This window comes from Ambystoma mexicanum, chromosome 9, assembly GCF_040938575.1.
Source record: "Ambystoma mexicanum isolate Mex_15411 chromosome 9, UKY_AmexF1_1, whole genome shotgun sequence".
Classification (NCBI taxonomy): Eukaryota; Metazoa; Chordata; class Amphibia; order Caudata; family Ambystomatidae; genus Ambystoma; species Ambystoma mexicanum.
In genome coordinates, this window is record NC_090931.1 from 884,041,413 (window position 1) to 884,185,591 (window position 144,179).

General features: G+C 46.2%; 1 protein-coding gene across 1 annotated transcript; it reads left to right on the plus strand.

The window, feature by feature from the left end:
* The first annotated feature begins 9,744 nt into the window (after positions 1-9,744).
* On the plus strand, positions 9,745-111,555 carry SPP2 (secreted phosphoprotein 2). Its single transcript, XM_069617385.1, has 7 exons — positions 9,745-9,940; positions 10,039-10,166; positions 35,360-35,482; positions 42,258-42,371; positions 44,830-44,884; positions 99,943-100,053; positions 111,468-111,555. Exons 1-6 carry the CDS (start codon positions 9,802-9,804, stop codon positions 100,041-100,043), a joined length of 660 nt encoding a protein of 219 aa, XP_069473486.1. The 5' UTR covers positions 9,745-9,801; the 3' UTR covers positions 100,044-100,053; positions 111,468-111,555.
* Positions 111,556-144,179: the final 32,624 nt, after the last annotated feature.

Genomic DNA, 144,179 nt, shown 5'->3' on the forward strand with positions numbered 1-144,179 from the left:
GGCAGCCTTTTGTAGTGATCAACACCCTCTCCCTAAGGGAGAGGGTGTTGATCTCTGCATTTATTTTCTATTGGGTTGCCTGGCAGGGGACAGCGCCTCGCCTATTCAGCCTTAATGGTGGCGCTTCCCCTCGGCAGCTGGGGACGGGCAGCGTCGCCATTAAGGCTGAAGGGGTGAGGCTGCTGGAAGCTGAGGCCGTTTTCCTGAAGACTGAAACTCACGGAGTTTCAGTCTTCAGGAAAACGGCCTCAGCTTCCAGCGGCCTCACGTTTCTCTCCACAATGGTGGCACCGGCCCACGGGCATCTCCTGCTTAAAGGTATGCCTCGCAGGTGCGGCGCCACCATTATGGCTGAAAGGTATTTTTTTCTGGAGCCTGAAGCTTTCGCACACGAGCGAGAGCTTCAGGCTTCGGAAAAAAATCCTTTTCTTGTAGTGGCCGGGGCTGGCAGGGGAGATTAGTGGGCCCCACAGGGCCCCGCCTCAGATTGAAATTTCGGAGCCTGCCGGGGGCAGGCCCTGTCCCACTTAAAGCCCTGGCCGGTGGTAAAAGGCAATGTTGCCTTTGTGGCACTTTTTTTTCTAAAAGTATTTATCTGATCGGATGGCCACTACCAACCCCGCCCCCTCTAGACCACGCCCCTTCATCCCCCAACTCCTCCCCCACCCGCACTTGTGGGATCCCCCACCACATTTTTTCCATTTCCACCACTGCATAACAGAAAGGTTTGCGCCCGAAAAGACCGTAGCTAACTTGCCCGTTACGGTCAAACAACCCAAAGGAAATGCCTTCCCAAGCATACCCCACAAATGCACTCTTCCCCCGCCCCCTTACTTACCTTTTGGTGGCACACCTCGTTGTGTGCTGGCGACACTGTTTCCCTTCACGTGCGTTCTTGCTGGAAACCATTCCTATTGCCCGTGGCAGGGCTGAATTCCATAGGTAGAGCGGCTGGGCAACCTAAGGCTGGTATCACTGAAGGCTTTGGGGTGGTCATCCCCTTCAAGAGAAGCAAAAGCGGGGAAAGGAACATCATTTAGAAAGGTAAATCAGTACTTTCTGGACAACAAAGCAGAATTCATAGCAAGCACTGTAGATACAATGAGCATAGACGAAAACACAGGCACATTGTGCATTCTTTTCCAAAGTTATAATATGAGCAAACATTTTGGAACCTTTGTAAACGTTTAACTATGGTTAACTGTACTAAAATTAAGCTCAGTTGCATACAATCGATAGTAAAAATCGTGCATTCAAATAAGAAATAGAGATACTTGTTGACTAACACGGACTATGAGAAAACCTAAGTGGTGGATTCTGAAGTAGCAAATAATGAGGTCATAATAGCCATGTCTAGTTAAATGGCCATAGGATTCCATGGCACCCAAAACAAGGCAACAGAGAATGTCACTATAAAAAACAAACTTTGACTTGGTTAGGGTAATGGGGCTATGTTGCCAAGAGCAGTAGCTGGGTTGGTAGAACAGAGTCTTGGTGGAAATCTATCCATATACTCGCTTCACCTGAACACACTGCTTGACATGGATTTTCTAATGTCTTTAAACTAGTTGCTAGAAACTGAATAGTCACCTATATTCTAATTACTGTTCACATACAATGTAATACCGTTTTATTTTCATATTGGCATTGGCTACGGTCTTCCGAACGGCCTTCCACCCCAGGGTGCTTCAAGGCCATAACATTGACATTAGGCGCACTACAAACATCAAATAACATGACATATGCAAACAAATAGGAACAAAAACAACAAAAACTAAAAGTTAATGCATTGGAATTTGACAGAGCAAATCGTTCAAATCAGACTGGGCGCAGCAGTGTCTGAGCCACGGGGTCAAATGTTCTTCTTGGGGTTGGGATGGGATGTCTTGGCACTAGGACTCAGTGGGGTACGGGATAAAACACTATGATGCTATTTCTTGCAGAAAGGATATAGAATCAGGGGTGATAACTCCCCTACATTCTGAAAAGGCTATCGGGGTAATCAGTGTGCTGTAAAGTCTAGCGGACAGCACCTTGAGTTCGGGCACATGGGTAGTGGTAGAAAGATTGATCACGCCAGTGTGTTGATGATGCAAGTGAGTAAGCAAGGTCATCCTCACCTAGGTGGCAAAGCTAATAAAGGGCTAAGAGAAAAATAAGTACCCCAAGTCTAGCCATGGTGTTCTGAATATGGCATTGTTTCTGAAGTGTTTTGGTGTGCAAACATGGGGGCCATCGCTACAGTTGTGGTGAGAGGAAACTGGCATCCTTGTGGCATAAACACAGTAATGTCATCTTTGTCTCCAGGCTGTTGGGTCAGATTCTCTAGACAGACATAATACATCTTAAGCCCTCGCAGGACAAAGCCCTGGTGTTCAGCGACGCAGGTGCGCAGGAAACGCTGTCCAATGACACGTAGCACACAACGCTACGTCCACGCTTCTGAGCCTTTAAGATCCGAGGATCGGACCATCTGGGGCAAAGCCATCACAGGACAAGGCCACAGCGTTGAGAGATGCAGGGGTGCAGGAGACACTTCCCGACGACATGTAGCACGCAACGCTATATCCATGCTTCCGAGCCTTTAAGAACCTGAGGATCGGACCCTTTGTTGCAAAGCCCTCGCAGGTAAAGGCTGTGGTGTTGAGCAATACCGGTGGGCAGGAGATGCTGCCCGATGACACATAGCACACAACGCTATGTCCATGCTTCCGAGTCTTTAAGAACCGAGGATCGGACCCTCTGCGGCAAAACCCTTGCAGGACAAGCCCGTTGTGTTGAGCGACGCAGGTGTTTGGCTGCGATGGTGTAGCGTTGCAGATTGTGATCGTGGATGACTTCAACCTCCAGTCTATGGCTGGAAGGCAAGAAGGTGCGGGGAGGGATAGCAGCATTGCTACATTCCACGCAACCCCCTGACATTGCGCGTTTGTCCCATCCTCCCTCTTGCACACGCATTGTTCCGCCGGCAACTGTTCCATGCCTCTCCAGCCTGCACGTCTGCCTTTCTCCCCTTCCCACGCTCGCTCGCTTTGCAACTTAGGGCACGATCACCCTGCCTGGTGTGCCACGTGCGTTCCCTTGCATCTCAGGCACAGTCCCAACCCGGCTTCATGCCTGCATCCCCTCGTAACCCGTCCCCGCTCCCTAGCGCTTCCTTCACAGCGCTTCTCCCATGCAACTGTCCCGCTCCCCTGGCCTAGCACATCCCTCTCTGCATTGCTCCAAATGCAACCTGTCCCTGCTCCCCTTACCTAGTGCATCCTTCTCAACGCTGCTCCCACGCATCTTCCCTGCTCCCCTGGCCTAGCACATCCCTCTCTGCGTTGCTCTCCACGCAACCTGTCTGCGTTGCTCCACCCACAACTTGACCATGCTCCACTGGCATTGCGCATCCTTCGCATCGCTGCTCCCACACAACTTCCCGGCTGCCCTAGACTAGCGCATCCCTCTCTGCTTTGCTCCCCATGCAACCTGTCCCTGCTCCCCCTACCTAGCGCATCCTTCTCAGCACTGCTCTCATGCAACCCAGACCCGGTTCCCTCCTCTACATCCTCTTCAGGCTGCCCTGAGCCACGCCCAGTCCACAATTCCCTAACTATGTCTCACATCCTATGCCCTTATGTCTGTGACCATTGTATTGTCATTGCACTGCACAGCATTTACTAATGTATTGTCATTCCACTGCATTGCCTGCATTTCTTATTACTTCCAGGTCTCCATGGACTACCAGTGTGTGTTTTTGTTTTGTTGGGTTACTGGTGTATCTTATACATTCTGCATTGCTTGCATTTCTCTTCTTCCCCTCTAGGGCCCCTTTGACTTCCAGCTTTCTATTCTGTACTGTTGTTCTGTACTTGCATCTCACGCCTTGAATTCCATTGTTGTGTATTGTTGTGGCCTGCGCTGTTTTCTCCACTCACGCTAGGACCCCGCAAGGCTCTAGTGTTCTTGTTCTGTGTTGTACTTACCTGTTGCCCCTCCTTGCTGTGTGCCCCCCGTGTGCCTCCCTCCTGTTTGCCCCAGTGTGTTACCCCCTCTCTCTCTCTTTCTCTCTATTCTTCCCTCTGGCCCGCCTCACTTTGCGGGGCACTCCCTGGCTGTTCTGATCTCGTCAGACGTCCTCCCCTCCAACCCTCTCTTCACTCCTCTTTCTTGGACTGACCACTTTCTTCTCTCCTCACCTGTCATTTTCTGCCCCTCAGGTTAAGCCGGCCCCAGCACTGCCACCCACCTTCTCGGTCATCCGGCCCATGAAGCGTGTGTCAGTGGAGGCTTTTGCCACTACTTTCTCTCCTCCTCCTACACCTTTGGCTGACTCACACTCTGACATACCCCTTTCCAACCTACATCTCTCTATCTCTAACACTCTTGATGTCCTTGCCTCAGTCATGAGGATCCGTTTGAAGCCCGCATCCAAGTGCAACTCTTGGTACGATTCTGACCTCGCCATCCTTAAGTACAAGTGTAGGGTGGCTGAGAGGAACCGGAGGGCATCAAGCACATCCTCTGACAAACTGGCCTGCCACCTGCTCCAATGGCAATACAGACTCTCTGTCCTCTTCAAGAAGAAATCCTACATCCATGTCTGCATCTCGGCAGCCTCTAACAACTCGGCCGAACTTTTCAGAATCTGCAAGGAGCTGGCCAATTCTGCAGCAGTCTCTACCTCTCCTGTTCCCTCCCAATCCTTTTGCACGGCTTTGGCATCTAATTTTGCCATTAAACTCAATACATCCTGTCCACTCTCTCTTCCTCTTCCTCCTCTTCCTCTCCCTCTATCACACAAGGCCCCTCTCCAGCCATTTCTCCTCTTTCTTTCTCCTCCTTCCCATGTTCACTCCCGACAATGTTTCTAGACAAGTCTGATCTATGAAAGTCTCATCAATGCAGGTGCTCCCCTGCTCTCCCAGAACCATTAAGGACCACATTGACACCCTTTCCCCAGCCTTGGTCGATTTCTGCAATCATTAATTTGCCACTGGAACCATCCCATCCCCCCTTAAGCACTCCCTTGTGCACCCCCTTCTTAAGAAGCCCTCTGCCGATCCTTCCTCTCTGGCAAACTATTGCCTAATCTGCATCACACCTTTCCTGGGTAAACCCCTGGAAAATCTGTCCATCTCCCAGCTTAAACTATATACTAAATCTGTTGGTTGTCTCCATGACCGCCAGTCTGGCTTCACAGCAGCCAGAAGTACAGAAACTGCTCTCCTGAACACCCATGAAGACTTGCTCTCCAATCTTGACTCTAACCTTCTTTCTGTCCTCACCGTCCTTGATCTATCATCTGCTTTCGACACGGTCAACCATGCCATCTTACTCAATCGTCTCCATGACAACCTGGGTATCTCTGGTCAGGCCATTGCCTGGTTGACTTCCTTTCTCATTGATCAACCCTCGCAGGTCCGTCTTGGGTCTTATATCTCTTCTAGCTCTCTCTCTACTTGTGGTGTTGCCCAGTGGTCTATCCTCTCTCCCAGGCTTTTTAACCACTACCTGGCACCTCTGGCCCACCGCATCTCCACCTTCTGCTCTACCTTTCAGTGTTAAGTGGATGACAGCCAGCTTTCCTTCAGGGTCCCCTCAGCCTTTTCTTCTCCTTCTCTCATACCAGACTATTCACAATTCAGGAATGGTGTGCCTCCAAGGATCTCTACCTTAATGCCAGTAAGACTGAGGTCCTCCTCATTGGGAAACCTGCTCCCACCTTCCCTCTTTCACTATGGCCGCCCATCCTGGGCCCTCCACCTGCTCCCACCTGTGAGGTTAAGAAGCTTGGGGTCATCTTCGACTCCACCCTCTCCTTCTTTCCTCAAATTCCTGACGTCTCTAAGAAGTCACACTATCAGTTGCACCTCCTCATAGGTAATCTTCCTTTTCTCACTTTCCTCCCAGAAGCTCACTGTCACCAGAGCCCTGGTCCTCTCTAGGATGGACTACTGCAACAGCCTCTTTCTAAATCTGCCTGGCTCTACTCTTCACTCTTTACAACTAATCCAGAAAAGGACCGCAAGACTTGTCCTTGGCCTCAAGCCCAGGGATCATATCTCTCCAGCCCTGAAGTCTTTCTACTGGAACCCTGTGGCTGCGAGGATCAAGTTCAAGACCTTCTGCATCATCCACAAGGCTTTCTGGTGCTTGGGACCCCACTATCTCCAACTCTCTGTTCCTAAGCATCTTCCTTCTCGAGCCCTCCGCTCATCCACCTCAAACTCTCTGAGGGTCAGACGCTTCTCCAGGCAGACAGTGGGTGGTAGATCTCTGTCCTCGGGTGGGGCCTCCCTCTGGAACAGCCTCCTTGCCCCCCTCAAACTTGAGCAGGACCACCTAAGGTTCCGGAAGCAAGTCAAGACCTTCTTTTTCGCTTCCACTTTCTCTCTCCCTCTCCTTTGCTGATGTCCCCGGCTGCCGTGCATACTGGTTACCTGGCCACCCACTGAACCTAAGAGACCAGGCTCCTGCACGACCAGTTGCCCTTGCACTGCCTCCGGTCCTCCCAACCACTTAAGGGTCCGTATATGCAACCTTACAGCCCCCTGTCTCTGTGCACTTACGAGCCACCTCCCGGCAGCACTTACGAGTTACTTTGCACTCCGCCCTCCCCACCGCCTGGCAGCACTTACGAGTTACCTTGCACTCTCCCCTCCCCCTTCCGCTCTGGCACTTCTCCCACTCCCTTCCCCCCTGCACTTGCGCGATCTGATACAAGGCCGAGTAAGATCAATGTTTTGTCCTCTTTCTGTTGCCCCTTCCTTGTCTTGTCGCGTCTCAAAACACTTGTGTACAGATGCGTTATAAATGACTTATCATATCATATCACATCATATTGTTAATCTCCAAATGCCACTTTAGACAGTCATACATAAAGGACACAATTTGACATTTTAGGGATAATACCGGTAAGCGTAAAATGCCTGTTGCAAAATTGCATAGCTGTTCATAAGTCTTACAACTGCCACTGCCACCACTTATTTTACCTTTATGTTTATTATATTTTTACATTTGCTAAGGAGTTTCTTCTACCAGAAATGGGGTACAGAATAAATAGAAGTAGGGGATAAAAGAACGGTTACTAGGTAGGTGTCTTGGAAAGATGTGCAAGTGGCCTGGATGAGGTAGACCCCATTACTGGGCAGCCAAACACTGCACAGCTGAAAATGTTGCATTTGGTATGTTGCGTTTCGCCACATATATATGTGGGATGGTATGTTAGGGTAATATAAAATGTGGGGCAGTATGTGGGGTGGTGCGGGGGTTCTCCCCCTTCATATACATGCAGCGAAATGGATGTAAAGAACATAAAAGTCAGCTGCGCAGTGTTTGAGTTGCACTAATCACATAGATCCCCGGGTGAGTATGGGTGATATTGGAACACAATAAGGGACTCCAGCAAGAAGACAAAACATAAATATAATGACATGAAGAGCCTATGGCCAGTAGTTACATAACTACAATTTACACTGCATAATCCAGTGAGACAAAAGCAAGAGAGGGGCGTTGTTAGGCGGTCAACTGCAATAGGAAGGCGGCGAGATAAGAGGGGCTTCTTCACTCACTAGCAGGAGGGGTCTGAGCCTCGCTTGGAACAGTTCAGCTGATTAAATGGCTTTGATGGCTGAGGAGTGCGGCCAATAGAGAAAAGGAGCCGGAGTGGGAGGAAGCATGGGGCATGCCCAAGAACTATAGTATTAATGGAGATGAAGAGCTGAGGTTTCAAGGGGTAGAGTACAGTGAGGAGCATTCAGCAGGTTAGTGGGGTGCAAGACTGTGGATGGATGCAAAGACGAGGGCCAGGAACTGAAAACAAGAGCCATTTGGAATGGAGAGCCTGCCAGCCGGTATTGTGACGATGGATACAGGCAAGGAGGATATGGTTATGTTGAAAAGGGTGCATGACACAAAGTTGACAACATTGTTGAGGGGGCCGAGGGGTAGAGGGGAAGACCAGGAAGCACGTTGGCACAGTAGCACACATTGCTGAGCACTAGAATGGGGAGTAGAATTTTAGTTGAGTGGTACATGAAGTGTGGGCACATTTATAGGTGGTTAAATCTGGCTGCATTGGCAGTGGCCATGAGGGACTGGAAGAAAAACCCAAGGTTGAGAGCAATGAGGGTTTGCGGAGGTCAGGGAGATGGAAGAGTTGGGTTGCTGTTGGTGGCTGGACGAAAGAAAGCTTGTCTTTGAGATGAGCATGAGACAGCATAGCGCCATCCAGTGGCAGACCGCGGTTAGGCAGCTGGTTATATGCTCGTAGTTTGCAGAAGTGAAGGTGGGTAAGGAGAAGATCTGGGTATCATCATAGGAAGAAAATGAGTCTACACAGGGAGGAGGTGTAAAAGGTGAAAGGGGGTGAGCCTAGGACTGATCCTTGGGCAACACCCAAAGAGAGGGACGTGCAGGATGTTGTGTTGGAGTTCCATGAGATAGGGAAGGAGCAGTCAGAGAGACAGCGGGAGACTCATTCAAGGGCGATGTCCCTGGAGCCAAGGGAGGATATACTTTGGCAAGGGAGGGAATATTTACAAATGCATGAAACACACAGTGCACGTACGCCTACCGCAGGGAATCGGAGCTCTGCCTGGTGGGGTATCATTGCTCATCTTTTAAAATGAAGCATCCTTCCATTCAGCGTATTGTGCTTAGCAGCAGGCCCTATGCATTTCCAGAACTGTGGCCACTGGACTTTAAATATACAGCCAAAAGGGTTCAAAATGGGATCCTGTCCCATTCAGGATGGGCCTTGGTACATCCTTGGAAGGTGTCTGAGAGGACGCACGTGTCTGTGCACCCCAGTACAGGCACCGCACACCACCAATGTTCACACGACTAAACATGAATTCCTCTACATATTAGACTCCCTCAGACAGGACCACTGTGTCTGGTGAAACCTAGAGTCATTCACAAAACACGCAGCTCTCCTGCCTGCAAAGGTTATGGTTACGCAGAGGGGAATCTCAGCACCCACTCAGCAGTGAGGCCCCTTAATCAGAGATAATATTTACAGCACATCAGTCTGCGTTTTCAAATGAAAAGGCGGGTGAAGCAAGAAACATTTTCTTTTGCAGGTGAGCTCTTATTTGATGCCTATTTTAGGTAAGGGAAATTGCAGGTGAAGGAAATGACTCTATCGCAGGTGTCACCCACCAAAGCGGGGGAGTTGAAAGATATGTTACATGTGTAAATCTCACTTTTCACACATGAAACTGTACGTGTGCTTCCATTCGGAACACATCTAGCAGACAAGCGTTAGAGTCCCTACACGAACTGGGGTAACTTTGCCCCGTAAACAACGACCTGGGCCCATAAGGTGTCCAGTGCGGCACTCAAAGGGGCGCCAGATGTCTCTGGGAGGGGCTTGCTGGATGCCAAAGGATGTCCCTGTTAAGCACAGAGAGTGTGCTTATTTTCACGTTGATCTTAAAGTATAGTGGGGGTAAACAGGGCAGTTTCCAGGCTGCTGCTGGGTGGAAAAAGTGAGCCAAAAAAGCTGACAAACTCGTTTTTGCAATTGCATTGCACTATTTCACAATTCAGACTCGAATGCATGTGTTTGCATTGCTGTGCACATCTACTGTACAGCGACCTTGCAATCATCAGCACATTTCATTATTTATTTTATTCCTACCATACTTAACCTCCAGGAATAGAACCTTTGGCCCCTGATGGACAGAGGGCCATCTGCAGGTCTGTGATACACGGGGCATGTGCATGCATTGGCCCGTCAGTCATTGGCACCGCAAATATTTGCCTGGGGATCGATATTCCGGCTGGGATAAAAGCCCGCCGTGCTCCGTGATGTGTGCATTCTCTGCACTGAGACGAACGGGGCAGGCTGAAGAAGCGTCGACCCCACTCACAGTCAGACACGGGGACTTTACCATGAAGCTCCTGCTCATCTCCTCTTTCCTCGCCCTGAGCGTCCTTCCCTGTTCAGGTAACCCGGATATGCTTGCCTGTGCCCTGACATTCCTATCCCGAGAGCTGATTGGCTCACTGCTACTTAAATGGTCTTTCTACTTCTGTCATCAACAGGGCTCCTGTTTTCAAACGATTATGACCCTGATCTCCTCAGTGACGCACTAAACGCCTCCATCACGAAGGTCAACGCGCAGTCTTTGGACCCAAACCTGTATGCGGTGGTGACGAGCTCCGTGCGATCGGTAAGACTAACTTGGTGGTGTTTTGCGAGCCTCGCAAACATTGGTGTTTCCCAAATGAGAGCATGTGAAGCTCTTACTAGGCGAGTGGGGCAGGACAGCCTTGTTTAGTCAACAAAAGGACAGCTGAGAGTGACTTCTCCTCAAACGCTGTATATCTCTGACAAATGTACTTGACCCCTACCCGCGGTAAGGGGATTGTTTCCTCTTTTCCTATAATGGGCTACATGTCCTGGGTGTGTGTGGACACATTTAGAGGCAACCTTTCGTGTCCGCGGTGAGTGAGTCCTGGGGTAGATTCAGCCGTTTACGCACTAGACGGCCTTGATAAACATGATGACTCCACCTCAATATTTTGGAGAATTTGGAGAAAGCCACAATGCATAGAAAAGTAGGAATCCTTAACTCCGTCACTGCTGATGGGGGGGGGGGGGGGGGGTGGTTCAGTGCATCCCTGATGTATTTAGTAAACAGGCACCTGTAGATGTGAATGACTATACATGTTCTTGACCAGTTTTCATGGGTGTCATCACTGCTATGCACATTGCAGTACCGCAGTTCCTTACAATCTATTCCATGATTGTCGGCATTCTGGCACGTGTGATGTGGGCCTGGACTTATTAGGCAACACGGGTTAATTTCCCCACTAATGCACATAGAGTATTTAGTGCCCCAGCTCCTTTCTGGACAGTCAGGTACTTCCTCTACATTTGCCACACATATTAGGTACAAAACAATATCACACGATGCTGAAAACAGCCTGAGCCCCCCACCCCCTCATCCCCCTTTTTAATAGAATTCAGCATCCCTCCTGGCCATCACTCTATGCCAACTCCCCTGGTCTGGCTGGTTAGAGGGGCGTCTGGCTATGCCCCACTATCAGGGATGAATTGCTGGTACAACCACAGCCTTCTCTGCGGCAATGAGGAAAGCACCTTCCTTCCTAATCTTGCCCACCTATTCTGTCATGGGTGAGGCTTCTCAAGAGGTATGCCACACTGTGAATTGTGTTTTAAAACAATCACAACCATTGATATTGTTCATGGAAACCCACCAACCCATTGTTTTGCTACCGGCTGTGTCATTACAGAAGGGGAACACCACAAAAGGGGCGGTCTTGCCCAAACTGCTAGGTCACATCAATTCTGCACAGCACCATAAGCAACACTATAGAAGTTTCTGCCTGAATGGGAATGGCCAGTAAGATGGAGCTTTGGACTCTATGTCTGGCCATACCTGTCCCACACATGGTGGGTTATGCAAGCATACACATTGACTAGAAGGCTTTAAATCAATCATACCCACTGGGCACCCTCCAAATGATGTTGTCAGCCTGGTGTGACATCAATGAGGAGGAATACCCATATGCCAATTTGGCTTGAGGCCACCCAAAAGGGTCAGTCCAGCCAGAACTGCTGCGCCAGATCTCTACTAGACAAGACCATAAGCAACCGTGGACATGTTTCAGCCTCACTGGGCATCATCAGCCAGGTGAAGCTCTGCACTCTAGGAACAGCAAGCTTACAACCCACGATTGAGCATAGAGCAGGGGTCTGTAACCGTTGGGTTTCCAGAAGTTTTGGACTACAACTCCCATCAGCTGTTTCCCGGATAGGCAATGATGAGTGATTAGGGGAGTCGTAGTTCTAAACACGTGTAGAGCCATAGGTAGCAGACTCATGGCAGATGGTGATTTATGCAACACTAAAATATGATGCGGGAGGTTTTGAATCCGTTCTATCCCGCTCGCCAGACCATTGGTGCAAGAGGAATGAAATTCCTGGCTTGCAACACAGCGCTGTATCTGTGCAAGGTGCTGTGTGAAAGGGGCTGCACGTGCCCCACATCTTGAATACTGATGAAGACGGGTTTGCGTGAGTCTGTCATTGCCCACGGCAATAAGTTAAGAGCTCTGAAATGGACAGCAAGTCTCCCTATTTGTAGTCACAGTGTTCCTGCAATGCAATTATTTCCTTAAGACAAACAACCACAGGAGAGGACTGACCATTAACGTTATCAGGCAAATGCCCAAGTGGCAAGCTCTAGCGAAGCCTCCACCCCTCTCCCGCAATATGCCAATGGCTACCATAGCAGAGACACCTATCTGCTACCTGCTCCGAATCACAGGGATAATGGTGGCACACATCTCGCTGGGAGTTTCTGAAAAGTTTTTCTCAGACTCTTCAGATGTTAGCAAATGTGTGCAGGTGCTAAGTCGGGAATGTTATGTGCTTCTAAACTGGCCTGCACCACCACTCTGCATGGGCTTCTGGTGGCTTACCAGTCCACCGCTGAACAGTGGCCATATTCTGAAAATCCTCTCGCACTAGTAAAAAGACTTTTGGGAGAAGACACATTTCTCATGTAAGCATCCATCCATATACTCAGGCGTGTAGCTCCAATGGGCGAAGCAGGCTTTAGCCCCACCCACTTTTATGGAGCACAGCTGAAGGGACCTGCTCACCTTGAGAGGTGGTCCTCTTCATGAGCAGGACCACATGCAGACAATTAGCAGCATTCGCAGCTGAATGGCCAGTACCTTGACAACGGCCTTGCAATTACTTTTGTAACGCGTTACTTTTGTTAGCAGCAGCTTTTCTATGCGTGAATGATAAGGTGATGGCACCGTGATGAGAAATGTGCAATTGTAAGACCCCACACTGCTACAGTTACCTATAAACTCTTTGTCTGCTTCTAGGACAATTAAAGTTAATAACTTGAAAAAATCTCATGTTTAAAGATCAGTTTGTATCAAGGTCCGGCAAGGCCAGGAAAATCGTTCCTGCCCCAAAATATAATAAGTGGCCCATATTCGTGAATCAACATTTTTAGATTTTTCTAAACTGAGATATATCAGAGAATGCATTTTCCATACACCTATTTGTAATGGGTCTATTTCAATATGTTGGGCCAGTAATACTGTTTAAACCCATCAGATTTGAAGAGTCCTAAATCATAACCGTGGCACACATGAGCCCACACAACAGTGCCACCCTGGCGTATTGGGCCTGCACTTTGGGCATTGCCCTGAGTGCCTATGTGCCACTCGGGGCCTGGTTTATATCCATGGCGCCTACTTGCTTAACATGCAAAGAAAGATTGTTTTAATGCGGCTAGTCCAGTGTTCTGAATATCACGCATAAGAGTCAGCTGGAAGTTGCTAACTAACAGTCGTTATACCGGTGTGGCTATATTACACCATTTCTAATAGTGTTTGTCATATAGTGGTAAAAGCACAGCTGTGTAAAATATATTATTTTTCAGGCTTGCATTATTCTGTATAATGTGTCGTGTAATTTAACACCTAAGATGTAATACCACAGGGAGATTAGTGTGTCCAAACTTGTTTCTGTAATGGTTTACATATTGGTAGCTTAATTTACTAGGTGGTTTGTGTATTTTGCAAGCAAAACCTATACGACAGTTTTATTGTAGTCCTTGTATGCCAAAACCTAAACATTTTTACCGGGTAGAGCTTGGAAGGTAATTGGTCAAGTGCCAACATTTCAGCGAGTGTTAAAATCCCAATTTCACTGCTCAACCAAAGTGTGTGATCTGGGGTACATAATTATATCTCACTGTCACTCAACTGAAAAATGTGACTTCTTACAATTGCTTGAGTTCACACTATTAAAAAAAGAAACCCATACAATGGGGCAGATTTAATCATTTTCGGGACAAAGAGGTGTATTTGCCTTTGCATTTCTATTTATTTGAAGAAGAGGGATGTAAATTTCGATAAGAAATAACTTGCAATAACACATTTAAAGATGGCGGAGGAAGCATCCCCCCGAAGTGTGCCTGTGCAATAGCACAAAGATGAAAGCAAGTGGGGAGCCAGTTTATGAGGGTGTACATAACGTGGCAAATAGACTAGGGATAAAACAAAATGTGCAGATTAATATATTTTATATATATATGAAACATGAGGTCACATTATCTTAAGGGGGCCTCTGGAGGAAGTAGTAGCCCCAGGTACTGCGGATGGGGCACAGGGGTGAGGTAGCTCCCTCTTTAGCAAGTAAATGAAGTGTAAGCAGAGCTTTGAAGAGCTCCTCACTTGGCCTGGCTTTGATTGTTATGGGTAGTGGATTCCAGTGGAACGGTGCGCATAGGGAGAAAGAGACGAAGCGGGAGGAGGCACAGTGAGGGTATGGGACGGTGAGGTCGAGTGCATAGGAGAATAAAAAGAACCAAGATGGTGAGTAGACAGAGAAATAATCAGACAGACAGTGAGGACCCAAACCATTGATAGCTTTGTAGAGATGGCGAAGGAACTTGAAAGAAGAGCAGTTGTTGATGGAGAGCCAACCAGCATGTTGTTTTTAGGTAGAAATGGGTGAGGGTCTGCATCGGTTGTAAAGAGTACAGGTAGCAAAGTTCAGTACGTTGTCTAGGGGTGGGGTAGAGAGCAAGGCCAGACAGTAGGCTTGAGACGTAGTGAAATTTGCTGGGCATCAGGGTGCAAATTAGAGTTTTCATAGAGTGGTTATTAAGAAATGGAAAACAAAATAAAATATATTTGGACACATTTTCCAAAAGCCAAGAAGGTTAATACCACAAGTAGAGACAGCTGTATGGATTTATATTTATTCATTTAATTGTCTTAGTGCCTTACGCCAAGGCACTTTAGAAAAATTGAAAAATTGGTACCATAAATGATAAGATAACAATAAATACCAGAACAGAGAGAAATCGAGCAAAAGAATACCAGACAAAGACAGACATTAATTGCACCATAATACAGTAGAAATGAAAGTCAAGCAACACGTTGAAGAGTTGTAAGACAAAAAAAACCAAGCCACCCCAAACAAAAAATGATGCAGAAATGGGGTGAATCTTAAAAGATGTCCACATTGACAAAGGACTCCAAACACGAATCCAAACGTGAAAACAGTTGGACAATATAGCACAAGATGTAAACAGTGGCTTTTAACAATGTAAGTCTTGCCAATTACCCAACATGGGCTGGCCTACTTTATAAGAAAAAATGAAAAACATGAATTGAACAACATGATGAATTGTTGCAGTTGGAGATCGTGATCAAAGAGGAAGCTAATGTTAAAGCCGTGGGTGATGGACCAAGAAGGTCAGGTAGGAAAAAGATAGGAGAGTGGAGGGATGGCAATGGAAGCCATGAGAAAGGTGACTTCTGTTTTTGACGAGTTCAGGATAAGGCAGCGATAGGAGGTGCACAGGATGGGTGCTAATTTGGTAGGGATCTTAGGGGGTAGAAGTTGAGAAAAGGGGTGAGGGAGGAGAGGTGATAGAAAGAAGGATGAAGGAGGGTGGAAGCAGTGGTCTGTGAGAATGTCATGACTTTTAGAGGAAAGGTAATGAGCTAAGTCATAAGCAGAAAGGGAGGTGGTAATGGATATTGGCTTGCGGGTGTGAGCAAAGCTTGGAGGGGAGATTAACATTTGTTTGGGTGATTGTGAAGGGGGGTGAAGGATTAGGTTTGTGAAGTAGGAAGATTTGGCAGAGTTCAGTCAAAAGGCGAGGGCATCAAGGACATTTTTGAAGGTTAGGAGTAGGGTTGGGGTCAGTGATTTGCTTTAGCATCATAGATCCTGGTGTTAATTTTGAGGGTCTAAACATTGGAGGTGATCCAGGGCTGAGTATGGAAACATGATGGTGTGAATGTTCGAGCCAGATACTGTTGCTCAAAGAGAGCGATAGGTGCAAAGTGAAAGTCAGAAAAGCATGGCAAATGGGAGAGGTATGAATAGAAGAGAGAGACAGGAGAGAGGGTCTCACATCATTAAGGTAAAAAGCAAGAGAGTCCTGTCTGAATTGCCTCTTCTAATAATGAAGCAGTGTTCCAGTTGGTTAGTACATTCAAAAATTGTTTACGGTATACATCTCAATAATTTCATTAATATTGGTGGCAAAAAATATCACAACAATTTACAATGAATGTAACAATGTCCCCAAGTACAAAGGTCGTGAAAAATCCTTAGCTTTATTAAAAAGAGAAGAAAAATAAATAATTACAAATAATGATGAAGTGCGAAAATGTATTGCAACTCAAACAACAGATTATAGTACATACCCTCATTACTGTGTTCTCATTTAATTGAAGAAGACAATGCACAAATAATTTAAAAAAACAATAAACATACTTATATAACGGGTTTAACATCAAAAAACAACTCATCAAGATTAGACACAAAACATATTTCACAAAGAATATGACAGTCAAATATATGTATTGACAGGTTCAAACTTTATCCCTTCGGAGAGGGCAGGTTGATAATTAATTCAAAGTCCAATATTCTGAACTTGTTCCATAGAGTATTTACCATATGTATTAAAATTCAAAGAATCTTGAAAACTAGTTTCTTACTTCACAGTACAACATTTTCTCATGGATGGCAGAGTCCTTACATGTCTCGCTGAGTCCCTTGCTTATCTGGACGAATACATGTAATAATGTCGCTGTGAAAAAGTTGTCAGGTTCGGGCAACGTTTTCCTGGCTACCAAAATTCTTTCCCCTAATATTCTAGTTGGGGTATAATTATTTATGATTACCTCCAGTCCTAGAATATTTGGGGAAAGTGCTTCATAGCTTGGATTATGCATCATTAATGCATTTTTTTAAAAAAAACTTTATCATTGCACACAGGTAATGCACATACATATATATAATCCTCATAACAACCTTACATCATAAGCAATTAGCTTCCTTCTGAGTCCGAGTTTTCATGTTCTGCCATGTCTGCCAAACATTGTTTGTACCTTGCCCATATATTTTTGGGCCTAGAGGAGGGCAGCACCAAGTCTATATACAGTTCTGTTGTTAACCTGACGACTTTTTTCATGGCGATATTATTACCTGATACTATCAGGACGTTTCACTGCAGAAAACAGAAAAACGTCTTCATCAGGACATCAGGTCATACACTAGCTCTTTAATGCTAGACAAATTGAAAATTAATTATGATCAGTAATTTTGTCAAGCTATGCTGGTAGTTCAGGTCCATACCGTCACTAACGGTGCCGGTGTTTCAGTGTTCCCATTCCCCTGGAGTCCTGGGAACTTACCATTCCGCCGCCGCCCGTAATATCCCAATATTACTGGGATATCGGGTGGCAGAAATGGTAAGCCGAGGTCGCTGGTACTACCGGCGGCCTACGGTCAACCTCATAATGAGGGCTTAGAGTCTCTGAAGGTAGCCACCATTTGAAGCAGTAGCCCCCTAAGGTTTCCACTTAGTTGTGTCCTTCTATACAATGCCTCAACTTTGCAAACAGTTACCCAACACTCAGCAAACACATGAGCTGCCAAAAAACACAAATACTCTCCTTCCAAGGTACAAGGAGGGTGTAGCCTCATTTCCTTCTCCTTATATTTTTATTATGTTGTGATTGGAAAGAGATCACATTGTGGTCATTGCAATTCTTAATGCTAATCATACATTACACTGTGCCTTTTAAACACCGCTACCTGGGACTTTGCCTGCACAACGCCTGACACGGTTAGCAGCTTGCACCTGAGCTTAGGGGCAACAAGCTCACCTTGGAAGCAAGACGACAACGGAGCAACACAGGTTCGATCCCCGGGTCCGCGCTTAGAAACCTCTGGGTATTAAGCAAGTTATAAATAGCATATCATATCAAAGAGTGAAGATGTTCCGCATTCATTGAGCTCAGTGCTCTTTCTATAGCATCCCGGAGGCCAAATTTGAGTTGGGTCTTCTCACCTGTTATAGTATAATCATGGTAACCCATCTCTGGTACTCTTGACTTAACATTGTTTAGCCCTCCCTGTTAGCCCTCTTTCACCCAGTGCATCCAATACTCGGTGCAAACACACATCATCCTACTCACCACGCCCCTACAGCAGGATGCCCACGATCCTACTCACCACGCCCCTACAGCAGGATGCTCATGATCCTACTCACCACGCCCCTACAGCAGGATGCCCACGATCCTACTCACCACGCCCCTACAGCAGGATGCTCATGATCCTACTCACCACGCCCCTACAGCAGGATGCCATCCTGAAAGAAAATAGTACATGGGATGTCATTGAAGAGGTTGAGCACGATGCACTGAAAAACAGAGGCTGTATTAGCAAGACAAAATGGGGTTCTCTTGAATTGATATACTCCACTGGGTGTAATGAATGGCATTAGATTTCTCAACGTATTGTACAGTCTAACATGATGCTAGGCGCTGGCCATGTCAAGGGTAGTGAGAATCAGAGGTGTCGCTGGGTGTGGGGGCTGGATGGGCTATAACCCCGGGTATTTTGGTTGTAGCCCCCAATTGAAGCTCAGGGGGTACAACCGAAAGGCTAGCTAGCCCGAGTCCTGACAGTCCCCACATTAGTGTACCCTAGATCTTTTCCAGACCTAGCAACACCCCTGGTGAAAATGTTGCCCTCCCCAGAAGAGCAAGTAGTAATTCCTGCAGGTAAATCAGTGGATGACCGTCCTCAACCACAAACTTGTGGAGATCACGCAGATCTGCACACAGGCTCAGCCTGCCATCACCTCCTTCAAAACTACGGGGAAAACCCACTCTGAACTTTCAATCGGTCTACCACGTCCCTGCAAATCACATCATTGACAAAAACAGTAAATTATCACGCTAGGTCTTCGGCACCCTCTGCACTTTACTCCTACTTGGAACAGCTCCCTCTCGCAGACTAATCTTGTACACACATGTCTTTAATACTCACAGCTTCTCCCTGAAAACCTCAGGGAATTTTCCTAGGATCCCATCAGGTGCATGCTTGTCCCCACAGAGCACTTCTTATCTGTGCTCAGCCTGTAGCTGTATCCCCAGTTAACCCTTGTGGATCCATCCTAATTTGGGTGCCTCATTAGAAGAAGCATTTATAACTTTGTCTGTGTGCCACAGCGCTTGTCCCCCAAGGTGCACGGAAAATACCCTAAAATAATAAAAACACAAACCAGCCATCCTTTTTTTTCTGTCTCTTTAAATGGTACAACAAACCATGTTCATTCCGTTCATTTCTTCCATTTGAGTCCTGCACCATCAGCACAAAGTCTTCATCCTCTGCTCCCCTTATCTCAACTTCTGTGTCCACAGAGTTCATCCTGTGTCTATTCTTTGTCTGTCATGCATGTGCAAAATGGCCCTTGCTTCCGCATAGCATGCAGCTCTCATCAATGACAGGACACTCTCAGGAGGTTTCCATATGGCCCTGTGGAAGTGGAAGGCAGTCAAAAATGGGGAAGACCATGTGGGGGAGACCCCAGACAGTTTTTGGTCAGGGAATTGACAGACCTCGGTGAGGTGTGCATTGTGTATGTGGACTGCGTCCCCCCAGGCTATAACAGGCAAGCTACCCAAGAAAGTGAGAACATAAAAGAAGGCACCAACGTGTTTTCAGAAATCAGAAAACACATTTACTACAGACATGGAAGTAGGCTCATTGCCAGCAGAGCACGTTAGGCACACTAGATATGGATGATGGTCTGCACAAGTCTGTGGGAACAATGAGGGGCATTTGTGAGAGGAATACTGGCTAGGCACACCCAGGAGGAGGGCGAGGGAAGGACAGAGAGTGAGGGGCACAGTCAGAGTGAGGGGCACAGACAGAGAGAGCTAGACAGAGAGAGAGGCAGAGGGCCAGAGACAGGGCCAGGGGCAGGAAAGGGAGTAAGCCATATTGGGAAAAGTGTACCTGCTTAGGTCTCTGAAGCTCCCCTATCCCCATCCACATGTCCAGTACTTCAGTCAAGAAAGAGCGCCCAGCCCTGGTTCTCTGTCCACTTATAAGGCTGTTGCTCCCCCCCCTTCAGAGCACACCCAGAGGGTCCAAGAAGGATGGGGCGGGATTATGACAGGATGTAGGATCACACGTTCAGGCACATGTCCCCCTCCACAGCTGTCAGTCCCCCCCCCTCCATAGAGGAGGATAAGAGTTTCTCAGGAGGTCAAAATATTTCACAGGGTCCAAGTGACAGGATGAGGGCATCTGGGTACATATGCAGGGACTGGGCAGGAGATGAGGTCCTCAGGAAGAGGTGATTCACTGGCTGTAAAACTGGCAGCTGTTATCTGTGCCTGGGGTGGGAAGCATTGACTACATTGAAATGCAGCAATTGAAAAAGAAAAGAAAAAATAAATAGAGTGTACAACAAATTGTTTTTTAATTTTTTTTGGGCAAAAAGAAAATTGCCTGAAATTCATGAAATAGCAATTCCAGCTTAATATAGCGCTGATAAATCAAAAAGTAATACAAAAGCTAAATAAAATAGAGCAACTTGCTTTTATTTCAACAATTAAACAGTGATTGCAAAAAAATCTAAATGTACATTTGAACATAATCATATGGGGAATAACTAGCAACAGAGAAAATATTTTTGTGAGGAAACACAAACAGTAAATACGAAAACAGTTTCAACATGAAATGGAAAAGCACATCCAATGTAATCCCAAGAGGGATCTATGTGTTTGCAAAACAGAAAACACAGCTGAATTGTCTGACTGTCCCTGGCTAATCAGTGAAGTTAAGCCATCATCATGTGCATATTGACGCAAGAAAAACCAATAGCAACTTATTGTGGACATCAATATATCATCATAAACATGAATAAATCATTCCAATAAGTTGTGGTTAGAAGATACCAGTTTAAGGCTGTTAAAATCAGTGAAGCTAGGTTATCAGAGCCAGTGAGAGTTGACCCAGGACAGGCCCAAAATGTTTTAGGACCCATCACCCAATGTGGTCACTAGGGGAGTGCAAAACATCAAATTGAAGAAAATAATAATAACCCTTGGCATCGAGAGGAATGCAACAAAAAGCTGCATGAAGGTTCTCATGTCACTGCACAAACCTACCTCGATTCGAACAAAAAGATGCACAATATTTCTCGTGCCATTGGACGAAACTAGTATGGTATGAAATAATTGTGCACAGTTTTTCGTGCCGCAACGCGAAACTAGTACGAATCTAAAATAAGCCTGTGCAAAGTTTCTCGTGTCGCTGTGCAAAACTAGCACGGATCATGGAAAATCACTCAAAGTTTCTTGTGGCGATGCACAAAACTACCACAGATCGAAAAAAGACCCACATACAGTTTCTGATGCCGCTACACAAATCTACTACGGATCGAAAACGACCTCTGCAAAGTTTTTCATGTTGCTGCACAAAACTAGTACGGATCAAAAAAAGACTTGCAGCAAGTTTCTCATGTTGGGTGCCTAGCACAGATAGAAAATAGACCTTCTCATAGTTTCTCGTGTCACTGTATGAACCTTTCAGGAATTGAAAAACTGTGCAAAGTTTCCCGTGTCACTGCATAAAGCTAGCACGGATCTAGCAAAGCTAGCACAGATCTAGCAAAGCTAGCACGGATCTAGCAAAGCTAGCACAGATCGAAAAAACGACCTGTCTCATTTTGCTACATGAAACTAACATGGGAATGAAACACTATGCTCCGTAGGAAACAGCACAAATCCGGGCGAAATATCAGTGGCAGTGGAACCGTATTGCTGATTTCGTGGTACGGGCAGAAGGGAATTCCAGTGTGGATGCTGCACTTGTCTCTTCGCGGGCGAACATTTCGCTCACCCCTACTGGCATGCATAGCACCAAAGTTATACAAAATTTTACATTTGCCTTTTTCTGGAACAAAAACAGGAATCCCTTTGAAAGTAAACAAGCAGTTTTCAATATAATGTACATCCCTTAGGCCTGCTGGAACCTTAATTAGTAAATACATATAAACCAAATCTGTTTTGATATGGTGGTTTAGAGGAATATACCATTATAGTGGTCAAAACCCTTTCAATGTCATTTAATTGCCACCCTAGTTTCTGGTCTGGTAACTCATTCAACTGTCAAAGTCTTTTGTGTATGAGCTATCTGGGACTGAGATTTACCCCCAAAATAATTTAAGTCCAGCCTCGGGAGCTATGATGTGTTCTCTCTTGGAAAGCAGGTTACCTTTCCAGGAGGACAGGATATACCACCAAGTGTTTCAAAGATGAGCCTGCCATTACAATGGATAGGTCACAGCAGGGTGATAATTACTTAAGACGCTTTGAAGCAAGGTAGGCAGGGAAGATGGGGGAGTTAAAATAGGCTAGGAGAGAAATCAGGTGAAGGGTCCAACCATACTAGACATCACCAGAAAAAGGATTTCTCGCAGGAGGTAGGATTTGACATTTACAGAAAGCTTGAAATGGATCAATCCACTGTGGCAGATTGAATTTAAATAATATAATTGGGGTGAGCTCCACCCACCACCCCCTAGTTGAATCATTCTTTGCACATCAGAAGAGGAACGTTTCACATTGACCGTCATTGTGTTCCGTCTGCTTAAAGTCCTCTGTCATAGAGTTGAAGATAAAGTATCCAAGACGGGGGCATGTCCCTGTTCAAACCCATTGCAGAGTACCATTTGGGGTGACCTGTTGCAGGACTCTGCCTGCTTAAAGTGTCTGTCACTGCAAGTGCTCTCTGACAATATTCCTGGCTGTGAAGGGCAGAAGAAGGATTCACGCTATCCTTTAAGAACAAGAACATGGACGGGCTCTCACAGCAACCATGGGGCAAATGTACAGCTATAATCTCTGGTCCCAGCTGAAACTTCTTTTGAGCTATGCTGACCTTACACAAGCTTCTGCATGGAAAGTGCCATTTCCACTTGCTGAAACACACTGCATGCTGAAGCCAGTCAACCTGCTAGCCACCCCGACGCTGAACTGCCACCTCAGAAAGCTCCCAGACGGATGGACTCAGCTGAACCCACAGAACAAGACTGACCTGTATCTGCAGTGATTCTGTCTGCCATGGCCTGGCTTTAGGGGCCATAGTGACATTGAATACCCCACTCTTTACCTTTCTAAACAACATTTACTTTGCACTTCAAGCTTGCTGCATTGGCTATTTATTACCTGTGTCCACAACCAGAGAGGCCCCTTTCATTCCAAGCTCTGCTTAATCTGTTTTATCTGCCACAGGAGGTGTATTAGTGATTTTATTTGTGTGTTTGCATTTTTTGTTTCCTATTTTTTTTACAGAACCTTGATTGGGTAGTTCTTTTATTTAGGTGTTACAGTGCAATTTATTCTTTGGATGCTTCTTTGTTAGCTCACACCGCTCCTGAAGAGTAAAGCCTGCCCAAGGCCCACATTACTATAGGAGGGGAAGGAGGTGTACTATTCATGCTGTGCCTGTGTCACCTTCATGATTGAGATCATGGCAGGTCTAGTAGTAGTGCGCGGCTGAGTAAGTGTTAACAAACCCTTACTCATCTTTGTACTAGTGCAGAACTGAAGTCCTTTCATCAAGCTATGAGGCGCGAGGGCGTGTGGCGCGTACTAAAAATGTAAATAAACAAATTAAAATAAATAAAATCAAACTAAATAAAGAAAATGCTGCAAGATGCCCTGTTCATGCATTTATTAAGGCCTACCAAGGCATGCATAGGCTCGACAAAGGGTACATTATCTAAATGAAGAGTCAGCGAGCATTTCCGAAATGGTTTACTCAATGCTTAGAGAATGGCTTGTAGAGGGGAAATGCTTTTTCACTGCTTGAGAAGTTTATTCAAACATTTGAATAGCTTTTTAAGTGCCTGAGAAATGTTAAGCAAGCATTTCTCTTTGTCTAGGGTAGGACTTAGTAATGAGGAACTCTGCAAGGATTCTTGAAATTGCTGCCAGGGGATGGACATAAGCACCCATCCCACAATTCCCCTGTCTAAGCCAATGCATCTGAATAGGAGGATCGATGTTTTGAGGACTCTGAAAAGGAAGAGTAGCACTGAAAGTGATAACAATTATGGTAAGTAATTTAGGCATTAATGAGAGGTCCCTATTTCACCACCCCCTGCCCGATCCTAACATTTGGGGGTAATTCATGGATCATTTGTGCTGAAAAAACGGGATTTGTGCGCCATTCTGCCCGCAAATCCTTGTTTAACAAATGGGAATTTGCGAGCAGAATGGCGCACAAATCCCGTTTTTTTCAGCGCAAATAATCCACGAATTACCCTCTCAATGTAAGCCAAAAATATAAATGTCGTTTGACTGACATCTGATAGTGCTAGCGTTTTTCAGAGGGAAGTTACTTTATTTTCAATGTGTCAGAGGCAGCATTTCGTAGCAGGTCTGATATGCAACACTTTCAGCAAATGATGATGTCAGGCTCTTTTTAAAACACACTCTGAGGGGGTCATCACAGATTGGGCAGAACGGTAAATATTCGGCGGTAACGCTATTACTGCTGTATTATAGCTCAGCCCAATGTTGCCACTTTCTGCCCATTTGCGGTGCTAATACTGAAGCGCTAATAGCGTTGCGATAATAGCGCCCAGAATGCCCCATTGGGTTCCGCGGACCCATTGGGAATGGGGACTTACCGCCCCCTCCCTGCAACTTGGGAACTGGTGTTAATAGCACCAGACCGAGTTGCGGTAACACAATTTGCATTCATGGTATCCCGGTGTTTACCGCCAGGATACCGCCACGGTCCTGATAGAGCCCTCTATCTGCTCTGTTCTTACTGGATGTGAAGAATACAACACCTACCATGCAGTTCACTGATTCTCTGCTCTTCATCAGTCCACTTGAACTTTGGCTTTGGTGTGTTAGAACTGCAAAACCCAGCATGCAGTTCCTTAATTTTATTTGGCTGAGTCGGGGTTCCTGTTCTCAAGCTATGGAATGTTAAAACTACAAACTCTGCATCCGCTTTACTTGGGTCTTGTTGGACTTGTTAGCAATCCTGGGATATTACTGTGGAAGGTTAGAACCACAACACACAGGCTGGGTAACAGCAATGAGAGAGTGGCTGCTGGGTCCTCTAAGAAGTGACGACTACAGTTCACTGGAAATACTGGGCCTCATTACCCGGTAGGCGGTGAGCCATGACGCTATTAGCGCCATGGCTCATGCCGGTAAAATACCGGCACCGCCTTGGCGGAAAGGGGATTTACCGCCCCATTCCAAGGTTGGAGGGGCGGTAAATCCCCTTTCCGCCATTGCCTTTCCCCATTCCCATTTCTGCCCCATAGGGCTCTATGGGAATGGGGAAGGCGCTAATTACGGCACCGCAATTTTGCGGTGCCGTAATTAGCTCCGAGGTCCCTTAGCGGGTTGGATTTTAACGCCTGCAAAAAGCAGGCGTTAAACCCCCCAACCCGCAAAGGGACCTCGTAGTAAGGCGGTAGGGATTTACCGGTACCGGTATTTTACCAGTACCGGTAAATCCCTACCGCCATCCGTGTAATGAGGCCCACTGTCTCAAGCAGACCTCCCCTCACTTATTGACATTTTCCCTGTGGCCTTTGATGCAATTGAATCGTTATGAACAGAAGGCAATCACCTGGAGAGTTATGTCAACCCAGCTAGCACCACATGACCTTGTTTGTGGTGGTAGGGATAGCATTGCGAGTGTGGCACTGTTTGGTCAGTCAAGGGGTATCCATGTATGTGGCATGCAGACACGTACTGACAGTGTTCCCTGGTGGCCATCAGTTAGGGGGATCTAGACCCCAGAGCAGTGTGGAAAGCCTCAGAGAAGCACATGCTCCAGCACCTACTTACCCCCTCGCAGGGGACTAGGCAGGGGGTCAGGAAAATGGGGAACAGTGTAGAGTAGTTTCCCTTGTGCCCTTGGACACAGAGGGATGGTCCCCAAATGTTGCAGGGCTGGCTCTGGGCTGTAGGAAAGGGCAGACAATCATCTGAATCGGTGGCCGAAGCTTTCATCGCAGCCACTGTTTTACGAAAGTAAACTCCACAACACTTGCAACAGAAATTGCACCACTCTCTGCAGATTTGCAAAATGAGTTAATTTAACCCCTTAAATCCGAAGGACGAGTATGCTCGTCCTTTTTGCATAGACTTGAAGAATAGCCTGGCACTTAGGGTTACATTTTAGTACATGTGATTGGTGGCGCATGATTATACATGGTTGAGATGTTGTTATAATATCCTCTAAAGGCTGACATTGAGTGAATTGCCTCCCATCGATGATGTTTTGCACATTCACATCTGCCAGACTGTGTGTGAAGGATCATGTACAAAGGCGAAGGCGTAGCTGTGTCTTTCCCTCCCATCTCTGTAGAGATGGCATTGCCGTCCTCCTCTGTATCACTGGTTTTCAGAATCATGTGTTGCAGCTTGGACTTCGATGGGTCATGACCTTCATCTTGCACATCATCATCAATATCATTCCGACCCTTCAGTGGATATGGGTGGTGGTGGGGCCCAGGAAGTTCCCATTATCCTTAACTCTACAGTGTGGGTTTGTTTCTCCTGGCTCATCATGCTCCTCCACATTCTGTGTAGATTCTCACAGCTCGCCGATTCATGCAGTCTGAACCTCTCCCATCCTGCCTCAGATACAGTGATTTGAAACGACTCCCCTTACAGCTGCAGTACCTGTGCAGGTACCACTACTTATTACACAGCAAGCACTGCTGACTGCCACCCTGATTCCTTCAATACCCCAGTCACAATTAAGGCATCCCCATGCACACAGAAGCTGCTGTGATTGTTGTAAAACACTCTCTGGCTGCGTACTCCGATCTCCCGGAAATTGTGCTCCAGGCATGGTGGTACCATTGATGGTTATTTCACCTCCCGTTAACACAAACGTCACTTGAATGTATGTAACACAAACTAGGATTCTCTTCTTTGTAGTAAAAGTTGCTGCTTGATGTTGGCACACGTGTTGCACAATCAGTTACAACCACTGAATGCAACCTCCACCCACAAACAATTCAAGATTGTTTTGCAACAGGTATCTTGTCCATCACAAAATGTTGGCACACTTATTTACAGCCACTTAATATAATCTCCCAATTCCAAACACTTGTAAGAATCTTTCTTTGCAACTAGAATGTTGCTTTGACCATCGTAAAAAGTTGGACCACTCAAATACAACTGCCAAACATCATCTCGTGAATCAAGTCTAGAACGTTTTCTTCGCAACTAGTATTTTGCTTCATCCATCACAAATGTTGACACACTCAGTTACAACCATTACATGTAATCTCCTGCCTCCAAACAATTCTGGGATGTTCTCTTTACTCCAAGTCGCGGACGATAAATGCCTGGCATGTGTATGTCATGAAAGGTGCTCAGTCAGCCATTGAGATTTTCTTCTCCAGCCACAACAATTTGGCCAGAGCTAGTACTATTTTCTACCTCTCCCTCAACTAAAGCCTATTTTATATTTTTTTCTCTCCCTCAACTAAAACCTAGTTTACATTTTTTTCTCTCCCTCAACTATATACAATTTCAATTATTTACTTTTCCCTCAACTAAACAATATTTTAATTTTCTAACTTCCACCCAACTAAATCCAGTTCCAATTTTCTACCTTTCACTCAACTGTGCTAGCAACCTTCTGCCTAAGAGAACCGATCACAATTTCTAACCATGCGTGCCCTCTCTGAAGCATGGCAGCCCTAAATTGCCCAAACATCAAAGAAAGATTGGAAATCTTCAATTTGGCCAAGTTCTTGTGCTTTGGCCTAATATGTTTGCCAGGCTTAACGTCCTGGGAGTGGAACAGCTCTGTGGGCTTTTCTGGCCCATTTCATGCACTGCTGCATATACCAGACATATAGGGCCTCATTACACGGACAGCGGTGGACCAAGGTGCTATTAGCACCTTGGTCCATGCCGGTAAAATACCGGCACTGCCTTGGTGGAAAGGGGAATTACCGCCCTATTCCAAGGTTGGAGGGGCGATAATTCCCCCTTGCCCCATTGCCCTTCCCCGTTCCCATTTTTGCCCCATAGGGCATAATGGGAATGGGGAAGGTGCTAATTACGGCACCGCAAATTGCGGTACCGTAATTAGCTCCTTGGTCCCTTTGCGGGTTGGTTTTTAACGCCTGGAAAAAGCAGGCGTTAAATTCTCCAACCCGCAAAGGGACCTCGTAGTAAGGCGGTAAGGGTTTACCGGTACCGGTAAAATACCGGTACCGGTAAACCCTTACCGCCTACAGTGTAATGAGGCCCATAGAGTTCTGTACTAATTGCATTAACCTCCAATGGATGAATGTTGAGTCAGCAGCATCTTGGTACGTGTACTTGTTACCTGCATGTGGCACGCAGCAGCTACATTTGTAAGTTGTCCTTAGTACCAGCAGTATGGGTTGATTTGCAAGAATACTCCATATTATTCCTTTTCTGAAACACTCCAGGCCTCTTATTTGATTACAGTTTGTCCGACACTTACAACCCAATTCGAGTAGATTATAGGTAGAACGATTTCAAGTTAATGTCATTACTTGAAAAGTGGAACTTCTTTGCTAGTAAAACCATAGACACCGTGAGTAATCGAGAACAGATGATTGCATAGCATTTCTTTGCTAAATTTCCGTTTTCACGTAGGTCTCTGGTTTCGGAGGTAAATCAGGCACCTCACCAGCAAATATGCCTATGGGACTCTATGGAATGGGGATTAACCTACCCTTGCCGGCACCTGTAATCTGCCAGTCATTTCAGCAGTCCAGGTGCCGGTAACGGTATTACCATTTGGCGGTATGCCACCGGATTTGCTGGCAGGATACCACTAAACGTATAATGAGGCCCATTGGTTACGCACATCATACTCTGACTTGCTCAATAAACATTACGCAGCTGGGCCCCATACTAAAATAAAAACGTCCTGGCTCCCATGCATGTGGAACCCCTTTATTTCAGATGTGAAAAGTTTCATTTGGAAAGTACATTCCTCTAGACTACAGGAACAGAAATGGGAACAAAAATGTCATCGGTTTGTATTACTGGACTAATGCAGCAGATGAAAAATAACGTCATCTGCCACATCAAATGTCTTATTTACTACATCAAAGATTGCTAAGAGGAAGTGGTGACCTCTGGAGTAATGTGTCCTTTGTCCATCTGCATGGCTTCCTGTTTCTGAATCTGTCGGAGAGGAGAATTGAGAACAAAACAAAAGAAGAGGGGGATCACTAACTATGAATGTATCCCTACCATTACTTTTTCCACCCCAAAGCAAACAGAAAAACAGAAAGAAGGGGGAGGCCAACAAATATTCAGAAATCTTCAAAGAGTCCTAACAGTGACAAGCTAAGTCTGTGCTCCAGGTTTATTTGAGACAAGCCGGATCATTACTGAGAGTTCAATATTAGTTCCTTTAATAGCTACATGACATGATCCAATGGTTTTCAATATGTGAGTCTAAAAGAGAGGGAGGAAGCACACACATAGGGAATTGTCCTTAATTGCTCTCGGGTGTGTTTCACAAAGTTGAAAACGAGTTTTGCTGTCATATTTCTTCATGACACAAAACAAAGGGGGAAACTGCTCACCCATTGCTGAAACGAAAATCATTCCTCTCAATGTGCCGGATAGAAGAACCCGTAGGGGGTAACAAAAGGAAAAGTACCAATGACGCAAGTGCCGGCTCTGAATGCCGACTATGAGCCAAACAAAAACGTGCCACAAGTCATCCGCCTTCGGGTTAGACAAAATTGAATAGGGTAGTTCTATGATCCCTTGTGTATGTATGTAAACCTACTGGACCGCCAAAGACCTTACACACCAAGCCATTTTGTGCATAAAAGGAAACTGAGTGAATGTCACAGAAAAAGGGCTTTTAATCAGAAAATGAGCGTCCACCAATTCGGCCAAACCAAAATCTAGGGACAGAAATAAGAAATCGGTCCCCAGAATGCAAAGGGCGGCCAGGTACATAAGGCCTAAACTTAATCTGCAGGTACTCAGGTCCCACAGCATGGAAGGCCCTGTGTACAAGACATAGAGATTGGAAATGCACACCCTTGGCCACAGGGAGCCAGTGAAGATCATGAAGAATAGGAGAGACGTGATCCCTAAAAGGAGCGCTGGTGGCTAGCCGCGCATCAGAATTCTGTAAAATCTGCAAGCTTTGTAGCAGATAAGCTGGTTGCGCCAGGTACAAGGAGTTACAGCAGTCAATGAGACTAAGTACTAAAACTGCAACCAGCGGGGCGCAAAGATGTCGGGGAATAAACTGCAACACCTTTCTCAGAATCTTCAGGTGGAAATTACTCGCCTGACACACTGAGCTGATCTGGGTAGACAAGGAAAGGGAGGCAGAAAATGTAACGCCAAGATTTTTAACAACTGCTGCCGGGACAGGAATAGAGCCAATAGACAAAGGCTTATATATGGTCCTTTAGCAGCACCTAACCGCCAAAATGAAAAAGGGCGTACCCCAGCCGTGTGATGGACTTAACATCTACTCCTTAACAGATATGCTGTTTTGTTCCGCTTCCTGCAAAGTGTTGATTTGCTGTACTGCCCTCACCTGGAACTGTTGTTCTCCTGGCCCATATTTTAGCTTGCTTCCGGCATAGATCTTCCATAGGTTCCCAGCGGAACAGACATGCCCGGTTTCTCAGTTAATAGTTTTATTAATGCTCCACTTCATGTACGTGGCCTAAGTGGCTTTGTGCAACTCCCAGTTGCTTTGCTGGTACTTTTGGTTTGTCGTGCTTGTGTTTTTGTGTTCTCTCTTTGTGGAAAACACAATCTGCAAAGTGCAATGAATCAAAATACCATGATATCTTAATGATGTGGATGTGAACTGCACAATGAACAATTTCATAATTACTTGAACATAGTCCAAAGGAAATGTGTGTTTTATACCATAGTTGGCATTAAGAACAGAAATGTGGACCATGAACTTCAATATTGCACAATAGCACATAATGCCCTCTCCTCCCAAATACACATGTAGTGAAGCATGCTTCCATGACTATACCAAACATTACACCATTGGCTGCCGAGCATTACTGCCAGATACCTCAGGGTCGGGTGCGCTATAAAAATAAAATAAACAAACAAACAAACTGTATAACAGAATAGAGCAGTGACCTGCAGACCAATGCCCTCAGGAGAAAACCTCTAACAGGCCAACGCCACAGTGCTGTGGATGACAGGTTCCATAGTGCTGCCAGAACACCGACAATTAAGTTACTCCAATAAAAAAAGACACATGTCTGTGTTTCCTTTGTGGCCACATGGAGCCCACACGTGGAGCCCTGCGTGAGATTGACTGTAACGTGCAACAACCCAATGACTGCTCGCTGTGAGTGGCCCTATGTTCTCTACTCTAGATATTAGTGAACTTGCCACACTTTACTTTCGATGTTAGTGGCCCTGTATTATCGCACCTTGCTCTTTGGACTCCTATTATTACTGCACTCCAGTCATCGGTGTCCCTTGGGTACTGTGTCTTCGTAGTTTGTTTGTTTGTTTTATTTATTTGTATGGAGCTCCGGAACTGTGGGTAGAAGGGCGCTTAAGAATGCGGTTACAGGCATGAGATATACATTTACATATTACAACAATTTACATAAGTTACATGGTACAACAATTTACATATAGTATAGGCATGGCTGCGGTTTTAGGGAGTTAAGATATTGGAAAGTGGAGGTGAATGCTATTCTTTGTTCAATAACCAGCCGATAACATGTTTCCTAAAGATCGGAAAGGACTCAATAGTTTTAATGTTAAGTGGTAGGGTGTTCCAAAGTTGGGAGGCAAGCACTGTGAAACTGGCGACTCCTGCTCTTTTTAGGGCAAATCTAGGCACTGCCTGGCATAGGGAGTTGGATGATCTGGTGGTTCTGGTGGCGATTTTTAAAGTAAATTTATTTGTGAGATACGGTGGGGCTAGGTGGTTTAAGGACTTGTAAGTGAGGCAGATTGTTTTGAGGTCCATTTTTTGCTGTATGGAAAGCCATTTTCACGCTTTCCTGGTTCTGGAAATGTGCTCTCGCCTTGGGATGTTGAGTGCTGCGCGTAGAGCATTGTTGTGGAGAACCTGGAGTTTGTTTATTATGGATTGGTTGGCTCCTAAATACAGGCTATTGCACTAGTCCAATTTGGACTGGATGAGGGCTCTGGCAAGAGTGAGGCAGCTATTGGAGGATAGGGAGGGTCTGCTAGCCCTAATTAGCTTAGGCAGTGGCTAAGGCGGTCGTGTTAATATGTTTGGTGAGGTTGGTGTTGGCATCAAAGTGGAAGCCTAGGGTTTTCACACTTTTGTCAATGGGGATGGTATTGCCATCTATGATAATGTTATTGTAGCAGGGACTGAGTTTTGCCAGGTTATTGGGAAAGCTGACCAGAAGAAGCGCCGTCTTCTCATCATTCAGGCAGAGGCCGTGGGTGGCCATCCATGCCTGAATGATGGAGAAGATTTTGTTAATCCGGGTGACGTCCTCATTGTAGTTCCCTGAGATGGTGAGGAGGATCTGGGTTTCATCTGTATAGTTAGTGTAGGTGACACCCAGAGGGTCCAGTTTGTTGAATAGCGGCTTTGTAAATATATTATACAAAGTGGGGGAGACACAGGAGCCTTGTGGGACTCCGCATGTTATGGGGATAGGATCCGCTGCTGCTGTTTTGGAGAAAACTTGCATAGTTCTATTCACCAGGAAGGATTGTATCCATGAGGTGGCAGAGGAAGAGAAGTGGGCTGCGATAGATAGCTGGCTGCAGAGGATTTCGTGATCGACTAAATTGAAAGCCGCTGAGAGGTCTAAGAGAAGTAGGATTGCAGCACTTCCGGCTTTCTTCCAAGACCCACAAAGCTCGGATGAAGTCAAACTACACACTCTAGATGTGCGTAGGGCGGTCCTGTACTATGTAAACAAAACCAGACCGCTAAGGAAAACAGACCAACTGTTTGTCTCCGTAGCTACAGGCAAAGAGGGAGATCGCGTCTCTAAAGGCGCCATCTCTAAGTGAATTGTTAACTGTATCCAGCTGTGCTACTCCCTTTCTGAAAAAACTTTGCCTTTCACACCAAGAGCCCACTCCACAAGAGGCATTAGGGCCAATCTGGCTTTCATTGCAAATGTACCCCTTGACACCATTTGCAAAGCAGCTACTTGGAGCTCTATTCACACCTTTACTCAGCACTACTGCATTGACACCCATTCCAAGACAGATACTCAAGTGGGACAAGCGGTTCTAAGACATTTATTTGCTCATGACCCTTCTCACTTCCCACCTCCTTCTTCTAACACTGCTCGCTAATCTATTCACAGCATGTGATCTAAGCAGATTCCACAAGCCTCAGAAGGGATACATTACTCACCTTAATCGTATTTCTGATGCTTGTATCTGCTTAGATTCACATGCGACCCACCCTTACTCCCCTCTGAGAGAAGGCACATGGATGCTTGTAGTCTTATCTATCTATCTATCTGCTTGGATTATCTGTACTCATGCTACTCCTCATGCTACCTCATGTCAGAAAAAATACAATCCGAGGGTCCTAGACGCGTGAGGGATCATGGGTACAGTGGACGTCACACTAGGGATAGTATTACTGGCACGCCCTGTGTCGATTGCCCCTGCAGTCTGTACTCTGGTTGCTAGTGGCCCTGTACTACCGCACCTTGCTCGTTGGACTCTTGGTATTACTGCACTCCAGTCACCAGTGTCCCTCGGGTACTGTGTCTTCGTAGTTAGTGGCCCCGCAGTCTGTACTGTGGTTGTTAGTGGCCCTGTACTACTGCACCTTGCTCGTTGGTCTCCTGGTATTACTGCACTCCAGTCATCAGTGTCCCTTGGGTACTGCGTCTTCGTAGTTAGTGGTCCCGCAGTCTGTACTGTGGTTGTTAGTGGCCCTGTATTACTGCACCTTGCTCATTGGTCTCCTGGTATTCCTGCACTCCAGTCATCAGTGTCCCTTGGGTACTGCGTCTTCGTAGTTAGTGGCCCCGCAGTCTGTACTGTGGTTGTTAGTGGCCCTGTATTACTGCACCTTGCTCGTTGGTCTCCTGGTATTACTGCACTCCAGTCATCAGTGTCCCTTGGGCACTGCGTCTTCGTAGTTAGTGGTCCGCAGTCTGTACTCTGGTTGTTAGTGGCCCTGTATTACCGCACCTAGCTCGTTGCTCTCCTGGTATTACTGCACTCCAGTCATCAGTGTCCCTTGGGTACTGCGTCTTCATAGTTAGTGGCCCTGCAGTCTGCACTCTGGTTGTTAGTGGCTTTAGATTACCGTACTGTGATCTTTGTTGCCCTCCCTATTGCACTTAAGTAGCTACTGACCCTACTGATGCCTCACTCCTTGACCACCCCCTCACTATCCAGCTGCAAATCCTCATCCTCACTGCTCTTTCTCAACCCCTTTCCCCATGCCTCCAGCCCTCCACACAAAAAGATCTCTCCTCTACTCCTTCCCCCATTATTCCTGTCCTTCCTTTCTCATTGCTGTCCTTCACATCACACACAAGCGGCATCCTGGCGGGTGGGAATGTCAACATAACCCCCCTTCCCAAACCCTGCCCCCTACCACGCCCTTGTTATCCTTTCCACTCCTACATTTGGGTTAGGTAATGTCCATTCCCTCTCTAATGAAACCATCTTCCTCTCTGACCACATCGAGCATCACAGTCCATAGGTTGTGGGCAATGGTAACACAGAAACCCTACACAGCTTTCCATGACTCTGCCACACTTGCTGTCCTAAACATATACTCTGCTTACTTCATAATGTCCGCGAAAGGAGTAGTTGCTTGCATTATGATCAACATGGCCAACACAAACCCAACCCTCCTACAATCCGATGGTCGCCCTCCCTGAATGGCCATGAAAGGGGAAGGGGTTGCCATAGTGACCAACACGATAGGGTGGATTTGGGATGCACGGCTAAATTCTAAATGTGTTCATGTATTTTATCATTTAAAATGTTTCCCATACTTCAGGTGCTAAGGGCCCGTCCACTGCCAAGAGGACTAAAGTCAAACTATCAAAACCCAAAAAGACCCACCAAAACCTAGTAGGATGTCTCGAAGCACTCTCTTCTGCAACTGCCGTATAATTCAAAGAAAATAATAATTAGTATTCATGCAAACAGTTCAACTTGAATTCAAAATAATTGTTTTTACCAGCATATCAATGTTTGTCATAACATGGAATTGAATTTTCTTAAGATAGTGATTTTATTTTAATTGTTTTTCTCAAGCAGCCATTGTAGGCTGTAACGCAAATTGTACCGACAATTACACAATTAGAATTGCAAAATTACCTACACCAAAAATATGTTCTTCATGTTTTTCATGCAAATACATACATTCCTTCTAAAGGTGTCTTCATAATTTGAAATGTAAAGAAGGTTCTTTGTGTTTATTGAGGGCAACCTCAGAAAGTTACTTAGCACAAGAGTGGTACAGGAAGTGTAATGTCTCAGGAACTAAGGTTGCCTCCCATGTTCATAGGTGGACTTCCTGGACGACGACACCTTCACCATCTCGCTGGCCTTCCACATCCAAGAGACAACCTGCACAAAGGATTCTGGGAGAGATCCGGGGTCCTGCGAGCTCCAGAGGGGGCGCTATGCAGTAAGTGCCAGCGCTTTTGTTCATTATTGGATTGCTTTCAATTCTGCAGCTGCCTCATGGCCTCCATGTTAGCATGCCAGCGATTTGCATCCAAGTTGTGAGTTTGGAAAGTCATTTCCAATGGGGTCACTTCCGGCGCCATCAGCTCGCAGATTCATCTGCACATCTGCGCTTATCAGTTCCCTCATCCCTCCCTCTCTTGTCGACTGTGACTTCCATCAGCCTTACCAGGAGACAGTATTTACATTCTGACCCGCCAACAGCAATGCATTTCCTTTGAAGCATTTGTGACATTCCTCGCACGCTTTCCCCCGGAAGTATTTGGTACTTCGGCTGTTTACGAGATGTATGGATGGCTTGAGGGCGAAGCAAGTCATCAATGTGTGGCCTGTGTAGGTGTGCAGTGCAAGATGGCTGTCAAACTGTCCCATTGGTGCACCCTACTCTGCAAAAATGAAGAATACTAACGGCCTGATTCATAGAATTATTTGCCCGGTTCAAAGTGACTTTGCACTGCTAAAAAGTGGCTTTGCACTACCGACACAAACCCTGATTCATGGAACGGTGCCAAGTATATTTTTGCACGGCAAAGTCAGTGCAAAGTCATTTTTTGCTGTACAAAATGAACTTTGCACTGATTCCCCCCCTGCAAAATTACACTTTGCACAGGTCCATGAATCAGGGTTTGTGTCGGTAGTGCAAAGTCACTTTTCAGCAGTCAATTTGAACCGTGCAAAATAATTCCTTGAATCAGGCCCTTAATGAGAAGAGGTAAACATGCTTGTATGAACTGTAACTGAGATTTAAATGAACAAAGCCAATATAAACTGACTTCAGTATTTAATAAAGCATCACAACATAATACACCAAAGCAAAACAAAAGACAAGAGCCACTTCTGAGCAGGTTCAATCCGGCTTAGAGTGGGTGCGGTGGGTTGCAGGATGTCTAGGGGCTACCAGGGTTTCCTCCTATTTTGAATTGTATGTTTTCCCAGATGGACGTAGGCGTGTGCTGCTGAAGGCGTGTTGAGAAGAGTCCCCCTCTGGGCTTCATCCCTTTGCGATACTCAACCAGTAAAGAAAAAATAATGTTTAAAACAAATACATGTGTTTGGCCAATATTACATTATTTTCAGTGGGAAAGTAGACCTTTTTGCTTCATAATTTTTACTGCCCATTTTCAGTTAAGGTTATATTGTTGACGTGATATTATAATTAAGCCTCACTGTTTATCGATTTGCCAGATTTTAAATTACTGACAGAAGTGTTTAAACAATAAAAACCATACAAAATGGAGCCTTAATCCCAACATAGAACCTTCCCATCGAAGCAGGGTGACAGCAAGAGGCCCGGCGATCCGCAACGAGGTGCTGCATCTTTGCTAAGTCACGGTGCTCGGTGTTTGCAAATACTCAGAGAATCATACAGTCAGTCGGTTATTTGGAGGCTTTGAAATGTCCGTTATATTTCCAGCCGGAAACCGTCCATTTTATGACTGTCATCAAATATTGGGGGAAATGAGCACGTGGCATACATTCTGTTCACCTGTGTTGTTATCCGACAGTTCGTGCTGGTGCCCTCTTCTGGCTTTCCATGGTGTTGCAGATGGCAACAGAAGAAAACCCAGACAAATATCTCCCCTCAAAGCAGCTGATGGTATCAGTGGAGGTGGGAGAGACCACATTTCTGTTCCCATCACGTAGAGAACAGCGGTTCAGTTCATTAACCCCTTCTTGGAAGGTGTTAGTTCCATAAAAAGTCAAACAACTTCCAAAAATAGTGCGGGGGCGGGGGGGCTGTAGGAAAACAAAGACCTCCATAGACTGCACGGTGGTGCTTCAGGATTATTCTTAAACAGGCTGATGGTCTTTGCATGTATTTTGCTTTATGGCCACCTGGAGTTCTGCCTCTAATCAATTCAGCCACATTTGGACATTTTACAAACACAACTGATAGTTTATCGTCAGCTTTACGCTGAGACTTGGAAAGCAGAAGGTAAGATTATTCTTGGAGACTAACTATAGACTGCCATTTTCTTTTTTCACATACTCCATTTACTCCCCAAATGCTAAACCAGCAAGACATATGACTTCTATAAAAATTGACTTTAGATCTGGAATCATTCCCCTCGTTAAAGGCTAGGAAGGGTAGATGGCAGAAGACCGGAAGTGGTTCAGATATAAGAAGGGACTATGCATTTCTGCATCTCCATTGCCTACATTACAACCACTATGCTGCTGTCTAATGTCCCAGCAGAGGATGCATGATAAAAAAAAGCATTGACAAAGTAGCAGGCTGTTTCAGTACTATCTAAACATGTGTGGGGGATGTCACTGCACTTCCCAAAATCATTGCTCTGGCCTTACCATCATTTGCCATGATATTAACATCCTATCAGATTCAACAAAGCACACTGTTACTTTAATCCCAAAAATGATTCCAAAATGTAAGGGCGCATTAAAATAAGATTCTTAATCCATGTCCAATTTAGTTTGTTATGGATAATAACATTTGCTACTGGTCTTGGAAGTCCCAATAGGGATTTGAAAAAAAAACCTTTGTGAACACAATCCAGGTCAGTCCTTCTGCTAATTGAAAATATGTTTGCTCCATACAAGGCTTATGCAATTGCCTTAATTTAACTTTTCATCCAATTGAAACCCCATCCATTTTATGGAAGAATGTCAGAACTGCACTCACGGCTTGTGCCAACTTCTGCTGCATTTTCTGTAGCTCTGGACTGAGTCAGCCAATAAGGAATGGCTTCACATACGCACAAGTCATTTCACAGCTCTCGACTGAGTCAGCCAATAAGGAATGGCTTCACATACACACAAGTCATTTCACAGCTCTGGACTGAGTCAGCCAATAAGGAATGACTTTACATACGCACAAGTCATGTCACAGCTCTGGGATGAGTCGGACAATGAGCAGTCAAAGCTGTAGCACAAGAAGAGGGTGCGCCAAGGCTACACCATCCAATAATAATTGGCTAAATGTAGTGGAGGAAGGAATCAACACGCGTATGCTGTGTACCCATTTGCAATTGTACACACCTCATATACAGCATTATTTTGGTCACCAAAGTGGCAGAAGGGCCACGTCTCAGGTCAAATTTAAAAGGCACATTGCAGCCAGCTAACATTGGAGAACTAGGCATTCCATTTACATGTATTTACGTTTGATGGGCTAGGATAAGAATGTACATGTTTTTAATGGCATACAAGGAGAAGGATCCATTGAGTTGCCAAATATGTTTCTGGTGTGAGGTGAGGACCCTGCCACTGGATCACTGTGATGCAGGCTACACGGCTTGTCACTAGAGTGTTCTCATTACTAACAGAAACAAATCAGAGAGCTAGTCATTTCTGAAATGCATTAATAACGTTATTTGAAAATTGGAAACTATGTTGACAAGCTGGTTCCTTTGAAAGGCCTCATCAAATGCAGGAGGGTTTGAGTAGAGAGTCACCCTTCAGGTGTGACTGGCATGATATGATATGATGTTTTATTTGTATTGCGCTCCTACACATGTGTTTCAGAGCGCAAGCTCTGAGAATGACTGTGACGATCAAGGCTTCCCGATAGGTGAGTCTACTTCTAAATAAAAGGGACGGCAGAACTTGGCAGAACCTGGAACTCTACTGGGGTCTTCCCAGTGCCTCCCGACTTTGTGATAGCTCTAATGTGCCTCGGCATGACCACGGCAAAGCTTCCTTGTCACCAGGCTCATACTGGGCCATTGGGGAACACAGACATGCAAATTGCCTGCCTGACGGACCAGTGTGGCTAGTTTTTTGGGCCAATTTGGGCCACTTTACTTAGAACGTAGCCAGTAGTGTGAAGTAAGGTTACTCTAATAATGTGCTTAAAAAGACACTGTTTCCCAAAAAATGCACCCAATGTATTATTCAAACGGTTTGTCATCAAAAGTCACAAACTGCAATTCATGAATGTGGGCCATTCTTATTTAGTGCACATGACTCTTTTTATCCCAGACTGATCTTGAGGGTCAGTTTCAGCAGAACCAGCTTTCCCGAATTTAAATGACTTTGGCAGCGTCTTTCCCTGTATTTATACTGCATGAAGCGATGTGACATTTTAGCAGCTGCTTTCACCGCTCTACTGTCGGGGGGGGTGGGGGTCAAGGAGGGTCCCCTTTATTACGAGGGATTCATGTTGCACACACTGGGGGATGGCAGCAAACTGGGATAGTGTTGCAAATCCATATGAATCATGTAGAAAGATACAATAATATAACTGCAAATGCAACACGAACACAAATCCATACAATGGGGTTCGTTTTCCATGGTTTGTTGTTTATTTATTTAGCAATTTATAAAGCGTGCCAAACCCGGGGGCATCTGGGCTCTGAGCTTAACATGTGACAACATTACATGAATCAAAAGACAGTGTAACAAATATACCATACGCAGCAGATATATCAGGTAACATATATGCAGCACGGTTATGGGATGCGCCAACAATCATAGTAGGGCAAACTTAGCGGGTGGAAGCCAGGTTGCTGAGTAGGTTGGGCATGTTTGCGAACAGGGGGCACACTTTCCTTACTGGATTCCTGTAAAAAGAGGTGTCTTTTCAGTTGTCTCCTGAAGGTCCAGAAGGAATGTCCAGATCTTAGTCTGGCTGGAAGTGTATTCCAGTGTTTTGCAGCCTTTGTCAGCTAACTACTGCATCCTGCTTTCTGGAGCTTGAATCAGGTGTAACTAGCATGTGGCTGAGCGCGGTGCACGTAGGCCTGACCGATTGGGATCTGATGATTTTGTCGGCCAGGTAAGTAGGTGCTAGGTTATTAAGACATTTGTGCGTCAGTGTGAGCGTTTTAAAGATAATGCGCTCTTGGACCGGAAGCCAGTGTACATTCCTTATTATGTTGGAGATGTGAGATGTTTTCTGTATATTCAAGGCTACTGAGTGCATTCTTTTGTAGAACTTGAAGTTTTTTGATATTTTGACTCTTCGTGCTTGCATAGAGGGTGTTTGCAATAGTCCAATCTGGACAAAATGAGAGCTCTGGCCAATGTGGTGCAGCTGTCTGGAGAAAGGAAGGGTTACACAGGGAATTGTTACACAAGCATTCTAAAGTAGTAGGGACATTCCTGATGGAAAAGAGAACTAGTTACCTATTAATAAGCTTGTACAAGCAGGGCAAGGGTGACAGTCCTTGCAAGGGAACAGATGTTATCTTCCCCTTTGTATTAAAATCTTTAGAGGGGAATTAGTCATTTGTTTGGTCGTAACAAAGATGAGGCCTGAGGCCAGGGTCTGACTGTTAAGTATTTTCCAAGTCAGGTCATCAGAGGTTGTACGTTGCCACAGAAATTAGATTCAGGCACCAGGAGTCTGTGGAATGGAGATTGCAATCTATAGTTCAAAGAACATCCTGTTTATGCAGACCTCTCTCTATTTGCCAAAATACGTCAGCAGGACCATGTGCAATCATACTTAAAGTTAATGGCCTTAGGCCAGTTATTGCTAGCAATGAATTATGTATCCAATACAAATGTTTAACCATGCACCAACATCATGACCTAATACCGACAAATCCCAAGAAGTGGTGTGTTTTGAATGTTATCTGAAGATAATAATGAAGATAGGCCTGGCCGATGGAAATGGAACAATTGGGAAAAGATGGGATTTCTTTGAAGAGGTTTTGTCCAATCATACTTGGGGGAGGATGGTAATAAAAGTATTTGGGAGTGTTTTAAATTGTTGCATAAGGTATATAAACTGCCAACTGATGTTGTATTGGTCAGATTTGGGTTAGTTTGGTCCTGCAACACCATCTAACTGCTCCCCGGAGCTTTTGTACAAAATACATGCTTTATATACAACCATGTACTCGCTTCTTAAGTGGTGGGCCTGGTTTTGGCTAAGGTGATTAAAAGGCCCATCCCCACACTACCATATTTGAAATGGGGGCTAACGTTGATGCTTGTAGCTTTATAAGACTTATGTTTATGACACTTGCTGGTTCCCCGTGCCGGTCACCCCCAATTGTTTGCCCCTGTTGACTTTCCATGTAACGGGTGCTGAGTACTCATTCATTCTAGCAAACATATTCCAACCACATTGGTATACATGCCAGTACAATCTGGAAGAGGCAGGGCGGAGAGGTCAGGCCTAACGTCGAACCAATGTGTTGAAAGGACAATAGCAAGATTTATCCATCGGTTTCACCCGTGTTGGAATGCCAGCATCTAAATGATGCCATGCCGCCAAAGCACAGCTCATGTCAGCAAAGACATTTGCACTTGAATGAAACCAATAGGGCTAACTGGAAAGGACCACCAGGATAAGCATGACAGTAAAGTGTGGGAGAGCCAGAGAGATTTTCCTGAGGAGCAGGCAAGTAATTTCATGGGACCCTGGCAGGAGTTGACTATATGGGTGGGTGATGGGGTTCTCCTCCTGCCTGCCAACTGTAAAGCACATTGAGATGATCTAAATCAATAAAGTTCCCTTGTTGGTTTAATCACTTGTGGACAATATGTACATAAATGGCACCAAACTAGGTACAAATTAAGCTATTTGTCTGAGGGCCGACCATTGCCAAGCTAGATGGTACCGGTCCTGAAAAGCTTGATGTTGCAGGACACTAGCGTGTCAGTGTAACTGTTGCTTGACTTTACCTCCCCAATGTAATGCATGCCACTGTTTCACTTGATGTTGACTCTTTGTGTAAGTGATGATTGAAATTGACTCTATGGTGTAGCTGTTGTTGGATACTGACTCATATTTCTTCATACTGCAGCAAGTGGCTTCCTGCAAGAGCTGGGTTGAGGTGTCTGAAGAACAGGTTGTGGGAGCAGATGTGCAATGCCAGCGTGCAGACACTAGCTCAAAGTCGTCCTCTAGTAGTGAAGAGGTGGGTCTTGGGAGTGTCAATTTCCTTTGCATTGGCAGATGTTTTCTGAAATGCAGTTACAGCTCTTCTTTCTGTTTGGTCAGTTTCCTTAGTCAATGTACCTTTCATGAGCAAGGTAACTAATTGGGTATGTAAATGATTTAATAGATAGGTGATGGAATATGTTCAAAGTCACATGGATGGCACATGTCCACCTCAAACCACATCCAATTGCATCAACACCATCGCTCTGTACTGAATTAATATCATTCACTCCTGTCTCTAACATGACACTATCCCCTCTGCACAATCAAAATTGGACAAATCGCACCAGTCCTCAAAATCATCTCTTGACCTCACACTCCCAGAAATGATCTCCCCATTTACTGGCCTGCAATACCTCACTAAAAACATGCAACACTTCATCACCACCCAACTGCAGTAACAGAGCACCAGAAATGACCTCCTGAAACCCTTCCAATCTGGCTTTGACCTCAACACAACACCAAAACAACTACACTTACATCCTCGAGGAACTCCACAGCATCATTGATAAAGGACACACAGCACGACTCATACTCCACAACTTCTCTGCATCCTTCTACACCATTCTACTCAACATCCTATCCCACAGAATGAAACTCTCAGGAACTGTCCTTGGTTGGTTAACCTCCTTTCTTGCTGATAGAACACACTTTCTCTCCATGCCACAATATATATCAGACCCCACACCAGCCAAGTACGGGGTCCCACAAAACCCCTCCCAGTCACCACTCCTATTCAACCTATATGTGGAATCCCTTGGACAGGACCTTGCCAAACACAACATCCATTTCCACCAAGGCGCAGATGACACGCAAATATACTTCCAAATCTTATCCCCCTCAAAACTCCACACCCTCAAAACATGTCTCTGTGCTATCACTACCTGGATTGACACCCACTCCCTCAAGATCAAGCTCAACCATTCCAAAATGATATACCTCTTTGTCTGCCTCCCTACTCCCAGGGACAAACCCGACTTCACCTCATAAATCAAAGAACTTGCCACAGGCAACCCACACATATCCCTTTCCATGCATGTCAAATCCCTTGACTTCACCATCAACCCACACCTGTCCTTCTGACACCACATAGCTGCTATTGACAAAACATGCACTACACTTCTAATGAAACATCAGACACCTCCTTCCCCTGACCACTTCCGCAGCACAGTCCAAGCACTGCTTCTATTAATGCTCTCCTCGCTGCACTCCCCAACAGCACACTTGCTCCCCCTGAAAGCCATTCAAAACGCAGCGGCCAGACTCATCCTCCACCTATCCAAACATTAACACATCACCACATTTCTCTCGCCCCGCACCACTGGCTCCCCATACTCTAGAGAATTCCCATCAAAGGACTCTGCATTATATTTAAAGCCATACACCTCAAACTCCCATCTTACCTGCATGATAAACTCAAACCCATCACCTACACAAACACCAGACAAGCAAGCAGCATCTTCTCCACATTCCACTCTGCACACTGACATGCACACAAACGCAAGCATTTTCACAGTGGGCGCACAGGGCATGGAACATGTTACCCTTCACATCCACCCTACACCCTGCATCCCCACTTTTAGAAAGAACCTTAAAACATACCTGTTCCACACACATAACCCCGCCTCTCCACCTGCCCTGCTACCACATTTCTAGCCTAACCTTCCTATCCTATCCTCAAAACATTGTTTAACTTCTGTTCCACTTGCCACCTTTTCAACCTTTAAACCGTATCAGCAGTTCAGAGACCATATGTGCAGGGCCAGCGCTGAAACACATTCAAATGAAATACATAAAATAAAGTCGTCTGCTCTTAGCAGATGGGTAGAGAAGAACCCTGCCCACAAACTCTGCCAGTGCTCATCAAATCTGAGCTGCTGTACTCCCACCATTTGCAGCAATGACACCACAAACACCTCTTACAATACACCGGGTCACCATGTGAAGCTCGCTGTGCCCTTCCATTACTGCCACTCACACACATTTCTGCCAATGCACTTTGACCCGGACATTTTCCGTCGCTGGTGCCCCATACACCTCGTACAATGATCTTCGGGCCACTGTCATTTGAGCCCTGTGACATGCACAGCCCTGCACCTGCACCTCAGTTCTAACCCGATACACCTCTTGCTGTTCCAGCACTGAGACTCGGTGTAGCTCTGCCAATGCACCTCAGCCCGTCTTAAAATCCATCCAGATATTTTAGAGGTCAGAATGCCTTCCAACTTGATGTCACACCTCCCTTCTAGAGACCCTTAGAAATGGATTACACAAGGGGATGGATACGCTCATGCTCAAGGAAAGGGGTACAGACCTAATATGTTCATAGCTAAGAATCATGGTATAAAAAATAATTATCAATTTTAGGAACCACTCTCAAATGTAAATGTTTAATAAATACAAATCCAGCCCTGTGTGTTTTTTTTTTGTGGCAGATGTTCTGGAGGAAGCAGAAGGTCAACAGCCGACAGAGCAACAGGAACTTTGCTTGTAAGTGAAACTACCCCAATGCAGTGCTGGCATCTAACCTGAAGGAGCTTGTGGTGATTTGGGTGTCAGGATGGTGGAAGAGCAGGAAAGCAGGAGGCAGGTTTAATGAACCCACCCTCGACAAACAGTATGTCAAATCCATGCATGAGATTCCAGTAGTCAGATAGACTTTGACCTACGACATCCTCGGCTGTTCCAAGTTTGTGATCCACCTAACAGCTCTGGCCTGGCACCTCAATTCTGGCCTAAAGCTGTCTTTTGGTAAACCCTTACACTAGGAAATCCCGAAATCGGGTCCCGGAGCGACTCTTCCTGTGCAAATGAGGGCGTGCTTTTTTTTTCACGCCTCCATTTCCGCCCCTTACCCCTCCCCGGCGCTCTCCTCCAATGAGAGGAGTGTGTCTGTTAGGACACCACCCCCCCCCCGCCCCCCCCCCGTAACGGACCAACGACATGGAAGTAGGACAAAAGTGTTACTTTAGTCCTACTTCTATTTCCATGACCGGTCCCAGGTTTTTGGTTTTAAAATCTGGTCACCCTACCTTACACAAAACATTACCGTTTTTCCCTGGTCCTGACCAGCAGAGCACTATCGCCTTTGTAGCCCTGAGATCATGTTGTGCCTAGTCTTTCCTCGCTCTGCACTGTTCCATGAACTCCCCATCACTGTGCTGCACGGGGGCGGGGCAGTCACAGATGAGGGCAGGGACGTTAGCGACTGCACTCAAAACATGCAGAGCAAGGATCGAAGATCACGGCTCCGATACACGGGCGTGCTCATTTTTTTTAAGCTGTAGGGTTCGATTTCCTTCCACAGGCCCGGCCGTATACATTTGCTGAAGTTCTATGCTATTCAGGCCACATACTCTCCTTGCTATAAGGTCTTTTATGCAGACAGATGTCATTTTTAATCCAAAGCACCCAGGGTACCTATCTGAACAGCGAGAGCCCATGATGTCCAACAAGCACTTTTGCCATAGCTCCCATACTGGACTGGGTACAACGTAGTTTCATCATCAACAGTTTTTTCGGTGGGTGTTTTTACATAAACACCTTGCCGAAAAAACCTTCGAAATTTCGGGAGGGGGGTGCAGATAAGTGGTAGTGGGGTTAGAAACAGTTAAAAATAGGTGAGGGAGGGGGTATTTGGGGGAACCCTCTTAAAAAAGAAATACACATTTGAATAACTTTTTTCCGTAAAATGCATTAGTAAAAACACCTGTCTTAAAAATGCCTGTGGATGATAGGACATAGAACCCTGGACTGTATGCCTGCCTTCCAAAACAAAAGCTAAAATATAGTTTGCGGGTAGTTGAAAAGGAACGGCATAAAAAAAGCCATGATCCAAAGTTTCAGTGCTACTGTGGCAGAACCGGCAAAGCCAATCTACTAGTAGTTCACATGACCAAGCACCCACTGCCGTTCTCAGAGAATGGTGGGAAAACAAAATGTTTCTTCCATTCTCTGGTCTGGGTCAATCTATCATTAAATCTGATCCTGTGTGTATGATGACACTTGTTCATTAGTTATTTTTAGACTGGACTTTATTTCCTATAGAGCTCCTTGGGGAAATACTACAAGATCAAGTTCTCCATATCTCCATATAAAGACCTGCCCCAGGGTGCCCAATAAGATTAATCTGTCAAGAAATGGGACATGCTTGCCTTCTCAGCCAGCTCTATATCTTTCCAGTGCATGATTGGAAAATACAGATTGTGAAAATGAAGTCCCATCATGGCCAACTTCATTTGGATAGTCCCTAGCAGTACCGATAGATACACCCCCCATTAAATGCCACACCAGTTTAGTTCCCAACAACTTGATATTCTTAATTGAATATTGCATTTTTATAGTGCTTAGGGCCTGAAAGCAATAAAGCGCTTATTGAGCCAGCCTTCAGAGTGAGAGAATTGTTAGAACAAACTGCAGTTAGTTAGGCATTGACGAAAGGGTGACAGTGATAGGTGTTTAGATGTTTTGTAACAGAGCAAGACCAGCCATACTTAAAATCCTTTGAAGGTCAATCCAATAGCAGGCCCTTTGCTATACAAACGTTCTACCTGCAGCTCAAGTCAACTTGAGCCTTGGGATGCTAACAGAAAGGCACCTTCAGATCCTAAATTGCGAGTCGGGCAGTAGGGAACCACCCGAGAATTCAAATAAAGTGGGGTGCAGTTGGACAGGCATTGTTGGGTTGCGTCCACAATTTTATATTGAATTCTAGCCTCTACAGGCAACCAATGAAGGTCCCTTAGAAGTAATGTAGCATGGGCCAAAGGTGAAGCATTGGTTACAATATGGACCACTTCATTTAGTAATGTCTGGAGGCGATGAATTCGCTTTTGTGAACAACCAATAAGAAGGCCATTGCAGTAAGCCAGTGTGCATTTAGCATGAGCCACACAGCCAATATGGGTTTCAGAGAGGATGGGTTTCATTCACCTGAATGAACTAAAATAATAATCAGCAGAGCTAACTATTGCATTGACCTCAGCAGTCACGTCCACTGAGGGATCCATGAAAAGTCCCCGATTTTTAATTTTTCAAAGAATAGGAAGCACCAGATATTATTACAGCGTCTGCCAGTAATCATTCTTTCGGTCTTTAAAGCATTGAGACTTAACCAATTTCGATCCACCCATTGTCTGATTGCAGCTGAAGCCAATGATAGACACGCATTATCAATGATGGACTCACAAGAAAGCTTAAAATAGAACTGTGTATCATTGGCATAGCATTGAAAACCAAGGTCTAGTTTGGCCAACAGATCATGTAAAGGTTTAACATTAATGTTACACAAAATTGGAGAAAATGATGAACCTTGTGGGACTCCAAAAGGAACTGGATTTTTTGGCGTAGAAATACTTTTCATCATTGGGTAGGAAACACTGTTAGATTAAACAAAAATCAGAAAAGCATTTCAGGGCTTTGGGCCTCATTATAAGTTTGCCGGTATCCCGCTGGTAATTCCAGTGGTGGACAGAGTGATGGCTGTGGGGACTGTCCCCTGCACGAAGAGGGACTGACGCAAACACTGGGATGACCTGCACCAGAGGGTTTGGAACCTCATCTCCCAGCACATGAGGGAGACAGCTGCCACAGTAGAAGGGAGGGTGTCACCCCTCTACCTCATGCCCTAGAAGCAGGCATGCAGCTCCATCCTGCACATGGAGGGGATTGAGGGAGTTGGGACGGCAGAGGCAGGAGTTGGGACCGAAGGTGAATGTAGTAAGTACAACAAGCCCTATCTAAATGCATATAACATGTCCAAATAGATGCATCGCAAACCACTGAACCACCGAATGTGCAAGTGAACTGACCCAACACATTTCAGTCACAGAAAATGGGCAAATCACACATGCACATGCTAGGGGATCCAAGTAGACGTAACCATGCACAAGCACCATAGCAAAAATGTACAGCCCCACATATGGACACATGAGAAGCGCCCATGAGTGGCAAGGAAGTCCATGACATGAATCGTTGTCCCACTGCACACAGAAAAATAAGTCACATTGGCATGCCAGCAAGCAATCTGAACTCCTACCACCTACATGCAGGACCACACATTCAGCCCAAGGTCCCAAAGAGGCCACATGAATAGAGCAGGAAAAACAGAATGGCTCCCAGACGACTAACAGCATTTGCATCTCTTCCCAGCAGGCACACAGTCCTTTGTCACCCCTAGTGTTGGAAGTCTCTGAGGTAACAACGCTTCAACAACTCTTAAACAATATTGTTTAGTTCTTAGATGAGCTGGATATGCTATAATAAGGTTTGGGCTATTGACTTTGCCTTTACTCAGCTGAACCTCTACTGCTTTTATAACTTCTGCTTCATTGTTTGGGATGTTACAAGAGATTCGTTTTCCAATAAAAATGAATTTAAGCACATGCTATTTCGTTATACCTTTGAATTGCTACTTCAAAGTTACGCGCTCCCACCTTTCGGTCAGCTTCTAGCCTCCAAGGTACTTAGGTACTTAGGACACAATGTCTCACGCGCGACTTCTCAATATGTGGAAACTATGCTTGTAATGCTTCGGGAGAGTCAATTCAAGTTCAGTAGCTTTACTGGCAGCATTTACTGTGTCAACAAGAGCCATGTTTAATAATGGGAAACGAAAAGGGTTTAACAACACGCAGGGGTTTCAGCTTTGATAATTTCATTGCGTGTTACATTTCCCACATTAATATGACTTCCCACTTCTACAAACATGTTTATCGCGCTCCAGTATGCACGCAAGTGATAAAAAAGCTGGCTACTGTTACCAGCAAGGTATATTAGATGATTTGGGGTACGGAGCTTCACTTTCCCAACTCCCCAATCACTGCAACTGCGGGCTGCTTCTGCTTCGCGGCTTGGTTTCTTCAACGACTACTGCTGCAGGAACTCTTGGGACCAACACCCCTCTGCTGCATGGGTGTCTCCAATCTGGCCTCATCAAAGGAGAGACATCCCCTCTCCAGTTCCCATGCCTTGCTTCTGCACATGGGTCTTGGGTAGAAGCACAACTTCAGCTCTGCATTCACAGCAATTAGGCACATCTGCAAAGACTTCGTGTTTCCTCCAGTCTCTCCCAATGCTGCCACAGCCAGATAGGGTTTGTGAGCACAGGACCAACTCAGAGCCTGCAGGTGAAATCTGGCCTTCCTTTGCTCCAGCGTCCCTTCTGTGGTTACACTTCCTTGTGAACTGACAGCCTTGTTCTCTGCTCCTTCTACTTCTGCTACTGCCAGCCTTCTAACTCCCTCTCCATCTTCCTTCTACTGCTCTTCCCTCCAGCAGCCTTTTATGCCACTAAGGTGGGTTATTTGGTTTCAAGTACAGGCCCTTAGAACTAGTTGCCTGACCCTACCAAAAGCTATTAGGCTTGCCTTCCTGACCTGAGCTCCTGCATATCTCTTTAGCCCTCTTCTTCTTTACAATACCTGAAGGATTCTGGGACATGAAGTCCATTGTGGAAAGTTTCATTTTCTCTACATCTTTAAAAGGATTGAAGATTTCTCTCCCTTGATGTTATTATATTATAATAGAAGTACATTTGTTTAACCTTTTCAGAGACAGATGTGGCAGAGAAAGTCATGGGGTTGCCTCTCCTGTTATACCTTTTGCATAATGGAGGATATGGAGTTTTAGGGATATAAATAAATGGTTCTGAAAAGTTAACATCTTTAGATATTTTTGTCCTAGAGTTTACTGACTTGGTTTTTAACCATGGGCTGACATTTATCTAAATGACAAGAAGCTATAACTTCTCTGGGAATGATCTTACTATCGTCCAAGAACAAACCTTGTCTCATCCTGTGAAATCACCCCACTATGCAGGGTCTTGTCTCCACCCAGGTGATCCTTCCACAGTACACCACTCCCAGGATTGGGACCAGGAAGCGTCTGACCTCTCCTGCTCACTTGGGAGGAGACTTTACACAGAGTTTTAGTGGGGGATCCACAGGATTCTCGACACCATGTTGCAAGTAATGGTAAATGTACCACTGGGCTCTTTGAAGCACATCATTGTACCACAGCATAAAATGATTGCATGCAGAAGGGGTCCCAAAGCACTGTTTATTTATTTGATATTTGGAATGCGCCTTTACACAATGTGTTTCGAGGCACAACAAGACATGAGGGTGGGGGAACAGGATGGACAAAACAAAAAGATCCTACTAGGCCTTGTGACATTGGGAATGTTCAAGTTCAGTAAGAGAAGTGCAGGGGAGAGGGGACAGGGGACGTGCTGGTCAGGGTGTGAGAAAGAGCGAGTGCCAGGGAGGACAGGTGGACAGAGCATGGGGAAAGTAAAGACTGTAGGGGAAGGAAGGTCCATGAGTTATGTACGAAGTAAGGGGATGGAAGGGCTACAAGGGTGCAGGCCCAGCCAGGCTAGTGCGAGGGGAGGGGCACAGAGGGGGCCGTGCAGGCTGAGGAGATGGGGAGTTCGGGGAGACCAAGTGCAGGGGTAGACTGGAATGAGGGGGTCCGATGCCCAAAAGACTCTGAAGGAACCAGGCAGTCAGTCAAGAGGCAGACAGACATTGGCAGGGCAGGGGGAGAGGGAAGGAAGATGAGAAAACGAAGGTCTTGGGAAGCTTCCGTAACTTAAGGAGATCCGGTTCTAGTCTGAGAGGGGCAGTGAGGCCATTCCAGGGGGAAGCACCTGCAGAGGAGAGAGATCCTCAGTCGGTTATCCCGATGTACCGTATTCTGTCAGAAGGTGCATAGTACCTGTTTTGCCTTCCCCCTGCCAATACACTCTGTGGCCACCTGAAGTTGTCCAGCACCTATGAACAGATGGGCAGTGATTTCATGGATGGGGATGTCTTATGTCCTGACTTTACCCCCTTGAGGAAAGTCTGGACTTACCTTGCCCCCTCTGTAAAAGCAGATATTGGTGTAGTGGCGGGGGGACCATCTATGGCTCCTCTCCCTAGTGATCTTCAGTCTCAGGCAGCACCACCCCCTCTCCCTCCTCATGCTTCCTCTCTTCAACCTCTGCACCTCTCTGGCTGCCTCTGCATGCTGCTCCTGGAGTACCTCCTCAACCCTTTCAACTCCAAAGTAAAGGTACTCTCGTTCTGCAGTTACTCATCGAGTGGCTGCAGACGCCACATCCTGCTATGAATTGGTAGCCATATCTTCTTCCTCAAACAATGTTTGCCCCCGTCCTTAAACACTGACTCCCCTCCTCAAAGACTGTCTCCACCTCCTGTGTCACCTCCTCACCTTTATCAACCACCACATCCCCCTCTTTAACCTTCAGCTTTCCCTCCTAAACAACTGTCTCTGCATCCTGAACCACCATCTTCCTCTCCTCAACCACTGTCTTTCCCTCCTCACACTCCAACTCAACCTCTCTCTGCCCTCCTCCTCCTTGGTTTCCTGCTCTACCTCAAAAATCGACACAGGGGTTGTGGAGTAGTGGACTGGACCTCTACATCGTCTGCTCCCACCACGCCTTCTGTCTAAAAGGACATATTTCCTAAGGTCTCAATGTGCAAGAGCCAAATCTGCCGTTCACACACAGAGAGTTTTCTACACACACAGGAAAGGAAAGGTGTTAGGAGACTGTTTTTATGTTTTTGTTAAACGTGGAGGCTATAGAGGGTGCCCAAAGAACACATAAAAATAAACAAACCGGCAAAACTGGGATCGAGAAACACCAAAAACACCTTTTGCTATTATTAAGTACCTTTCAGGCCAGTATGTCCTCAGATACCCTCAGGGGTGTTGCTAGGTCTGGAAAAGGCTATGCTAATGTCGGGACTGGCAGGACTGGGGGCTAGCTAGCCTTTTGGTTGTAGCTCCTGAGATTCTATCTGGGATAACAACCAAAAGTCCCGGGGCTATAACCCCCTTAGCCCACCCCCAGCAACGCCTCTGGATCCCCTTATTAGCATCTTCTCAATGAGCAGCGTGTACGCTTATGTTTCCATTCTCGCTTCCTAACACCGCGTGCTGGCCTGGATCTCTCACACATAATTATCACTTAACTAATAAACAAGCCGCGTGAGCCAAGTTGTTTGTTGAAAGTTAATCCCTTTCAAAGGTCCAGAGCAGCAGGGGTGGACGGAGGTTAATTTATCATGGTGTTGCCTTCACCCACTTAGCATAATGCCTCTATTGAATTGCTGTTCTGCATATAGGGAACGTGGTGGGCAAACATGGTCATACGGTGAGCAACTCAGGACTAACTTTGAATGCAAAGGATGGTAATTGTAAGATATTTTAAATACCATGTGTCTGATTATTTCATGCATTGAATATTTTATCTGTGTAACAGAGTCCGTCATCCACTTCCGATGCTAAACTTCCCCTAAAAGAAAATGCACAAACGTTAGAAGTTAGAGGGTATTGGTGTGGGCGAAGAGACCACAACTGCAGATTCAGAGCATTGAGGATGTTGTTGTCCAGCCAGAGTTGTACATTCAGGTGAATAACGTCATCACCGCCACTCATACCAAATGATGATTTTCCATCCCTGTTGCACATTAGAACAATGTATTTATTTTTATTGAGCATTTGTGACGCGCTTTATACAACAGAATTGCTTTTCAAAGCGCCACCAGGCTAATAAGGAAGGGAACAGGGCAAATAATAACAATGGCATAAACAGTAAATATACAGTCTTGGTCCTACTAGGTCTTGTGGCATTCGGCCGTGCAAGTGCATTGAGGAGAAGTGCAGGGGATGGGGAGGGAAGGAGGAGCAGGGGAGTGGACAAGTGCCTCAAGGGAGCCTGGGAGGGAAGTGCTAAGGGGAGATAGGGAGGAGAACCTTAGTCTAAGTATTAGTACAGGCGACTCTCCTGGGTGGGATATGAAGCCACCAAGCAGGGGCCCATCAGGCACTGCAGTGGGAGGGGGAAGGGTGCTGGTATTGACTGGAAGGGCCTTGGATCTTCTGGGATTCATGAGGATCAGGCCACCAGTCACAGCGGCAGCGGGCTGATTAGCAAGGAAGGAAAAGTGGGAAATAGGTAGAGAAGAGCAGAGTTTTGAGCAGTTTCCGAAACTTAAGGAGGTCCGGCTGAAGTCTGAGAGGGGCAGGGAGGCTGTTCCAAAGGGAGGAACCAGCAGAGGAGAGGGATCTGCCCCCCACTCTCTGTTTGGAGAAGCATTGCATTTGACAGTCAGCGAGTTGGAGTTAGAGGAGCGTAGTGCTCTAGGAGGGGAGTATTTGGGGAGGGAAAGTTGGTGATGGTGCCAGGCCCCAGATGGCCTTGCGGTTGATGCAGAGGGTCTTGAATTTGATTCTTGCAGCCACCGGGAGCCAGTGAAGGGATTTTAGGGCTGGAGAGATACGGTTCCAGGGCTTGAGGCCAAAGATAAGTCTTGCAGCCCTATTCTGTATTAGCTGGAGGAGGTGAGGAAAGGAGAGAGGGAGACTGAGAAAGAGACTGTTGCAGTAGTCCAGCCTGGAGAGGTCCAGAGCTCTGGAGACAATGAGCTTCTGGGGGAAGGTGAGAAAAGGAAGAATGTCTCTGAGGAGGTGGAGCTGGAAGTGGGACTTCTTGACAAGGTCCATGATGTAGGGGGTGAAAAAGAGAGCCCAAGATTTCTGGCCTCACAAGATAGTGGGGGTATAGGGTCCAAAGAGGGTGGCAGGGGGTAGGAGGAAAAGAGGGCACAGGTGTCCCGATGGGGAGGATCTCCATCTTACTGGCATTGAGATAGAGATCATTCTCTGCACACCATGCCTGAACGGTAGACAGACATTTGGGGTTGAGAGAGGAGCAAGAGGGGAGGTAGAGGGAAGTTTGAATGAAAGCTGTGTGTCATCAGAATAACACAGAAAATGAGGAGGGAAGGAGGAGATCAGATGAGCAAGAGGAGAGAGGTAGATATTGAAGAGCCATGATGATAGGATAGAGCCCTGGGGGACACCACAGGTAGATAGGGTGGTGGTGGTGGAGAAAGGGCCCAGTTGCAAATGGGAAGGGCTGTTAGTGAGTAAAGAGGTCAGGCAATCCAGTGTCCGGTCAGTGATGCCGAGGGTGTCATAGGGTCATTTTATGCAGATGGAATGATTGACTGTGTCAAAGGCAAAGGAGAGATTAAGGAGAATGAGAACAGCTGGAGAGTTGGAGTCGAGATTTGCGAACATGGTTTCAAGAGTTTACCCAGGAAGGAGGTATCAGAGATAGTTAGCCAGGCAGGAGGGGTCTGCAGACAGCTTTTTTAACAGAGGGTACACAAGTTAGTGCTTAAGGGATAGAGTGAAAGAGCCAGGGGCAAATGAGTGGTTACAGAAGTCAATAAGAGCCAGGGTGAGAGAGGAGATGTTGTCCTTAATTGTTCTGGAGAGCACAGGGGCACCTATGTGGAGGAGGTCTTCATAGAGCGGACCACTTTAGAGACCTCGTCCAGTGCTATGGGCAGGAGGGAGGAGAGGGAGGAGGTGGCAGTACAGGGGCCAAGGGAGGAGCAGGCATGGGAGAGGAGATGGGCGTGGAGGAGAGTGAGGACAGGATGTGCTGAGTTTTGGATGTGAAGTGGGAGTCCAAGGCAGTGCAGTGAACCTGGGAAGGAAGGAGAGAGATGGAGACTGTAAGTGGATTGGCAAGTTCCTTGCAGATTTTGAAAAGTCTGGCCATGTTGTTAGTGGATCTGGAGATGCAGGCTTGAATGTGGGCCCATTTCTTGGAGCGGATAGAGAAGCGATATTGCCTTTGGAGCAGGCGGCAGGCCAGTTTATCAGAGGATAAGCCCAAGATCTGCCACTTCCGTTAAGCAACTATGCACTTGCGTTTCAGAGATGCTCGATCGGAGGATAACCGACTGTTTTTCTTGGTGGCAGTATTTAAGCAGATCCTCATGGCAGGGGCAAGGATGTCAAGGGTGTTAGAGATGGCAAGGTGTAGGTTCACAAGGAGAGAGTCAGCGGGTGAGTCAGGAACAGGGGCTCGAGGGGAGATGCAGGCGGAGGCAAAAGCAGCAGCTGACACTCGCTTCATCAGTTGAATGACGGCGAATGAGGCTGGCAGTGCAGGGAACAATGGAATTGTTTTTGACCCAGACTCCTTTGTTACCACGTGATCATCTTTACACTACTAGTCATTCACAGCCCACCATTGCCCGTTAGGTTTGGTCCGCCACGCCCATTGCTCCCATTGACCCTATTCCCCCTGGATCAAAACCAATTCCCCTTCACTATGTTTCTACCCACACCATCTTGTCATGGTAGCACCCACCTCAACGTTCCACACAACATAATAATGTAGAATTCGTACATTAAGGTACGTAATCACTATTCTCAGTGTAAACTGCAGGGCTCAGGCTCAAAACTGGGCAGCTCTGACTAAGCCATTCATCCTTCCCATGGTGGCCAAAGGAGTATCATTGATTTGGCGAGGTGCTATGAAATGGCAAACTTTGTTAGACAGTGCTATATAGAAGGAAAACAAAGTTATTAATTTGTCTTCTCACAAAAACAATGATACAGTCAAAAGTCATGATTATAATATTTTCGTTGGTAAAATACAGTACTTCCTACCGCAAGCTTGCCACTTCAAAGTGTAATTTCAGGTGTTACTGTTATTCTAGTTCAGTTATCTTAAACATTGTCTAAAGTATGAAAATCCAAATTACCCAACCAGTATTGAAATATGTGACGAGCAGGTTCCACACAGGTATGTTGCCGCTGCAGGTGCATTATCCCACTGAGGTGTCTTACCCTTAGCATTACCAAAATTGGATTGGAAAATCCGCCACCCGGGCACTCAAGCTGTTAATAGCTATGCTGGTCATGGAGGATGTAGCCGACCCCAGACCCATGTCCTCTGCAAAGTCACTGAGAGATTGACCCACCACCTTTCAATGCAGACATTTTCTGTGAGAGATTAGAAATGGTAAAACTAGGTCGAATAAAATCCTCTCATTTGTTAGATTTAGGATATTGCATTCAATGGGTTGCGTTTGGGAGAATGTTCAGAAGCACCGTGTATCTCGTGAGAATGTATGAGTCAGTTGATTCTAGAATAAGGGATATCATTGAACTCGTGGCTTCAGGGAGGCAGGATTATATTCTGGCTTTAGTTCAATGCAGCTCTGATTCAGAACAGTTGACATCTTGCTAGATAAACCTTTAGCTCTCTCGCAGATTTATTTCATACCGATATTACTTCGATTCAGCTGTCAACCACCTTCTCTAGAAGCATACAGTGTTTTTGATTCAGCCATTTGCTGCTTTTTTTGCCAATTGAAAATGACCCGCGCTACCCCATGCCCAGAGGCCTTTCAAACTCATCGGAGTCTGGCAATGCTAGGACTGATTCGGTTGGTGGCCCATGAAAACAATAGGTGCTCAGATGCCCTTATTAGCATCTAGAGCTGGACCAACGTCTTCCAAATGGGCACGTGTTAGTGGACAAATCTTTCACTGAAGATCACTACCGCGAGAACAGGGTGTTTTTTTTGGCATCAACAAATCCCAGACTAACTCACAGTGGGCTTCCAGGTCTCGTGCAATGATTTGTTCTCCAGTCAGGAGCAGCTGATCTCATGACAAATAATAGGCGTGTCTAGCCTATCAGGCCCTCTCGAGTGATTCATTAAGTTTATCAGAGGCTACAAATATTTTCGGGCCCTTATATAAGGAACAGTTTACTTTCTGTTCATTTGTGGGTTTGCTAGACTGTGAGGGAAGGTGTTGCACTGGGCGGGTTGACACTTGGAGGGAGTTTGGTTCATTATAGAGCATTTGAGAAGTCTTTTGCTACATTTGGAGGAGTGGTATCAATTTGTTGTTGGTCATTTGTATCGTTTTTTGCTCTTAAGTTCATTTTAGAAGCCATATTGTGTTGTCCTTTGTCTAAGAGTTTGTGATGGTGCCTTATGCTTCTCCTTATTAAAAAAGATTTGTGTTCTCCTCTTGTACATTACCCCTTTTGTCTACATTTATAAAAGTTAAAAAGGCAAACAAATATTTCCCAAATCTGTTTTTATATTCATAAAAGCACAAGAAAGAAGGGAAATGTCACTTTCCCTTCTAGTATTGTATTGGTATTAGTTGAGAAGTGTTTAATTGCAGTTGCATTTATTAGGACTAGGATTGTTTGGTGGTTCCTTAGTTTGTTCACTTGGGGTTGTGCTGGCTCTCTGGTTACACACTTTGAGGTCTCCATATGAGCAGCAGCAGTGAGCACACACAGAAAGGGTCTCAAAGTTGCAAATAGTAGCAGTAATGGTATGCCTGCAACTCTGGGCGTGGAAGGTGAAGAAGGCTGAGGGAGGGGTGAGGGTGGAACTGCATTTCTCGCCGCAGAATGAGGCGGATATGCCCATGATTGATGAGGAGGGGGAACCCTCATTTATACTGTGGGTGTCCTTTCATGGCTTCGGGACATCGAGCACCGATGACCCTTCACGTCAGAGGCTGAGGCACTGGGGGATGTCTCAGGAGTGGGAGTATAGGCGGCCATCAGATGAGACCAGGCAGTAGCAAGCAGAGGGCCAGGTGAGGGTGGACCATATGTGGACACCCCAACAGGGGAGTTGTTGGAGCAGGAGGGCATTGACCTCATGTGGGAGGAAGGAGTAGTCACAACAAGCACCCTGGAGGAGGTGTTTGGGACTGGTCCTGATTGGGTGGGGGCACAGAAGAGAAAGTTGTCTACACGCAGCAAGGTGAGGGTGCTGATGTGCATGAAACGAGGGCTGTCAGGCGGACACTAGGGGGATGGACCGCCTGCAGTGTGCAGCAGCAGTAGGTGGACCTATTTCAAGGGGAGCAGAACAAGCAGCTACCGGAAGATGCGGTTGTGGAACTGCCGTTTCCTGCTCTTGCCATGATAGAGGGAGAGTGCCTAAGGGAGCCTTGGGATCAGTGACCTCTACTCCTCCTACATATCCTACACACTTCTGGGTACGGACTATTTTGCCCTGCCAACAGAGTAGACCACCAGGAGACTGAGGTCCTCTGCATGGTTGAGGTTTGTGAGAAGTGGGGGTAGAAGGCAAGGAGCAAGCGGGCTATATCCTTGGAAGGATGGCGATCATGAACCACATGAACCTGTGACGCAGGATGTGTGTGTAAGTTTATCAATAAATGACGACATACTCTACAGTCAAGCAGCATCTACCAAGCCAAACAGTCAGCACAAAGCAGAAAAGGTAGGCCACACAGGGGGCGTCTGTGCAAACCCACGCCTAGAAGAAGAATTATGCATTGGAGTAAAAGATTGTGATTATGACCGTGTAAATTGAGTGTGTAGAAGAATTGCTTTCTTGCGGTCTCTGGAGAACTTAGATGCATTACATTTCACATGTGCTCTGCTTCCAACCATGTCCTCCTTCCAACTGACCTTTAGCTTTCTTCCTCTGTCTGGGCTTCTCTACCCCTATTAGGTAGTTCAGCCCCCTTGCCCTATCACCAGCCCAGTTCTATTTCAAACCACTCCTGCCATCTTTCTTCTCTGTCTGGCCACCACACCAGTTCTTTGTTTCCACCCTGGCCCACTCATACCACGTTTTTCAATGCTTTGTGAGGGGATCAACGGGTATGTGCTGATGTGAGCACAGCATCTGACCTGCTTTCTGCATTATGCTTCCTGACAAACTTTGGACTTATGTAGTGGGCTATCCCCAGGCTGGGTACATGTGGGTGTTATGCTGTTTACATCAGTTTGGCTAGTGGTGTTCTAGATGCCACATAATGATGTGATGTGCCTTCTGATCTGTAAAATAGAGGCTGTTTCTTAAAGAGACTATATAGAGGTGGGTGGCACACTTCTATTAAGATAACTGTCTCTGCATCTGTGGTGTCATTCTCCTCTGCCTTCTCAGTATCACAATCTTTGATTCCTTTTGGACTCTGACGGAACATAATGTTTGCCTTGATCATCATCCATTTCATTGTCTTTACTGTCTGACCCAGGGGATGGGATCGGAGGAGATAGATACCAGGTATTTCCCTACTCCTCCCATCATTCAAGTATTGGGAGTGCTGATCTAATCTGATATTCAGTAGAGAAGATCTGCTCACCTCCCTTTCTACTCCTGAGATAGTGGACAGAACTGTAAATGCATCCTCCACTGTCTGTCTCGGTGGATGTTCATTGTTAAGCTGCAATACCAGTGCATTTTATGTGATGCCACTTGATACCCCCTAGTGACAGAAGATGTGGAACGTGAGTTGGATTATAACCTCAATTGACCACACATCATCCTGGCCTCCCAAGTGTATGCAGCAAGTGCAGCTGCAGGAGTAAAAATACAATGAGCAACACATTTCCCCGTGCCTCATAGCTCGTTTGGGTGCTTTCATATTGTTTCAAATGTTTCCAAATGTGTTTCACCCACTGACCTAAATCTATGCAGCTCCCTCCCACCAGAAACCGGTGTACATACCTATCCCACAAGCTGCTGTCAGGAATTCCTGGCTCCTCCTGCTCCTTCTACCTTGTGTCATCCAATGGTGCATGTCTTGTCCACTTTCTTCAAGAGACGGGTGCTGACTGGTGTATCACCTGCCACCCTGAATATCTGCCCCCTCCACAAAATCAGGTGTGCATGACTTTCTCACAAGCTGATATCAGGGATCCTCTCATAATCACTGCTCCTCCTCCCAAGCATCACCTGATGGCACATGTCTTGTCCACTTGCTTTGAGAGCTAAACACTGACTGGTGTGTCAACTCTTGCCTCCCCGATTCTCTGCTGCACTGTCCCAGCAGAATCAGGTGAGTATGTCTCTCAGGGATTCCTGACTTCTCCACGTCCCACTTACAGGTGTCACCCAATAGCACATGCCCGAACACTAACTGGTATGTTCCCTGCCACCACAATTCTCTGCTGCTCCCATCTAGCAATATCGGATATGTGTGCCTCTCCCGCAATCAGGCCTCATGCATTTATGGCTCTTTCTGCTCCTCCTCCACAGTGTCACCTGATGGTACATGTCTTGTCCACATGCTTCAAGAGATAGAGCATGTCTGGTGTTTCACCCACCGCCCTGAAACTCTACTGCTCCCTCCCACCAACATCATGTGAGAGTGCCTCTCCCAAAAGCTGCCCTTTGGAATTTTTGGCTCCTCCCACTCCTCCTCCCAGGTGGCACTGTCTCCCAGTATTGTCCACTTGCTTCAAGCGATGAGCACTGACCAGTATGTAACCCATTGCCCTGAAATCAATGCTGCTCCCAAACAGCAAAATCAGGTGTGCATGCCACTCTCACAAGATGCCCTCAGGGATTCCTTCACCCTCCCACTCCTCTTACCAGGTGTCACCTGATGGCACATAGCTCACACACTCCCTTGAATAGATGGACAGTGACTGGTATGTCACCTGACTCCTTGAATCTCTGCTGCTTCCTCCCAGCAGAATAGGGGAGTGTGCCTCTCCCACAAACTCTCCTTCTGCTCTTATCATCTTGGATCTTTCCTCTGCCTTTGACATGGTCAACCATGCCATCCTGATAAATCGGCTCTGTGATACCGTTGGTATCACTGGCCTGGCAGTGGATTGGCTGTCCTCTTTCCTCTCCAACCGACCTTCCCAGGTTCAACAGGGCCATTTTCTCTCCCCCATTTCACTCTCCACCTGCGGCATACCTCAGGGATGTATCCTCTCGCTGTGCATTTTTAACATCTATCTTGTCCCTTTGGCTCACTTGATCTCCTCCTTCTCTCCCCATTTCCCATGCTATGCTGATGACTCTCAACTGTCCTTCAAGGTTCCCTCCTCTTCCTCCTCACTCATCCCTGACTGTCTGGCCACTTTTCAGGCATGGTGTGCTGCCGATGATCTCTACCTTAATGTCAGTCTAACGGAGATCCTTCTCATCGGGACCCCTGATCTCACCTTCTCTCCCTCCCTCTAGCCGTCCTCTATGGGTCTCCCTCACCCTCTTACGAGGCAAAAAACCTCAGTGTGGTATTTGACTCCTGCTTTCCTTCTCACCTCACATCTCAGACCTTTCCAAGAAGGCCCACTCTCAGCTGTACCTCATCCGAGGCATTCTCCCTTTCCCCAACTTCCCCCAGAAGCTCAACGCCCATAGAGCTCTGGTTCTCTCTAGGCTTGACTACTGCAACAGCATCTACCTCAATCTTCCTGCATCTTCTCTTCGCCCTCTTCAACTAATACAGGATAGGATTGCAAGACTTATAATTGGCCTCAAGTCCAGGGACCTCATCTCTCCAGCCCTAATTTTGCTTCACTGGATCCCTGTGGCTCCTAGGATCAAACTCAAGACCCTCTGCATCATCCATGAGGCTTTCTGGGACCTGGGACCTTGCTATTTCCAACTCTCTCTCTCCCTAAATATCTCCCTTCTCGAGCCCTTTGCTCTGCTACCTCCAACACTCTGCAATCCAGCTACTTCACTAAACAAAGAGTGGGTGGTAGATCTCTCTCCTCTGCTGGAGACTCCTTCTGGAATCATCTCCCTGCTCCTCTCAGGCTTGACCCGGTTCATCTCAAGTTCTGGAAGCTCCTCAAAACCTTCCTTATCTCCTCCTTCACTCTCCCCCTCCCCTGCTAATACCCTCATTCGGCCTCTGTGACTGTCTGCCTGGTTTTCTCTGAGTACTACAGAACTACAGGCCCCGCTCCTTGTCCCTGCACCTACCTGCACTCCCTGGCACTTGCCCTATGGCCTCCCTGCTGTGCTTCTCCTTCATCACCCTTCCCTCCCACCTTAGCACTTCTTTCCAAACTGGCACTTCACCCCCAACCCCCTTTTCCCAAGGACATCTTGTTCTGCACTTGCACATTCCGAATGTCACAAGGCCTAATAGAACCGGTATCGTTATTTTTACCCTGTTCCCCTTCCTTTGTGGCACTTTGAAACACCATTTGTTGTATAGACACCTTACAAACAATCAATAAAATTAAAATAAATAAATAAGCTTCCCTTAACGTTTCACTTCTCCTCCTGTTTCTCCTCCGTGGTGTCACCCAATGGTACTTCTCTCACCGCTCAATTCAAGAGATAGACACTGACCGTGTGTCACCCAACCCCCCAGACCTCTGGCGAAGGCACTTGTGTTGTTCCCCCATCTCCAAACCACTGAAAGTAGCAGACAGTGCTGTGTAAACTGAAGCAACCATACATCTCACTCTCTGGCTGAGTCCCCAGTCCCTCACTACCTCTCCCTACCCTCATTCCTGCAAATACTATAATTGCACCCCAGTTTATTAGGCCTCCCCAGGAATATCTCAAGCCTGCCTCCAATTACAAACTCCTGCCTCCGTGAAAGCTGCCTGATGCCAGCTCCAGCCGCATGACCCCTTTTAAGCCATGCGGACATACTTCAGACTAACACTGCCAAAGGTTCACCCGGGGATTGTCCATGCCGAGCCCCCCATATGCCAAGTCATTCGGGTTCATTGCGGAAAGGTTTGTCTTGGCCCTACCAGCATCCACTCAATGAAATTCTGAGCAGCAGCTTGTACGCTCGGATTTCCATCCTGCCTTTATAACACAGCATGCTGGCATGCAACCTTCACATATAATTATCCTTCTTATAATAAACACGCCGTGTGAGCCGAGATGGGGGGCGGACAGAGGAGAATTCATCATGTCGCTGCCCAAAGGCACTTAGCATAATGCCTCGGTTACATTGCTGTTCTGTGTTCAGGGAGCATGGAAGCCATTTATGCACAGAAGGTCAGCAGCTCGGGACCAGCTTTAAATGCAAAGGATAGACATTATGATGTTTTAAATAGCAGTCTTGATTAGTTTGTGAATTGCATGGTTTCTCTGTATGACCTAGTCCTTCATCCTCTATCGACACTAAGCGTGACACAACGCGGAGCGCCATTATCCTGAAAGACTAAACATTGGAAGGAAACCTGTAGAACTTAATTAGGTTGCACCTAGAAAAATGGATATGCACAAAGACTTCATGCCTTCATAGGAAAGAGCCCATTGGATTGATGCTGTATGCAACTATATGATCCTGTGTGTAAATCACAATACATTCCGATTAAATATGTACGCTAAAGAAAGGATGTGATAATACACTTACAAAAGGAATCAAATGTACTAACCACATGCCTTCAACTGGCATGATCAAATACAAATATAGCCAATTGATTGTAAATAAATATGTAAATGAAGATTTGCCTTGTATACAGATGGAATTAACTGTTCACGTGCCTTGAAAAAGCCCAAGTAAGGGCGAAACAGTAGCACGTGCCTCCAAAATTTAGTAATGTCGGCACCATGTATAAAATACTTTAAGAAATCAAATACAGTTCTAAAAATATAAAACACAAAAATTAATCTAATTGAAATTGTTTGCTCAACGTAGCAGCCCAGGTGCATCTGAATTTAGCAAAACCCATTTCTGAATCTTTACAAACTGACTGACTAGTGGCTAGCAGTCAACACTAAGTTCCATTGCCAGGCAACACAGCTAAGTGATTGCTAATATTAACGAACACAGGGAAGACGCACTACCTTCTACTCACTACCTCACTGCAACTCAAGAACAATAATACACTCACAATCCTCTGGGCTTTAGAGGGTTTGGGTGCGGGTGGTGGTGGTCCCAAACCCACACTTAAAAACATTGAGGGTGGGATTGTCCAGCCATAGTGTACATGCAGGTGAATAACACCTTCCATCCCCTCCTCTGTCCCCATGCTACTCTCCACTCGCTACTCGCCTCTGTGCTCTGTTCTCTAGTGATCTTTACTGGGCCTTACCTCTCCTGCTGCTCCACAGTGGCATGTCCAGACTCTTTCAACTGATTTGGCCCAAGTGGGGCTCTGACGTATGCAGGGGCGGCATGAAGTACGAGCGCACGCACACACACATAATGATCATCATTTAGGATAATGAGGTGACACCTGGGCTGGGCAATCAGATTCCAGGGGTAGCATGTGCCACCCCAGGGTTCTCCCTGGACACGCCGCTGCTGCTCCTTCCTTTCTAATTGTACTTTTGTTCTCATGATCCATTCCCTCTGATCCTTTCCTCGTATGCCCATCCAGACATTCTCTTTCTTGTCCAGTGCTACTTCCCCCGCTCCTTCCTTCATCGGCTACTTGTGCCCATGGCTCCTTCCTTGACCAGATACGTGTGCCCATGACTCCTTCCTTCACCAGATACTTGTGCCCATGGCTCCTTCCTTCAACGGCTACTTGTGCCCATGGCTCCTTCCTTCACCAGATACGTGTGCCCATGACTCCTTCCTTCACCAGATACGTGTGCCCATGGCTCCTTCCTTCACCAGTGTCTTGTGCCATGGCTCCTTCTTTCGCCAGATACGTGTGCCCATGGCTCCTTCCTTCGCCAGATACGTGTGCCCATGGCTCCTTCCTTTGACAGATACGTGTGCCCATGGCTCCTTCCTTCACCAAATGCATGTGCCCATGGCTTCTTCCTTCACCAGATATGTGTGCCCATGGCGCCTTCCTTCACCAGATACATGTGCCCATGGCTCCTTCCTTGACCAGATACGTGTGCCCATGGCTCCTTCCTTGACCAGATACGTGTGCCCATGACTTTTTCCTTCACCAGATATGTGTGCCCATGGCGCCTTCCTTCACCAGATATGTGTGCCCATGACTCCTTCCTTCACCAGATACCTGTGCCCATGCCTCCTTCCTTCACCAGATACCTGTGCCCATGCCTCCTTCCTTCACCAGATACGTGTGCCCATGGCTCCTTCCTTCACCAATGTCTTGTGCCATGGCTCCTTCCTTCACCAGATACGTGTTCCCATGACTCCTCCCTTCGCCAGATACGTGTGCCCATGGCTCCTTCCTTCGCCAGATACGTGTGCCCATGGCTCCTTCCTTCACCAGATATGTGTGCCCATGGCGCCTTCCTTCTCACAAATGGTGCAGAGCCTGTTCTACAATGAGGCAATTCTAACCAGTTGGCAGACTGGCACCAGCAGTGGGCAACAGTGGGCATCATAGTGCATCTAAAACATCAAACTGTGCCCCATTGTCAAGGATTGGCTTGCAAAATGGGTCTTTGTTTAGGGTGGTTTCAATTAATACACTGACCCTGACAGCTTGGACCCAGTGCTTGTTCTCCGGTGCCCCTTCCACCAGCATTTGTACCTCCAGACCCCCTCCCCTCCCCATTGCACCCATCTCCCAGTGTGCTTTCATTCCCATTGCTTCTTCTCTTCCCAGTTCTCCTTCCTCCGTGCATTCTATCCATGCACACTCCCCTTCCCATCACAGTGCTCTACTCACAGCTCCTTCCACCCTGTTCTAGTTCCCCGTGCATCTTGACCTGCTATCCTTCGCCCGTGCATCTTGACCTGCTATCCTTCGCCTGTGCATCTTGACCTGCTATCCTTCGCCCGTGCATCTTGACCTGCTATCCTTCGCCCGTGCATCTTGACCTGCTATCCTTCGCCCGTGCATCTTGACCTGCTATCCTTCGCCCGTGCATCTTGACCTGCTATCCTTCGCCCGTTAAGCTTGACCTGCTATCCTTCGCCCGTGCATCTTGACCTGCTATCCTTCGCCCGTGCATCTTGGCCTGCTATCCTTCGCCCGTGCATCTTGACCTGCTATCCTTCGCCCGTGCATCTTGACCTGCTATCCTTCGCCCGTGCAGCTGTACTTGCTTATCGCAGCTCACATTTCCATCTTATTCCTCTGATGTAGCCTCTCCTCCTCCTCTGGGCACTTTGGAGAAGCCAGGACACTTGATAGTTAGTAATCGGTCCAGCCACTGATTTACTATTTAATGTGATGGGATGCCCAGTACCCCAGCCACACAATTGATCCCTCTGTACTCATTCCCCAGTTGTGCACCTTCTCATAGTTGCCATACTGCTCCAATTCTGTCCCCTTGCATTGCTCCTTTCTTTCCCCGTGCTCTGTTCCTGTCCTACTCTTTCCACCCATATTTCCCCGTCCTTGCTCCTTCCCCATTCCTCCTTCCCCTCCCAATAGTTCTACTGTATTATGTTCCTTCCTTCAGGCACATCCCCCATCCTTTATCCCAATGGTATTTTTTAATTACTTCTTTCCCCTTGTGCCCCTTCTTCCAATGTTCCGGTCCCATTTTCCTTTCCCTGCCCAATCCATCGTTACCTATACTCAGTGCCACTCAGCTTACCAACATGTTGCTTCCCAGTGGCTTCCTACCCTCTCAGTGCTCCGGCCCTGTTGTGCTCTTTCCTCCTTACACCTTGCCCATGCTCCTTCTCCATTGCCCTTCAACATCCCTTTGCTCTTTGCCTAGTCTGCCCTCCAGACAGTGTTCCTCCCGGTTCAACTTCACCCAGGCTTTTATGATTTCCGCTCCCCATCTCATTGACCTCCCCATGATGATCCCACTGGCTGTATGTGCGATGTGGGAGAGGTCTGAAGCCTGTTGGAGACACTGGGGGAGACCTTTGGGGGAAATCATTTAGAATTATAGCCCCTGCCCCAGTCGCGACCACCAGATCAAGGTACAGTAAGGATAAGATGTCTCTCAGCATGTCAACCAACATACTAAGGAAGGTGAAATGAGCACCAAGGTTTTCATATTTTGGGTAGCTCTTCTAATGAATCAAAACGTTCACGTCTCACATAACCTGAGAACTTCCCTTAGGGTAATGAGTTGGGTCCCCTGTTGCTTGCTGCACACAGTGTACAATGTATGTATTTACCTCAATGTTTCTGACCCCACTTGACTTTTACATGGTCAACTCTTGGCTGCCGGGCTTGGTAGATCCCAGAATTGTTAAGCGTTCATTTGAGCACATCTTGACTCCACCACAAAGCCTCACACTACTATTAGTACAGCCTTTGAGTTCTGTAGACTGCCCTCATAGAAGACTCTCCTCCATTATAGCCACCAAAGAATGCTTTCCAAAATCTTCGCTTCCTCTCTGACCTTCCTGAGCGAGGTCGACATACAGCAGACGGTCACAATCCACTCTCCTGTCTTCTTTCTTTCCCAACAACTGATGTTCATCAAAATCTGCACCCAATGGCCCCTTCCGCTAGACCTTCAATTTCTTCCCGTCCCTGTACAGACCAACGTCTATATTCCCCATGCAGGTGTACAAAACACCACTCTGGACAGGACTCAGCACATTGAGACCACAACAGTGGTGATTTGTTGCAGTGTAAACAATCTTTAACATAACATAACATGCTCTTACCCCAATCGTTTCCTTATATCTTTTATCCCCCTCTACCCCACAAATCGTCTCCCTTATCTAACCCCCCCTTCTCCAATGCTCCACTCCACAGTACATTTTCCAAATTGCTCCTTTCCCTAGTGTCTTTTCCCTACCGGCTTGTTCCTCCATTGCACCTACCAAATTGCTCCATACCCACAGTTCCCCTCCACTACAATACTCTTCCCCCAATGCTCCTTCCCCTCCAGGTTCCCCTTACCTTCCAGTTATTGCACCCTAGTGCTTCTCCCCTCCCTGTGAGGTTTCCCTTATGCTCCTTATGCAGTTCATCTTCCTAACCCATGGATTCCACTCCGGAACTCAAGCAAACCTGCCCCCTCCATCCACCTCAGTGTCCACGAATCACTACTCATTCATGAGGTATTTATCCACCTAGCCAATAACCAGTAACTATCCAATCTCCTGCCACCCTTCCCCAGATCTACTATGCACCTTCACCATATTGTGTGGCCATTTGCACCACCAGCTATGCCCAAACATTCGCCAAAACTATTTCACTAAGACATTCCTAGTGTCTTCTTCAATTTACAAGGCTGCAACGCAGGGTGTATCCTTTCAACTCCCAGTGCCCATTGCTTTGCCCCCCTCCAAGCTCAGATCACATGGCTGAGCTGCAATGCATCCCCCACCTCGCAGTGTACACGGAGGGGAGGTGGCCTGCTAAGGGAGCACATAGGCTACTTAGGTGGAAGCTAGTGGCATTAGGATGGTAGTCACTTAACATGAGGCCGCAGAGGATACCTGTGCTGTGGCCGTGGTTGTTGCCTGCGGTGAATGTTGGCAGTGACTTCTATTTGCTCATTTGGCACAGCATAGGCAGTACCACCCTGACTGCATACAATGCCTTCCAAGCAGAAAAATAGATGCAGGTGGTGATTAGAACAAATCATTTACATTGAAATATGTGACATAGGGCCTCATTACGACCCAGGCGGTAGGGGGTTAACGACGCCGGTAGAGCTGCTGGTGCCGTTAACCCCCTACCGCCTCATTACGAGGTCTGCTCGCGGGTCCCGTTAAGCGGGTCCCGCAAGCAGACCAGGACACTAACAACGGGCTCGTCATTAACTGGCCCGTTGTTAGCTTCCTCCCCTTTCCCTTTGAGCCCTACGGGGGTTCGAATGGGGATGAGGATGCACCGGGTTCGGGTTCCTTGAATGGGGAAACACCGGGCCCTCCAAGGTCGGAATGGCCCGGTATTACCCCATTCAAGGAACCCAGACCCAGCACCCGGTATGGGGGTAGCCATGCCGCTAAAAGCGGCATGACTACCTCTATACTTGTAATGAGGCCCATAATGTTAAAGGATAAAACATGTTTTATACGTTACAGTAGTTATGTTTTCGGCATGGGTAATTTTATTATAATACTTTTGTGTTTGAGCTTGAATAGGAAGAAATGCTTGTGTTCTGTTACATACAGAATAAAACATGCAGCAGGTCTACATATTTTCAGCGAGCATAAAAATAGAGGTTCGTAGAGGGAAGTATCAGACTTGAAATCTCAATCAATGTGATCACCCAAAATGGCGTGGCTGCAAGTGAACGAAACCATGCCCAGCCTCGGTATCCGATAATATTATCCCCATACATATCGTCGCCATGCATATTGTCGCAGGCAAAAGGCTGTGGCGTTTTTATATATGTGACCATATATATATAGGGTCAAGGGGTGCAGGGGTGTCCCTCGCTACCCTTGAACTAAAAAGATTTGAGGGGTTGCAGGGGTATCCCCCGCATGTTCAATGTGATAATGTGCCTGCAAACCCTGGCCATTTTTTGGCAACATTTTTGTCAGACGACATTTTTGCAGGGGCGTTATCACATGGAGCCCCATTCTCTGTATCAGTACTCCTGAGCTTAAACTTCTCACACTGAGGGCTCTGCTCTCCCATTCCCCTCCTCCTCCTGTTGAGAAAGGTCGAGGTCGACAGCTACGTTTGCAAGGGACCTGACCTGACCTGCCATTGTGTTCTGTTCTACCCTTTAAGGCCCACTTTAACCCTGGATGACTCCCAAGTCAACTAACAATGCACAATGCATATCTATCGATCAGGAAGGAATTGAAGCAAATGATGGCTTGACTCTCTAGCGCTGGGTATTAAGTGCGTTATAAATAACCCATCATATCACATCATTATTATTTCTTTGATTCTCGTCATGAAAGCCTGGCTGTCTGCAGTGACGTATGTCATTGAAAGGTGGAAAAGAAGGAGTATGGCAGTGTCCCTACTTTCATTGCTTGAAAGGAGGGACCTACAACCTTTTGGCTCTCCAGATGTTTTTTGTTTTACTACACTCTTATAAGACCTAGCCGGCAAAGTCAATAATGAGGGGCCATGAGAGCTGTGGTCCAATACACCTAGGGCGAGCCACAGGCTGCAGACCCCTGACACTGCTGCGTCACACTGACAAGGGCAGTTTCAGGGCCACAGTCTGGTCTGACACCCGGTTGCAAGTTCCCAAGACAGTTATTGGTCTCTTAGTGCTTGGGTAGTTGTGTTACTCTGTTTATTTGCATTTTGCCTCATACATAAATGGGTTAAAAGCAACAAAAAAAACCAATAAAGCAATTCTACTGAAAAGATTTGTTTACATGCAAAAAACAATTCGATGACCAATATTCTTTTACAAGTAAAATTATATTAGTAAAACTTGCTTCATTAGTAGAAAAATAGAACATTCTTAAGATTTAGCATTTTCAAAACTAATGAGCTTTCCGCCTTGAAAATGTGCAAAATAGTCAAATGAATCAGGATGGTAGAGTTCACACATGGCAGAAAGGACAATTATACTCTAAAAATGCATTTGGCAACAAAATACACTTTTGGTATTCTAGAAAGCAAAAAACACTAAGGGTGTCTTTATAAGATGGCAACCTCAGCCGCGTGGTAACCGCAAGGCAAGAGGCCAAGAAGAAGAAAGAGTGACCAATTGTATAAAAAACAATAACGCATCACTAAGGTATGAGATGGGGCCAACAGTTTTTTTGCCAATTTAAGGTTCTTCCGAAAACAAGCCACTGCAATAATAACAACAATATTGGCAGCTCAAAATAAGAATTTCATGGCTGATTTGCCCGATTTCACATGCCCCCTCATAAATAAGTTACTCAAGAAAATTGGCAGATTTTCAGAAGAGAAGAACAATTTAACAAAACAATTAACAGTGCTGCCAAGCTAAACAGCATGAAGTTCTACATTTTAAAGGTACTGCGTCAATCGGATAAGCATGGCAGTGGCCGTGAATAGCATGCACGGCTTATGACTTCCATGTTAGTTTGGGCTGAAGGTACACCATATTGGAAGTGCCACATAAGTCTGGCAATGGCAGTGAATAGCATGCATGGCATATGACCTCCATGTTGGTTTGGGCTGAAAGTACACCACCTTGGAAGTGTGGCCTTCTATTTCTGTTCTGTAAATACAAGTGTCTAAAATAGCACAGATTTCGTCAAGTGAAACAGGATTCATGATCAGGTCTTGTGCTCGTGTCTTCTTTCAAATAGAATAAAAGTCCCTTTTATTCTGCCTAAGTCACTTCTCATCAAATCAAGTTTGGAAAATATACGATACAGACAGACCTCACCGGCGGGTGGCCTCCAACCTTGTGTTAACATTACTGCCACCTGACATCCCCGTGCTACCGGGATATCACAGATGGCGGCAGTACGGTAAATTCCCATAGGACTCCATGGGAGTGGGAACCCTGAAGCACGGTGCTGCAGTGAAAAACCAGCCAGTAAGGGCCTGAACTCCCAGCAGTTCAGGCCAGCCGGAAGTACAGTGCCCCTGCCGGCAGACTCGCAGTGACCCGGTAAGGAAAAGGAGAGGCTCCCTGTTGCCTCCCCACAATCAAGGTGGCACCTCTAGTGGCTGGGAACAGCAGTCGGTACGAAGTGTATCTCGCCCGCTGTTCTAGCCACCTGATTGGCTGAGCGCCCTTCCCGGGTGAGAATGCAAAATAACTAATGAGACATTTTATCTCATAACTTTGCTAAAGTTTCTATCAGCGTTTTATGTTAATCAGCCATTCTTCTGAGAAGGTCATTGGTAAGATAAGGAAGGCCATTATTCTTTATAATGTGCAAGTGAGAGTCCCCATAGATTGATGCAACCCATTGATACACTAACATATGTTTGCCTGTCAGTACCTTCAACATATGTGTTAGTGACAGTTTTAGTTCTCCCTCCATCAGTGGGTTGAATATTATATGGGTCTGAAATAAGGAGAGATGCACTGTCTGTCACCACCGTTTTACTTTTAGCTATAGGGCCTCATCACGAGTTGGGCGGTATCCCGGCGATATTATTGCCGGGATACCTCCTGGGCTAATAGTGTTACCGTCAAACCCTCCGGCGCTATTAGCGCCGGATCATGGGTTGGTGGTAACAGTAATTCCTCATTCTCCATTGGACCCAATGGGGGATTTTCGGCGCAATCAGTGCGCGCTACTGGCACGGCACTAGTTGCGCCCAAAAATGGGAATTTTCCTGGCGCATTTACCCCCAGCTAAGTGCTGGGGGTAAATGCAGGCAAACCCGTGATTTGACCGACCATTAAATGCGGCGGTCAGGGCAGTTTCTAGCCCATTTGGTGCCCAGGGTGAAACACTAGTAATGCGCCCCCCTCAACCCCACTCCCACCGCGCGCCACTCCCACCGCGCACCACTCCCACCGCACGCCACTCCCAAACAAATGAAATCGGTTTTATTACATCATGATTCAATAACGTTGAAGTAACTCCTTGGACAAAGCAGAGTACACAAACAGTTTATACTATTTTTAAAGTTTTGTGTCCATTTTTAGTCTATGTTAAGGGCACTCTCCTCGACTTTGCTGCTGCGAAAGCATTTATTGCTGCTGCATAATCAATGTTTTCAACAAGTTCACTCTCAATTGAAAGCATTGCAAGAGCCGATAGCCTTTCCTCTGCCATTGTGGAGTGCAAGTATGTCTTTATAAGTTTCAATTTACTAAAGCTCCTCTCACCACATGCCACTGTAATTGGAATCGTTAGTAAGATCCTTATGGCAACCCACACATTTGGAAACAACCAATGTGTTTTTGAACGATGAATGTGCTGCAAAACCTCAAGGGGCGTAATAGAACTCTTCTGAAGCGATGGCTAGATATGTCTCCGTTCCTCAGCCAACTGGAAATCATCTACATCAGATTCTGGTGCACTATCACCACCCTTTGCCAACAATTGCTCCATGTGCTTGCACAGTTATATCAGTTCTTCTTTTCCAGGCAAGAGCTTTATGTTGTACAGGAAACCCCAGTTTGTATTGTGCACAGACAACTGGGAAAAGCGCCTTTCAAGGGAAGTAGCTATGGCATCAATCAGGGTATAAAAAATGGTTACTTTAAAAAGTTCTTCTTCATTCTCAGGGGTCTCGTCCTGAGTCTCATATGCAAACATTTTCTTTTTTTTTCCTATGCCGTTGAGTTGCCTTAAAAGTAGGGTCAACATCTAAAAGTAAGGCTATCTCTTTTGCTGTTGTTACAGCAGACTCAAAACCATCACTCCTATAACCTTTGACAAAGGCAATGCAGTTTTTAAGCAGGCCATTGCAGCCCGGCAAATCAATTTGTTTGGACTGCATGGATTTGCTTACAATGTTCACCTGAAATAGAAGGTCATACCACACAGCTAAAGTACAAATAAAACTGAAATCTTCCAAGTGTAAAGCAAGGGACTTAGCCTCCTAGGATAATGTTGGGTCACTGACTTTTTCCTTAATGCTCATGAGTGCTGTGTGTATCTCGACAAATTGATACCGCACAGCTCTCAAGCTTTCGATTCCACATTCCCATCGTGTTTCACAGACCTTTTTCAAGGAAAGATTTTTTAAATGATCACTGAGAATGCTCCAGCGTTTGGTTGAAGCTGCAAACAAATTATAGAGTCTCTGAAGAACACCAAAAAGAGAAACAGATTTCACAGACGATTTGGAAGCATCGCCAACCACCAAATTTAAACTGTGGCAGCCACATGGGTTAAACAATGCACGGGGATACTGCTCAAGAACTTGTGCTTGGACTCCTTTGTTTACCCCAATCATGTTTGCACCATTATCATACCCCTGACCACGGCAGTTGTCCATCTCTAGACCGCATTCTAGCATTTCAGAATACAGAAGGTTTGCAAGTCCTTCACCAGATGTGTCTTGTGCAGGGCGATACCCTATAAAATATTCTTTCACAGAAATGTCTGTGCCTGTAATATCCACAATTCTTACAGTGTACGACAGTTGCTCGGTGTGGCTGATATCTGGAGTACAATCCAAAATAACAGAGAAATATTTTGCAGCCTTCACCCTTTGTAAAATTGCATAGTTTACTTGCGACCCCATTAGACTAATAAGTTCATTCTGAATGACATTTCCGCAATAGTGACTGTGGATCTCTTGTGAGGTCACTCGATGCAAATGATCCATCATGATCGGATCAAATTTCCCTAGTAGTTCAACAAGGCCTAAGAAATTTCCATTGTTTGCTGTAAGTAACATGATTGAAGAGCCACGAAATGCCAAATTATTTTTGGACAGAAGGACAACAACTGACATAATTCTTTCAAGCACAGCCCGCCAACGCTTGGTCTCTGCCTGTATTTGATCTTGCATGCGAGACTCAATACCAACATGTCCGGTGAGGCACCTTTCAGCATCCACCCACTTGCCACTGGATTTAGCATGTTCAGGAGACCCTTCATGCATTTTCAAATAGTCACCAATATGCTTCCAGTTATTAATGCCATCACCACCAAGTTTTGATTTCGGAATAGGGTCAAAAAGCATACAGCAAAAACAGTAGACTCGATCAGTCAAAATAGAATATTGCAACCATGGCCTGGAGACTGTTTCTTTGTTGGGTAACACCCTGAGCACATATGAATTAGAAAAGTGCCTATTTTTGTCATCCATTGGGTATGCATAACTAGGAGGTGGCAAAGCCTGTGGCCCTTCCATTACAATTTGGTCACGCACACATCCAGGCATTGATTTAGGCCATAAGGAAATGTCTTCAAACCAACATGTTTTAGTGCCTTGTTCCTGTTGGTCAATATTGCCTTCTAGTGCTTGGGTTCTTGCCTCATCTCTAGAAACTTGTAGCATGACCACAGGCAGTACCGTTTCCTCAGGAATGCCCGTTGCCTGGCCTTGGGGAGGGCGCTTATCTACTTCTTTTGAAGTAGTCTCTTCCCTCCTGAAAAATGAAGACAGTACTTTGGCACTTCTGATACCTTGCGCCACTTCTTGTTTTTTTCTCTGTCGGTTCTGCACTCCCGAAGGTCTTATTGGCTTCGGCATTGCCAGTACTTTCAAATGCCTAAAGTAAAAGAAATAGCCAGAAAATATGGCCCAATTATAACATGTTGCAATATTCTTTCTTTGGTTTTTTAAAAAGGGTTTTCAGTTTAAATGATGCATCGATTGCCAAGCAACTTGGTTGGCTTGACTTTTGCCAACTTGCTTGATGAGTAGCGTGAACCTGTTCTGTTGTTTATCTGGGGAATTGTCACAGTGCTTTGCATCTGGGAAAGGAAAGTGTTCCAGTGCAACAGCTGCTTGTGCATGGTTCTGAGATGCTCGTGTACGCGTTCTACAATTCACTGTATGGTGTCTTTTGAAAGAATTACGGGCACGCAGAGCGATGTAAGCCTGATATTTGAAAGTGTGCCAGGTCGCACGGGGCTGCGCCGACAGGTGTTGCCACCTGCACACGAGGTCATGTTACAGCAGCGCATAGCAGTCCCAAGCCTGGCTTACAGAGGCCACTTCCGGGGGCACTGAGCTGCGAGTGCGGGGTGTGTTGCAACAGTGGGACACAGGGAATGAGCCACAGCCCTTTGGCCATGACCATCCAACGTGCACACCTTCTCCTCCTCTTCCCTACTTTGGGGGTCTAATGGTTAAGCTGTCCGCTGATGATCTTGTAGAACTGAGTTATGACTGCCCGTCTGCCCGAACTGTGCAATCCCAGGTATAACACCTTATCTTCCAGTGCCTCCCAATTACCACTACTCATGTTTAAAATGCATGAAAAAAAAACTATTTCTCCCATGTGGCTGGCTCTCGCTACATGTGTGTATAGACGCACATTCGTAAGGTACGTACTCTCACTATGCATACAACAGTTTGTCCATATAAATCTCTCATCGGACCCCATATTTGGATGTGATGAAACGTTCTCTTCTCAAGAGATCAGCAGTATGGTTCTGGCCTCGTCGAAGTTAGGAGGCTAGAACGGAAAGGACCAGAAGCTCTGGGGCTCTCTTAGAAGACAGGCCACAGGAAAAGTTCCATCTCCAGGTGTTACTCAAGACCTCCAGTGTGCCATGAGACGAGTCACAACAATGAGATCGTGAATATAACTAACCTCTACAATAGGACAGTTGGATATGCCTACCATGTTCTATCCTCTGAGAAGATTTGTAAGACCAAGAAAAGGTCCTCGCCTTGGTACACTCACACTGAAATCTAGGACCCGTGCTCTGGATACTAACTGGTGCAAAAATGATCTTGCGGAGGACACGTTTTTTACAATAACTGTCAGACTCTCTTCCACAATACAGAGCAATACATATGTTTTTTCCCCCTGTATTAATGAACATGCCAACAGAAAGGGAGCTCTTTCAGGTGGTAAAGGAATTTGCTAGTCCTGATGCTATAGCTAAAGCGTCTCACGGGGACCAGTGGGTGCACACAGTGGGACACAAGGACCAGTTGGAGCACACATTGGGACACAGGGACCAGTGGGGGCACACAGTGGGACACAGGGACCAGTGGACCAGGGGGGCACACATTGGGATACAGTGGGACACTGGGACCTGGGGGGGCACACATTGGGGGGCAGGGGACCAGTGGGGGAACACATTGGGACACAAGGACCAGTGGGGGCACACATTGGGACACAAGAACCAGTGGGGAAGGGGACCAGTGGGGGCAGGGGGCCAGTGGGGGCACACATTGGGATACAGTGGGACACTGGGACCAGTGGGGGCACACATTGGGGCACAGGGACCAGTGGGGGCACACATTGGGACACAAGGACCAGTGGGGGCACACATTGGGATACAGTGGGACACTGGGACCAGTGGGGGCACACATTGGGACACAGGGACCAGTGGGGCCAGGGGATCAGTGGGGCCACACATTGGGACACAAGGACCAGCGGGGGCACACATTGGAACACAAGGACCAGTGCATAGCAACAGCTAATGAGATAAACCATCAGATAACAAAAGTTGAATTTCAACAACACCGCTTTCTTCAGTACTTTCTAAATCTGTATAAAAGCATGAATTGAACAATATCAGGTGTCACCCCTGTCTTGTTGTGACGTGATTGTTAGTACCTACATGAGAGAAGTTGAAGAGGTGTGGATATGGTCAAAGCACTTTAGTATTTGTATCCATCCTAATTCTCTCCTCTTCAGACTCGCAGTACACTGAACAATTTTGGCCATGTAATAGCCACATTCTAAACATGAATTCAAAAGGTAGTACTTTTGAAACCATCTTTTGACACTTAACTAATGCGGGACACGGGGACACAGGGGGGGGGCACACATTGGGACACGGGGACACAGGGGGGCACACAGGGGGGGCACACATTGGGACACATGGACACAGGGGGGGCACACATTGGGATACGGGGACAGAGGGGGGGCACATGGTGGGAAAAGGGGACCAGTGAAAACACACACTCTCATACTTTCACGCGGACACAAACACACACTCAGTACATGCACACGAGAGCTCCGACAGGGAAAACACAAACAAAGGGGTCAAGGACTTAGAAGAACAAAGCATAATAAAAATAATAAAATAAACATGGCAGGCACCTACCTTCTTTCTGATGAAGCGTGCACACAAAAAAGTCTGAGCTGCAAATAAATGTTTCTTCCAGGAACGCTGCAAGGAAAGCAGTGAAGTCTTCGAAGTGCAGGGTCCAAGAACACGGTCTCGATAAAGCCAGCAGCAAAGGTGGGCGGCCAGCAGGAAAGGTGCCTTTTTATGCCCCCACCCCAGCCCACCCCCACCCCAAGTGGCGCGAAAGTCAAGGGAGGGGCTGGGCTGGGAGCCTGCTCTGACTTGTGTACTACGTGACATTACAGTCAAAAGAGGAAGCGCCAGCACCTGCTACGGTGCTGCGCAGCCGAACTCTCTGCCCTCGGCAATCGCTGCATCCAAAAACCCAGACATGAGAAGCTCTCCAGCCAGGGGCAGGGACCGGGGCAAATGTGCCCCCGGGGCAATTGCGCCCCCCGGGAAGCTACCCGCCTCGCCCGGGCCAAGAAACGGGCCTGGCGGCGGTAATAGCATTACCGCCGCATTTAAGGTTTACCGCCAAACTCGTGATGAGGCTGTAACCAGCTCGTTGATCACTTGACTCTCCAAAGTCATGGGAGTACAGATTCAGAGTTTGTGCCTTTATGCAAATCATGTGACAGGTTATGGAGCAACTGTCTTTTATATAAATGTTCCTACAAAGTGAGCACATAAATCTGGTCTTTAGTTGGCTAGGATGTGTTCATTAAGCGTGGCTTTTTAAAAAACGGTTCTGATCTGCAATCGTTTGAGTTGTGTTTAGTGTGGTTGTTTGACTAGGGCAGTGGTTGCTGCTATTAGTAAGACACATTCTTTGACACTTCCCCTTTAGTACAGGCCTCCGGAACAGTGCATTGGATATGTCAGGCTGTTGATGGTGTGAATGCTCACTATGGGCCTCATCACGAGTTGGGTGGTAACAACGGCGGTATTACCGCCGGTGCTATTAGCCCTACCGCCAATGGGGAAAATTTGCACTATTACCGCTGGCGGACTTCCCGCCGATGGTAATAGCACTGAAAATCGGCAAATTTGCTGCGGATTTCCCCCCAGCTTAGAGCTGGGGGGAAATCCGCCAAGGCCATGATCTGGTGGACCCTTAAATGCAGCGGTAATAGCGCTACCGCCGCATTTAAGGGTTACCGCCAAACTCGTGGTGAGGCCCTATGAGTTGTTCGGCAGGTGATATGGTGTGAATGATGCCGAGTTTTGGAATTTGTTTGCTGCTGTTGGAATGTGCTGGTTCATTTGGTTAGGAGTGGTACCATTTGTGACGCTGCTATGATCTGTATTTTTTACAAGGTGACTGTGGGTTTTGTAGAATCATTACTTGAGATGGGATTATTTGTAGTGTGAATTGATTTGAGCTCTTTCAGAATTGTGTTATTCTTTTAAGTGAAATAATTGCCCGATTGCACCTGGGTTGTGTGCTGTGTTTTTCGTTCTAAGTGAAAACATCTTGTGGGTGCGTGTGTGTTGGTGTGTGTGTTGTGGGTATGCATGAGTTTTGGTTTGGGTAGGGGGTGGCAGGAGGGGGCTGGGGCTGAAATACATTTTTAAACAAGAGAAACATACCTTTAGAATGCTGTTTTTACAATCAAAAGGAAATTTGGGGATTGTAAATCCTGTAGGAGAAGGTTGGGGTGGGGGTTAGGAGGGCATTAAGGAACAATGGGAGGATCGGAGCGTGAAAGCCCCTAATATGAAGGAAAAAAAAAGAAACACATTTTAAAACAAGAGAAAAGGACCTTCACAATGCTGTTTTTACAATCAAAAGGAAATTTGGGGATTCTAAATCATTTTTCTTCTCTTGAGACCTTTAAAATTAGGACTTTGGTACTGTTGCAGCTTTTGCGACTGTATCCATTTAGTCAGGCAGTAATGGAAGGAATTTGGCCACTGTGAAGCTAACAGTTTCTCTATTCATTTAGTATATTAATGTGATGAGTGTGATGGGTTTGTCTGTAGCAGGTTGCTTTCAAACTATACAACTGGTTCCTATCAATATTGTCCAGTGAGGGATCTGTTTGTTGGCTAATCTTTAGTCCCTCTCTCTCCAGAGTATGGGAACTTTTGAGACTGACAGTAGTTTGTTCCTTATACAATTCCACACCGTTCCACCTATCTGCACCAAATTTGGCATAGTTACCTGTTTGGACCCTTTGGACATTACTGGCTACATGACATTTGGGCACCCCACGCCTTTCCCCAGATTTCAGCCCCTTTACATATGAGACGGTTGCCTGAAATTGGTGAAACATCAATATGACCACAGAAGGACTGGAAAAAGCTCATTGTGAGCATCTCGACGAGATGAAAAAAACTTGAGGGTCCATATGGGAACTAGAAAACTATGTTTCAAGGTGCTCGCATGCACCGTTTCCGAGATATTTGCACCGCAATGCACCACTCCGGATACATTTAAATTTTGTAGTTATAGTAGTAGTCATTTATATAGCGCCTTTTCCCATTTTTATGGCCTCAACGCACTTGTGATGGGAACGTCCCCGGGACCGAATTCCAGGTGTGGGAGAATTCTTAGACAAGACTTACAATGTGTTTCTGCATTTGGCCAACATTAGGAATTAGGTGGGATGGCTAGGCTCCAGTAAGCAACCCAGGTCAGGCCTGTGGATGGCTACTGAGGGAGGTCACGACAGTGTGCAGGTGCAAGAGATTTGTTATATGACCAGCTAGACTGAATAGTGTCGTCGGTTGTCACTGTATTCTAATGGCAGAGGTGTTGAGGCAAGTCTGGTGTAAGGAGGTGAAAACTGTTATGTGGCTAGCCAGATTTAATTTTTTGTAGTCGTAACTGCATTCTAAAGTGTGTGGATGTAAAGCTGTGCCTTCGATAGATGTCCACCGTTGTGTGATCCGATCGTCTGCGTGAAAAGACAAGCTACCCTCATAGGCTATTCTAGGCAGTAAAGACAGGCTACCCTAATAGTCCTCTAGGCGCAAATATACTGGCAGTCTTAGTACGTCTTCTTCGGGGCGGACAGGCTACCTTAGGCATAGGGATCATACGATTCTCTAAGTGCAATAGACAGGCTACCATTATAGTCTTACTATATATTTTCTTTATTTACAAAAAAAACTTTATTTAGACATTTCCAATTCCTACTAGAGCAGTACATGTCCTGGCCTTCACAGTGGTTAATGTGCAATTGATTTTGAAGTAGTTGTTTGTTTAGGTCATCTGTCAAGGCTGCGTTCTCACTAGATTGCAACAGGACATGCTGGCCTAAAAACTCTTTTAATGATAGTAGACAGGTTGTTGTCATTGGGTTTATGAACCCCATTTCGAGTGCGTTCTGAGTGTTGGTCAGCAATCCCCATAGCTCTTTGACTGCTGCTATTCGACTCGAATGGATTCTCAATGTGTGCATCCAAGATGGGATCTAATGGACAGGAACAAATTGCTGAAATTCGTGCCCTGATTGGCCATCATAATACACTTCTTTGGTAATGTACTGGCCATCATCAAACTGACAGGGTGCACCAGTCTGAGAGAAGGCAGCATGGTGGGCTGTAGTGTGTTCATGTACACTGGGTGGTGTGTAGACTGATTGTATAGGGCGGACTGCCGCAACAGCATCTGTCATCTGCCTGTGGGTGTATGTACACGTGGTTTGTTGGTGTTTAGATGTGAGGGAGACTGATGCATGCGTATGATGCCGTGATGGTAGAGATGGGGTGGGGAAGAGAATTTCAGGTTGCCGTGGGGAATGGCCAGGTTTTAAGGAGATTTCTGAAGGGGAGATGGTTGTCAGTGCTGCAGATGTGGAGTGGAAGGGAGTTCCAGATGGTGGGGCCTTGGATGGAGAATGAGGATCCTCCCAATCTGGTGGAGTTGTAGTGGGGGATAACAAGGAGAAGAGCAGAACCAGATCTTAGGTTTCTGGAGCGTTGGTAGTATGTGAGCTTATCCTGAAGGAATCCGGGTCCAGTGTTACAGAGGGCATGGTGGGTGATGAACATGGGCTCAAAGGTAGTCTGTTGGCTGATAGGGAGCCATTGTAGCACTCGAGTGTGGGACTGATATGTTCTCTTGGTGAGATGAAAAGGTGGAGGCGGGAAGCAGAGTTTTGGTTTCTTTAGAGTTTTCTGAGTTGGTACTCTGGAGCACCTAAGTGAAGAGAGTTGGCATAGTCTATGTGGGAGAGGATAATGGCAAGGATGGCAGAGATTTGGTGTTGGTAGGAGAGGTACGGGAAGATTCTTCTGAGGATGTGGAGGAGGAAGAGACAGGTTCTGGACACAGAGTTGATGTGGTGTGAGAGAGATAGAATCAAGTCTAGCATTCATCTGAGATTTATTTTTACAGAAGTGGGTGTGACCAGAGGAAAGGTTGGGGAAAGAGAGAGGATTTGCAGCATATCAGGATTTCTGTTTTGCCAGGGTTGAAGAGGAGGTGGTGGACTGCCATCCAGTGGTTGATTTCAGAAAGGCAGGAGGAGAGGTCAGGGCGGGGGAGGCTATTGACTTGGGAATCTTGAGGATGATCTGGGTGTCATCCACATAGTGGTAGCAGATAAGGTTATGAGATTGAATGAGTGCAGGGAGTAGGCTAAGGTAGATATTGAAGAGGAGGGTATACAGGGAGGCTTCCTGCAGGACCCCTTTCTGAACAGGGCATTAGAGGGAGGGGAATGGAGTGAGGAGCATAATCTGCATGTAGTTCGAGGGGAAGAAGGCGATCCCTGTCAGTGAAGCGTCTTTTATTCCTAAGGAGTATAGCCTTTCTGTGAATGTGGTGTGGTCAATGGTGTTGAAGGTGGCAGATAGGTCTAAAAGGGTGAGAGCGCATCCTTCCGAATGTGCTGTTCTTTTTAAGTCATCCCCACCTGACACAAGAGAGGACTCAGTTCCTCAAAGAGGTCAGAAGCCGGTTTGGGCTGGGTCAAGAAGGTTGTTGGTTTCTGTGAAGAGGCAGAGATGTTTGTATGCAGTCCGATCCATGAGTTTGGCAATGAAGTGGGTGTTGGAAATAGGGCGGTAGTTGGAGGGAAGGTGGGGGTCCAGTAAGGATTTTTTGATCAGAGGTTTGACGTACAAGGTTTTGAAGGCCTTTGGGAAGATACCACAGGAGAGGGACTGGTTAATGATGGACCATGCAATGTGGCCTGCACATGTTGTCATTAGGATGTTCTTAAGAAGATCAGGGGGGAGGCAGGTGTCTTCAGGAGATCTTGAAGGTCAGCTTTGAGCTAGAAGTTTGAGGAACTCATGGTGTGAGATGGGGAGAAGGAGGCGAAGATCAGTCTAGAGCGGGAGTAGGGCTGCAATTAGGTGGAGAGTGAGGAATGTGGGGGCGTTAAAGCTTGTTTGGTGAAAATGGAGTGCTACCTATCAATGGTGATGTTGTGAAAGTGTTCAGAAGGATGTGGCAGAATGATTGGGACTTGGGGTGGGGTGGTTGAGCAGCAAGTCGTCTTGAATTCTGTGATGATTCTGTGCAGTTCCTGGTTACGGTTATGGGAGTTGGTGATACGGTTCCCATAGAAGGTTTTTTTGGTTTTCCAAATTTCTGACTGGTAGACCCTTGTCAGTCTTGCAAGAGAGGTTTTGTTTTGAGATGTGGGGTTGGTTCTCGAAGCCTTCTCTAGTCAGTGGTTGAGGGTTTTGATAGATATGAGGTGGGCTGTGTACCACTTGGGGTTGGAGTCTGGCCTCTGAGAGGGGCGTCTCGTTGGAGTCAGGGGGATGAGGGCACTGGAGAGCCAATGATTGAAAGGTTCAATGGAGGGGGATAACCCTGGGTTGAGAGTACTGGGTGTGAGTTTATGAGGGAATTGGCTAGACCAGGTTTAATAGTGGCTTTATTCCAGAGAGGGACAAGGGAGTGGTGGGGTGGGAGAGGGAGATTTGGCTTGCCGGGAGAGGGAGGATCGGTAACTCTGGAGGGAGAAAAGGATTGCAGAGTGATCTGTCTAGATTAGACGGCTGGTGGGCAAGGTGGATATCATATTAGTGGCTCTGAATACAGCACTGAGGATGAGGCCTGTGGAGTGGGTGGGGAGAGTTATCAATTAGGCACTGCTTATTTTGTAAGGGGGGGGCTTGCCAGGGCTCAGCCCTGGCACTTATTTATGAGCGCCAGTGCTTATTTCTAATCCTAGCTTGATTATGTTGTAGTGTTTTGGCTACTTTATTATTTTAACTGTCAGTCAGTCATAGTGATATCAAAAAGCAGTGTTCACTGACCTGGGTCTCGTCATCCTGGGCTTGCTCATTGTTATTCACAAACTTGATAACCCAGGTTGGCAGGGCATGGCTATCTATCCATTTTCATGAATAACAATGAGTTAGAAGGTGACAATGTTGGGCACTGATGCTGGACATGCCCACACACTGATCATATGAACCTGCTTGACATTTCTGCAAATTCTCTATTGTAATAACCAGCAAAGTGGGTTGACATCAATTGGACAGTCACCAGCCAGCACCTCAACACAGGGGCAAGGTCAGTGAAAAGGCCATTATCAAAAAAGAGTTCCTAGCATGAATGCCAAATCAGGAACATGATCTTGCTGCAGTCTTTGACAGGCACGTTCATTAGTTCATTAATGATTTTGCCTGCATTTGTCTAATAATTTACCACTTATTTTCTATTGATAACAATGTTCCACTTGCCACTGATAGGATCAGGGCAAAATATTAATGTGTTTTAAAGAAACACATACATATTTATATTATTTCAAGACACAAGATGTTATGTCGATTGGTATCTGTAAATCACACCATGCATCGATCACCCTCAATAACGGTGGTATTTCCAGACTTAACACCAATTATGTTGGTACTGTATAGAACAGGCATGGGTGGTGTCAGTGGGCTGGGAGGTGCCCACCCTGATGTGTCAGTGACATGCAAGAAAATATTTGAGCCCTGGCACTTATTTTCTTACAAATGAAGCACTGCAATTGGGTCAGGTTGAGGACTTCTAGGTAGTCAGTGAGAGAGCGGGTCATGGGGTTTGATGGAGTGTCGAACCAGATGTTAAAATTTCCTAATATGGTGAGAGAGGGATGCTGGATTATGGTGGCTGATAGGTCGTCACTGAGAGACTCTGCCAAGTTCCTACTGTATCCAGGGAGTCTCTATAGGACTAGAAATCTGTGGGTGATAGAGGGGGAAAGCTGAACCTTTACTAGCAGCGATTCACACAGAGATGTCATTTGGGGGTCGCAATAGGTGGCAACTGCAACCACTGGCAACCCCCATGGAGCCCCTGGGACTGCCTCTGAGACCCCTAGCGCTGGGGTCCCCGGATTTAAAAAATCACTCTGACTTGAAAAATGAATGAATTTCGTTTCGGTTTTGCAAAACAGAAATACTTTGCTTTTAAGTCAGTGCGAGTGACTTCAAAAAGAAAGGATTTCATTTTGAAATCTGAGCCAACATCCCTCCCCACACCCTTCCAGGACATGGATGGCTCTGCCTCCTGTGCTCTGCTGAGCATGACAGGAACCAGGGCTGGTTCCTTATGTGCATGCTGGGGCATGAGCGTCAGAGTCATGCCTGCAGAGGAGGAGCTACAGCAACAGATTCTGAAAGGTAAGGACATATATTCTTTAATGGAAAAGTGTGTGTGTGTGTGTGTGGGTGTGTGGTAAAGCCAATCTAGTAATTTCTTACTGTGGCATGACACTTGTACTGGGTGTGTATAATAATGTAATCATGGTAAGTGTTATTACCTGTCTAGCATGGCGTTTGGGTGCATTCATTTTTGTCATGGCATATTTTCTGAACATATATACTGAAGTAAGCATCATAAGTGTTATTACAGCACTAGACTAGCATTTTGGTGCAGCTAATCTAGCAATTTCTTACTGTGGCTTGGCATCTTGTACTGGGCATCTCTGATAAAGCAATCATAAGTGTAATTACCTGGCTAGACTGGCATTTGGGTGCAGCCTGCCTACCCTTTCCTTACTGTAACCCGGTATATTTTTCTTGGCATTTATGATATATTAAGCACGATAAGTGTTATTATGTGGTTAGATTGAAATTTTGGGGTAACCCATCAAGGTATGTCTTACTGTGGCATTGCATTTTTTACTGTGCATTCTCAAGGCTACGGGCAAGCATGCTGCCAGTTCTGTTTTTTTATTGTGACATTGGGCCTCATTACGAGTTGGCTGGTAAAAATACCAAATTACTGGCATGCCTGTGCAACCGTGTCCATGTTGCACTGCTGCCGGAATCAACGGTTGAATCCGCGTCAGCGGGCATGCTGGTAACAGCTGCACTGGCATGCTGGTAAGGCCCTCCAAATCCCTGATAGCGGCATCATCCATGCCGCAGGCACGAGCACCGGCATCCTAGATACCGTAAAGAACGGTACCGTTGATACCCACATTGTAAATACCGGCACCAGAAGAGGCGGTTCCGGAAGCAACGTCATCGTGCTGGAATGGGAAATGCGCCGGCGGCCATCTTGAAAAACACAATCCATTGCAATCCTCTGCCTACAGGACCTGGATTTGCAAACTGTGTACCCTGCCAGCAAGAACATGTCTAAGGCTACCTGTAAAGGCACACATTGGCTGTGTAAGCACCGTTTTAGCGATGATGAGCTAAACATGCTTTCCGACACCCTGGTCCAGCATGCAGATGTCGTGTTCTGTCCGGACCTGCACCGTGCCGACCAAATAAGGAAGAAAAACATCAGGTGGCACAGAAGGTCTCCGCGGTGGGGACAACCCCACGCAGTGTGAAAGACTGCAGAAAACAGTGGGACAATCTGCGGCTGCGTGTTCGAAACATTTTGTCAGCAAACCGCAGACGTGCCCAGGCAACAGGTGGTGGAGCAACATCACCCATAAAGCTTGCACGGTGGGAGGAAACCTGCAGCTCTGTAATGGACATGGAGGCCATAGAGGGAGTCGGGCATTCGGAGTTGGGAGTCCCATCATCGGACAATGACAGTGAGTGACCCTTAGCGTAATACAAATGTCACCACACACACCTAACACCCCAAGTATAATGTTGGAGTCCAATTGGCAAGTAGATGAGAGCAAGTACATGGCCCATCATCTCCCAACTAAAGCCAGCCCTAACTCATACCCTACATCTTTGCCACGAAAACACACTACAAACCCCACTGACACAACCACATGAGTCCACAATTGCAAACACAGCAACATATGCATGCACACTGAAGGCAAGCGTCCCCAGATAGCACGATCCTCCCCACAATGAGAGACAATAATGGACTCTCCCAAGATGGGAAAAAGGCCAGGACAAAGTGCGGGTGAGCTTAAATGGGAGTTTATCAATCAAAATAGGGCATGCAAAGAACTCTGCAAACTCCGAGAGCGCTCTGTCTGACAATAGCAAAGACAGGCGTATATATTTACAAAAAACGTCATAAGAACCTACATGCTATAGGGGGCACAAGTTCGTGGGGATTGGGTGGCGACGACTAGCTATAGGTGCTGCTGCGATGTGGTTTGCCGCGGCTGGAGGACGTCACCGGTTACCCTCGTGGGTTGGGCTGGGCCTGGCAGGTCAGCTGGGCTCATCCGGGTGGTGTTGTTGTGCCAACCGTGACCAGTGTCAGAGATGAATGTCTTTCCTGACTTTCTGCCCTAGGGCCACGCACACCGCAGTCATTCAACATTGCAATATTATCTTCCCTGGTAAATCTTCCAATAGGTTATTCTACAGGTTAATGCAACACAGGAGGAATGCACCTGGAGTGGGGTCTGTCGGCGATTCGTCAATACATGGTTACCACCATCCTGTTGACCGGGTATCAGAGGTCGTGGGGTTGGGTCTCGGGGCATGGGACAGGCGGTCTATGTTATCATGTCTTGTTAGAAGTCATTATGGATGTGCTCTTGTGATGTTGCCATAATATTGGGTGTCCTAATTTTACAGGGGCCATTAACCTAGGGTGGGCCAGCGGGTCGTGGAGTCTAAGAAAGGGCGCCTTTGGATATGTGTTTTAAGGCCGGGCTTTACAGCTGGGTTGTAAATAATTCAGGTGGCAGGCTGTGGCCTTGGGTGCTGCGGGGGAATGCGAATGCTTGAAGCGGCTCCAGCCGAATTGGGGGAGGTGGAGCAGCGCGGCACAGGCCTCTGCTTTTTCGTCTGGTAGGCTTTACTGGGAGGGAGAGGGAATGGCCTTGCATGTGCTCACAAAGGTATTTTCCTCGTGTGTTGCAGACTTTAGGTGGAAGAGACATAAACATTCATATAGTATACAATACTCATTAAGTCTTTCCAAAGCTCACGTTTTTGACATTGCTAGTGCCATCCATATGGCCAGTTTGAGCACATTACTTGTACACTACGTTTTTAGCAACTACAACATTTTGTTATAGCTCATACATACACGGTAAGTGAGGTAGTAGTAAGGTTGGTGGAGCACGCAGGAACAACCCACCACTGCGACTGGCGGCAGTGGCACATAGTGGGCTCGGACACACATATGGTGCATTTTCGTGCACTCCTTACATGAGCCCTCAGTATGGTTGCCTTTGTCTTCCCTTGCACTCTAGCAGCATTAGTTCAGTTTTGGCGCGGGACTGTGGGGTGCAGTCTTTTCGATAACACACATAACATGAAAAACCACCGGGACGCTTTTACCATTTGCGCATAGCTACAGGGATGTGGGTGCTTCATCCCTAATGTTATATGAGCACCCATCCTGCCATTTTCATATATTTTACAGGTTTTTTAGTCAGAGAGGTTGTGGAGAGAACGCTTTCATCAAAGGTGGTTTGCTCATTAGTATTTGGGGACTTTGCTTTTTTGTCAGGGCACCATTGTACAGTTCTTTTCCACCCAGGCCCTGATGGCCGGGTCATGCTGGAAACAGCGATACACTGCGGAAGGTGAAATGTTACAGTGTTGGTATCTAACACTAGCTCATGTCCGTCTGTTCGTGGGAACGGGCTCTTAGCGGATCTGCCAGGGAGCTGTGGCCACAGGGATAAGTGATACTCTCCAATGGTGGGGGCCGTGCGGCGGTGCACAGGGCTCAAGCCATTTTTATTATACAAAAATGGCTTCCAGGGCCTAGCTAAATTGAACAGGTTTGGTCAATGTCTTCAGCCAGTGCCTCACCCACCACCTGGGCCCTGTATGGCAGGAAGAACACCCGGTGAGCCGTGAACCTCACCGGGGGAGAAGAGGCATGGGAGGGGGGTCTCCTGGACCAGTCCTCCCATACAACGCACACATATACATCACCGTCGAGATGCAGGCCTCACCACTGTGCCATCTCAATTCATGGTGCTCACATCTCCACTACCGATTGCACACTTGAGACACAACCAAGCAGCACATGGCACACAGCCCCTGAGGTATGGCAACAGCATGCAAGCCACGACACACTGGTAGGCCACCAAACAGACACATGGACATGGACATCATGGCTGCACTAGAAGGATGCCCAAACAATACACCCCCCCAACTCTTGTAAGCACCATAGCCACCCCTCCAACATGCACACGACTAGAAATGTACTAACATCGATGTATGTAGGATGTATGTTCACCCATGACTGATGCCCTGCCTCTGCGTCCCCCACAGGCACGGAATCACGCAGCTATGCGGAACACACCGCTACTACCAAATAAAACATCTGGACACATGAACAGAGGGGACGATGACGCCACCAGGCCATCGACGTCAAGGGCTTGCCTAAGGAAAACCACTGCTCCCAAACGACAGTCCACCAGCCAACAGGGCGCACAGGCCGGAGACCAAGATGAGCAACTCGCTCCAACACATAGTCAGGAGCCCCAGCCCAGACACATTGGTGCCATCAAGGCACGCATGCCAAAAGGCACACCGGCCCCAAAGGTCACAGCCAGGAAAACTGCTGCAGTCAACGGCCACAAGTGACATGGGTGAGGTGGCACAATCTGCCCAACATAGTGCGGAGGAGGACGTGAAACAGGATGAGGCGGACACAGCCGGCTACTGCATGTCGGAGGACATGCAACACACACCTACCATGCTGCACACACCACAGTACTCTATGGGACATGGATCTGGTGGATGCAGTTCTGCGGAGGAGATGACCGTAAATGAGAGAAGCCCTGGAAGAAGTCACCCACCACCTTATGTGCAACCACCAGCTGGACAAGCCATACAGGACCTTGAGGGGAGGCTGAGCTGCAAGGAGGAGTGCCAGCACTCCATGCAGGACATGTTTAACCAATACATTGCAGAGGGGGAAGCCACAGTACGGGCCATGCATGAGAACACCCAGACAGTTACCCGTGCTGTCTACCATTTGGCCAGGCAGATGCGTGAAGGCATGGCAGCAATGACGCAGGCTGTCAACCAGTTGGTTGCCACCATGGTGCAACATGATGCTGCACCGGCCGATCCACAACACTACCCCTCGACCAGCTCATCACTGGCTACTTCCACTCAGAAAAGCCTGGTGCGCAGGACAATGCGCAGTCTGCGCCGGCCAGATGGACAACCCTCTGCACCCAAAAGGAGGAGTCAGTTGCCTGACACAGTTGAACTTCAAATGGGTGCAGGGGGTGGGGGGCATGGGTGTGTGGGGATGTTGAGGGGAGGGGGAGGGGGTGTGGGTGTGTGGGTTGGGTATGTTGGGGTGAGGCAGGTGGGGGGCCTGGGTGTGTGGGGATGTTGGGGGTGTGGCGGGCGTGGGTGTGTGGGTTTATTGGGGAGGGAGGATGTGGGTGTGTGGGGATGTGGGGGGGTGGTGGAGGGTGTGGGTGTGTGGAGATGTTAGGGGAGAGAGGTGGGGGCATGGGTGTGAGGGGGTGTTGGGGTGAGGGGGATGGGGGCATGGTTTGTTGCGCATTGAGGGGTTTCTGTTCACTGTACATAGTTATGAATCATTTAATACACCTGGTGTGCATAAGAAAAACACATGACTGGACATTGCTTTTTGAGTGTGTGTCAATTTATTTCTTAACAGTGCCCAGTGCTCACTGTCCCCCATTCCAAGTGACTTGTCTAACCCAGTCTATCAAAATTAATGTGCAATCAAAATTTGGCGTACTACACGTCCTTCATTCACATTGTGCCGTGGTTGATGTGCATTTTCTCCACCATCATCCTCCTCTTCTTCTGGTGGAATCTGGTCCGTGTCAGGGAGCAGGGGTATGTTGCGCCGGATGCACATGTTGTGCAGCATGGCACATGCCAACACTATCTTGCCCACCTTCTCAGGCCTGTATATGAGTGCCCCACCCGACCTGCTGAGGCAGCGGAAACGGGCCTTCAACAGACCAAAAGTCTGCTCAATCGTAACACGAGTGTGTGCATGTGCACGGTTATAGTCCTCTTCGTGCTTGTTGACTGGTTGCATGATGGGGGCCAGGAGCCACGGCTTCGGGGGATACCCGACATCACCTGCACAGGAGCAATGGAAAGTGTATTTGTGAACATTGTTGTCATCCCTTGTGTGCAATGCCTGTACAGCGTTCATGGTCACATGCCACAGATTCATCATGACTGCACTTGGCATTTCCTCATAGTGAGACCCAGTTAAGTGCACTTAGGGATGACCCATGCTTGGGGGTATGTGTGCCATTCACGTCTTAGGGACCTTTCCATCAGGTGAGGCACTCAAACAAATGAGTTGATAATGACCATCATCTGCCGACATCTGATGGGTGTTATGGATTTGAAATGTGTACTAAACATGTGGAATGCATCATGACATGTTTGCCTGATGTGCCTCGTGATACACTGTGGTTTGATAATCATGTTCACGGCTAATTGATGTCACCATGTACTTATGCATCACTGCCTTCCCCCATATGACCAAGGGCCAATGGCAATGGTGGTATGGTCCGCCAGTGACGGCAAACATTTCTGTGAGGGGTCTGGGTGTGTACTGGCATGGTGGAGCCGAGGTACTGTGGATGGGTCCTGCGCCACTCACTCATATGTTAGTGGTGCTAACTGATCGGTAATTACATAGGTTTCCTTGCTTGCACCATTGCAATTGTAAGTGTTCCTTAGAGATGCCTGGGCCGGTATACTGGTCTGCGGTGTACCTGTAGGATGTGTGCAGTGACAGAGATTTCCATGTGTGGTAGTTGGATTTGCCCCAGGCATGGCTGCATGTCCCATGATGGACTTTGCTCTGCTTATGTATTCCAGTCATTGTGCCTGCATGGTGGTGCATCGTGGTACCCGTGGTTCATCATGTCCGATGTTGTGCAAGGTGCATGTGCTGGGGTGGGTGCTGTGTTTGTTGCTTGCATTTATGCCCAGCTGTGTAGGCATGCCACATCTGCATCCATTGGCTGTGTCGAAAATTCTGTCGAGGTGATTTGGTTCACAGTTTTGCCACCCAGGTCCCTGTGTCCCCCTCCATCCCCCCCAGTAACACCCCTCATACCCCAGCCAGCAGACAGATTGCCTATGCTTGTGCCCCCCCTCAGGCAACGCCCCTCATTGCCCTGTTGTTGGACTTACCCAGCAGCCAGGTACGTTGTGCAGCACATCGTGCCATGTAGCGGGGAAGCGTGGAGTTGTGCAGCACCATGGCATCATGTGGATCCTGGGAATCTTGCACAGCAATGCGTTATTATTTGTCTTGCATTGCACACCATCTGGACATTCAGGGAATGGTAGAGCTTCCTCTTGTGGTACACTACCTCCTCGGCATGCCGGACTACCAATTCCACATGGATGCAGTCGATGGCACCAATTACGTTAGGCACGCCTGCCAGTGCATAGAATGCTATTTTGGTATCATTCACGTCCTCCGCAGTCGTGGTAAATATATGTGGTCCCTTCCATGTTTCAGGAGGGCATATAGCACCTGTTTGAGCACCTGGTTGAGCACATGGGAGAAAGATGGTTGTGAGATGCCATGCAGCTGCCCCACAGTGTGCTGGTAGGTGCCCATTCTTACCGGCATCTGGATGCCGCTTAGTACATGTCTGTGAGCCTCATAATGTGCACTTACTTATGGCATGCCAGTGTTACTGGCATGGCTGCTGCGTGCCCACGCCCATTCTGGATAGGTGCTACCCGGTCACAATGGGTCCCTGCAGATGCCGGTAGCACCGGCATCGTGGGTCGTAGTGCACTGGTCCGGTAAACGATGCCGGTATTCCCTTACTGGTATCGTTATTGCCAGACCACCAACCTTGTAATGTGGCCCATTGTATTTATAATAGCAAAGAGATAATATAGCTCAGCAGGTTAAGTGAACGTTGCTGCGATCTATGTGTGATTTACAGAATAGTTGCCCGGTAAGGCCAATTGAGCTTTTCATTCTTCCAAGTTTGATGAATGAGTACCAACTTCGGTTGGAATGATAATTGTATTTAAATATGTGCTATGAATAGTGCTTTGGGGGGCTCAAATGGGAATGGGGAATGGTTTGTTCAATGGGGACTTACCGGTCCCGCCAGGGTCGGACTACATCGGTAAGTCCCCATTGAACGAGACTGGACACGGGCACGGTATGGGAGGCAGCGATGGAGCTAATAGCTACATGGCTACCACCCATCTTGTAATAAGGCCCAATGAGCAGATAGGTGTATCACTTAGCTTCTATACTGATCACCATAATGAGTTGTTCTGCAGACTTTTCAGTGTATAGCGTAGCTTCAAACCTGTTCATCCGAAAGTTGCTCTGCAGATTTTACCATAGCTGCTCTTTGGTTGGAAGGGGGTCATTTCCTTCCATCTGCTAACTGCAGAGAGAGGACCTGTCTCCCTATCACTGGTGTGTTAGCAGCCCTTCTATGATTTTTTGAATGCTTGCACCACGAAGCGCAAATTCATGGAAATTCAGGCAAACCCAAGTTTCGGTCCATTCTTTGCACTTTGTAGTACAATAGGAAATGCCTCCTGCCATGTATGCGCAATGCATGAGGCATTTGCATGGGTTCCTTAGGAATCTGACAGTTTTTACCAGTTGCCAAAATCTGGTGGGTCCCTTAGGAATCTAATGCATAACTATCACCAGATGGCCCTCTTGGATTCTTCATCCAAGATGTTTGCTACTTTATTACTGCAGGACCTGAATGAGTGGGCCAAATCTATTGGTAGATCCAACATGACTAGTTTCTGTCAGAAATGCAGAACCTCATTTAAGGGTTTGATTTTCTATTACAAGAACAAGCTGTCCATGGACCACACGTCACCACCTTCAACTACCACCACTCCCTTTCTCACAGCAGTGATCCTCTTGGGACCTAAGAACTTACTCTCAAGACACTTGAGACACATCCTGGGGTTTCGTATCAACACTAAATCCCCAACCGCCCAATCAAGGGGCTTGACCCTATTGCGCTCATCAAAAACTCTCCTATAATGTTCCTGCCCTACCTCCACCACCTTCATTATTCCTTCACAGTCTACCAGTAGAGGTTCCGCCATCTCAAACCAACCAGATCATAACTTGATGTCCAGCCCTTGCCCCTTAAGAGAGACAAAATGAGACACCTTCGTTGCTGAATGTGGAGTAGTACAGTAGCTCCACATAATTTGCCTGAGTTCCACCTGCCAATGTAAACTTGACCTCATTGCCAACTGGACCCCTCCCTTGAGGAATCTATTCACCTGATCAACTAGGCCGTTGGCCCTGGAGTGATAAAGCGCTGTGCACATGTGTTTGATGGAATAGTACACCAAGAACCTTCTCATAGTCTCTGAACAAAATTGAACCCTGTTATCATTCACAATCTTCATCGGAAAAACACTCCTGAAAAAAACATAGCCTCCAAGCAATTGACCAATTCTTCTGTCATGGACTCCATCACAGTCATCCACTCCACCCACTTGGTATGGTAGTCCACCAACACAAAAAGTACTTAAGTCCACTTCCCAGACCTTGGATAGGCCCAATCACATTCGGTGCCACCTTTTGCCATGGCTGGGCTGGAACCCTTAAAGGACAAAGCGGAGTCTCACGAACCACCTTGCTCTTATCACTCACCAGCAACACACCGCCCTCCCTCACCTTCCTCTCTACACACCCATTCATCACCGGCCACCAGTAACATTTCCGTAGCCTTCTCTTGATACCATTGACTCCAAGGTTTATTTATTTATTTATTCATTTATTTTATTCATAGCGCGCTGGGACAAAGGCCCATGGGTGTAGCAGCACAGACAAGACATACAACGATTCAGCAAGAGACATAACTAGAGGTTATAGGCACTGAAGCTGGTCAAGGCAAGGGAAGAGCATTATTCAAACAAGAACGTTTTTAGTCGACGTTTGAACAACACCAGGGATGCACAAGACCTTATGTCCAAGGGTTGAGAGATCCAGAGTCTTGGAGAGGCCATTGGCAAACACACTTTCAGAACTAGGGAGAGCTTGGCTTTAGGGGTTAGAAAGATACTGGAGTCCTTGGGCCTCATTACGAGTTTGGAGGCAGCCATGCCCTTAACAAGGGTCATGGTCTGGTCTGACCAGATGTCCAGAGCAGGTCCCGCGAGGGGACCTCGTAATGAGGCAGTACGGGGTTAACGGTGCCGGCACCTTTACTGGCGCCATTAGCCCCTTACCGCCTCACTTGTAATGAGGCCCATTGGATCTCAAGACCCTCTTGGCTGGGAGCCAACCTAGCAATGAGGAGAGATAGCTGGGACTTTTTCCAAAGAGGCAGGAATGCGCCCTGCAAAGGGTGCGAAAGGTCATTCTTTTTCAAATGGGCAGCCACTGAAAAGATTTTCTGGCCATGGAGATGTGATCACATTTATGCATGCAACAGAAGATGCAAACCGCATTGTTCTGCACCTCCTGAAGGTGATTTAATTCACCCTGCCCCAGTCCCTGCAGAAGACTGGATCAGGAGTCAAGGCGAGAGCCAATAATAATGCAGGCCACATTAGCTCAACTTTTCTCACTGAGAAAAGGACGGATCAAGGCCAAGAGTCTTAAGTAGAAGGAGGAGCGGGAAACTAAGTGACCCACATTCCAATCCAAGATGACGCCCAAGGTCTTAACCTTAGGTCGAGATTTCAAGGAGCAGCCTCCAACTTTGAAGTACTGAAACGCTGGGTTTACCCTGCACAGCTTTTGATTTGTGCCTAGGAACATGATCTCAGTTTTACAGTTGTTCAAAGCCAAACCATTGTATAGCATCCATCTGTGAATGAGGAAATAAGCAGTATTGGTGGTCAAAGAGTCAGCTGTGAGATTACTGGAGAGGGGGAAGGGACACTGCCTGTCGTCTGCGTAGGTTGCGTATGTTATTCCCTCTGAGTCCAGCATATCAAACAGAGGCATAGTGAAGATGTTAAACAGGGTCAGTGATATACATGCCCCTGTGGCACCCAAAGGGGATCACAAAGCCCTTTGCACTAGCCTTCTCACTGTACACCCTAGCTATCCTGTTGAACAGGAAAGATGAAATCCAACCAACCAGTTCCTTAGAGAAGGAAGCAGAGTCCTGAAGCCTGGTGACTAACGTGCCATGATCTACCAGATCAAAAGCAGCTGTGAGGTCTAGCAGCATCAGTAGAGCGGATTGGCTCGTATCCATGGATCTCAAGATATTGTTTTTCAAATCGATCAGGGTAGATTCAGTACTGTGGTGGCTTCTGGAGCTAGACTGTTTGACACCCAGAATGTTATACTGACTCAATTGATCCTGGATTTGTTGGTGTGCAACATTTTCTGGGATGATTTTATGTAAAAAAAAGACATATTTGTAATGGGGCGATAGTTTCCAGTCACTGATGGGTCCAGGGAAGGTTATTTTCAAAAGAGGGGCAATCCAGCCATATTATAGATGCAGGGACCATACTTTCTTTGAAGGAACAATTAGCAAATTTCGAGATCAGTGGGACAAGTGTACTGGCACATAATTTGACAATAGTGGAAGGGCAAGGATCACCCTTGCAGTTAGTAGGTTTTAATTTGCCAATAGTGCCCTGTATCAATGTTTCAGTTACTTCTGAGAAAGCAAAGGCAGGATTATGCCCAACACTTCTTTTTGGATTGCCACTGGTCAAGGTTATGGGCATAAGTGGCAGTTTGGCTGTAATGTCAGTCTTGATGTTTTCCACTTTGCAGCGCATGGCATTCTTAATATGCTGCCACCATTGAGGATTTTTATTAATAAACAAGGATGACGGACAAGGATCATCCAGTTCCTGTATGATTTTGAACAATTCCTTCGAGATTGCAGTTTTGTGATTCCTAACCCCCTTCCTGTAGCTAATTTTATTGCCCACGGTGGGGGATTTATGCCAATGTTTAAAAGCGTTGTCTTTTATAATTTTCAGTTTGTGTATGTCTGGCGAATACCATGTCTTAGAGGGCTGGGTGTTAACCATTCTTTGTCTGTGGGGTGCCAGGGAATTCACTGCCAATATCATCATATCATCATAAGATATGGCTAATCTGTCTGCTTTATCAAGGTTGTCCAGATTACTAATTACAGGGGCAAAAAAAGAATTAAGTGCCTGTGTTGTTAACTCACGTAAGTTACAGCATAGGAATCTTTCTGGTATACTTCTTTTTTAAATACAGGCACAATTTTCAGAAGTTAAAACAAACTGATGGTCAGACCAAGGACAAGGATCTACTCTAAAGTTGTCCACTGATAAACCATATGAAGCCCCCCAGTCCAGGGTTCTGCATGCACATTGTGTCAGATGCAGTACATGTGGCTCAAAGGACAATCCCTCGAGTAACAACTGAACAGCCTGGGACAAGGGATACTTTGGGCCATCAAACCCCAGGTTTAAGTTTTCCAAAACAATGACTCTGGATAGAGGCTTAACAGCAGGAGAGATCCAGTCGTTGAGTTGGATTAGGAAGTCAGGCATGCTCTGGGGCAGACGGTAGAGAAGAAAAACATTAACTGTGGTGTTGGGATCTAGTAGCATTGTTACATGCAAGGTTTCACAGCCATCCACACCCACTCAATCAAGGCTTTGCATGTTAAGAGATTTGTGAAATATGAGAGCAACTCCCCCAGCCTTCCCCACCCTTCTCCACTGGTCTGTCTGTTCTCAGGATGATATAATCATGGGGAATAGCTAGTGTTAAGAGATGTCCCTGCTGCCTCATGTAACTACGATTCTGTCAGGGCACAAAGATCAATTGAACGATCACGTATAAGGTCCGCCACCTCGGTGGAGTGCTCTATTAAAGATCTGGTATTCAATAAAACTACTTTGAGGTCATTTTTCACGGGGCTGGATACCTTAGGGCTTCTGATAGTGCAAGCATTCAAATCTTCAGAAGTGGCAGCTGAAGCTGATGCATTGAGGCTCGTATTCCCAGGGTCTGAGTGACTGAGCCCATTGAATGAAGGGGAGATAGTGGAGAGGCCTTGGGAGACCAGGATATCTAATGGCGCACTATGGACACCTTGAGATTCCATGCTGTCCTCACAGCGTCGAGCTTGAGGTACTATTTGAGGACATCTCGAGGGGCAATGCACAATAGGAGGTATGCCTACATCTGAAGCTGAGTCCGCCCCATTGAGTAGTTGAGTAGGTTGAGTAGTTTTAAGAGGGAGAATGTTAGGCACCTTCCTAGTGTCATCCAACCCCACTGGTAGTACTGGGCACCCTGATATAGTCTTGCAGTGAACAACATTGGTAGACAGTACAATTGCGTTCTGCCCCTTACTATGACCTGAAAGGGGAGGGGCACTAGCATGTCTGTCCTCTGGGGTGACTATGGTGGAGGACACTCTTCCCACAGCTTCAAAGTCACTGGCAGGGACTTAAACATAGAATGTTACATTTCCGCAGTAGCCCACATTTGACTCTCCTAAACAGCACAGTTTCCATGACTATGGGCCTCATTACGAGTTTGGCGGCAGCCATGGAGCTATGAGCTCCATGGCTGCCGCCAAATCGGGCTCCTTTACTGGGTTCCCTGAATGGGGAATTACCGGACCATTCCGAGTTCGGAAGGCCCGGTAATTCCTCCCTCAGGGAACCCGGGCCCGGACCTTCGCCATTCCCATTCGAGCCCCGATCGGGCTCAATGGGAGAGGGAGCTAACAACGGGCCAATTACAACCAGCTCGTTGTTAGCTCCCTGGTCCCCTCGCTGGACCCGGTAACGATGCCTGGTTCTACCAGGCGTCCTTACTGGGTCCCGCGAGAGGACCTCGTACTCCTGCGGAATGGTGTTAACGGGTCTGCATCCATTAGCAGAACCCCTTAACCCATTCCGCATGGGTCGTAATGAGGCCTCATGAGCTCCTGTGTCCCGCCTAGCCTTCTCTTCCCAGGGACGTCAATGGAACATAATTTAGCTCCTGAGTCTTTGAACATTTAGAGTTCAACCACTGTACCTGCTGCCTTTATTCTTATCATTATTGGCTTTACCTGCAAACACTTCTGTGCTGACTGCAATGTTCCCTGTGGTTCGATGGGACGCTGGCCCCACAAAGCTTTTGAAACAAACTGAGGACCTCAAATTCCAATCTTCAGTGCAGGTTCATTCATTCTTGGGCGATGTGGCTCTGTTGGGCCGCACCCTTGGAAGCCAGGAAAAAGATGTTGGCATAGCCTAAGTGTGAAAGAGTGTATTCACTGATCAACACGTACTGGTAATGGCATAGAGTCACATTTACCCCCAGCCTCCACTGGAAGATGTTCATTTGATAACCTCATAGATTTAACAAATTCCCTAGAGTGGATAGATTTTCGTATTATTGTTTTCTTATTTTTGGAGTGGTGGATGGTCGGGAAATGTGGGGATTCCAGGGTGTCAGGCCACCCACAAAAGGCTGGGTGGCTCTGGGCTCCAAACTTCTACAATCTCAGTCTTGCTCTATTACTTACTGTCTGGCATCCAAATGTGCATGCCTTTGAGGCGGTCATGCATCGCATTTCCCCTCGCTGGATCCACCCGCGCCGCCAGCTGTACAGCCCGAAATCCAGATTCAATGTCCCAACCACACCAGCCAGTGGATCCTTGCACACATAAGATGGGGGCTAGGGGAGCAGATCCCAAAGGCACTTGTGTCACTCTGTGATCTTTTCCATGTATTACACTCCTCCCCACCTCTGCATGGCGTATCATCTCTCTCCCCTCTCTCTCTCTCGCTCTCTTGCTCTCTCGCTCTCTCTCCCTCCCTCTCTTGCTCTCTCGCTCTCTCTCCCTCCCTCTCTTTCTCTCTCTCTCTCTCTCTCACTCTCTCTCTCTCACACACATTTTTTCATGTGCTTCATTCTTACTCTTTGCTTGGCTCACACTCTCATTTTATTCTTTGCATTTGATATCACTGGCTCTCTCAGCGCAGACCCACCCCGCCTCCACACATGTATGACCTAGTCCCATTCACCCGTGAATCTGGATATCTATGTGAGGATCAGGAGCGCTCCTGAATAAGGATGTTATATCATTACCTAACTGCTGTAATGTCTTGATGGCTAGAGTTGAGCTATGTGATGTCTTACGGTGACCGTAAGGCAGGGGTCTGGAGCCTTTGGCACTCCAGATGTTTTGGATTGCAAACCCAACCAGCTCCAGCCTTCATGGTCAATGGTGAGGGATCCTTGGAGACATAGTCCAAACATCTGAGAGCCTAAGGTTGCAGATATAAGTCCTAATAGTTTAGAATGTACTGTGCACTAAAAGGTTTAATGGTTAAATGCATCTTCCTTGACCAAGGGGAACCCATAATGACTTGTCTACCAATTGTCTTTCAGCCATGCATTATAGCCAAACTGGCCCAGCCAGGAAAAAGAACATGCTGAAGCAGAGGCCCCAGCATAAACTGCAAACCAGGAAATGGGACCAGTATGAATAACCCAATTCAGGTAGAGTATTGTGGTATAGCAGAAGTCCCTCATTGTCCCTCTCCTGCCTGGATGGCAAATGATAGTTCAGAAAAGGGTAGTGGTCAGTTAGGCAGAGCTTTGCTTAGAGCCCTTCCAACCCTAGTGACCCAGGCTGGAAGAAGTAAATGGGGAGTAGTCACATGTCCTATGTAGGACATGATCAATGCACTGATGTAACGGGGGCCTGCATAGTCCCTGCAGTGCAGGCAGTTCCACCATCCCCAGACACGGGAGGCTGGGGGTGCCGTTCCAGACCTCACCCTGTCTTTAAGTCAGGGTGAGGGTTGGGCCTGGGCTGACTGCAGAAGGCATGGGAAGGAGGCGCTTTGCCTCTGGTTCTCTCTGCACACCAGGCATGAAGCAGGGTCCAGCTTCCTGCTTACAGCATGTGCTCTGCTTGTGAGCCGGAGCTCTGCAGGGAGGAGCATAGCTCACGTGAAACAGAAAAGGACATCTTTGGAGGGGGTAGGGGATGTGCGTAAGTGAGTGTCTGTTGTAATTGTGGATTGTGCGTGTAAGTATGGAATGTTATGTATATATGTTTATATGTGCGTGCATGTGAATGGTGCATAAGTGTTCAGTGCACCTGTTGCGTGATTCGGAATGCAGTGGGTGTGGATGAATGTTCTGGGTGCTCATGTGGAGAATGCACTGCGACTGAATGTGAGAGGTGTATGGGTGAGTGACTGGTGGGTGAAGGGGTATGAATATGATTGTGTGTGTGAATGTTCTGGGTGGCTGCTCGGGTGGAGATTTCAGTGTGAGTGAATGTGAGAGGTGTATGGGTGAGTGACTGGTGGGTGAAGGGGTATGAATATGATTGTGTGTGTGAATGTTCTGGGTGGCTGTTCGGGTGGAGATTTCAGTGTGAGTGAATGTGAGAGGTGTATGGGTGAGTGACTGGTGGGTGAAGGGGTATGAATATGATTGTGTGTGTGAATGTTCTGGGCGGCTGCTCGGGTGGAGATTTCAGTGTGAGTGAATGTGAGAGGTGTATGGGTGAGTGACTGGTGGGTGAAGGGGTATGAATATGATTGTGTGTGTGAATGTTCTGGGTGGCTGCTCGGGTGGAGATTTCAGTGTGAGTGAATGTGAGAGGTGTATGGGTGAGTGACTGGTGGGTGAAGGGGTATGAATATGATTGTGTGTGTGAATGTTCTGGGTGGCTGTTCGGGTGGAGATTTCAGTGTGAGTGAATGTGAGAGGTGTATGGGTGAGTGACTGGTGGGTGAAGGGGTATGAATATGATTGTGTGTGTGAATGTTCTGGGTGGATGCTCGGGTGGAGATTTCAGTGTGAGTGAATGTGAGAGGTGTATGGGTGAGTGACTGGTGGGTGAAGGGGTATGAATATGATTGTGTGTGTGAATGTTCTGGGTGGCTGCTCGGGTGGAGATTTCAGTGTGAGTGAATGTGAGAGGTGTATGGGTCAGTGACTGGTGGGTGATGGGGTAGGAATATGATTGTGTGTGAATGTTCTGGGTGTCTGCACGGGTGGAGATTTCAGTGTGAGTGAATGTGAGAGGTGTATGGGTGAGTGACTGGTGGGTGAAGGGGTATGAATATGATTGTGTGTGTGAATGTTCTGGGTGGCTGCTCTGGTGGAGATTTCAGTGTGAGTGAATGTGAGAGGTGTATGGGTGAGTGACGGTGGGTGAAGGGGTATGAATATGATTGTGTGTGTGAATGTTCTGGGTGGCTGCTCGGGTGGAGATTTCAGTGTGAGTGAATGTGAGAGGTGTATGGGTGAGTGACTGGTGGGTGAAGGGGTATGAATATGATTGTGTGTGTGAATGTTCTGGGTGGATGCTCGGGTGGAGATTTCAGTGTGAGTGAATGTGAGAGGTGTATGGGTGAGTGACTGGTGGGTGAAGGGGTATGAATATGATTGTGTGTGTGAATGTTCTGGGTGGATGCTCGGGTGGAGATTTCAGTGTGAGTGAATGTGAGAGGTGTATGGGTGAGTGACTGGTGGGTGAAGGGGTATGAATATGATTGTGTGTGTGAATGTTCTGGGTGGCTGCTCGGGTGGAGATTTCAGTGTGAGTGAATGTGAGTTGTGTATGGGTGAGTGACTGGTGGGTGAAGGGGTATGCATATGATTGTGTGTGTGAATGTTCTGGGCGGCTGCTCGGGTGGAGATTTCAGTGTGAGTGAATGTGAGAGGTGTATGGGTGAGTGACTGGTGGGTGAAGGGGTATGAATATGATTGTGTGTGTGAATGTTCTGGGCGGCTGCTCGGGTGGAGATTTCAGTGTGAGTGAATGTGAGAGGTGTATGGGTGAGTGACTGGTGTGTGAAGGGGTATGAATATGATTGTGTGTGTGAATGTTCTGGGTGGCTGCTCGGGTGGAGATTTCAGTGTAAGTGAATGCGGGAGGTGTATGGGTGAGTGACTGGTGGGTGAAGGGGTATGAATATGATTGTGTGTGTGAATGTTCTGGGCGGATGCTCGGGTGGAGATTTCAGTGTGAGTGAATGTGAGAGGTGTATGGGTGAGTGACTGGTGGGTGAAGGGGTATGAATATGATTGTGTGTGTGAATGTTCTGGGTGGCTGCCCGGGTGGAGATTTCAGTGTGAGTGAATGTGAGAGGTGTATGGGTGAGTGACTGGTGGGTGAAGGGGTATGAATATGATTGTGTGTGTGAATGTTCTGGGTGGCTGCTCGGGTGGAGATTTCAGTGTGAGTGAATGTGAGAGGTGTATGGGTGAGTGACTGGTGGGTGAAGGGGTATGAATATGATTGTGTGTGTGAATGTTCTGGGTGGCTGTTCGGGTGGAGATTTCAGTGTGAGTGAATGTGAGAGGTGTATGGGTGAGTGACTGGTGGGTGAAGGGGTATGAATATGATTGTGTGTGTGAATGTTCTGGGTGGCTGCTCGGGTGGAGATTTCAGTGTGAGTGAATGTGAGAGGTGTATGGGTGAGTGACTGGTGGGTGAAGGGGTATGCATATGATTGTGTGTGTGAATGTCCTGGGTGGCTGCTCGGGTGGAGATTTCAGTGTGAGTGAATGTGAGAGGTGTATGGGTGAGTGACTGGTGGGTGAAGGGGTATGAATATGATTGTGTGTGTGAATGTTCTGGGTGTCTGCTCGGGTGGAGATTTCAGTGTGAGTGAATGTGAGAGGTGTATGGGTGAGTGACTGGTGGGTGAAGGGGTATGCATATGATTGTGTGTGTGAATGTTCTGGGTGTCTGCACGGGTGGAGATTTCAGTGTGAGTGAATGTGAGAGGTGTATGGGTGAGTGACTGGTGGGTGAAGGGGTATGCATATGATTGTGTGTGTGAATGTTCTGGGTGTCTGCACGGGTGGAGATTTCAGTGTGAGTGAATGTGAGAGGTGTATGGGTGAGTGACTGGTGGGTGAAGGGGTATGAATATGATTGTGTGTGTGAATGTTCTGGGTGTCTGCACGGGTGGAGATTTCAGTGTGAGTGAATGTGAGAGGTGTATGGGTGAGTGACTGGTGGGTGAAGGGGTATGAATATGATTGTGTGTGTGAATGTTCTGGGTGGATGCTCGGGTGGAGATTTCAGTGTGAGTGAATGTGAGAGGTGTATGGGTGAGTGACTGGTGGGTGAAGGGGTATGAATATGATTGTGTGTGTGAATGTTCTGGGTGGATGCTCGGGTGGAGATTTCAGTGTGAGTGAATGTGAGAGGTCTATGGGTGAGTGACTAGTGGGTGAAGGGGTTTGAATATGATTGTGTGTGTGAATGTTCTGGGTGGATGCTCGGGTGGAGATTTCAGTGTGAGTGAATGTGGGAGGTGTATGGGTGAGTGACTGGTGGGTGAAGGGGTATGAATATGATTGTGTGTGTGAATGTTCTGGGTGGATGCTCGGGTGGAGATTTCAGTGTGAGTGAATGTGAGAGGTGTATGGGTGAGTGACTGGTGGGTGAAGGGGTATGAATATGATTGTGTGTGTGAATGTTCTGGGTGTCTGCACGGGTGGAGATTTCAGTGTGAGTGAATGTGAGAGGTGTATGGGTGAGTGACTGGTGGGTGAAGGGGTATGAATATGATTGTGTGTGTGAATGTTCTGGGTGGATGCTCGGGTGGAGATTTCAGTGTGAGTGAATGTGAGAGGTGTATGGGTGAGTGACTGGTGGGTGAAGGGGTATGAATATGATTGTGTGTGTGAAGGTTCTGGGTGGCTGCACGATTGGAGAGTTCAGTGTGAGTGAATGTGAGAGGTGTATGTGTGAGTGACTGGTGGGTGAAGGGGTATGAGTATGATTGTGTGTGTGAATGTTCTGGGTGGCTGCACGGGTGGAGATTTCAGTGTGAGTGAATGTGAGAGGTGTATGGGTGAGTGACTGGTGGGTGAAGGGGTATGAATATGATTGTGTGTGTGAATGTTCTGGGTGGCTGCACGGGTGGAGATTTCAGTGTGAGTGAATGTGAGAGGTGTATGGGTGAGTGACTGGTGGGTGAAGTGGTATGAATATGATTGTGTGTGTGAATGTTCTGGGTGGATGCTCGGGTGGAGATTTCAGTGTGAGTGAATGTGAGAGGTGTATGGGTGAGTGACTGGTGGGTGAAGGGGTCTGAATATGATTGTGTGTGTGAATGTTCTGGGTGGATGCACGGGTGGAGATTTCAGTGTGAGTGACTGGTGGGTGAAGGGGTATGAATATGATTGTGTGTGTGAATGTTCTGGGTGGATGCTTGGGTGGAGATTTCAGTGTGAGTGAATGTGAGAGGTGTATGGGTGAGTGACTGGTGGGTGAAGGGGTCTGAATATGATTGTGTGTGTGAATGTTCTGGGTGGATGCACGGGTGGAGATTTCAGTGTGAGTGAATGCGAGAGGTGTATGGGTGAGTGACTGGTGGGTGAAGGGGTATGAATATGATTGTGTGTGTGAATGTTCTGGGTGGATGCTCGGGTGGAGATTTCAGTGTGAGTGAATGCGAGAGGTGTATGGGTGAGTGACTGGTGGGTGAAGGGGTATGAATATGATTGTGTGTGTGAATGTTCTGGGTGGATGCTCGGGTGGAGATTTCAGTGTGAGTGAATGTGAGAGGTGTATGGGTGAGTGACTGGTGGGTGAAGGGGTATGAATATGATTGTGTGTGTGAATGTTCTGGGTGGATGCTCGGGTGGAGATTTCAGTGTGAGTGAATGTGAGGGGTGTATGGGTGAGTGACTGGTGGGTGAAGGGGTATGAATATGATTGTGTGTGTGAATGTTCTGGGTGGATGCACGGGTGGAGATTTCAGTGTGAGTGAATGCGAGAGGTGTATGGGTGAGTGACTGGTGGGTGAAGGGGTATGAATATGATTGTGTGTGTGAATGTTCTGGGTGGATGCTCGGGTGGAGTTTTCAGTGTGAGTGAATGCGAGAGGTGTATGGGTGAGTGACTGGTGGGTGAAGGGGTATGAATATGATTGTGTGTGTGAATGTTCTGGGTGGATGCTCGGGTGGAGATTTCAGTGTGAGTGAATGTGAGAGGTGTATGGGTGAGTGACTGGTGGGTGAAGGGGTATGAATATGATTGTGTGTGTGAATGTTCTGGGTGGATGCTCGGGTGGAGATTTCAGTGTGAGTGAATGTGAGAGGTGTATGGGTGAGTGACTGGTGGGTGAAGGGGTATGAATATGATTGTGTGTGTGAATGTTCTGGGTGGATGCTCGGGTGGAGATTTCAGTGTGAGTGAATGTGAGAGGTGTATGGGTGAGTGACTGGTGGGTGAAGGCGTATGATTATGATTGCGTGTGTGAATGTGAGCGACGAATCAATACCAGAATAATAATGTATGGATGGGTGAATGGACATGAATGTGATCATGGGTGTGTGTGGGATTGTTCGGGTTGCGTGGCTGTGTGTGGAATGCAGTGTGAGTGAATGTGTGGAACAGGTGGCGTACTGACGTTAGTACCAACAATGATCACACTGCAAAGGACATGGAACATGAGAGGGGTGGTTATAACATCCAACCGTGTTGAAGCCCTCTCTGCGATTGCAGAACTGGATTGACTGGCGACCCCTCCCCCAGTAATGCCGGATCAACTAGGACTGATAGGAAATGTTATTTCAGTATCACAGAAGTCCACCCTGTGGACGCATACTCGGTAGATATTTTTGGTTGGAGTATAGCAGGGGCAGGCTCCAAATCTAGGGACCCGGATATTTTAGAACACATGAAACTGCAGGATGTCATCTTACTGCAAGAAACATGGGCTATGGGAGACATACCTATGGAAGAGTGTCTCTCACTTGTAGCCCCCGCCAGCAAGAATAAGAGAGGGTGTTGCAATGGGGGTTTAGTGATATTGATTAGGGACTCTGTGTCACATCAAACTAAGGTAATAGGCACCAATTCAAATTGCATATAATATATGATCATGCCCCTCTCTCAACAGGATCGATTATTAATTGTTCATTTCTACAATCGTCCACATATATTAGAAACGTACATGCTAAGGTCATTGAAAGAAATCATGGAAAGTATCATCCTCCCAACACTTGATTATCTGACAGTGCTGGATTTGGGTGGAGATTTTAAGATCAAACTTGGCAATGGGAATCTGGGGGAATTGTATGATGACACTGAGGATACTGTCTATGTTATGGTACTCCCACAGATGCTGGATAAACAGATTTGTGCAAAAGGTGTACAAATGGGGCGGTGGTTACTGGAATGGGGATTGCGGTCCCTGAATGGATGAATAACACCAGATGTACCAGGAGATCTGACTTTAGAAACACACACGGGCCGTCTACACTAGACTACTTTTTCGTGCATCTTTGCATTGGCATCTGATAAAAGCCTTTGAGGGAACACAGGATATCTGCAGCGGCCATTTCCCACTGAGGCTTACCATACAGTGGGAATATACCATGTTGACCACACCGGCCTTCCCTCACTTAGATCTGTGTGAGGTTAATCCTCACTGTAGGAGAAGATTGAAATGGGCTAAACGCAATCCTGCAACTACTCAGCAAGAACTTGTGTCATCCAATCTAAATGTAATGCTTCCCATTTCTGAATACTTTGAGTCCTCAGCACAGGTAACACAAATTGATGGGGCCTCTGACAAATATGTTACAGCTTGACTTCAAAAATAAAAAACGGGGGGTTGGGGGAACAGCTGGTTCAATGAAGAATGTAAACAATCAAAGAGGTGACTGTTGAAGGCCTCGAAGGACCCGGATAACCATAGGGGAGAAATCATCAGGGGAGGCGCCAAAAAAAAAAATCACAGTAAATACCAGGAAAGAGCTTCTGGAGAACCAAGTCTGGGAAAAGCTGTTGATTGCTGTTTCCTGAAAATGACTCTAAAAGGTTCTGGGAGTTTGTTGCAGGAGGACCACCCTATAGAAGAGAGCAGGCACTGATGATAACACATGTGGAGGTGAAGCCCTGGATGGATAACTTTTCTGCAGTACGGGGACACTGTGGAAGGGTCTGCTGCAGGGGCCCATTGATTCAGTTCTCATTAAGGGAAGTAGAAAATGCGATTAACCAACAAGCACTTAATAGAGCTCCTGGCCCAGATGTGGTCCCTGCAGACCTTTATAAGGGGGCGGGGTGGATCTATGGGCCCCACCACTGAACTTATGTTTTAATGCATTTCTGCAAACAGGGGAATTCCTGCATTCATGGGAAAATGCTATAATTTATAACATTTGTAAAAAAAGGAGATTGCGGGAGCCCCCTGGCCTATAGAACAATATCGCTCCTGGAAACATCTTTTTAAATGTCTGGTCGCACATTATTGGGTCACATTGAGAATTGGATCTCAGTTGAATCAGTGCTGGCAGATGTACATTACAGTTTTAGACCAGGTGTGGGAACCTGTGATCAGGCTTTAAATTGACATCTCTCTTTCTGAAGGGTGAGCCCATTTATTTGGCCTTCATGGACCTAAGCACCGCCTTTGACAAAGTCAATAGAGAAAAGCTTTGGTTGGTGCTTGGCTCCATGGGGTGTCTGAGTGGGCTATTGGGAGTTTTGTAATTGGTTCATGAGGGCACTAAGGTCTGTGTGCGATATGGTGAGCAGGGACCATGCACCAGATATTTTGATGTGGTTACAGGAGTCGGCCAGGGATGTGTTCTGGCACCGGATTTTTTTACCCTTCATATAAATTGGTCTTTATAAGGCACTTGCAACTCTGCGGCCATTTAAACAGCTGCACAAGAACATGCATTACTTTATTTATTTGTTTCACTTTGTTGGTTTGCACTCACCACTGGCAGCTCAGGCAGGACACAGAGTGTTTTCTGTCTGCATTTATATGCATGAATGTGCAAACGGAAAACAGGGGGGCTTAAGCATAACTCAGAGCCAGGATGTATGGCAATCCGCATGCATAGGTTGTTAAGAATAAAGAAAACACGAGAAGACGATAGTCATTTTCAAACAGTGCTAGGGCCTGAATTAGAAGACGGAGGCTTTCAAGGCAGAAGGTTCAATCCCTTTGAACTTAAGGAGGGCTTCAAAAATGCTTACCAAACGTCATGTTGCTGCCTCTGATCTTAACTGTCCTCTATCAGGAGAGGTATAAGACCCCTTTGAAAGAATTCTAATTATCCCCAACCGCCTTAAGGGGCTAATAGCGCACCCCACATCCCTTTAAATGGATACAGATGTGCGCTTCTACTTAGAATGCCCAATGCTACCATGCTTGAATAAATCGTGCTAGGTTAGGTAGAATTCCTTCTTGTCGGCAATGTTTGCTGGCTGTACATTTTAATAGGTGGGATGGTTGGGTTTTTGGGAATCTTTCCATGCACGAGGATAGTAGTCAGGGAGAGGGTGGCATATCGAATCAAAGAGTAGATGGGAATCAGAGAGAGGAGACAAGGAAGTGCATTGGAGAGGAAGGAAGAGGGGAAGGCAGCTAAAGGAAGCGACAGAGTGGGCACTACTGACAAGATGCTCATTTGATCAACTGGAGTCTGACACTAGGATTAATGCCACATCTTTTTAGAACTTCTTTACTCGAGCCTGATGGTTCAGATACAGTCGCACCTGGCCGGATGGAGGAGTCCACTAAGGGGGCTTGACTGCAGGAATTCCACAGGGGCTGGGGGATGTTTCCTGAGACGAGGTGGTGGTTCCGCCAGATGGTTGTGCGGTGGAGCCTCTGCTCTGGGAGCCAATCCTGACAGCGGCCTTTAATAGAATCAAGAAAGGCAGGAGAATCTCACTGCTATGGGAACGGTGGTAATCACTGCGAATTATAGAAAGGGACAGAGGGCTCACCCAAAATGCTGTCCCCCATATTCCACCTCCAACACCTGTGATGCATGAGAGGCCGCGGGAGTGCAGTAGTGCTTAAAGAATATCTGCTTGGCTTCCAGAACCACAAAAGACGGCTGTTTGTTTATTCACTTGCTGATCGCCAAGAGTCGCGGTGTCGTCAACCTGGTTGGGTGCGAGGGCCTGGGCTGCTTTAAAGGGCAAATGCTGCATGAGCGAAATTCTGAAAACATGGCCCGCCTACTAGAGAGTTCTCCAGTCACATGTGGGGTCCATAAGGGTTGTGTCTTGGCCCCACTTTTATTTTTTTAATTGGATTTGGCACTACACAACTCTGCCAGCAATGCCTCAGGGATTGGCATCAGGCTAGTAGTAAAAAGACTAGCAGGACTGTAAAACATCATGAAAGGGGCCTGTTCTAAGAACTGAGGGAGCCGGGCCTGATCATAATGGATAATTACATTGATGAACTGAATGAGACTGGCTGTGCCAACCTCGAAGCATGTTCCCCGTCTGTAACCCTTGACCGTCAACCGGCAATCAATGTAACCAGAATTCCAATGGCAAAATGTACTCTGTATATGCGAGCCTACAGGTGAGTCATTATTGCAAACTGGACTGCCTTGAAGCCGTCCACACCAAACACAATTAGGGTTGTGTTACAGAAACTGCATTGGTGCGAGTGCAAAAAGCGCCAGGAAACACATAAGCCTAGTGCAACAAATATATTATTCCAATAGAGGTAATGTTTTCCCTGGTCCTAGAAGTAGAGCGGAAGTTACCCTGGTGTAAACATGTATTTTAAAGAATATTTTGTTGGCACTAGGGCGATTTCTAAACTAGTGATAGTTGCACTTGCAAGGATGGCAAGTTTCTGTAACATGACACTTAGTTCTTATAGCGGTCCCTGTTTTATGTGCTCCAAGGATGCCAGATGGGTGAATTAGAGGCACAGAGAGGTGGTTTGCAATCCGAGCATTCTGAAGATCTATTTTGCCAAAAGCAAACAAAGGTCCACATTCAATGTGCTACAACATTCAGGAAAACTCTCTGCTCCATTCCACCGACAGTAGACAAGTAGTAGTTGGGGGAAGGTCCGTGCACGAATTAACTTAAAAATAAATCAATGCTTCCAGTAAATGTCTGTTTTGTGTGTTGCAACAGCTCTAGCAATCAATGAACCCATTTTGCATCCACTTTGCTTTGTTGTGTTGCATAAAAGGTCCCTCTGGATGCCAGCGTCAATACGCGATGTAGAGTAGCCTGAGGTCGGTGTCAGTTGGCACAAAAACACCACTAGCTACCCAACTTCTACACACTGGTAATGGGATGGGTACTCTTATGAGCGGTAATTAATTCCAGTCAGCTGTATTGATCACAGTCACATCGGTATCAGAAAAAACATTTTTTTAATTAATATACACATAGTTAAAACGATCATCTGTAAGCCAGGTATTTCAATGGTCTGGCTAAAACAAAAAAGATATCAGTGTTTTTTGGGGTACTTCAGAGTACAAATCAAGACATCAACATCACATACGTCACAAAAGCATAATAGTGACAGCTTTCAGATTTTTCAGAATGGATAGTTATCTAATTATTTCTATTCAGCCAATTGTGATGTCAGTACCAAGGTGACATTTGGTTACAGCTGAGTGGAATTAATTACCGCTCATAGGAGTATCCATCTCATTACCAGTGTGTGGGGAAGTTGGGTAGCTAGTGGTGCTTTTGTGCTCTTAATGCAGTCCCTTCCTCACACACTGTAGCCCCCGAAAAAAAGTGGAAAATCCTTGCTCAAACTGGTATACAATGTCAGCTGGCAGCCAATCAGAGCAGATCAGGAAGTGGAGCGATGTGGCATAGTAGCTCTGGTCGCCCAATACCAGCGTAGACCTCAGTTGAAGCCAGAAACGCAGTAAGGACCCATACTGGGGAGCTTCAATCAGCTTTATCAGGTTCGAGATCAGGGGGGACCAGGCCCACTTGAAGCCCTGCCCTCCTATTCCCAACTGTTACATCCTATTCGCAACTGTCACAGTCCCCAGGGCATGTGCTTGTAGGCCGCGGTACCCTGAGCTTCAGTCAGCAATCCTACAATAGTCCGATGCTCTCTCGCACCCAGGGTCAACCCCCTGATTTAAAGCCCGATATAACACGTTGTTTCTTCACTCTTTAGGGGCGGAGAAGCTGTTGGTGATTGCAGCCTCAAGTCAGAGATGGACACGCGCCTGGATGGGAAATAAAGATCAACTTACGAACCATGATCTTCCTCGTCTTGGACATTTGTTTAGCATCACATCTCTGCGGCCACATTGAGGCATGGTGCAGTCCTGTGTCAGATGTTTTACAGCTGTGCACAAGCTTTTCCCAAATTGTGTTTTATATTTAGGTGGCTCCCAAAACAAATATCCCTGTCTACCTGTCACTCGAGGAATTCCTTACTCCTTCACTGTAATGTCTAATAGGATAGAGGGATTTATTTCTGCAAAAATAATGGGGAATGAGTGGTTAGGGACACAAGCTGTTGTCTGTAATCTTTTTGCCAATAATGTAGCAGCATGGCTTCTGGAGGCACTGCCAAAGCCTATGTAGGCAGTGGCTACCTGGGGTCCTAGTCAAAGGCAACTCTTTCCCAATTGAAGTGCTGCTTGAAAGTGTGAGCTTGGGGGGGGGGTGAATCTGTGCAACATTGCATTGCAAAACTAATACGTGACGTAAAGAAAGCTTTGCATTAAACATAACAACTGTCAATTAATCTGGAAAGCTTTCTATGGAATCGTTCATTAGCCTCCCATTGCATTACAGACGGGGAGACACCAGATCCAAATCAGTTTTGTTTTCTTCCCAACAGGGGCAGTGCTGCCCAAATGGCAAGGCCACATCCCTTCTGCATTGGTTACCAAGAAACCCTGGGCATGTTTCAATCTCATAGATATTATCACTGAGGCACAGCTTGGCATCCCAAAGCGTTCCTCCCATGACTTTCTAGTGTGGCAAAGTCACTTCAAGTGCTCTGGGTAGGTCGCATTATTTGTCTTTTGCACTGTGCACATCACCACCACAGCCATCTTAAAGCAGTGAAACTTGTCCGTGTAGAAGCAAATTGTGACCCCGCCTAGGGTGACAGCCAGACACTGAAGGCCTATGGGGTGAAAAGAAAATGGGAACACGAAGAACTGAGAAAGTCAGGGAGATCGAGACCTCTGTCTGACTTACCTCACCTCATGCATAAGCATAAAAGCATAAATGTGAGTGATAGTGATCGCGTGGATGAGTATATAGTTTTCAGTGTATCGGGCAGAAGAAAATATAATCAATAGAGCTTCCCTTCTTGGCCGACAAAACTTTCATAGGGGCCATTACCAGTGTGGTGGTGTTATTACGTTAAGTCATGGTGTGGCAGTGTGATGGCCTTGAGGTGTGCTCAAGAGTTCCTGGGAGTTCTGGAGCTACTAACGGAATAATCCTATTGGATCCCAACCTGTGCATAGCTGTTGGGGGCTGCTGTTAAAGCTGAGCCAACTGATGGAGGCGTCTGAGCCAAGAACAGACTGTGTGCAGCTTGAGACTTGTGGGGGGAGGAGGGTGGTCAAAAAAGTAGAGTTTGTCTAAAAGAATCTCCGCCACCATGAGTCATACCAGTACAACCTTCGGTGGAGAAGAGGAAACAAGGGTTGCCCTTGTTTGTAATATTATTGATATTAGCATATTGCCTGGAAACAGCCCTGGGGAGAGGTGGCTAGAGTGTTCAACAGAAAGAGACCATCAACATTGGATCCTGCTTCTCCTGGCCTCAATTAATTAATTATTCTTTTATGCAGACACCAGCTTCTAATGGAGACTGCGGGATTCAAACCTGTGTGGCTCTGCGTTGTCTTGCTTCCAAGACAAAAGTGTTGCCCCTGAGCTATCCTCTCAACCCCGAATGAGTCAAATAATCCTTTGCAACTAACTTTAAACCTGGATGCTCCATCTTGTTTGGCTTTTTCTGTGTCAGTCTCTGCGCCCAGGCTTTGGAAAAGTGTGTATCCTGTGTCAGAGTTTACTCCCCTACTTCCAGCGTAGAGAGGGTGTGTTGCATTGTAATTGGTTATTTATAACGCGCTTAATACCCATAGATTTCTAAGCACGGACCGGGGATCGAACCTGTGTTGCTCCAGCCGTCTTGCTTTCAAGGTGAGCATCCTCCCGAGACTCCCGTAGCGAGCAGATGTGATGTTTGGGGGAGATGACTATATTGAGACCACTACCTGTGGAGAGTCAATACAAGTACTGGAAGTGGGCTCTCGTTCCAGCTTGTTTTGTGGGGTGTCAGATGAAAAAACGGGCTTTCTGCACAGGGCCAATATTATAAATGATCTTCACTTTATGGATCCAGTAAACGTGGTGGTTTCAAAGACTAGAGATCCAGTAACTATGCCTGAGTATGGCCTGGAAAACCATGGGGGTTGCTCCAGTGTGGTTGTCCACTTACACATTATTGTGGACCTGATTATGAAAATGTGTGTATCTTGAGAGTAAATGGCTCAGAGGTAGATTAAGTGCAAGAATCCCAACCAAGGCTGCAAAAGAGTGAACAAGCTCTTCTTGGAAAAAACAAACTACAAGTTGACAAATGGAATGATGGCAATATGCGCCCAGGTAGATGGTCCCAAAATCAAATTTTTCAAGACTAAGCAGAGAAAGGAATTGTGAATCCAACAGGAGGCTTGAAGGAGAGCTCTAAACTGGGCTTGGTTTTAAAGAACTCTTCAAGTTGTGGGTGGGACGAAGGCTTGCTGTGCCTAGGGTCTGGAGATACACCTTAATGGGAATCTATGTGATCTCTGCGCCGCCCATAACTGCAACGGCCGAAATGCCGACGCCAGCTACGGTGCGGCATAGTGATCATATAGATCACTGTGCCCGCTTCCCCGGCCTGCTTTCCCTTCCTACCCTCCAACCCCACACCCCAACTTACCTTTCACAGCTACACACTTTTGTGTGTGCCGCCTGCACCCTGTTATCCCTGCGGCACTGACGCTGCAGGGTGCTTTTCTTTTTTTTTTCTTTCGTGTCCCCCACTTACCAAAATGATAAGCGGGGGACACCCCCGCAACCCCCAACTCCCGTTACGGCGCCCAAGTGGAGCGGGGGACACCCCCGCAACCCCTACTCTGCTTGGACGCAGTGAATGTCGCCCTCATTTTGTGTGCCCCCAAAGTCGCAGTAACTGCGGGGGCACACAAATGAGGGCAACATTTTTGTATGATTCCCCTTACTGGTGATGCCCAACAAGGGCTACCTGTGTCTGGTGTTGCTTGTGGGGCACAACTGGTGGGGGATATGTTTGTCCGATCAGGTCTGCGATGCGCTGAACAGGCTTAACCACTAGATACATGGGATGTGTCTGTCAGATGACTTTATAATGTTCTGTAGACAGCTCTCTTAGCCCACCAGATGGTTTATTTGTACACGTGAAATAAGTAAATCCAGAACCGTAGTTTCTTCACAGAACTTATGCTTTGTTCCCCATTCAGTGTTGGATGGGTGTATAGAGAAGCGAGTCAGGGCCATACTCTCTGGGGGGGGGGGGGGGGGGTGTGTGTGTGTGTGTGTGTGTGTGTGCGTGCGTGCGTGCGTGCGTGCGTGCGTGCGTGCGTGTGTGCTGTGCGTGCGTGTGTGTGTGTGTGTGTGTGTGTGTGTGTGTGTGTGTCACCTAATGAAGAGGGCCATTCTGGCTAGCCACTGCTTCAGCATTGCCCGATGGTTACCTGGGGTTAGCGGACATGTCTGGCCTAAGGGTGTAGTATGACTTCTGCTCTACAAAGAGGCAGTCAGACTACTGTGCTCCAGATCTTAGCATTTCTGGAATTAATGACCAGTTCTTCGAGGTCCCACCTCTGGAACGGGCATCCAAGGGCTGGGGGTGTATTTCGTTTGGAAAGTCATTTTGTAGAGAAGATGACAGTCGCCTGGGACAAAAATCTTCCATCCACTACCGTAGGGGGACACCATCTTGGGGTAGGTGCAGTATACATAAGGATCTTACTAACCCGAGCAAAGAAAAAGCAACTTTATTGTCTCTGGATCCATTATTTCGTCTCTCTAGTTATTGAGTGTTTGTGATTTCATGGTTGGCTATTGATAGGGAAAGGCAGGTGTGAATGGCAAGGGTGGGCTGCCGTCCCTTCAAACCATGACAAAGTGAACAGCCTAAAGGACATTTTCATACCAGAGCAGAAACTTTAAGGCAGCACTTTACCACTAGGTCCTCTTATAGGCAACGCAATCTCTGTTTCTCCTCACCCTATTCCGCTTGGCAAAGGTAGAGTCAGCACCAGGTTGGCACTCACTAGTACCCAGCTCCAGTGCAGTCACCCACCATCCATCGCCCAAGAAAGGGTGCTCATGCAGCATGATAACAGGCACACAAACACACTTCTAAAAAGAGGAAAGGCTAAAGGCATGCACTTTTAAATGAGCACTATATAGATAGTTTACATCCCATAGACAGCAGAGCAGTTGAAAGGAGTTGCATGTTACAACATTGGGGGAGCATAGGTAATCCAGAGCTCCCTAAATACAGAGGTCAGAAATCACGGAAAGAAGGAAAATGCTGGCAGGCGTGGTTGGATTAATTCTAGTCGTGATTGTCAACAGTCTCTGGGAAAGTGACTAAATAAGTGACAACATGTTCAAATAAGCCAATGAAACGTGCTCCCTCTGAATCAGACACTTCTCTCTCCCCCCCACCCCCCTCCCCACAAGCCCCATCCACTTGACCAGACAGACAGGATATCACTGTATGAATGCATGCATCTATGTATGCATTTATGCAAGTGATGCATATGCTGCAAACCGAGCGAGAAAACAGCAAATCGGGCGAGAAAACAGTAAAGCGCTGTGTAACAAAAACAGGGTAGAATGCAGGGAGAGAAGGACAGGGAGAGAGAGGGGGAGAGAGAGAGAGAGAGAGAGAGAGAGAAGAGAGAGAGAGAGAGAGAGAGAGAGAGAGAGAGAGAGAGAGAGAGAGAGAGAGAGAGAAGAGAGAGAGAGAGAGAGAGAGAGAGAGAGAGAGAGAGAGAGAGAGAGAGAGAGAGAGAGAGAGAGAGAGAGAGAGAGAGAGAGAGAGAGAGAGAGAGAGAGAGAGAGAGAGAGAGAGAGAGAGAGAGAGAGAGAGAGAGAGAGGAGAGAAGAGAGAGAGAGAGAGAGAGAGAGAGAGAGAGAGACACACACTTGGGAGATATGCTACCAGGAGGTCAACAGGCGATGAGGGATTCCTTTAGGGGCAGGGTCCTCAACTCCTTCCTGCAGTGTAGGAGAGATGGCACCCATCTGATGTCTATCTGCATGCTGTTCCAGAGTCTGGGCCCATTGAAGGAAAAGACCTATTTTCTGTTTTTGTCCATAAAAACTTCTCATGTTCTAGTGTAGAAGCAAGGTGCAAGGTTGAGATGGATGAGGAAACAGTCACAGGCTTAAGTTCTAGGCAGCATGATCCACCTTCCTATGGTGCAGGTAAGATATACTGAGAGGAGCCCCCACTGATCACTTCCTCCCATACAACGGCCAGGCACCTAATGACACTCATGGAGCATTCACACAGGCCACCCTTTCAACATACCACTCAGCGTCATACACCCATATCATTCCTTCATCGTCACTCTTTCTCAGGCTGCATCTCCTTCCTTCACACGCACAGCCACACACAGGATACTTCCTTAATACATAGAACTGCAGCATGACAGGTAAGGCGATCCACTCGAGGAGATGTGAGTAGCCAGTTAAAGATACACAGTTGCATAAAGCTTCATACTTTATGCCCACAATATCATTCCACATTGTCCCAACGTATGGCAAAGAGTGAACGGGTGGCTGTGGAAAGCCACGCCTGCATACGTCCTGCAGCCAAGCGGTGCTACTCAAATGAGCAGCAAGCCAGTGCACCCAAAGACATAGACTCACCTGTTTCATCAATAGCTGGGAGCAAGTGGGAGATGAGCAAAGGGTGCCTTACATTGGTAATTGATTGATTAATTGATTGATTAGGTGCCTTTATATAGTGCATCCTTACCCTGCAGGACCTATCAGCACTGGACAACTGGACTGCCGTACTCGTAGATACCTCAGTTGCACAGGGGTCCACGAAGGAAGCCGCAGAATGGCACCCCTCAGCTGAAGGTGCGCTGCACTGCACTGCACATGGCCCACGCTGCAGCGTTGCTCCCACGTGCTCATTGCAAAGCCCTTGCTGAGGGGAAGACGGTGAGGTGCCGCAGCTGTTATGACACATAGGGGTCGCTTTGAAGGTGGCGCAGGAACCCAGAGGAGTTCTGGACATTACGTGGGAGGAATGTAATGGGAGATAAGTAACCTTCACCTACCTTCCTCTGAGGTTGGGCCCAGATTTGCGGGTTCTGTCTGGGACACACACATTTGGAGCGCGTAGCGCAACCAATTGAACTCCAGCTCGAGGAAGCAGATGGAAGAAGGTGAGAGGGCACGCGGCACACATTGAGTTTCACGTGGAGCGTAGACTGTCTGAAGATAACGCTGATGCCACAAAGTGCTGCAGGAAGTGGTAGGTGCTAAGTCTGTTGAAGAGTCTATGAGACTGGGGGTGTAGAGAACCAGCAGATGGTGGCCTCCACCCCTTTGGCGGCAGCCCTCTGGACTTGGCCAAGGGCAGCAGGGCATACCATGTGGAATTACTATCCATGGGCATGCTCGTAAAGAACACAGCCAGGACATTCAATGGAATTCTGCCCAGTAGGATAGACCGTTCACGGGTGGGCACGGACCCCATGCCACCCATTCTTAGTAGTGCTGCCATGGGACTGTCCTCACTCTGGGCAGATGGGCACGGTGAGCAGGGACCCCTGGCCTGCCTTTCAGAGTCAGTGTTGCTTCCTAGTGAGGCAGATGCATGGAGGGTACCCTGGAGATTCTTGCTAGTAAGGAGGCCCTTTGACCCTCACAACGCCCTGGTAGGGGGTGAAGGGATGACAGACCAGCAGATGAGTGTGACAAACCCCCAGCCCGCGTGTGCCCTAGGACAGAAGTTGCAGGTAGCTCAGACCAGCAAACGCATAGGGTGAAAACAGAACCCTTGGCCTGCACATACCCCATGGAGGTGGACGGAGAGAGGGCTCACCAGCAGATGACGGAGGGTGGACACTGACCCCTGCCCATCCTGTGCCATCGTCCAGGTGGCGTTCCCTCCTGCCCCACATTCAGCCAGAGGAGCCATTGACATGTAGATGTGTTGCCGAAGATTGGAGATTATCCCATGCCCACGGGCTTTGTTTGTACTGCTTAACTCTGGTCCATATAGCGCTTCACAGAAACTATCCAAATCCCTTCTCATGCATCAGCTCACACAGGATCACAAGATCCCTTTTATTCCCGAGCATGGACTGAATCTACTCCGGGAGCTCATCCACGGGAGGAAGACCGTGCACCTTGAGAGGCCTCACAGCCTGATTCATTTTATTTTCATATATTAGTCATTTTGCCAGATGCATTGAGGCTAATCCTGCATCTTACTGGTGCCTACAAGAAAGAACCAGGGCATATCTGCAGAGGCTGATATTCCTAATAGTGTCAGAACAAAGTCTTTCCCTCCTTCAGTTGAGGGGGCGGGGAAATACCCAGCATTAATTACTCCTCCAGGTTGTAGAATATTCATAACTCACTAGCAGGATGAAAGGGATATCCGAGACTCCATACACACCTTCAGGATTAACTTCAGAAAAAATTTCAACTGTGATCAGGAGTCTATATGCAATGTCTAGTGTTTACATGTTTGTTTTGCCGCTCTTTCAGCTAAGCATCCTATGAATATTACATCTACAGTTCTAGCAAAGGGGATCAAGATGGCGATTGACAGCAGCTGAAGATCAAAGGCTTCCATGGACAGACCCCCACAGGGATAAATGGGACACTGCCGTCTGGTTTTGCCCTCATCCGGAAGACCCAGACTATTAAAGGGAGCCTCACAAATGCTACTTTGTATATGTAATCTAGCATTAAAATCATTGTAATTGCATTTCTGCATTATGAAACACATAGAACAACAAATCAAAATGAATCTGATAGAATTACACTTTAAAACAAACAAAACAAGCACACGCCTCCCAATTAAATTGTCAGAAAACACACCTTTAAAATGCCTCAGTTTAGCTCACTTGTCTTTCACATACTCAGACACCTTCTCATGAATATAACTGTCCCTGGCTGTCAACAATGCACACATTGCCTCAGCAGAACCTTGTATGTGATTGCCACTGCTTCCTTGGATGCACCAAAGCTACATTTATTTTTATGTTTTTATTTATCTTTGCCTTTATTCAAGCACATAAAGCCCCTGGGCATCTAGGCGCTAGTTACAGAGAGAATAGAAGACAGAAATATGAATAAAAATTAGTTGAACAGGTGAGTTTTGAGTTTTTTCCTGAACAGCTGGAAGGAGGGTTCAGCCTGCAGGGAACCATGGAGGTTGTTCCAAAGGGTGGCAGCTGGAACCGGGAAGCTAGAACCACCTGCTCCTCTGCGGTTGAATCTTGGTTTGATGAGGCAGTGCTGTGAGCTGATCGCAGGGCCCTCGAAGTGGCGTGTCTGTTGAGTCTCTGAGCTAGGTATGAGGGTGCAGTGTCTGACAGACATCAGCGGGTGAGTGAAGGACATTTGAATTTGTATGTGCGAAAGTGGCAAGCAAGGGAACCTATAACCCTTGTTTTACTCATGATCATCATTAAGCTTCATATGTATAACCAAAAATGGTTAACTAAATTATATACACATCATTGAAATAAATACATGTCAGTCTTTCTTACTCAATGCCACAATCAGAACCCACATGTGACTAAGGGTTGCCACGTCATACAATGAGGCAAACCACCACACACAAAAAGACCTCACTATCCTCATTTCATTACTGGGACGAGCAGTACCCAAGACCCCCTTCCCCATAATTATTTATAACTAAAAGTACCATCCTGCCAACATTGTAGTTCTAGCCCTTTCTTTAGACAGATGTCTAGCTAGCGCATTGGCGCTCTTCACCTCTGTTGCAGCTAGCACCTCAATATACCAACCAAAACCTTTTTCCTGCTATAAAGGACACAACAAAACAAAATGGAGCAGGGTTTCTCTGGCCCCACAAATACAACGAGCACCATTGGCCACTAACAAACCCTTCTTCCATTGATGAGTCACATTTTTCAAAGGGGGGAACATTTCATCGATCCCTGATCACGGGAATTGTATGTCGAAGGGTTGTACACATAGAAAGATATTCTGAAACTCCCAAATTAACACAAAGAGGGAAATGAAGCCTACCTTGTGGCTCTTTTCTCATTTCTTCCCACCTCTTGTAGCCAATTTGTAACCTTAACTTAAGCAAAGGTTTTTTTAAAAAATTCTCTGGATGGTTATAACATATATCCATCCCACGTTTATTCAGGTAGGTCCTTCAATAACATCAAGTCCTATCAGTCTGGTTAGTTCTCCTTATTAGTGCACAATGAATGATCAAAAAAGAACAGTCTACTGATCAATTCATCAGCAAAATAGGTTAGGGCTGTTTCCAAATGTGTAAGATAGACAGATGTTGATGGACGCAGAGCCAATAGCTGGGTTGGAAAAGAGTTTACCACCCTCTGCAGGGAAGCTGCCTTCACAACACCCCAACGCTCACCTCCATATAGACCAGTGGTCAGAGGTTCCCCTCTTTATATTAATAACATATGCTCCACCGAAAAGGATTGCGTTGATTTGGCAAATTTCGAACCACCTATAACATGTTTTGTTTTAATCATCTGTTTACTTATGTGAAGCTTCCAGCTTAACTGATGGTTAAACCTAATGCCAAAGGAATTGAAATGGTTGTATATGGTAAGTCTATATCCATCAGCTACAATTGATAGGAGTCTCTGTTTAGGGGGTAAACACACATAAAACAGCACTATGTTGGATTGACCTTTAATCCCTTAGATGCCATCAACAGGGTAAAGTCAACAACTAATACGTCACTGACCTTGATGTTGTGGCCAAAAGAACTGCATTGTCTGCTTAACTCAACTCTGGCAAGCTCCTATTCCTTTTCTGTTGACATATGGTGTTGTCCACACACACCCTTCTCTGATCCCCTTCACATCCATAATCTGCTCACTAATCTCTGCCTCTGGTACGTAGAGTACACATCTCAGGACCCACGTGGTGAGTGATCACCATGTGTAATAATTACTCTAGTTTTCCCATCTCTAGCAGAGTAGACTTCAGGATTATCCTGTCCACATGGTCAAATGCTGAACTCAAGTCCATAAATGGCATGTAGATTGGGCTAATTCATCCCTTGCACCGAGATAAGGTATGCATTTAGACCCTGATGAACTGGCGTCTGATCATAATCCCTTTCCCCACACCCACTTCTCCAGCCTTTTTAATAGGAACCCCACAAAGATCATTGAGGTTACATACAGTAATACGACCAGGCGATAGGATTATGCAGAGTACTTGTTTTCCTTTTTATAAATTGGGACTATAATCCCCACCTTCCAGCTCACTGGGATGCATTTGGTTAGAACAATTGCATTAAAAACGTGAACCAGGAAAGGGATCCGTAGATCAGATCTTAAGTAAAAACTATTGTCAGAACCGTGTTACTCCCCAATGATATGAACTGTCGCTGTCTGACCATCTCCTTCATAGTTACAGGTGGCGACGGCTCAGGCCTATCTGGTTTTATCCAGTCCATTTCTGGTTCACTCTGAGTCACATGTTCGCTACTAGAGTTCCCGGCATATAGAGCTGAAGAGTGCTTAATCCAATCTGTCTCAGAGATGAGGAATTCTTGCTCTCCCGAACATCCAGTATCAAGCCCATTAGTGTTCCTGGCCACAATATTCCAAAACAGTTTTGCATCAAATGTATAATCTGCACCCTCCTTTTAGACAATTCACTTTTGTAATCTCTTCCGTTTGTCCTTATCTATAGTATGTCTGGATTAGGCACTTTTAAGACACTTAACAGGGTTCTTTTTTTACTTTTAAACCAACAGACAACCGGAATAGGTTCTCCTGTGGTGTACTTTACCAGTTTGAGGCATGTTTTCATAATATTCCCCCACACACCTCAATAAACTTCTGAAATGTTTAATGGCAGCAGCAGGCATGAAATCAGTATAGAAACCATCATCTCAGCTCACATTGCAACATAGCCATCTGCCATTACCTTATCTCATAAAAGCAGTAGTATAAACAGGACGCTTCTTTAAGGGATTATTTTTCCAGGCCCAAACCGTGATAAATGATTATAGTCAATTTTGTTTCTCTTAACAAACTGAAAACCTTAGAGACTGCACCACCACTTCATTAAAGACAATCATTATTCATAATGGTCTCATACTGTCCATTATCAAAAGTGTAACTGCCCGGTAAGTCTGGTGCATGCCTCCTGTTCATTGATCTCAAGCCTGTTTCCAAATGGCTCTTCCACAAATAAAGCAATTTATCACAGACAACAGGATCTACCAGTTGGGGTCTCTACATCATTATCACAAGACAAATCTTCACCCATCCCCACTGTATAGGAGGTGCTCCCCTTTCAACTTAATATAGATACAATGATAGGTCGATCAAATAGGTCACTCTCCTGTCCATCACTGTAGAAATCAGGATGAGATTGCCTTTATTAAAAGTAAAAATGTGCACATGGCAAAGCACACACTTGGTTTGAAGTGACATGAGAAATGAAGAGTGCTTTAATATTCCATAGGATATAAGGGATATATAGCACAAGGATATATTATGAATAATGGATACAACATGAGAAATGCTTAAATAAATGAAGAGTAAAGCTCCCTTAAGAAAGGCACAGTGCCAGACAAAAATACATTTTAAAAAGAATATTCAAATGTTAAATGGTTTCCAGTTCTAAGCCTAGTGTGGAGAACTATACCCCATGCCAAGAATTTTCAGACAAGCAAGAGGGAATGACGCATTTGGAGACAGTTTTTGGCAGCATCTCCTAGTGAGATAATGAGGTTTGTTAGGTTAAAATTGTTAGGTTAAAAATGGAATTGACATAAAAATGAGACTAAAATTAGATTAGGTCAATTATCTATCTTCTTATGGAAGAGGGAACAAAGTGTGTCATACAAACTAATTTGTGAGACCAGCTGTACTATTTTGGCACCATAAAATAAGAGTGTATATATTCTCCAACTTTGTTCAGCACCAAACGAACTTGGCATAACCTCAAAATAAGATAAGGACCAGACATTTGACACCTGGAGATGATCTTGGCAGGAGTTCAACAGTGTCATAGTTGTGTCCAGCCATGTCTGAAATAGGCATATGAAATTTGTACATCAGAGAAAATTGTGGATGCCAGATATGCTGATGTAAAATTGTTGTGCATGTGATGAAGTTATCCAATGCTAATGAGGAATGTTTACCCTCTGACTAATTTGGCCTATCAGAGCATAGCATTTTACAAGGTGTTAATTTGCATATAAGTGTTGCATAAACATAGAACATCTATAAAGATAGATTGGAGGCAAAAATACATTTGAGTGTGTCCTGTCCCTGGAGGAATAAAGACGCATTTTAAACCTCCCAGGCGTCTGATTTGCCTGCCTCTGCCTGAGCGATGTCTGATATGGGTGGGGGAGAAAGGACCCCCTGTACACCACTCTAAGATTGAAATCTCCACCCACTATCACAGGGCTGTCACATCTATCTGTGGAATGGTCACTAACTATTGCTGTTTTTACATATTTAGAAAATTCAAGGAGGCCATGTCAACTTTGTCATTACAAAAGTTGACTAAATCAAATGTGCATAATATATAGCATTCACTAATTTTCCACCTTAATTTTACTGAAATATAAATTGCTATGGCCCTCATGGTTAACCCTTCGACGTTGGCCTAACAGCTGCAGTTGAATAAACAGAATAGACCTGTACGGTAATTAGCTCCAGCCACCAGGTTTCCTGAAATGGGAGAATCTGATATTCCCTTATAAACTCCCACCAATCATTTATTAATAATGTATCCCTAAGACCCACTATATTCCATACTAAAATGTTTAGTTCATTGTGGCTCCTACCATTTCCACAGCCTATCCAAACCTTCACCCAGGATTTCTGATATAAAACCACTATCCTAAGACCGTCCCTGATTAGAAGAAGCCACCATGTCGGAATGGTCATGGACTAAGCTATTTGCCTCTGCTTCCTCCCTAAACCATTTGTGATCCTGCCCCAATTTCACCTGTCCCGTCCTAATGACATCACTTGTCGTCAAAACAATGGCTTCTAAACCACCAAGAGGGGTGTACCTACTGACAGTAAGAAAATCTGGTGGGAATCCCAAAGCACAACCTCCACCCGCATGTTTAGCCTTCTCTCCACTGAATGACTGAGATTCTGGTTGTTGTGGAATGAATGTATTGCTACTCTTTCCTCCTCAAAGTATCCTCTCTCAGGGGTTTATTGAAAGCATCTAATGGGAAAAGGCCACTATAACAAGTGATTTGGTATCTGTGAGGCTCGCAAAGAAGATCCTAAACCTTGCAGGGATGGTTCAGGGTAACCATAACACAGTCAGTATGGAAGTGTTTTGCCATCGATAAATCATTTCCCATTTGCAAATGACATCTTTTATTGACATAATGAGTCAACTTATTTATTAGTGAAATAGTATGCTTTTAATGGTTACCCTCCAAAGGCAGAATATTTGTCAAAACTAAGACCGGCAGCGAGGGGGAGCTGACCGAGGATGTAATTTCAGTATACATTTCAAACCAACGCTGAGTCTTCTGTGAATCTGAACCTTTTCCTGGCTTTGATTTCCACACATCCCTCCCTCTTCACTAGCTTCATTCTGTTTAGCCATCGCATTTCTATCCTGTTCAGTACTTGGGTTGGAGGATGACATGGCCAGCTTAGTTGGTGGTGTGTCTCGAAGAATTATTACTTCATCCTTTTCATATCCTTTTTTTCCATCTCTCTTCTAAACTGGATGCTTTTCTTCATGTTTAATATTCTTAAAACAACCACAACTAACAATAGGAATAACTAAGTTTTAATCCAATGAGCTCCATTTGCTAGAACATCCTCGCCCTTTTATTAATTGATAAATGTTATCCAATCCAATTTGTTTGACCAATATAGACAGAACTTTGTTAATATTCAGTATATGTCTTTCTGCAATTGCCATGTGGGTGGGTCTTCTTCAGTGCCATTTGTGTCGCCAAAATCCCTCTAGAGCCCGTACCCATTTCCAATTCAGACTCTACCGTTTCAATACTGCCGTCATCTTTGAGAACTTCCAACTTTAAACCTGTACCTATCGGGTACACTCCTTTGGTCTTACAATGTCAAGATCTAATCCCAGTGTACTTGCACCCGATTCAAAATGGTTTCCAATTCAGCAGGGGCATTCTCCATATCCAAACTCCTACCAATGGTTAAGAGCCAACATATTCTTTTCTTCTATTGCACCCCAGCTTTCCCTAGGGAGTTTTCCAAAGTCCCTCATAGTGCCATTTTATCTGCGCTTCTGCTTTTCTGGGTCTTCGTTGTTGTCTCTTGCCCTCCCTCTTAACGTTATTACTGATACTACCCACCTGATGGGCCTGTTGCACCTTTTGCTTCTTCCAATAACCCCCAAACCACCCCCAAGTGATCATTAGCCTTTCTCTTCCCCATCTGATAAGAAACCCCAATAATCATTGCATAGATCAGCAACAGCAGACAGCAACAGCTCTAAAAATGCACAACAATAAGCAGCAATAATATTAATTAAAGTAAGCCTGATAACCATGGGCGTCTTACCAGGTCCGTCCGACTATTGGCACAACAAAACCAACTGAGGATTCTTAAGAAAATTGTGGTCAGAAAATTCCTCCTTGATATGATATGATATGGCATTTATAACGCGCCTATACACAAATGTTTCAAGGCGGGACGAGGCAAGGGAGGAGAAACAGAGGGAAGATAGAGACAACGATCCTACTTGGCCAGGTGACATTAAGATCGCGAAGTGCTATTTGTTTAAACTGCAAGAAGTGAATTGAATATTTAAACATTTTAAATGCACCGTTAGCAACATTAATATCACTGTGAGAGGAGAGAGAGAATCTGACTAGCTTGAGCTTCCTCTAGCCCAGTCCCCCCACCTCCCCACCTCCCTACTTATCAGTGAATTAGTTTATACAGTCAAATCATCCAAGGACTCGCGAAGGGGCCTGGGCATCCATAAGAGGTTCATGACCAAAACAATCCTCTTTAAAGGTACCCTGCACTTACCATGTATTTATTTATTTGTTTGTTTATTTATTTATTTATTTATTGGGTATTTATAATGTGCCTATACAGGAAAATCTAACGTTAGCAGTGTGAATAACCAAGTGAAGGGGAATGCCTGACTGGCTTAGTAGGTTTGTCAAGTCTGTCTCTGTTACCCAATCAACACTGTGTAATGACCTAAAGAGCAAAAACAATCTAAAATACGGAAAAGTGATCAGTGGACAAACGACCACCTAGTCACACTGTCAGCAAAATAAAGTCGCTCCTCTTGGAATCCTTGGTTGACAGGACTCTTACTTGTAGTAAAGATAAAAAGGTTGTACCGCATTGGCAAAAATAAGCCTGACTCACCAATCACAACCGAAAAGAGGGGAAATAGGAAGCAATGATGGAAGGCCCTAAATCCCTAAAAGCCCACAGCAGTGGTGCCCTTAACTTTGGCGGCCTTCGCCTCTTGGCCTCATAGGGCTGGGGCAAGTGGTGAGAACTGCTGTGGGCAACGTTCCAAGCACCAAATCACATGGAGAAAGCTATATCCCTTGGCACATCACGGTGCACAACAGCAGCACCCTCAGCCTCTAGGGCTTTGCCTCTGGAGCTCATGGGGCCCACATCTTAAATGATGTGGGGAGTGGCGGCATCTGTAGGCAATGTTCAAAGCACCAAGCCCCCAAAAAAAGCTAAATCCCTCAGAACAACACAGTCCTCAAGAGCAGCATCCCCAGCCTGGATGGGCTTTGTCGCATGAATAGGGGGGAACAAAATGTACACTGCAAAGCGAAATGTGCACAATCCGCACTGGAATCTACGTTCACTTGCTCTGCGAAATCAGCAGTATGGTTCCGCTGCCACTGAAATTTCGTCCGGTTTCGTACGGTTTAGCGTGGAGCATAATGTTTCGGTCCCATGTTAGTTTTGTGTAGTGCGACGAGAAACTTTGCATGGGTCCTTTTTTTTTATTCATGTTTCTGCAGGTTTTTCTGAACTGTGTTAGTTTCACGCAGTGCCATAGGAAACGGTGTTTTTCTTCTCTGATTTGTGCTAGATTCGCAACACGAGAAACTTCATGCAGGTCTTTTTTCATCTGTGCTAGTTTCCCGCATGCATTACTAGAAACTTTGTGGGGGTGTTTTTGCCACGAAAATCATTTTTGCAGGTCTTTGTCAATCCGCGATAGCTTTGTGCAGTGGCACAGGAAACTTTGCATGGTTTTCAGTGATCCCTGCTAGCTTCACACAGCCATACAAGAAACTTTGCACTACCTTATTTTTGATCTGTACTAATTTTGTGTTTTATTTATTTATTGTTCACTTGTTTGGCGCTTATACAGTAAGTCAATTCTGTTTCAAAGCGGCCACAGGGCAACAGGTATTGGAACATTAAATACAGTGGATGGAAAGAAAAGGGACAGGCCTACTATGCCTTTTGAGTATTCAGAATGTGCAAGTGCAGCAAGGGGAAGGAACTGGGGGTTGGTGCTGGGGTATCCGTGCTCGTGGGTGAGAAACAGATGAAGTGTGTGATGTTGTAAGAGCTACATTGGGTGGAAAGTGCTACAAGATTTGTTGTGCGTTGTGGTACAAGAAACTTTCCACGTTTTTTTTAACCATGTTAGCTTCCAGTAGCGGCAGAACAAACTTCACACAACTTTTGTTTGATTTGTGGTAGGTTTGCGCAGCAGCATGAGCAACTTTGTGCCGTTCTTTTCGATTTGTGCTAGGCTCATGCAGCTGCACAAAAAACGTCATGCAGCTTTTTATTTCATCCGCACCAGGTTCGTGCAGCGGCACGAGAAACTTTGTGCTGATCTTTTCGATACGCTGTGGTGACGGAACAGTGGATTGCGGCGAAACCGATTGAAATCTTACAGATTTCGCTTCTGCTGTTGGCAGAACGGAATTTCACAATTTCGCCCCGCCCTTCTCATGAGGCCACATCTTAAATGACGTGGGAGGTGAGAGGCAGGGACTTCTGTGCACAATGTTCCATGTACCAAACACCATGGAGAAAGCACCTCGGCACAGCACAGTCCACACCAGAGGCGCGGCATGCGCCCTCACCCGCGCCAAGCATCACAGTGGGCAAATAAACAGAAAATGTAATGGCATCTGCTGTCTTCCACACAGCCATTGCTTTGGTGCCACCACAGCTTCAGAGACTTCATTCAAGCACCAAAAGCTGGAGTATAAAAATGAAATGATGCTTAAATCTTTCTGTGTTCTGTATTTTAAATCAAATTCATATTTTTCAGTTACCCATGGCTTCTTAACCATTACATAGTGCTGCAAAGATGGTATTACAATGTTCCCAGTCTATTGCCATTTGTTATGCATCACATTAATTTTTTAGCATTAATTTCAATTGTGCCAGAGAGTACACTCCGAGCTCTTTAAATCTTACAGGACCCAACCTGCCTGAAGGTTTGCTGGAGCGTTTAACCCAGGAAAACGTTTCTTTCAGAAGCAAACCTAAAATATCCTTTATAACATTTCCCACATAATGCTTTAGTTTCTTCTCCAGAAATGTGTTGAGAAAGTAGAACATGAATCCGCCTGGCGCTCATACGAGGAGCAGTGGCGTGTCCAGACTCTTTTGACTGGCTGGCCCAAGTGGGGCACTGATTTATGCAGGGGAGGCATGAAGAAAGAGCGCACACACACATAATGAGGTGGCACCTGGCGTGGCCAATCAGATTCCAGGAGCTGCACGTGCCACCCCCACCACTCCCTGGACACGCCACTTCAGAGGAGAACAAAGAACAAATAACATGCCCCCATATTTCATGCCATGAGCTGGCAATCTGCTGCCCTTTTCCTTCCACCCCAAATACATCAAACAAGCTGGAAAATATTCTTTTAGGGAGTGCCAGTCATGATAGCACTTATTTTCACCAGCCAAATGTTTAGCATTTTAACAGGCAGCAGGGCCTCCTGCCAGCTTGCCACCATCTCCACCTATCCAACTGCCCCCGGCCCTGCCTTCTCTGCCCCGGGTCATGGCGTGACCTCTGGTGTCCTCAAATTGATGTCAATGTGTGCAAGTTATTTTTTATTTTTTTTAATTTTATTTTGGTTGGTTAAATTAAATTAACCTTTTGTTAAAACGCAAGTTGAGGGGTTGCAATGATGAGCCAGGAGATCAGGTTGGGTTAAGAGACTTTAGAGGGTTTGTGGTACATAAGTCACAGGTAATAAGTTACAGGCAGGATAAGTACATAAGGGAGGGAAGCATCCACCGGTCCCCCCTCTGTTCAGCTCATTTTGCAACTGAACAGGGAGAACCTTGGCACTCACACCAAAACATTCTAGATGGAACACTATAATACAAGCATTCCAGGCACAGGCTCACATATACTTAGGAAACAGCTAATGAACCAGGATAGGTAAGACATAACACATCTCCCCCCTTACATGACAATACAATGAAGGAAGGAAACAGAAGGAAAAGTCATAAAAGGACAATATACCTAAAAAAAACTATCCTTCCATATCCCATCCAGCAAACCACTAATAGTCATATGCTATTCCCTTCCAATTCCATGATATAGCTAAAAATAGCTAATCCACTACAAGACACTCGCCAGAACCATAATGGCCATTTATGGAACTCAGCTACAGGGAACCAGCCCACAATCTAATAAACAAACCTGACCACCTACATCATATCATTAAACCTGTTACAACATTCTCCAACATCAAAAGCTTCTTGAAAGAAACTACAGGGTTAATACCCTCTATCTGCCTAATGCATATCATTTAGAGACACAAATTGCCTCCACATAACATCCTGCTGAGCACCAACCACATTAACGGTGACAAATAGCACCAATGTTGATACCCAACCAAATGATCAATCATTAACTAACACATTGACACAAAAAATGTGCCAACATAAAACCAGGTCTGTAACCTAGCTACTAACATTGAAACACCAATGCTCACCACTGAGCACATTAACATTTGAACCTATGTAAGTTAACTACCTGAACAAGAGAATGCTCGCCACAACTAAGCATATTAAACATAGGCATGCTTAAAGGTCAAGGAACTAACATATTACTGGACAATGAGCAAACCATGCTCTCATACTGGCAAACAGACGTTCACACAACCACAATCACACAGCTGACTTATTAATAACCTACACAGTTTGTTAAATAGACTAATGAACAAATTCAGCTTGAAAAATTTGGGAATATAAAACGTTTTAAATTACATCACCATAGCGAGTCCCAAAAATCATACTTGCAAAGTTCAGTTTTGACATATACCTGTGGAAAAATTGTTACGTTAATAAAAACATTGTCAAGGTGAACATATCAAAGAAATGCAGTAGTTCTATGGCACTCACAATATCCACACAAAAACAACAAGACGAATTCAGCATAACAAATTTTGATAATCCGAAAATTAGGTGCGCCGCAATAAAAGTTCAAAATGTTATGCCTGCAGAGTCTTTGTTGATATGTAGCTGTGGGTTAGTTACTGCAAACTACACTATACATTTTATTACCTGAAATTTCTTTTGGTTGCATTAATTCCATTCCATTACCACTTACAACCTGCTAAAAACATTGGTGCCATAGCCATTTCCAATTAAAACTTGCCAATAACCAACATTGGCACCATAACTTTAGGTCCATTGCAATTACTAAAACACTTGCCAAACAAAACACATTGGCACCATAATAAAACACTGCTTATTGGCACATAGCCACCATATGGCTCCAAAAAATAATTCAATTGCCCACCCTTGGGTAACACTCATGCTTACAGATTGGCACACACCAATAACTATATTCACACCAATAAAGAGACCCACAGCACATGGCCACTGTAAATCAACACTCCTGCCAACGCTATTGGCACAAGAAACAGGAAACTCCTTTCCCAGAAGCATGTTATAGAATGCCATATAACAAACCATAAAAACTACACCACAATGCCTGCAAAATGTGACCCATGTTTTCATATATCACATTCCCAAAGTGATGCATTGTCTTCATTTTCATTTTCCAAACAACATTTTAGCATGTGATGGCCTTTGCATTTACAATATAAAGAAACGTTGCATGGGTACATTGCATGTTGCTTTTTAACTCTTAAATATCAGCTCAATAAAATGGCAATGTCACAAAAAAAAATTGCAGTGTACATAAGGCAAAACATTTTGAGTTTGCACATTACACTTTCAAGAAAATCGAAAGGAAGAAACACTTTCCTGAAGATCCGATCAGACAAAATGGAAATGCTAATAGAAAATAAATGCCTGCCGCTTTCATTTTGATAGCCTTGAAATGCATCCTCCAGTCATTGCAGTACATGTAACGTTCCAGTAATGCCGAAGGTAATGAACAGTCAATCCAGCTGCGCCTTTAACTCCTACTCAGTGTTAATATGACTTGCAGCCGCTCCTTTTTACAGCATGTTCAAGCGCAGCTTGTAAAAGTCTTATGAACGTGGGCGTGATGTCAAATGCCCGGCTACTTCTATGCGCATTATCGCTGGAGCCACTTGCACTGCTGATAAGCAGAGTCTCTCTTTTGTTCCCCCGACCCCTTGCTCTGCCAATAACACGCCATTGACTTCTTGTGAAGCGCCAAACTAAAAATGCGCCTATGCCTTCATATATTAAGAAGCCCTTGCTGTGGCAGATGCAGAACAAATGAAAGTGAGCAGCGCTGCCCCCCAAAATCACTATAAATGTCCCTCACTAATCAGTCATGCAGGACATGGGGCGCGCTCACCTTGGGTCCGGGGGGCGGGGGGGGCGGTGGATGCTTCTGGTTCCTCACTCCTTTTTGGTGGGCAACTTCCTGTGCACCATATTCCTTCTGGCACAAGTTTGCTTCTTTTCTGTCCTTTCCTGCTGCTTTTCAGCCCCAGGTACACCTCAATCACCAAAATCCTCGTCGCCAGTGTTACAACGCAAGTTGAGGGGTTGCAATGATGAGCCAGGAGACCAGGTTGGGTTAAGAGACTTTAGTGGGTTCACAGGTAATAAGTTACAGGCAGGATAAGTACATTAGGGAGGGAAGCATCCACCGGTCCCCCCTCTGTTCAGCTCATTTTCCAACTGAACAGGGAGAACCTTGGCACTCACACCAAAACATTCTAGATGGAACACTATAATACAAGCATTCCAGGCACAGGCTCACATATACTTAGGAAACAGCTAATGAACCAGGATAGGTAAGACATAACACCTTTCAAAACAAAATTTTTTTCCCATAAAACTTCAGATTTACAAATCGCATCACATCACATTCAGAAGAGACAAGTAACTTAAAGAAACATTTCGAATGAACTGAGAAACCCACAGAATGAATGGCAAACAAGAATAAAAATCAATATAACAGCATATTTAACAATCTCAGTTCTAACGTCCAACCACACACAACATATAAAAATACAACCTAAGAATGCATGACAACTAATAACCCAGAATGAAATCACTAAATGATCAGTCTATAGGCAGTATTGCACTTAACAATTGCATAGTGGCTATTCCCAGTGAGACTTTCAGGGGAGCAAATAATTCATACCATGATTCATCATCTGACCACATTAAATAATGTGTTTGGGGTAACTTATAAAGGACAATTCTCCTTTGTTTCCTCAAGACAACACACACAAGCAATATATGTTTTAGTGTCTCTTCCATTCCATCGATTTTACAAAACCGACAGTGCGAGGCATCAACATGAATTAGACCCCTTCTTGATAAGATTTGATTAGTTGGCCATAAATTCATGCAAAATCTTAGGATTTGACTTCTAAGTATGTATGACGGGCACTTCAGTAAGTAGTCAGCTGTATGGCGAAATTTTTTTATGACCAGAGGATGATCTGTCGAAATCTCTTAGCAATAAGCATTTCTGTTGGGTATGATGCCAGTCTAGTTGATACAATTTAAGCTTTGCTTTCGATGGATTATTAAGTAAAAGATCTAGCGAGATGTTTGCTTCGGCCAGATCAGAGAGAACACTGGCTCGCCAGTTTGCTGGAAAGAAGTGTGGAGAGAGCAAAAGATCATTTGGCAATATTGAGAGCAAATTGTTTACAGCAAGACCCAGCAAGCATTTGCGATAAAGAGAACATCTCTTCCAGGATACTTGGATGTGTATTGTCAAATTGCCCAACTCAAACCGTGAAAGAGCATTTGGCGTTGCGTTAGGAAGTCTGAGTACTTACTTCTAAAATTGTGCTTCCATTCTATCCCAATACAAAGGCTTTTGTGAGAGCCATGTCTCAGCCCCATAGGTGATAATGGGAATAACCTTCTGTTGATAAAAGGTTAGAAAATGAGCACAAGAAAATTTACCAAACTTGGCCTGGAGGACTTTAGCTTGAGATATTAGAGTGGAGAGTTTGCCAATTACGCTACATTTGTGGGGGTTGTTTGCAAGAGAATTGCTAAACATGACACCTAGATATTTATAGTCATTGACTAGAACCAGTTTTTGATTATGGAAGAACCACTCATAATGTTTAGTTTGTTTCAGTTTGCTCTTTCCCAATTCCATGACTTGGGTTTTCTCCAAGTTGAGTGTTAGGTTATTTTTAATAGTGAAGATTTCTAGTTGGTTGAGTAAAGTCTGTAATCCACTTGGTGTTTGTGAGATAAGAAGCAGGTCATCAGCATAGAGAAGCCATGCGATGACCTGGTTGCCAAGCTTTGGCGCATCATTTACTACCTCCAGAAATTCAACTCCCAAGTCAAAAATAAAAAGATTAAACAGAGTTGAGGCTAAAATGCAGCCATGTTTAAGGCCGCGTTTGATCTGAATTGTTTCTGATAATAGAACTAATTGAAGGGGTTTGCAACCTATTGGCAATCCCAAAGCAAGCTCTCAATTGTAAGCTATTTTACGAGTTAAATGGTAACTGAGGCTGCATGGTAGTACGGCATTGAGGTTGCCCAATGCTGAAGCGAAATAACAAAGTATTGAGTGTACTACCTGTAAGTTGCGCCTACAGTATCCTGAAGGTTAGTAGATCTTTTTAGAGACAAGCAGGGACACAGTGGATGTTGCAGATACTTGTTTATTTAGATATATTGTTGGCTCCACAATTGGTATCTTGTCTTAAATATATTGTTGACTTCACAATGAGTATCTGTTTGTAATGTACTTTTTCTTAGCAAGCCAATGAGTTCTTGTTGCACTAAATTTCCTATTGGTTGGCTATATTGTTAGTTTCACAAAAGATATCCTTTCTTAATGTTATTGCTCTTAGTTTTTGAGAGTTCTTTGTGGAGTCCTTACGTTTTTTGTGTGCTTCTAGGTGAATGTTGAAGGTAATGCAAAACATTGGTTGTTGCTTTAAAATGATTCCTTGTGCGCATGTGTTTGATCTCACAACATGCTAGTTCCGTCAACACGTGTTTCCCCAGTATGTTGGTACAGGTTCTTCAGGAGGGTAGAGAGGGATAAGCCACTGGATAATTGCAATTAGTTTTTCACTCTAAGGAGGAAAAAAAAGGCAGAAAAGAAAATAAAGGTCGAACTGGTTAGGGTATGGTAATGGATTTGGCTGACAAGTTGTTGTGCTCTGCTATGGTGATATCATCAAAGTCATCAAAGGGGACATGCGGATGAACAGTTCGATACAGTGCGAAAGTGGTTGTTGTATAAGTTTAATACGTGAATACGTGAAAAGAGGCTCTTACAGTGAAAGAGATTGTACATTCATGATGTAGTCACAGGAGAAGTGAGAAAGCTTTAACTCAATTTTGAAAGGCTTTAGAACAGGGGAAATTACTAATTCCTTTAATAGACTGGTTCTTATGTGAAACCCACATTTTGGTTGCTCAGCGTCGGTACTCATTGTAATGCAGTATTGTAGTATGCATAGTGTTACAGTAGGCAGGGATTTTTTATATTGCTAATTGGTGTAAGGCTTACCATACTAATTGATAGAGTTGTTGTCTTGAGGTGCCTGTTTGAATGCAGCGGCACAGGTTGCCGATTAAACGCGAGAAGGGCAGTGGATGTAAGTCGCTCCGCTTGTTTGGAATACCTAAAGAGCAAGTAACAGGAGATATATCGAGTGCTAGTAACATTTAATAAAATTGGAGAGCGAGACGTTTCTGCTTGTAAGCGGCGTCTATTTATCAAAAGAACCACATATAGAGGCTTGTTCTTGTAAATAAAGGCAGCAGGCTTACCTTCGTGACTGAAGTTTGTAACTGAGAGAACGGCGGTATGATAGCCGAGGTAGAAAGGAGCACAGTAGTGAAGGTATCTGTTTACAGATTGGATTTTCAAGGTAACGTGATGACATAGAATGATGCGCGGGTGCATGAGCCGAGAGCTGTGATTGGGTGGTGCCAGATTATGTACGTACCGCCATCTTGGAATGGTATAATGAACCATTTGATGACAATAGGTAGTGGTGACATGCGCACTCACTGAGGATCCTTGGTTTAATTTGGAGGAGGGTTGTTTTGTTTGAAATTTGGAAGCTTAATTTGGAGCATGTATTGCTTGCAAAAAATGCTTGGCTAGTAAAAGCCTACTTGAATCATTTGAATAGGTAAGCTTGAGCGGTGAATTTGAGCCTTAGAAGGAGTTCAAGTGCAAGATCCAATGTGAAAGTTGATTTATTCACGTGTGGGATAATTGAGATGGGGTGCATAAGGGTAATAGATGAATACATTTCAAATATGGGGTTTCTGTAGCATGTGCTCGTTGTGCTAAGAGTGCAAATTGGAGCATGTATTTGTCTATGGGGGACATGTGGTGTCTAATTGGATGAGATTGGTGTGATTGCTGATGTCATGTTTATGAATGGGCTATCGTTGGTCTGAAAGGATTGACTTGGTGATGGGTTTAAAGGAAATGGACCAACTCATTATCTGAGTTAAGGCCCGTATGGCATCAGTCCATTGGGCAAATCCATTTGGCTTCATGTTGATGGAGTAATTGTTCCCTGTTTCCCCCTCTGGGGGGTGAATTGACTTTTTGGATTCCAAAGAATTTTATAGATTCAATTTGAGCTGCGGGTCGCGTAACTGTTTCTGATATTAGCCCACTCAAGTTCAATTTGACCTGCATTGTAGCATTTGTATGAAGCAGCTTTAGAAGTGAGGTAAGAGCAGGAGGGCAGCCGAAACCCAACAATTTGTTGAAAAGTAATTGACGGTCCACAGAGTCACACGCGACTCGGAAGTCTACAAAAGCCAAGTATAAAGGATGCCGTCTTGCTGCATAGGCTGCCTTAATGGTATTAAGCGTGATATTAATAGCAGTGCCAAGACCCGCAACAAACCCTGTTTGAAAGGGATCTCGACGATTTTCACTAGTAGCCCAAATGTTAAGATCTCTCGAAATGATGCGGCTAAAAATCTTCCCAGGTGCATCAAGAAGTGCTATGGGGTGAAAGCTTGCCGGATTTGTGCGATTGCCTTTTTTTATAGATTGGTACTACTACAGCTTGACACCAGGATGTTGGAATGCATTGCTTGGTTTGGATGGAGACAAAGATGGTGTATAGGACATTCACCCATATTTCAGGATGCTGTTTTAAAACAAAGTTTGAAAGGCCATTTGGTCCAGGAGCTCTGGAAGAACTGGCCTTATTTATGTAGAAGAGCACATCTTATCGATCAAAGTTAAGAGAAAAAGGAAAGTTAGTTGGCCTGGGCGCCAGCCGATCAGAGCTAGTTTGTGGGAGATCATAGATGTTTGTAAAATATTCAACCCACCTTCTTTCCGGCACCCCATTAATTTGAGAAGATAGCTGAGAACACGTTGTGGCTGAATTAATCAACTTCCAGATCTGGGAGGTGTTTTTACCTTGAATCGTGTACAGCCACTGCTCACCTTCCCTTTGATACATTTCCACTTTATGACCACGTATCCAATTCTTATAATCAGTTTTCAACTTGCGTAATGAGAACTCATGATAGTGTACTGCTAGGAGCAGAATCTGTCTTTTTTGTCTACAGATTGATCAAAGACATGGGTTGGATAAGCATTGTTGGTTATTTTACCACTAGATATACAAGGGGATGCAAACAAATGCATTTTATCGTGATATTCCAGTGGAACATATCCCTTCACTAGGAGGAGATGATGGTCCTTTACTAGATCGTGACTAAATGCTTCCAAAGAGAGATTGGACCAATGCAATCTATTATGCTGAGTGTTTATGGTCAAAACTCTCAACTGTTGCTGTCGAGGCTGTGGTTTGGCTTGGGCATGAATCATAATTTCAGCCGAAAGCATCAGGTGATCACTGGTGAACTTAGGGATTTGACCAAATAACACTCTATCAACATACACATAGGGCCTCATTACACGGTAGGCGGTAAGCCATGGCGCTTTTAGCGCCATCGCTCATGCCGGTAAAATACCAGCACCGCCTTGGTGGAAAGGGGATTTACCGCCCCATTCCAAGGTTGGAGGGGCGATAAATCCCCCTTCCACCATTGCCCTTCCCCATTCCCATTTTTGCCCCATAGGGCTCTATGGGAATGGAGAAGGCACTAATTACGGTACCGCAAATTGCGGTACCGTAATTAGCTCCCTGGTCCCTTTGCGGGTTGGTTTTTACTGCCTGCAAAAAGCAGGCGTTAAATTCCCCAACCCGCAAAGGGACCTCGTAGTAAGGCGGTAAGGATTTACCGGTACCGGTGTTTTACCGGTACCGGTAAATCCTTACCACCATCAGTGTAATGAGGCCCATAGTCTATGGTTGCCCTATGTGAACGGCTTGACCACGTGTGGGAAGGAGGGATGTCACTTTTAAATGCTCCATTCAACATAATCAAATACAATGTTTCTACAAAATGACATCACAGTGTGTGACCCGTACAGAATTCTTGTCCTTGGATAGGGCAAGTAGGTGAATGTTCAGATCTCCAGCAAGAATAATATGCGCGATATTAGGAGTAGCTGCAATCTCTTCCATAAGTGAATTGAGGTCCTTAAAGAAGGTAGAGGTTGAAATCGCAACAGGATGCCAATTGAGATTAATGATTGCGAATTTGAGTGTTTTAATCAAAATGATAGAGCATTTCATAAAAGAATTTGGAGACGGACAGTCTACTAAGCTGGTCATGGTGGAAATATTAGAAATGGTTACAAGGTCAGACGATGCTCTGCCTTTTTGACCTTTCAACGCGGGAACCAGATGAACATGGTGATTGTCCCAAGAAGGAGGTGACAGTAGCCAAGTTTCTTGTAGGAGGACTAGGTCAAAATTTATTAAAGTGCAATTTGAATTATTCAATAAGTGCTAATGCCCTCTACTATTCCAACTCCAAAATGCGAATGTATGTATCTGAGGGCATTGCTCATCTGCTCCTAGTTACGCATTCTTACAGCAACAACAAGTGTTGGGTTTCCTGATAGACACTACGCTTTCACCTAATGGAGCCGAGGGTCGAGATCCATCGTCGCCAACTCTTTCAAGCTGTTGGGGGTCTCAGTTAAAGGGCTTTCACTAGTAGTAGGTGTTAGTCTAAAACCAAGAGCAAAGAGAGTGGATCTTGCAGCCCAAATGCTGTTAAGGACAACGTGTGATCTTATCCAGAGACAAGATACAGTTAAGTCCTGTCATCAGGACATTCTACCTGTTCAATGTCTCCTGAAGCGATATCCTCTAATGTTGAAATATCAGGAAATAGGGCCATAATACTTTTTCTATTCATGATGAATATTGGAAAGGAGCCACCATGACAGCTTATGAATAATGGGTAAGGTTGAGAAGACTTTTTGAACTTAGTGTCTGGTGGTGCTAAGGCCTCTTAATTACCACAAGATACCTCAAGAAGTGGGTTTAGCTTCTCCTCTACCGGGGATTTGAATGTAACACTCTTAGAGTTCATCTTCTGATCAGAAGGAAGTAAGGGGTCAGAATGAGAGCTGTGGATAAGTAATTTCATGGAAGACTTAAGAACCTGCTGTTCCACGGTTAGTGCCAGCAGGAAATCTTTAATAGAAGATAGTATGTTATCCTGCTTATTCAACTGAGGTGAGAGTGCATCTGCTGTTAGAGGCACATTTATTTTCTATGACTAGAGCATTCTTCTCGCATGTAGAGGGAGAAAAAACTTGTTTGGTGCCTGTTTGAGTGCTCTGCCGAGAGGTTTTTGAAGTAGTAGGAACAGGTTGCATCAATGGATGAGTCACAATTGGCACCAGATGTAATTGGCGCATATAATCGTCCACAGCTTTCATAAGTTCTTGTGTGTTATACAACGAAACAGGTGGTTTGGAACTATTCAAAGGAGTGCCCTTGGATGGTAATGCAGAATGAGCCTCAAAAGGCAAACCCTCAGGGCCAGCTTCAAATTCTTCAACAGCCTGCACCGACTCATCCAAAGGAGAATGTGTTAAGTCTACCTGGGGGTTAATAGCCCCACTTTTTGCAGTTGTTTTCCTTTCTTGTGCGGGGTGGGAGTATTTTTTGGTTATAGCATTAGAGGCTAACGTAGAGCCCCTTGCTGGCTTTGAAAGTGATTTAAAAAACTGTTTCGATTGACCATGAGAAGCAATTCAATTGGATTTTTGTTTTTTGTTTTTTTTTTGCCTTTACATTATGTCCGGGCCTAGAGTTCGATGCATTCATCAGCCCTTTTTTTTAGCATTTTTGATGATGTACGCCTCTTTGTAAGGTGGTACAATTTTAGCTATAGATGGTACATTAGCAATACTAGCTACAGGTGGTTCATGAGTACGCGCCGGAGGCGGCGGTGGTAACACCACGACCACCTCCGAGGGTAACTCACAAATAATACTATCCACCAAAGGAACAGCAGCCATTAGACATTGTGTTGCCTTGTCAACAAAGCATAACTCAGACTGGGGTCGCTGGTGGTCAATTGCCACTTTGAGCCCAGGCATGATCTCTGGATATTGATTTGTTGTCAACCTGGCATCGCTATCATCAACGGCCTGCCTCTGGGCCAGGGAGTCAGTAATGCATTTTTTGCCAAATGGCAGAATTTCTGAGACTATCAATGATAAAGTTTACTTTGGGGTCAAGAACTTCAAATAGTTTAGCCAAAGTCATTATCGCGATGTTCATTACTTCAAGCGTTATCATGGGGGATTTCTTTGAGAAAGACGCCATAGCCACGGCAGAATGTTCTCGAGCCGGCCTCCTTGGGGTTGGTGGAATAAAAGAGATTGAAATATCTGATTCTGATGGGCTTCCATTCAGAAATAGTGCAGGAGACCTAGAGAGGTCATGAACATCTTCCCTGGCCGAGAAGCATGAGTTTGAAGAATGTAAATCAATAATAGCATTATCAACATTATGAATAGCACTTTGGGACTTATTTAACAAAGGTACCACATTGCCTGAACAAGCGTTTTGCAGAATCATAGGATCAGACAATGATATATCACAAGGCAGTTTGCAAGCCTTATTGCTGGCATTTGGATCCGAAGCTAATGGTGAACTCATTAAAGGTGGCTTTGGAACAGAATATTCTTGATCAAGAGACAACGGCTCTGCCTCTACATTCGAGACGCTCACATTCGTTAGCTCTGGCAACTGCGCCACAGATCGAGTGGGGCGCAAAGAGCCGAACCCAAAGTCTCGAATGTCGCCAGCTGGGGTGTTGGAGCGGGTACGTTTCTTACCCGCTCGTTTGTACAAGCTAGAGCCTTTAGGAAGAAGACGGGAAGACTTTGGTGTTACCAATGGTCCTTCCCCACTCGGGTAGTCACACAACGCACGGAGTTGTGCAGGGCAAGGCATATCAGTGCATAATGTATAGACCTTCGCCCTTTTATCAACCATGGCGTGGCAAGGATCAAGCAATAGAAGAGAGGACGGATAAAAAAATAAAAAGCGTTGATGTGTGAAATCACTTACAATTGTGCAACAGCAAAAAAAAAGAAGGAAATACAAAGATCACAACTGAGTAACTAAGAAAAAACAAAAGGAACCCCAATCTAGAAGACATCTCGCACCAAACGCTGCGGCGAAATGGCAAAGCGGGACTTTCCAGGGCTTGCACAGGTGCGCAGGTTATTTATAGATCTACAGACTTGCCCCAGCTCATGCACCTGAGCAAAAGGCAGGATTGTATGAGGTGAGAAAGTTAGCCAAACGCATTGCACATGTTGAAGTCTGCAACTTTGCACCCTGCCCTGATCCCTGGTCCTTGTGATGGAGCACCATCAATTGATGTCAACTCAAATGAGCGTTCTCTTGGGTGCGCTACGTTTTATCAGGAGCTGCAATTCTTGCAACATTTCATTGTCTTGAATGTGCACTGCTTTAAACACTTTATTGCAAAATGCCCTGCTGGAAAAAGACCATCCTTCAACCCACCCTCTCCCTTTCATTCCGTCTCCTTCTTTAAGCCCGCCGTTTTCTTCATCCCTTTCCTTTAGCTATTAACCCCCATGCCCCTCACCAACCTTTTCGGCAAATGACTCACTCCCACATCAGTATCTATTTACCAAACTATTGCATTAGTTACATTAGACCGCAGAATGCAATGGATTTTGGATTATAAATACGCTAATACTTTGAACGCACGTTTTGAGACGTTTCCTTGTTTTCGCCTCTTCGCACCTGACGTCCTCTAGCTGCCCACCAGGGGGCGAAAGAAGCTTACATTTCTCCATGCCCGCAGGCAAGCCAATGTTAAAATCGAGTGCTCCCAGAGCAGCGTTGCCGGGAGCGTTGCTATTCATTGTTTCTCGGAAGCAGGCCAATTGTTATGCGAAGACAAACACTGACTTAAAGTTTGCTTTGTCAGAGTTTTAGAACATTCCTTTGCCCTCTTCCGGTGCTGCGCGGCGTCAGTGGCAGGCGTCTTGCAATGTGAACAAGTGTGTTTGTTCTGCAAGCCGGATGCATTTTAGACGCATCAGAAGTCTGGGACGGTAGATATCAAAAGCGGAGATCTGTAAATGCTGGGGGCGAATGCAGAAGGAAACGTGTGCCCGATATTAGCAGAGGGGTATCTTGCGTGCAGCATGTCTACTCGCAAGACAGAGGAAATAGGACTGTCTCACCAGGGTTGTTGCTAGGTCTGGAAAAGATCAGGGGCTAAGCTTATGTCGGGACTGGTGGGACTCGGGGCTAGCTATAGCCTTTCGGTGGTAGCCCCTGAGCTTCTATCCGGGGCTGCAACCAAATGACACAGACTATAACCCCCTAAACCCTCACCTTTGACACTGAGTGAACTGCAAGGGCATCCCCTCAAAGCTTGTATCACTGTAAACACAGCCTTCATCACCCGCAAGCAGTGCTTCATGTGTAAATAAATAAGGGCCCTGGGCGAGATCTATTCTAGCACGCCTCTGTCACTTTGGGCAGGCAGCTCGCCATCCACTGCTACCCCCCCCCCCCCCCGGAGTGTCTACATATTTGGAGATGGGAGCTGCATCTCCCAACGGCTCATTGGAGGTGATGTGAGCACTACCCATGGCAGATCTGCACTTTACAACTCAAAGTAACCTGGTGCTTGTGTCTTGGAAAGAGACACCAACTATTTAATTGCTTCGTTGAAGCAAATCAGCCGTGTCATTTTCAATTTCCCCCTCTCCCCCATCCAATACGTGGTAAGTGGAACATTTTGGCCATGTAGCAACAGAAAATAGAACAAACGTGCTTTCTTCCTATAGTAAAGTGATGGAGTAATGCATTGGACAACATTACCGATCTGGTACACTAGCCCATCAAACCAGCCACATTGCTCCTCGGGTGATGCTATTGGCTGGGTAAATGACCCGTCGTCCTGTCTGTGCCCGGTGTCCCACTGAGAGTACTAGCCACTGTGCTGCACCTACCAGTCATGGGTCACTGTGTGTTTAAGACTTAGGGCCACATTACACGGATGGCGGTGAACCATGGCGCTATTAGCGCCATGGTTCATGCCGGTAAAATACCGGCACCGCCTTGGCGGAAAGGGGAATTACCGCCCTATTCCAAGGTTGGCGGGGCGGTAATTCCCCCTTCCACCATTGCCCTTCCCCATTCCCATTTTTGCCCCATAGGGCTCTATGGGAATGGGGAAGGCGCTAATTACGGTACCGCAAATTGCGGTACCGTAATTAGCTCCCTGGTCCCTTTGCGGGTTGGTTTTTACCGCCTGCAAAAAGCAGGCGTTAAATTCCCCAACCCGCAAAGGGACCTCGTAGTAAGGCGGTAAGGGTTTACCGGTACTGATAAAATACTGGTACCGCTAAACCCTTACCGCCTACAGTGTAATGAGGCCCTTAATGTGTTGGTAACCTGGCACTGGCTTGCGTTTTGGTGGAAGTTTCTAACTTCACAAGGCCCTGCAAGTGCCCACTGAGCGCCCTCCCACTTGCAGCAATGTGACAAACTCATCACCCTACTGACACTGGCACATCTGCTCATGCATGTCCAGCTGCCTGCTGAACTTGTGAGCTGCACCTGGTATCCTGGCTGTTGACTACACCATCAGCCCTAGCAACCGCCCCCCACCCCCCTCGCCCAACGCTGTTTCAGTGCTATCCTTTACAGCTGTAGCAGAGCAGCGCCAATGTCATTTAGGCTGCCAAGAGCAGAGTGCTAGGCCGAGTGACCAACACGAGCACTCAGAGTTATCACCCTCTGCCCCATTGTTCTTCATGAAACTGGATAACTGACATG

Excerpts from the sequence above, each read along its gene's own strand:
- SPP2 (XM_069617385.1), top strand. The coding sequence starts at position 9,802 with ATGTGTGCATTCTCTGCACTGAGACGAACGGGGCAGGCTGAAGAAGCG. Across the intron at positions 35,483-42,257 it reads TCCAGAGGGGGCGCTATGCA|CAAGTGGCTTCCTGCAAGAG; the intron begins GTAAGTGCCAGC and ends TTCATACTGCAG. Across the intron at positions 42,372-44,829 it reads CGTCCTCTAGTAGTGAAGAG|ATGTTCTGGAGGAAGCAGAA; the intron begins GTGGGTCTTGGG and ends TTTTTGTGGCAG.